The 124,214-nt window shown below is 44.4% G+C and overlaps 2 protein-coding genes and 3 long non-coding RNA genes across 5 annotated transcripts; 4 read left to right on the top strand and 1 right to left on the bottom strand.

Moving 5' to 3' along the window:
- Positions 1–8,898: 8,898 nt before the first annotated feature.
- LOC129208611 (uncharacterized) lies at positions 8,899–21,248 on the top strand. Its single transcript, XR_008577864.1, has 7 exons — positions 8,899–9,057; positions 9,988–10,028; positions 11,409–11,513; positions 12,657–12,741; positions 15,534–15,710; positions 15,792–15,978; positions 20,975–21,248. It is a non-coding gene; the product is annotated as an uncharacterized LOC129208611 (long non-coding RNA).
- A 7,779-nt stretch (positions 21,249–29,027) lies between these two features.
- On the top strand, positions 29,028–32,024 carry LOC129208612 (uncharacterized). The gene is made up of 3 exons (XR_008577865.1): positions 29,028–29,087; positions 31,350–31,539; positions 31,781–32,024. It is a non-coding gene; the product is annotated as an uncharacterized LOC129208612 (long non-coding RNA).
- Positions 32,025–32,859: 835 nt separating this feature from the next.
- Positions 32,860–37,328, top strand: EGR2 (early growth response 2). The gene is made up of 2 exons (XM_054831605.1): positions 32,860–33,342; positions 33,690–37,328. The coding sequence occupies exons 1-2, from the start codon at positions 33,165–33,167 to the stop codon at positions 34,898–34,900; spliced, it is 1,389 nt and encodes a 462-aa protein (XP_054687580.1). The 5' UTR covers positions 32,860–33,164; the 3' UTR covers positions 34,901–37,328.
- ADO (2-aminoethanethiol dioxygenase) lies at positions 37,322–40,597 on the bottom strand. Its single transcript, XM_054831608.1, has one exon. It carries the CDS (start codon positions 40,515–40,517, stop codon positions 39,777–39,779), a length of 741 nt encoding a protein of 246 aa, XP_054687583.1. The 5' UTR covers positions 40,518–40,597; the 3' UTR covers positions 37,322–39,776.
- A 2,561-nt stretch (positions 40,598–43,158) lies between these two features.
- LOC129208610 (uncharacterized) lies at positions 43,159–103,463 on the top strand. The gene is made up of 14 exons (XR_008577863.1): positions 43,159–43,586; positions 43,983–44,137; positions 44,946–45,056; positions 45,771–45,872; positions 47,119–49,235; positions 58,899–59,004; positions 59,479–60,561; positions 66,053–66,250; positions 77,345–77,439; positions 79,332–79,460; positions 79,767–80,303; positions 89,872–90,026; positions 100,061–100,219; positions 102,766–103,463. It is a non-coding gene; the product is annotated as an uncharacterized LOC129208610 (long non-coding RNA).
- The last annotated feature ends 20,751 nt before the right edge of the window (positions 103,464–124,214 follow it).

Genomic DNA, 124,214 nt, shown 5'->3' with positions numbered 1-124,214 from the left:
TCAAAAGTACAAAGGCTTCTTAATTAAGAACAGTAAAAGGAGTACTTTTCTGGGAACAAGAGAACAATGAAACATAAATGTGTGTACAAAAATATGCACCAGAAAAGATTTGCAAACGTGCTCATTGTGGGGAAAAAAAAAGAAGTGTATTTAGCTGATAACATGGAAGACTTTGAACTGCATGAGTACTTTTTCTATATAAATACTTCTTCCTTTAGTAATGAAAAGGGAAACAGTGAGTGGCATCTCCTTTCTGGCCCAGTAAAACTGATGAAAGCTTCTCAGCCAAAACCATATCCAACTGGAAAATAGAATTTTGTTCAAAATAATATTTTCTTTGGGAAAAGGGTGCAGTTTTTGATGGAAAATTTTCTTATCATTAAGTGTAAGAATTTCAGTGCCTTGGATCTTTTATTCAGAACCACTAATTACATGTCTAACTGTTAATTTCACTCCCCCTTCCCCTTTGTGGTGACTTTTCAAGGCACCTATCTTCTCAGACTTCAGAAAAATGACAAGGCAGCAGAAGGGAGAAAATTAAATTATTTCTCATTCTGCAAATCTTAGTAGTTGATAGTAGCAAAAAAGTATTTTTGCTTCCGTAGGCTCAAATATCCAGCTGCTAGGCCAAATTCTTCCCTAAACCAGACACAGAGATTGGCCTGCAATGGCTAGGAAGCTAGAATAAATAAAAATCTAACAAAATTAAGAAAATTACCTGGTTAACTAAGAATCATTCATATGAATATTTATTGCAGCTTGGGGTAACGTCCCTCAGCTGATAAAATGTTTTATAGCAATGATCATAAAACCACATGTCATTTCCTTTGTTTATATTCTTTTTGAGCTTTGAGAGTACGCTCAAGAGATCTTGAATTGTGTCTCCTGAAATGACAAACCTACACAATTCAAGTGTTGTCATACGATAGGTGTATGAAAGAGCGGAAATCTTGCAGATCCCGCTGGCAACACTGATGCCAACAGCGTTGGCTGGAGGTGCAAATGTTCCTGCCGGAGCTGTTGCAGTGGAAATGTGCACCAGATGAACAGCTGCCCTCCTCGCTCAGCAGGCAGATTCGGCGTGCTGAAATAGCCGCTACATAAAGCACGGAGAGAAAAGAGCAGATAAGCACTATTTCAGCTGTAAAGCACAGGAAGATGTGTTTCCCATTGTAGCTATAAAAAGTATTTTAATATTTATGTAGCATTTATTCTCATGTCTATGAGTGCGGGATTTATATAGATTACTTGTTGTACATAAAGATAGGAAAATACCCCAAATATTCCATTATGTTATTTATTCCTCCACGAGCATCCATTACACGGTTTATTTTGCAATTAATCCTTACTATCAAACAAATGTTATTCTCCTCCATCCCCAATGGTAACTTCCTTCTTGTGAAACAGTTTTTCCGTGGCTGAATTAATGAAATGATGCTCACTGATTTTGTTGCTGTTACAAGAATAATTGTATAACAGCAACTGGGAACCATGCTATTTAAGAAAGAGTGTTTACAAAAGGAGAAAATGCAATAGTCTTCAGAAAGATTATTTTCATGGCAGATTGTAAGAGATGTGTGTGTCTGAATGAGGGAAAGTGGGAGATGAAGAAATGAAAGCGATTCGTTATTTCTCCTCTTCCCCAGTTTTAGATGTCTTTTAGCATGGCCCCTCCCCAAAGCTTCCTAAAAAACCTGAACTGTGAAAGATAGAAGTTCTTCACATGGATAAATGAATTATTTAAAGGTAGAAAACAAGGAGCAAGAACAAATGATTGGGTTGCTCAGTGGAGAGATGTCACAGGAGAGTCCTTTGGGTACTAGTGCTGGACCTGGGCTGTCCTACATCTTCACAGGTAATCACTTGTAAAGTGAGTGATGGTGTAGTGAGTGTGTTCACCCAGGGGATGACATTTAGGACAGTTAAAGAAAAATATTGAAAAAATAAGGGCTTTAAAAGATGTGCCAAACAGTTTCATCCTCTAGAGTGTCTAGGAAATAAAACAGACCATAGAAATTCAGTGAAGATTAAAGTAAATTAATGTACACGGGGAAAACACACCCGATACTCCATGCACAGTAGTGGGCTCTGAACTGATTACTGTCATGATGGTGTTATCACAGGTCTTGAAAACATTTGGTCAGTGCTCAGCAGTGGGCAAAAACCAAACCAAATTGGGAAAAGAGAAGGAAACAGAAGATAGGAAAAACAGTTTGGTCATTGCGGTAAACCATGAGTGCAGTTGAAGGGCTAGCACTTCTCTGCATGGAAGAGCGATAATGGGGGAAGAGATTATACAAACCTGTAAAATCCTGACAGTCTTGAAAAAAGTGCATAGGGAATTAGTATTCCTTGTCTCCTGTCTCTTCCTGTACAACTACCAGGAGCCATCAAAAAAAATTATCAGATTGCAAACTGAAAACAAGCAAAAGAAGTTACTTCTCCACACAGTGTGCAGTTAAACTCTGGAAGTGACCACTGCAGGATGCTGCAGATTGTAACAGGCTTACATGGTTCAAAAAGCAATTAGAAAAATCAATGGAAGAAAAATCTGTCTGCTATATGCAAAGATGCCTTGCCTGGCTCAGAAAGCTCCTAAGCTGCAAATTGCTGCAGAGTGAGAAAGTGTGCCATAGGACGTAGCACTATACATCTACCCTGTTTTATCTTCTTTCTGACAATCTGCCACTGGCTGTGGTTGGGACACAGGATGGTTAACCACCAGGCTTGTGGTGGTTGTTACTGTCAGGTGATGGATACAGTCAGGAAGGTGGAAGCAGTAGCTTGCCTTTCCTCAGAGTTGTGGAGGTCTAATTACAATGGGCAGTAAAGGGCTAAATGGTAAGACAGCTGCTTGATGCATTTTCAGAGAAGTAGGTAGTGATTTTTGGGAGAAGAAATGGAGCAAAATAGACTGAGATAGGAAAAGCCAAGCCTCTTGAGAATCATCTTGGCTATTAGTGTTGGCTTTTGCAAGGAGGAGGTGAGTGTCACTGCGTTTTCACAGGGAGTTATCTGTTTGAGGCATGTGAAAACTGCTGCTGCAAAGAGCTGAGGTAGGTCATCACCTGCCATGGTGACCGCAACGAGGCTTAGAGCCAGGAGAGGCTCACCTCCTCCTGTCCTGCACAGACAAACCTCAGCAAAAAGCGGACTTGTCAGGGCTTTTGGCATGGAGATAGGGCAGAGCTCTGAGGACCTACTTCCGCACGTAGAGTTGGAGCGTGCAGTCACACTGGCTATGAAACCTTGCGCGAGTGGAGGTTTGCAAGGTTAGATCCACAAACAGCCTGGTGGGCTTTGGTTGTATTCTTATCTGTTTAGGTAAAGGTGACTTAATTTTATTAAGTTTTATTATTCAAATTTGTATTTGCCTTAGGAGGAATGAGAGTTTTGCTTTACTCTCCAGAGAAGAATGCAAATAGATGGGGAGTATGTTTTTTACATATTGAGTATCTGGTGGCTTAAAGGTTGAGCTCAGTTGCATAACCCAAGGGCTACATGTCTTGGTGTACTAAACAATTACAAAGAAGCCATTGTTTTCTAATATTCTTTTTTTTTTTTTTTTTTTTTTTTTAGGAAAATTCACATTTGAAATCTCTTTTGAGTAACGCTTTGAAGTAGAGTGTAGCTCCCAGAGGTGGGTAATCTTAATGTTAATTTACTATACAACAATGTGCGTTATTAAAGGACATGTGAGTGATTCATCCAGTGAACGAAGAAAAATTATTCCAAATGATTATTGATGAGTTAATCAAGATAGCCACGTCAACTTTCTTTTGTCCATTAGTGTGAACAGTATTTCACAATCATAATAATAAGAGCCAAATGTTAATGGCTGAGGTAATCAGACCCTAATGAAGAACAGTGAAAAGTGCTCTCTTTAAATAGTTTACAGTTTTCATAATCACTGGAGTGGTCAGTTGGTCCCATGATTCTTCATATTTCATAATGTATGTTTACTATCAGCTTTTGGTTTTAATTTCCTTTTTCTTTCTCCAGAAGGTGAGTGAACAGAGAAATTAAGAAGCATAAAGCTGTGTAATAGCATACCAAATAAAACTCATTTTGTAATCTGAATTCTTTCTAAGAGAAAAGGATTTTACACCTGGAATTATAGGTAGCTAAGAGCCTGCTTCTGGCTTTAATTTCTGTTCTTCATATAATTATTTTGTTGAAAATAATCACTATCATTTTTAAGAGCTCAGCACAGGCTTAAGTCTTATCCAGCAGACGAAGACTGTTGACTGCTTTGATGTAGGAGCCTTTTGGGGAAGAATATTTTAAATGCTATCTATCTTTCCCAAGTCGTATGCTTATGATCCAAAAATACGCATTTTGGGAACTGTGGGGTTTTTTTTTTTCTGACCAATCCTGTGAGTAAATTTATTCAAATGGCTTTTCAGGATCAGTGCCTTCTCCTTGCTTGTATACTTGACTTGCCTTTCTCTCCCTATAGTATCTGAGAGCATTCTTTGAAAGTATGTTTTCTCCTTCAATGTAACATTTGAAAATCAATTAAAAAAATACATAATTTTGTGTCATTTTAGGCCAACAGACTTGCCAAGTACTTGCAGTTCTGACTGGTCCACAAAACATCCGTCCAGTTTCCTTCCTCTTTTCCCAAGTGATGAAACTATCTAGCACTGTCTAGTAAAATTGAGACTATTAGAGTAAAAGATCAAAAGCTACAAAATTAGAAGGTGCCACAGGAATGTCCTAGGTCACTGCAGTTGCAGCAGATAGCAATAAAAAGGGGAAAAAAGCAGTTTGGCCTGGGGGGGGAAATGTCTTTCTGACTTCAGTGGTCTTTTCCAGTTCTCTTTCCTGGACAAAAACCTTCCCATCTACAAATTCCTCATTTGATGGATTGCTCTGAAGGCTGGAAGGGGTAACTTGAACAGTTCAGCTACTCACAGTTTGTAAGGGAGGAAGAATACAATGTTATTTTGTCACACCACGTATCTGCACCAACTCTGATGTCATTTTGGACAGAGACATGGCGTTGTCAAGTTGTTCCTCAGGCTGCTAGGGGCCACAAACCAGACTGGGAAAGACCTTTCATCAGTAGGCCCAGGCTCAACTAATCTACATCCTGCAGACTACTCAGGCCTCATCCCCACAGCCAGATTGCCTGTCTTGCACCACTGTTGTCTGGATGCTCGTTGCAAGGGGAGGGTGAGTGTGATAAATCTGCCTGCTGAGATGCTGCCTTGCATGCAGCTCCCCAGAAAAAATCTCTCCTGCTTCTTTGTGTGGCTGGCCATGTTAGTGGGAACTTAGGAACCTCGTGGGCTTGGCTCACTTGGCAAACTCTCAAAACGTTGCAGCGTGTGCGCCAGGGGAATGGCAACTGCAGACCATGATGCATCTTTAACCCCCCTCCCCTTCCCCAAACAGGATAACAGATGCATCAGTGTTCTCCCTAAATGTCTCCAGGAAGGTGTCTGCACAGTGTCGAGTAAAGTGCATGGCACCAGGGGAAGGAAGCTACCAGATGAGATTGACCCTCTTCTTGCAGGAGGCTCTTCAGAGCTGGCGGGGTATAGAAATCTTCTGCTCCTACCATCGGATGCATGTTCTAGCCTTTTGCCCTTGAGGGGAACTATTGAGCAGGAATACAAATTCTCCTACTGTTTAGAGCCTGCCCAGGCTCCAAGGAGGCAACTGGCATTCTACATTGTGGTATTAAATGTTTTATTTGTTTTTCAGACTCAACTTTTTGGGAATGTTCTTGGAAACCTGGGGGATAACTTTATCTGGGGATGCATAAACATGCTGATAACTACAGGAGCTATTTGATGTGATTCTTATCCACCACAATGCCTTGAGATGGTAGAGACAGTTACAGTGTCAAATGAGAAGTGAGAAGGAAGATCTGACACCTTTATTATGGTTATTGCTGTTTGAGAAGCCACTACACAGCTAGTAAGTGTAGACTGTATTTAGCATGTCTTGCTGTTTCCTCCTGAAAGAGGGAACATCTTGGATTGTTAGAATAAATGGTACTGTAGTGTAGGTCAGAAACATGCTAACAAATAGAAAGTAGAGGCAAAATTTGCCTTAAATTTATTCTAAACTCTCTGGGATGTATGCGTGTGTGTATACAGCAGCATGGCATGAGGAAGGCCAGGGGCGTGATATTTTTCTTGTTAGTGGCTTGCAAATAATAACTTTACTTTTCATGTTCTGTTAACTTCTGTTCCTAAGCTGAATTTGCCCTCGTACCTCTGTGTACATTTGCTTATGCTGTCTAGGGATGGAGGAAAAATGCAAACATATTTTTGGGAAGTGTGGCCAGTCTAAGGCGTAAGTGTACGTGTGACATCAGGCACTGTTACATAAAAATCAGAAGGACCAACTTGTCCTGGTCTGATAGCAACTGTTGAATTCAAGCTTGTCTGGCAAGCTGTGGAATAGAGGTAGTCCTGTAAGTTCAGAGTTCTTCTGACTTCTGGGTGCTGAGGGCTTTAGAAAGTGGATTCTATAACTAGTTCTCACTTTATGTCCTGAAATGACCTGGTCAAAACATAGGATGTGGCCTTTTCCAGAGTCTGGTGGGAATGAAAATCAGATCTGGAGCCAAATCTATGGTTTAGCACATCTGTACTGGAAAGAGAATATTATACTTTTAATTTATAATTCTTTGATATACTTGTATACCGTATATTCTACCCAAGAGTAAGCTGTCTTATGCTGTTTTATGCAAGAGTAAACTTTGGATGAACTGCCTTAATGGGAATTTCCAGAGTCTTGATCTTGACCCTGCCATACTACTTATTCCTTCTCACTTATGTAATGCTTATTTTTTTAAACACCATTATGTTATATAAGCTATTAGTAGGAGACTCAAATTATCACTTGGGTAAGCTTTTGTCTCCTTTTTATCAGTTTTTCTTTGCACTATCTGACCTTTAGAAAAATACCATTAAAATACATTTTCTGCTGTACATAAATGATTTTAAATGAATTGTTTACTAGAGATATGACATTTACATGCAGTGTGAGTTACTTATGTATGTGAATGAAGAGATTAAGAGAGCTTTTTTTTATATCAGGTGCACAGTATCACGTTTCTGTTAAGTGTCCACCTGCAATCAGTGGCCTTGTAAGATCTCTGATGGTTAATTTACAGGTTACAATCAAATTTCTTGCCCATTGCTGTGCTGCTGCTGATTTTACTTTTAAACGCTTGTTATCTTCTTGAGACACTTCTCTGTGAACAGAGATGCAACATAATGCTGAATTCTACTGTATCTCTGCGAGTCATTAATTTCAACCTGTTCATGTCCCCATCTGGTTCCCTCTGAGGCTGCTGCTGTTGATTGAACCAAAGCTTTGCGTTCACACAATATGTAATTTGTGTAAATGTATATATTGTTTAGCGCTCTGGCTCTTAGTATTCAATCCATCTGTAGCAAAGACGTATCTTCCCCCCAGGAAGGGAGGTGGGGCAGCAACCGTGTTCTTGAGAGCAGAGGTCTGGGATTGCTGATGGCTGCGAGCAGCAGCCTGATGCCATACTCCTGTGGGAACACCAGTGCCCTAGGCTGTAGGAATAAAAACCAGGACTCAGCATCTGAAAGAAAGTGCGGCCCATGAGATGAGGCAAGCCAGCACAGAGTATTTAATGCTCATTCCCTGCAACCACCTCTTGCAGCTTTATGCCTGACTCCTCCTCTGTTTGGAACAAAGTCCTCTTTTCTTACGTATCTAATCAAGCACGATACATAAGCAGCTGGCTGTAACCCGACATGAGACTGAGGGTGTATGTGAGAAAGATAGAGGTAAAACAAGGTAGGTGAAAGCCCTCCCCAAGGTTTTTGGATCACTCCAGTGTCTTGCAAAGATACCAAAATTCCTGTTTACAAAGTGAGACAGCAATCAGCCTCTTCCCACCTTTAGGGCCTGCATCTGCAAGGTGCTTGTAAAAAACATACAAAATACAATATTGGATTTTTACATTTTTCTCTTTCTTCTATGCTTGGCTTGGCAGATCTGTCTGTGTACCCATTCAAACTGCTTCCATGCATCTTCTGCAGATACCAATATACAGCACGTAGTCCTTGCATTCGTGTTGGCTCCCATTTACAGGCTGCTCTCAGTTCTTTTGCTCCCCTGCCTCAAAGCCCTTCCCAAGTAGGGGTCAGGCAATGGCAGGTATATCTCTGAACTCACAAAATGCTTGGAGGGGTGTCTTTGTTACAGCCAAATCCTCTGCCAATTTACTTCAGCTGTTACAAAACTTTAGCTTGCTTTCTTTGAGAAACATGATCTGTCAAATGATTCAGTGTGGGCATTTTTTCCCCCCAAAGGTTTCTCTTTTTTTTCCTAAAACAAGAAGATAACTTACAATTTAGCCAGTCTGCATTTTTCCTGGATCTGACAATTAGTTTTGCTACAAGGAAGAAAAGCACAAGGAGTACCACTGACCATAAAAGGGCAGCTTTTGTGTTTCATGGACTTATCTTGTGGTTGATGTTCATATGTCTTTGCTGCTTCCATTCAGGCAAATACTGGGATTGAATTTGGCAAATTAACATAACAATGTCAATGTCAAGACCCATAACAATAAAGAGGGAAAGTTCTTATTTACAAGATAGTGTCTTAACAGCCCAGTGATGGAGGAACACTTTCCCTTCTTAAATTGTGTGAGTCATATAATCATGAGGAAAATAAGTCAATGGTGGTTAATTTGTTGGTTTATTTTATCACTGTTGGGGTTTTTTTTTTGGTTTGTGGTTTTCTGTTTGTTTGTTTGTTTTTCCCCAAAAGAATTCCTAAGAAGGCAACAGAAATTTCATTTATCATGCCCCCATCACAGTCTTCTAGCTTAATTTTTCAGAAGCACCTACCTAAGCTGTTTTTCATTCCTTCACTTTTGTTCAATGACTTCAGCTGATGAAGACTGGCACCTGCTTGAAGTTGCAGCTGGCAACTTCAAAATTTTCTGAGAAGAAAGTGTGGCTATGCCGTCTGGAAGATCTCCCATCTGGTGCTCTGCAGCTTTCAGCTGGCTCTGAGGGCCATATCCTGCTCCAGTTGTATCTGTGCAAGGTTTGTTACTGTAATTTCATTGTGCTCACCTGCATGTCAGAGAGTTGGGTCTTAAAGGCCTCATTTAACCACACCATTTAAATGGGTTCTTTCTCCTGATTGTGAGGACTGGCACGTCTGACTCCTGCAATCCTTAATCTGGCAAATACCCTCGTAAAATCAAAGCAGCAGCACCTGTGCTTTAACTAAGTGACCAAAACAGGGCCCTTGGCATCAATACAGGTGGCTTAACAGGACTGCTAACTGATGTTGCTTGTCTTCAGACTGTTACTGGAAATACCACATTTTGTACTGATTGTGCTTAGCTAAAGATGTGTCTGGGTATAACTGTTGTTGGAGTAACATCCAGAAGAATTGTATTCAGGCAAAAGGTCCTCATCTGTGCCCTTGGATCCACCCTGCCAGCACCTTGAGTTTATGGAAGGTGAAAATATTCAATGTGTTGCAGGATCTGATTAGTTGTTTGCACGCCACTTTATATTAAAGCTATTGATGTCCCTTTGCTTTGCAGGAGGATATTTTCCATGTTTTCGTGACTGTTAAAACCAAATGTAAATGCTGGTGGCTTACAGCGCTGAGATTTTGCTGCATGGGGACGTTGGTGGGGAAATTTGTCAATGAATTCTCTGAAAGGCTCAGGATGAGCTGTGTTGGGAAACCTGAGCCATCAGCTGTTTCCTCATTTAGGGAAATTGTTCCAAGTTCGTTGTAGTTCCACGTGCTGAAAATTAATTATAAAATTAAATGCTTAAAAGAGTTATTTTGGGGCTTATAACATCTGAATAAAACCAAATAGGAATGATTCAATTGTTTATATAAAGGACTTCTTCCAGGAATATTTGATTGCTTAACTACAGTCTTCACTAATTTCTACCACTCTGCTTGTGGAGTTTTTCTGCCAGTTAATATTTGGTTTTGTTCGTCTTTTAGCCCTTCCTTTTGGAGCTGTGTGGCTGTTCTGACAGCTTTTGGTAAGACGAGTGTGTGTTTGTATGTGTGCATGTGTGTGTGGGGAGAGGGGGGGGTGTCCTTTTTGGTACCGCTGTGTCAGTATAATGGATGTTTTGTTGTCAGTTAAATTGATACTATAAATATCTCCTGCTTGATAACAAATACTACAGTGTTTTAAAAACTTTTTCTTGCAGTTAAGGCAGTATGTTTCAATAATGAAAAAATTACATTTCTAGTAATAGCATTTTATATTCACTTCACAGTTCTGTGGATTCAAATTCCGTAGTGCTAGGTCTTAATAAGATGACATGGCTTTTCTCTTTGATAGTTGCTGCTCTATTTTATTGTTTTATTGATATTTTAAGCCAAACCGAACACAACAGTTTTGAACAAGAAGGAAATAGCAAAGGAGACTGAAATATTTTTAATTTTTTTTTTTTTAAGCAGATGACTTTTTGGAAGGCTGTATTCTGCAGTCTCCAAAATGTTTAAGTTGCTGTCGTGTGAACTTGTGTGAGAGGAGGAAGACAGAGAAATCAAGTGCCTCATTCTATAGTGTGAAATGAAGTTTGTGGGTGGACTTTTCACAGGGCCACATTATGCTTTGTCTCCATGTGACACGTTGGTTAAATGGACAGGACGAGCCTTTGTAGTTTTGCAATGTCCCATTGTTATTTAGCACATAAGATCAGCGCGGTATTGGTGCAGCTGTTCATAAACTAGTGATTGGGAAACCTTGTGCAGGGCAAGACAGAGAATGTTATATCATAATTTTGAGTTTGAGTCCTGAAGATGCTTTTGGCAATGTGAAACACTCCCTTTCCTTAAAAAACATGATTACGTCTAATCCTCATTGTGTGATGCTGCAGATGAAGACAGTACTGAGCATCTATTAGCAATTCAGATACAGAGGGCTGAGGTTGAAGTTTTGATCTTTTATGCTCTCCGAGGATCTCTGAAGAGTACTTTTGGCCTGGGGGTTTTACACAGCCCTATTTTGTGAGAAATGCTGAGCTCCCATTTCTTTTCTTTCTGCTTTGCTGAGGGTGGGGTTCTGAAAGCCACTGCTGAAAACTTCAGTTGTAGCCTGTCTTTTTGAAGTAGTTGCATTTTAAATACTTTGTGAGCCTAAAGTATTCTAATTTCCTCTGGAATAACAAGCACCTTCCTCTAACGGTAGCCGAGAGGAGACTAACAACACTTTTCACACACACTCCCCAACTCATGCGAAATCTCATACCCCAGGGTACCAGACCTGCTCTGCTCTGCTGACCTGGACATTAGCCATTACCTTTAACTTTAGCAAGGAAGGAAGGGTTTGACCTGAACTGTGGATTCGGGATGTTTGCTAGAAGGCTGGGGTGTATAAACCAATAACTAGATGTCTTCATCTGTTGCAGCTGCCACCTTGGGTCAGGGGCTCCTGGGAGCTTTTGCTGTTCGTAGAGTCCCAGAGAGCTGGTGCCATGCAGGGAGAGCAAACTGAAGGGTCAAGGGGATGTCAGGTACGTGATCATCTGAAGTTTCAGGTGCCCTGGAAAAGCCATACTAAAATGCTAGGGTGTATCTGATGCTTTCCCACATTCCTTGCCCAGGTCTGCAGCAGTGGTTTGGAAATTTAGTTTTCCTGTATACTGGAAGGCTTGTTTTCTGGATACTCCCAGGTTTTATCATGGTCATTGAAATTCAGTGTACAAGGACGGATTTGTCCTTGCTATTTTTTACTCATAGGTGCTTAGTTTCGGAAGCAGCTATCATGGAACAAGGTGAAAATATCAATTAGTGTGTTGATCACAGAGAAGGCAATATGTCACACATATATTTCTCCTGTGGAATGTGTTAAAAAAAAAAAAAAAATATGGGACTCATGAGATGACACCCTGTGTTGCACTGGCTGCTATAGAAAAGATTAAAGCTTGGAACAGTTTGTTTGATTAATTCCAGTGTAGCAGAGTCCATTGCTAGTATGTGACCAGAGGCACTGAGACAAAGGATGATCTTTAGAACGTGTTAACCGTGGGGTAGTGGGGGCAACTTTCACAAAGGTCACAGAAAAGGGTCCGTCCCAACTCAGTGGGTAAGTGATCTCCCTGCAGGAGAGAGCAAATGCTGCTTTTACATTCGTGAGTCTCTTATTTGCTCACGATGTGACAGTACAAAAGATAATCAAAATGAGTTAATATATTCATTCTTTTCTTTTTTCTCTTTCTTGATGAGTCATTGTAATTACTGAAAACTAATCTATTTTCCAGCATTAAAATATTGCACTGGGCTATCAATATTCTAGTGTACTCTTTCATGTTCAAAATGTGAAAGGGGGTTGCTAGAAGATAACTTCCTGTATTTAATTAAGTAGCTTATATGTACATGGCACTTTTCAGAAAAATGAAATTAATAATCTCAGAAAGGATATTGTCAGGGTGCAGAGTATGAAATGATACATTACACTGTCTTACCTTATCTTTATTTTCCATTAATGAAAATCTTAAAAAAAAAAAAAAAAAACAAACCCAAAAAACCAAAATCATGAAATGATTATTCAATATTTTTACCAGTGAATATTCTCACATCTGTGTATTTTGGTTTTTTTCATGCAATCAGAAAATATTGCCTACAAAAACTCTGTTGATCCTTTTATCTCTGCACAGGGTCACCTGGAATGATCTCAGCTTTTCCATATAAGCAGTAAAGAGCTGCTCTTTCCAGTGTCAGACTTGCTTTCTGGTCCAACAGGTATGTGAGTACGTGCTGAGGTTCTATTACCATGAATTACATATTTATAATTTTTAAAGCACCTCTTTTCAGAAGCAAATTAAACTCTTTGGACAGGATTTATAAAGTTATTGAGGTTCCTAAAATGCAGATAAACTCTAGCTGAGACTTTTAAAGTAAAAATCAGGACTCTAAGATACTTCTGAGAATCCAGGTTAGTACATATTTGCATCTTTGGGCCAAATGTGGCCGTGAGTCATTTCTTGAGGACAGGATTTAGGAACCACTGTCAGTTGGAGATGTCCCTTAAGGTAACCACTCTGCTGGTGAGCCTGGGCTTGCCTTGGACTCTCATAACCAAACAGCTTTAGACTCTGTTGTTACGATGTCCTAAACTGTCTGAGATAATATCTAAATATTCCCAAAAGTCTATTTGTTTTTGTGGGTGTCCTTGTTCCTTGCTGAAAAATAAAAGAATGCCGTTAACATATTTTGTAGAAAAATTAGGCCATCTTTGCCTTTTTTCACCCATTTCCTTCTGAGAAGAAAATAAAATAAAATCAACCTTTTGATGACCAAGGTACTGGCTACATTCACAGGTTGTACATGTCACGTTTTCGGTGTTCTTGGCATTGCCAGGACAAGAGGTTTAGGATTATGAACAGCTTTAAGGTTCAGCTCTTCATCAACAAAGCTGTCTGCAAAACTGATGTTGCAGTATCTTTAAGCAAACTGAACTCTTCTAACCTGATGGTTGGGTTAGGAATAAGGACTAAGTTTCTCCCATTTTGCTATAATTTGGAAATATGTAGGGCTGAATATATTATAGTCAGAGATTTGAAGCCACTGCATTTCATTGCAAGTGTACTCATTGTTAAAAGACAACCTAGATCTGGTTGAGAAGCACACTACGTCCACTGAAGTAACAATGTATTTGTTAGAATTAATTGTAATGGTAAATCCCCAACACAAGCAGATGTACAACTTGGTGGCTGAGACTTGTTCAGTGCCGCACGCAGGGGCAGGCAGCACCCGCTGTTCAGCATCTACTGTGTACAAGTGATCAGCCCCAGCTGCTCTGACACACACGTGAGGCGTGTTGGGAGAGCATCCTTGCTGCCTTGCAGCAGCCAGGAACATCTATCATCTGGCAGGTCCACCCTCTCTCTCGATGGAAGGAGCCCTGCCTGAGAGCACATGCTTTGGCAATACAAAGTTTATATAATACGCAAACAGAGAGCACATATTCTATTATGAAGAGTAATTAGATGAGGATATAATTATTGAAACACTGAACTGGGAGTTCTGATTTACTTGCATGAAGATAATTTGTACTCCAATCCAGTGGAGGACTTGGATGTCTGTTTAACTGTAAGTCTGTGAGCCTCATTGTATAAGTATCAAATGGAGCACTTGCAGAAGCATTTATAAGATCATGATCGTACTGGTGAAAGATGAGGAACCATCTTTGTGGATGAATACGCAGGAATAGTGCCGCCTTCTTGTGTTTTTACAAAACAAACAAAAATTGCCTAGAGTAGAATAAAAATCATAATGGCAGAAAGATGCAATGAAAAGCCTGACATTCTTCTAGTGTTCAACAGCCTTCATAACAATGCACCTTGTTCTACAGCAGAGTGTCACCACCCAGAGTATTTAGATCAGCAGTAGGCAGATTCATGATCCTGCAAGAAAATTTACAATCGTGACAAAAATGGAATGAAATCCAATTTTCCTCCTTTTTACGTATTTTATCTTGAATTGTATCTTATGTGACAGGACCGCAATTAATATCTCTTGTAAAACAGAAGGCTCGTTAAATTGGTCTCATTATGGCTGCTGAGGTTGTGTGCTGCTGCTGAAAGGGATTCCCCCATTATCTGTGTTTGACATGTACTCCTAATCAACCAGGCCAATTCTGCTTTATCAAAGGTCTGTCACATGAGCAGAGATAATATTTATTCTGACTTGTACTGTTAGCGTAAAAAATGTAGGTTGCGTTGGCAGACACGTAACCCTCTGTCACAAATGGCCGCACAGAGCATTTATTGAGGTGTTCCCTTTTGGCAAAGGTGGTGCTAAATATAGCCCGCTTCACCTTGCCATGCAGGGGACTTGGGTCATTTTGGTTTCTTAAAATCTCTGCTTTCAAGGGGTGTTTATGAAATTAAATTTAAGTAGACTGTGAGGAAATCTCACAGCAAGAAGTGTTAAGGGGCAAGATTAATATCAATTCTGCAATTTCCTCCACAATTTATTGATGAAAAAAAAAAATCCAGCAGCCCTACATATCCAACTTGCTTTGGAAGCTTGTTAGCAATAAGAGGTCTTAATATGTATCACAATATTACCGTGTTGAAAATTTCCTGAACACTTGGTTTTGTTTCATGTTGATACTCAGTTTATTAGGGATACAGATATTTTCTCCATTTATAGAACTGTTCATAGAAAATTGATGAGTTTTAACAGACGTGATATTACTTTAGTCTGTTTGGTTTAGCAACACTAATACACTAATGAAAGGCTTAAGAACATGACCTGTAAAAGATTTGCACAGATATTTTCGTACTGTTAGTGTTGTGTGTTCTAAAGAAACATTTGTAGCTGTAATGCAGCCTCGTGTGTTTGTATGAGAAACCACCTACCCCAAACCGCAAACCAAATGCTCTCTTAGTTATGTGTAAGACATTTTGCATAACAGGTAGATCCATACAAATATCTCTCTCTCTCTCCATATATATAGATATATATAAAACTTATACAAATGCTACAGACTAATTTTTGATTTTTCATCCTTTTTCTTATATATACAGCGTCTCTTACCGGAGGAGGATGCTTCCTAGTCTCCAGTAATACAAAGCAGTTTCCGGTTTGAGGGAGAAGATGGGAACTGGCAGGAAGATGAATTGATGTTGCTCATGCCAGCTGTTGGAAAGACGCTGCAGCATCCTGACCAGGACCGATTGCTGGGACAATGACAAAGAAATGAGGTGCAAGGGTGTGATCAGCTATGGGTGTCCTTCTTTGGTTGTTTAAACTCTCTTTTTACATCAGCATAATTTCTTTCACAGGTTACCGTGAAACTGAGAGAACACTGAGCTGCATTTTGCAACAGACCCCTTGGTATGGCAGTGCTGAATATTGGCTAATACTTCAGACAAGTTAAATGAAGCCAGGAGAAAACAAGCATCCTTCCTCCCCAGAAGGAGGTGTCGGAATGTGATCACTGCGGAAGTCACTGTCACATCAAGGAGGAAGGTGAGGAGTTGTAAGGGTGCTGAGCCCGAATGAAAGCAGATACTGTCCTGCAAGTGCCTGGAAGAGGTTTTGCAGGATAGCCATCTTGAGCACAGTTTAGTGCCAGATCTCTTGGCCTCTCCCTTCCTTTTGTCTTGGGGCTGATGGCTGAAATGCTGGGTGTCCATGAATCAAACGATTTCCTGGTCACTATTCTGTCCCTGGGAAAGCTTTATCTGCTAATGAGGACCTTATATTTATGATTTGCTCCACTATGCAGAAAAGCTTCAAATGGGACTGTAATTCAGAAGACAACTCTGTCTCTGTCTACAGGAGATCATCTGAGTCAGTGTGTTGATGCCAAGAGATTGGGCCCTTCATTCCCTATTGAGAAGGGGGCTTTCCTTCTTTCTCTCTTTCTTCCCCTTCCAAGGTGAAAAGGTCTGTATTGTTTCTCTGGTCCTACACAGAATGATGGAGGAATAGCTGTATTTTACAAATGAGCAGAGACAGAACACTGCACTAGAAAGGCTTTAGTCTGATTGTTCTTAGGCACAGTGTGTAGAATATTGAAATATCATGTAGAGGTATCATATGCTAAATCAGTCAATCACAACTTGGAAATTATTAATACATTTTTAGCCAAAACATCCAAAACAGGTGAAGCTTCAAGTGAAATAATGTAGATAATAATCGTTCCCTTTTGCAGACTTATCTTGCATGAGCTCCCACTATTGTCTGTACTTCTAACACTGTGTAGCTTGGTGCATAATTAATGAGCTTGGTATAAAGCCATATTTGTTTATTCATACCTGCTTCAGATTTATTAGATGGAATATCCTGAAAGTCAGTGTTGGAAATCAGAAAGCATGGAACTAATCTTTTGATGAATAATTTGTTGAGAAGTTGATGCTTTTGCAGACGTAGATAATCAGTTAAACGTGACAACAGAATGGCCCTGGTGGGGTAGTGTCTGCCCGTGAATCTTAACTAGTCCCATTCACACAAAGTTCCTGCAGGCCTTGTAGAGCTGCTGCCTTGTACGTGCACTGATCTGCTTGTCAGCTGCACGGTGGCAGTCTGGGTAAGCAGGAACTTCCCAGGCATTGCTGTTCTGGGAACAGTCAATGGCTGCATCTTACATTGCAGGGGGGCAATTGCTCCTGGCTTCAGTAGGGTTTGGAGCCAGACCTCTTTTTAGTTACTTACAGTACTTGGAGAAAAGGACACCTACATGAACTGCAGTTTGCATGGATTACCAGTGTGCAGCTCTGCTTGTGCTTTCAAATTTTCATTAATTTTTATTGCACAAGGTATTGTCTTAAGCACTTTGCAAGATGTGGCAGGAAGGATGCAGAAACACAGGGCCACGTTTCCTGCAGTAAGTCCATCTTTCCCTCGTTAGTGGACCAAGGTCTCAAAGGGAAAGTCCAAGAGTTGGTAAGGGCAGGGCATAACTCTGTTAACAGGGCTGAGTGGGCAAATGCTGGGCAGGTCATAAGTCCAGGCATAGTCTGCTGCAAGAGGTTGATGTTCTGTAGAAACTTCTGAACACAATTAGCAAACAACAGAGGCCAAATTCTTTCCTCTGTATCTTCCTAATCTGAACGAAAGAGTGGAAAGAAAAGTCTTGCATCTGCAGAGCTCAGAGAAGTACGTTATCCCAAAACAGTAAGACTGAAAAGATAACTTTTAAGTATTTAGGCCAAAGACGAGCCTTTAAAGCTTTAAAGAGTCGTTCATTTAGAGGTCTGGAAAACTGGAGAAACAGAGGTGAAGATCTCTGCTTGCAGTGAGAGCTGATTTCTTGAGGTCAGTGATACTGGGGTCAGTTTTGGCTGGTTGTGGAGGACTTCTGTTGTTTTAATAATTGCACAGAGATGTCTCAATATTTTGTCAAGAGAATGCAATGAAACCAAAGGGCAGTGATTTATCTGAAAATACTGAGATGAAATATTTGTGTTGTGAATGTTAGACTGTAGGAGTCAGGCTGGTATTTTGCCAGAAAATGTGATTTTGGGGAATTCTGTGGAAATTTCAAGAGATTATAAACAAAAGCTGTCTAGCAAAAGGTATAAAATCCAATTTTTTTGTCTTCTGAAAAAGGCTTGTTTAAAAATACTACAGATATGTGAACAATTGAATGGTGCAGGGGGTAGGGGAGGAACTCCTGTTCTTCCTTTAATCCTCCTTTAATTTCCTTCTGACCAATCTCATTTAAGTATCAGGATGACTGATTTCTAACTGCAGCCAGCAAAAAAAGAGAATGGTTTCTTTTTACTCTGTTTAAATTTTAAGTTTGATGTGGATTTTTAGAAAAAGAATGTCTTTATGGAAATTGACAATGCCGATGGACTTACAGTTTTCAAAGGAAATTCAATCCAGGCTTCATCAGTTCGGTTACTAATATATATACATGCATGAATATATATACACAGCCTCTGCTGCACTTTTATTTTAGAAAGAACTCGAAGTTAGACTTCAACGTAGCACCTTATCTAAATAGTCCCCATAGGTAGATGTGTACTCAGCTGACTAGCTGATAATTCGATAGCCACCCTAGAAACATTGTCCTGACACTTTAATATCACAAAGGCCTTCTGTTTTAATTCCTTATACATACGGAAAAATTGAATGGGTTCCAGTGTGAATAGGACAAGAAAATGGCATGCACATGTATGTGAAGTTAAACATATGTGTAAGTGCTCAAAGTACTGCAGCTTGTACTAATAAAATTACCGATTTGGTAATTTTCAATTACTTTTTCACTCGAAATGGTTGATGAATGACTTTTTATTCTGGTTTGGAGAGGTATTTTATTTTAGAGTTTATACAGTATTTCAGACTGCACAAAACATACAGCTCTTACTTGTAAAGCAAATAGAAATAAAAAATACATGCCTGACTCCTACAGTCTAACATTCACAACACAAATATTTCATCTCAGTATTTTCAGATAAGCCACTGCCCTTTGGTTTCATTGTATTCTCTTGACGAAATATTGAGACGTCTCTGTGCAATTATTAAAAAAACAGCCATTATGCTGGAAAACCGCTCTGTGTCTGCCTGAGTCTTCTCCCAGTTTCTCTTAGTTATTGCAGACAGCTTGAAGTGCCTTCCTTTTTTGTGCTTATATACAATGCCTATCTTGCATCCATATTTTCTATTCTCTAGATAATACTATAATAAAACAGTGTGAAAGTTAAAAGTGATTTTGGCAATGTATCAATGTTATTTCAGGAGTAACCTTGTTCTTAATTTTCTATTGATAGGTAGTATTTTTATAATAAATTTAATTTTTTTTTCTGGCAGTCATTATTCATCAAAAAGGATTTTTGTGTTTCTCCAAATGGGTAGCTCAGTGCCTTTTTATTGGCTTTAAGCCTAAACTTCAGCAAGTGTGTGATCAAGTATACCGGAAAAATCCTTTGTCCATTGCTAAACCTTATGAAATTGTAGATCAAAAGAATTTTCCTATCTTACAAGGACTGTGGTACTATTCATGGGCTAGAAATGACTGTCAAAGTAATAAAACAACTACTGTTGTCAGGGAAAGATTAAAAGCAGCAGCTGGATTGTACACAGTCAACTTTAAAATCTTTCTCTGGGAAGGTAGATGCTTTAGAAAATGATCTGGCTTTTCAGTTGATTTGCCATGATTGGCAGCCCCATAAAATGGCTACTGACACAGGAACTTGCAAAAGAAAGAAGCCTTTTTTTCCCTATAAAGAGAATATTCTGCTTCTTGCCTTCTCCCAAATTGGACTCTGCACTTGGAAGTGAGATGTAAGGCAAGTGTCATGGCGATGATGGGTGCCAGCCTTTTCCTCTGTTTTGTCCAATTTACCTATCCTCTTTTTTTTTTTTTCTGAAATCATTCCTGCTGTCACTTTTCTGCAGCTTGTATTTTAACCTATGTTCTTTTTACTATTTTAGTTTTGTTCCTTGAGTTCATCTGTACATTTTGTGATTCTCCTTAAATTCAGTATATTGCAACATCAGTTTCCATGTAATTTTTCCAAGATCATAATCAGCTGGAACAGTACCAAATACACCTGATCTCCATTCAGGTTCTACATTTATTCCTGGTATCAAGTAGTGAAATTTTTTAATTGTCTCCCAAACTTCTAGTCATCCTGCTCCTCAGATTAGCATGTGTGCAATCTTTGAAACTTTATTTATGCAAGGGTGGCATAATGGTTTCCTTAATTCCTTTCTTTCTGTTTTCATCATATTTGTTATTTCTAGTCATCCAGACTTTCTTGTTCTTCTGAATGAAGGAGACTATCTTTCTATCTGTATCACAAGATTTGGCCATCTGCCTTGCACTTGGTGATTTTTTCCTAGATTGTTGTTGAACTGGGGTTTTCTTTCCCTATAGCTTCTTGATTTATGTTTACTTCTTAACCTCTTCCCTCAAATATTTCTGACCACATAACTTGTTAACTTGGATGAGTAGTTTATCTTTCTTTCATCCTGACAGCACTGCTGGAAATCAACTGAATAGTTTGCAACCCTTTTCTTCTCCCTGGCTTCTGATTCCAGCCCTCCTAGTATATCAGATTGTAATTCTGGGCTTCACATTCCCCTGTGAACATCACTGCACCTCTACTCACCTCTGCTTGGCTAGCTTGACAAATATAAGACCTATTTGTCTGTGCTGTGTTCCCTTAGGGCTATGTGCAATGAAGTAATGAAATGGACAGCTTTGTTCCACTGCATCCTTTCTTCCATGCACTGGTCTTAAAAACATGTATGTGTTTGGCTTTTTTGGGTATAAGAATGCATGTGTGTTGCATAATTTGTCCCAACTCAAATTTATTAGTGGTGGCCAGGCCTGTAACGTGCCCAGTTCGTAGGCGTGTACGTTTTCTTCTTGCCTGTTCAGATGCTGGGCTTGGAACATCCTGCCCCACAGTTATCAGGTAACATCAGCAGTGTTCTTTATATCTGTGCTGAGGGTAGAAAACTTCAGCTGGGAGCCAAAAGTTACTGTCCCTTCTGATCTTTTTTTCAGTGCCCTGCCTGAAAATCACAAGCTCCTACAGTAGGTGACGGCTGAACTGATTCAGAAGGAATAGTGTGCAGAAGAGCTGCTGAAGAAGAGAGGCGCTGGATGCAGCTGCTGGCACAATGGCAGGCAATGTGGTCCACTCTCTCGGCAGTTACCCTGCTTATAAACTCCCTTTACCCAAATCTATAAGCACCACTGTCTGAATGCCTTCAGCTTCTTTTTGGGCTCAAGCTCTAACAGCGGCACCAAACCTCACCCTTGCTGACCATGGACCTCGGAAAAGAAAAGGACAATGTCTGATGTTTTTTTCAGATCTTTCTGAAGGAGAAATACGGATAAAAGCAAAGCTCTTTGTGACTGATTTTTTTCACTATCTACTTGAAAGGCAGTGGGTCAGAATTAAGGCATTTTTGCTGTGGAGGAAATGTGTGGGATGTTGGCTGCAAGCCAGTAGCCACTAACATCCCTGCTGCACTAGGAATACTTGAATGAAGTGGGCGTCAACCTCGGGAGAGCGGGCAGCACTACCTACATCAGAGGAAAACCTCCTCATTGAGATTCGAGGAGTAAAAATATTGAATGGAGATAAACTGGTCTGGTAGATTTTTCATTTTTAGTGAAAATGCAAGAATCGTCATCCAGTCTGGAAGAACATCCTCTAAGGTCCTGTGCCTGTCAGGTCCCATTCATTCTGTGGGAAAAGAGATCCATACAGTCCCTGACTTCTCTGACAATTTTAAAGTTTCATCTTCTAGTTCTGCTTTCTCAACACAAAGAATGGTGAAATAACATCCGGAAACTTTCAGCCAGTAGTCCTTGCTATAGCCAGTCTTCTAGTATTTTTTCCAAAACCAGAATAAAGAGCTGAAGTGTGTCAAATGCTTCTGTAGAATATAATTTATTCAGACACTCATCCTACTTGTGTCCAGCTGAATATCCACTCGGAAAAAAAGTGATTTCTGGAGTTCCTTTTTTACCACTAAATTATGAATCTTGAAGGATCAAACAGAATGCTCCCAGTGTTGTCTTTCTCATTGTTATCTGCCCTGGTTACAGAGTTAAGCCATGTCGCTGAGTCAGTCACCAGTTCTATCCAGTCTAAATATGACCACATTTTTCTTGAATCAAGTCCATCATCAAAACATCATGCCCATGAAATAGTTTTTCTTTCCAGCTGTAAGCAACAGATTTTTTTTGTCCAAAACTACAGATCTGTTCTCAGTACGCATAAGGGAAAGGAGAGCCTCATCTTATTTGTGATATCATTGAATTAGTAGAAAGTAATACATTCATTCTTTCAAACAAGGAAAATGGCAATGATGGAAAAAGAGAAGGAATTGTTTTGCCTAAGTGTTCACACTGAACAAAAATGGCCATATAAAGACAGAATGGCTAGAATAGAGCAGCACAAATACTTTAAAAAGCTTTTCTCCTTGCATAGAAAATAGAGAGATCCTAGACAGGTGACAAAACTACTTCCATGTAAATCTAGATGTTTACATGGTAGTGATGATTTAGATTTTGGATACAGTCATGTGTGTTGGCTCAACCATGTCTGGTCTAATAACACCAAGGTTACAGAAAGCTTGGGGCTAGAGGATCCTAAATGACAGCTAACTTACATGGATGAAAAAAGTGAATCTGAGCAGGATTAGGGAAAACTAGACCTATGAACTGGAGCAGGTCTACCAAAGCAGACAAGGTAATTATTTGTTTTGCTTTTATTATGGATAATAGCTTTGTGTTGACAATTTGCCTTTCAAATTCTGATTTTGGAAATGACCTGATGTTTGTGGACAATTGGTTTGCAGTGTCCTACCTCCTGGGCAGAAAGCCTGGGGTGGCGGGGAGAAACAGCTTTAGTGCCTCAGGGCTGTGTAGTACCTCTGGCTGGTAAACTGAAAAACAGAGCAGGTCTAGGTGGGTTGATGGGTAATGTCTGGTATGAATCAAGCCTGTAAGATCAGGGAAACAAATGTACTTGCTAGTGCAAAACTAATTGTTGGACTTACTAATGAGTTGGAAAAGTGAATTAGGGCTGCAGCTTGAAAAAAAGGATGAGGCTGAGGAAATGTGTAGCCAGGAGAGCCCATTAATGGATGGGGTAGAAGTTGAATTGCCAAGGTAGGTGTGGACATCTGTGAGAAGAGACAGAACAGAGCTGGGAGTCGAAGTCTGAGATCAGGAGAGGGGCCTGGAAGAACATTTAATGGCAGCAACGTAGGAAGGAGAGAAGGAATGATGCAGAGAAGGTTTGGATGCAATATTGGAAGATGCTTAGACACTTCAGCAAAAAAAATGGTCCAAGGGGTAAAATACTCAGGAAAGTGGAAGAAAAGAATACAACTATAATGTCTTCTACTGTGAATTACCTTTGTTTTTCTGAGATCCCTGGGTAGCAAGCAGCAAATCAGCAAATCCTCAAAATGAATTTTGAAAGTAACCACACTTTCTGCTCTGAGAGAAAACTTTAAAATGTCTAACGTTTTTATAAGGAAAAGGAAAATGTGCCGGAGGGCTGAGAGTTCTTAAGACCAAGTTATAAACCTTTGAAAATAGGATTTTATAATGGAAATGCAGAGATCATTAACTATTGTAAGCACCTCTAAGAATGACACCTCTATAGTAAATTACATTCAAATTAATATAAAACTGTAAAGATTCCCTGACAGCTTTGATTATGTAAGTTGATTTTAGTAGTTAAATGTTGACTTTCTATAATGCATTCTCCAAATATTACACTGAATGCTGCATCATATATAACAATTACCATGTCACAGTGCTATTTTGTGTAAATTAAATTATTGACAGCAATATAATTTTGTATTCACTTTATTATTTTGATTCATTTTTCTGTCAAAATATACAATGACTCTTCACTAGATTTAGAAACCAGAAAAACTCTTTAGATGGTAAAGTATTATTCTCCATACATTATTTTTCCTTAGCCTGTAATGAGGTTGGGGGGGAGAGAAGGAAGCAACATTTCATTCCTTCTCTGACATTGTGTGTGTTTTTAGACACGTTGTCAAATTTAAATCGTGTTATGAGTGTGCTTCTCAGCCTGCAAAGTCCATGGCAGCCCTGGTCAGCCTCTCCAGGTGTGCTGCAGACCTGGTGTTTTTAGTGTGCTCCAGCACAAGTGCTGTCCTGGATCACAGGATGAGGTTTATGACATGTTGATAATTCAGCCTAGCTTTAAGGAAGGTGTGTTGTATATTACAGGGTGAATACTTCCTGTTCTTTGATATTTCTTATGGATAAAAGTGAAAAACATCATCTGTTTGGTGCTGCTCTTTCTTCACACCTTTTCTTCCCATGTTCTTTGTGGGTTATCGCAACAGTGAGCATCCCTCCTTGGAAAGTACTTATGGGTTGTGCATGTAACTGCAAATTGATACTTGTAACGCAGCACTTAAAGTTTTCTCATTAACTCTCCTCCAGATGCATACCTTGTCAGCTCCTCATGACCTGCTCGAGTGTGGATATTGGGACATCAGCTGCATCTTCCTACTGGATCTCGGCTCTTCTCCAGGCAGGTACCCTGACCTCTGCTGCGGAGCCAGAAAGACACAGGCAAGCCCCAGAGTGACTCTGAAACATGGTTTTGGGCGCCATCCTGCAAGGTGGAAGAAATGGGCTCAGCTGCATTTAGGCAGAAAAAGGGCTGAATCCAGTGTGCCGCACACTGTTGGCAAGGACTCTAATGCTGAGTATAAAAATTCCCTCTGTTCTGAGTGGTGGTAGAAAGACTCAGAAAATGCTGATCATCTCAGCTGGTCCAGACCGAGGAGGTTGGGAAAAGCCTACTTTGCAAATCTCAGTGGGGTTTAGTTATGGCTTAGTTGCAGCCAAGCCTTAGTCACATCTACGTTTGCTCAATAATAAAAAGCAAAGGCACATCAGCACTCCTTAGAGTCTGGGAAACAGTTTCTGGTCCCCGGGCCAGTAAATGCAGACTCTTTTGTGGCGATACAGCTGTGGGCTAGCTCCCTCTTCAGCAAACTGGCCCAGGTCTGTGCCCCACGTAGTGCCCTGGGAGCCTTAAACATAAAGGTTATTTTCCAGATGCTCTTTGCAGTTGTGTTATTCAGCTGTACTGAGCATATGGAGTTGAGAAGGCTGAGAGGAAAGCTGCAAGTTGCCAGCATGGTGAGGATGGAACAGAGGAGGGCTAAATCCTCTCTGAGTTCGCCATGGATTTAACAGTGTTCTCCAAATACATCAAAGGTCATTTGCTGTTGACATGAGGTTGGGAACACATAAATAAAATATATTCGCTTTCTGTGGAAGCACAAAATTGTGAAAACTCATCTGATACTGATGAAAAATGCTCAGCTATTGCACTTGCGTTTAATTCAGTATGAAATGTTATTATATCATTATGTCTGCACCATACACCAAATTCCCTTGTACTCAGTTTTAAGGGACAGAAGCCCAAAGAGACACTTGGCAGTCTCTGTTGGGGATTAGTGGTAGCACTGAAAGTAGATGTCACTTCTTAGCCTGGATCATTCCTTTTTCCCTTTGCTCAGCCTCCGTTTGATACGGCACATTCAAGATCTGCAGTGTGGTGGCAGTAGTAGTAGTGTGGACATGGAAAAGAATGTGTTTTCTTGAAGACTGATCTGGTTTTCTATTAGATGGCCTGATAGAAAAACATTAGAGCTCGGTCAGCCTTGCGCTCCTAAGATATTGTTGTTAATGTGTATTCTGTTGGCAAACTGAATGTATTAACAATTATTGCAGACACAACTGTGGAAGCCCCATGTCAGCATGACCATTTGTGTTAGCTACTTTATAAAATCCCAGGAAGTCATCGATGGATGGAAGAATAATTTCCTTCTAGCTTCTCATCTAACATTTAGCAGCCATCCCTCCTTTGAATGTTTAACTTGTAAGGAAACATCTCGTGCCCGCATCGTTCTGTGTGTAATGTCATGTGTCTTTCCCTGTATGAAGCAGTTTCACACACAAACATGTGTACAGCAGTATGGTTTTAATAGAACCGGCTTCACTTGGGAGCAGGCACATAGACTTGGGTCTTCTTCTGGCAAAGGCACAAAATGCTAAGCAGTGATGCTGAATTTCTCATTTGGCCTCATTTCTTGTTTGGTTTGCCAATGTGGGAGTTAATCATATAAACACAGAAATATGGGAGCTAGGGAGAAATACATTCTGTGCTGTCCTGTTCATGTAGCTCTGTTTCTCACTGGCTTTGTTAATGTATTACTTACATTATGGCAGAGGTGATGAGGAACAGGTGGTGACGAGAAGGAGTTAATGTGAGAGGACATGAAGAAATCATGTTGCTGGATAGGAAATTGTTCCTCCCAGCATATTTCTGTGCTAGCCCATACAAGTGGGACTCTATAACAGTATCCTGTGACTACACCAGAAGATACAATGGCTTTGAGTTCAAGTGTTCAACAAGTATATATCCTGTTTCAGCTAATTCTGGCACCTGAGCTTTTAGGTGGCAGTCATTCCCCTTGATGTGTGAGTGCCCAGACACTGTGGTGATGAGCTAAGCCTTGTTAGGACCTCGCGTTACTAACCTGGAGAGAGGAATTTTGCACAAAAAGAGAACTTAAAGCTAAACCAGAGCAAACAGGAACTAATAGCTGGTTAAGTTATCCTGAGAGTTGGGAAAGATGAACCTGCTGGGCAGGTATTCCCTAACAATGTCATTTTGACTTTACTAGCCTCCCTTCTCCTCAATGTATCCTCTATTTGTTCAAAGAAAATCATCTGCTCCTCTCAGTTATTTCAAAGCAAAGTCACAAGAATAGCTTGTTCCCACTCTATTCCAAATATAGCTGTTGGCAGCAATTGCTGAGATAAGGGGGAAGGAAAAGGAACTACCAAGGAAGAGGAAAGGCAGGAGGGGGAAGAGAGGAGAGAGAGCTGAAAAGGTTGGACAATACAGAGTAGAGAGAGAGAGGTGAATGAGAGGGGAGGTGAAAGAACAAGGACAGTGCATCGCAGCAGAGAAAACAAATCAAAGATAGAAACAAACTCCTGCAAAACAGGTGGAAGCAGCCCAAATACAGAGTGAAAAGGACCATGCCCACCCTCAGGAGAAGTTTGAGTTTCAGCCTTGAAAAGTAAACAAACCTTAAATAAAATCATGTCCAATTTTGACTTTCACTCAGATTGTAAGGGTTATAGCATCAGAAAACTTATGCTAATTTACACTGCTTGAAGATCTGGCCCTAGAAATTTTAAAGTAAAACATGTTACTTATTTTAATCTCTTGTGGGATTTAAAAAAAAAAAAAAAATCTCTGCTCCAATAAACTTTGCTGGCAGTTCCTGACAGAAAGCCATCAATTGGGTACTTTCGCTGAAAAGGAGCCTGAACACCATTCTCCTCAGGGGTTCACAGTCAGGATGGTCTTCTGGTGAGACTGGAGCATGTAGACATGGCCTCGGGAGCAGAAAATAAATGACAATAAAGACTAAGGAAAAGGCAGAACCATGCTCAGACTGATTTACCCAGAGCAAAGAGCTGAGGGTTTTTGAGGCTCAAGGCAGACTGGTTTAAGACCAAAGCACAGAAAAATGAGACATAAATGGAAACAGGTTCTGAGAAGTGGCACATAGACAGGGCAAACGCAAACGAGTCCTTGGCAATCTAGAAATCCTGTGACTGGCTCCAGCTTCCCTGGAGGGGTGGGAAGTTTCTGAGAAACACCCCACAGAGCTCTTCTGCTTCTCTTCTCAGAAGACTGCTTGGAAAATGGTGCCAGAGTTTTGCTTTCCCTCGTGGTCTGCTGAAAAGCAATGTCATACATGACCTTACTCCTCAGCTGAGGATAAAAAGCTGTACCCAGATCTGAAGGCACTGTTTCCTATAAATAGTGAAAAAAGTCTTCTGACAAGCTTTCTAACTTCTCAAACACTGGGGAATGGGACCAACAGGAGAACTGAAAATGTGACATTTTCTATACTTGTTTTATTTCAGTCCTTCAAGGAAGGAGGCCACTTGCATCATTAAGGGATGTGCCCCATTAATCTCTCTCTGGACTAAAGGCCCGGTGCAGCCATGGGACAGGGCAGTATTTACACAAAGCACAGGAGGCACGTTAGAGCAGGAAATACAAGGGTAAGTGAAACTAGTTTTGGAAGAAAGGACTGGAAAGTAGAGCTTAGCAGTCAGACTATCGCTATTCAGAAACAAAGTCGTCATTATTTTGAGAGTCTCGTCTCATGGACGATATGTGTATATGAGAAATTTCCCCTGTTATGAGAAGCAATTTTTTAATTTTTATTTTTCTTCCTGCACCGAGCATCGTGCAGAGCTGATATATTAGCCTTTCAGTAGGGATGCCCCATCTGTGGCTTGCTGCCAGCAGCTCTCTGGGGTAGGTGGTCTCTGTCCTGACACCTTTGGGGAGGCTACAGGGGTCACAGCCTGTGCGACAGCCATCAGGCAGCCCTGCTGCCCTGGCCGGCATCTCTGACTGAACAGGACTATACTTCGGTCTCTCTATAGGTAGCGCGCCTGTGATGTAAAGCTTTAGGGGTGCTGTTACGTGGTGAAACACCCGCAGCACTCAGCCCAGCGCACCGCTTTTTGCTCAGCTGCCGTGTCCTCGCCGGCTCCCGGCAGCGCCTTCCCCCAGGAGAGGGCAGTGGAGCCCGCACACGCTCCCTGCTCTCCTCCCACCGCCCGCGGGGAACATCCATTCCCTCGGGTGGTACGTGAGGAACCAAAGGGCTGAGCAGAGGTAGGAATACGGATTTAATACATGTGCTAGAAACCGTGTACGGGAATATCCAGGAAGCGTTCTGCACATTTAATAACGAGAATAGGTTTTGGGTAAACGAGGTTGTTGTTGCTTTTATTTGACTGGAAGTTTTCTGTGTCACACATACTTGTTTACAGCCGTGCAAACTTAAACTAGTAACTTGCTGATTCCACACGGGTTTGTTTAATTCCTATAGCCCGAATTAGAAAATGTTATTGACATTTAAATAACCCTTCAGGATGCTGCTAAGGCTCTCCTGAGCCAAATCCTCACAATAAAGTCATTTACTTATTTCAAATTTACAGGCATTCATCCTAAGACAACATGCAGCCTTGGCTGAAAACTGCAGAGTGTGGTTTCAAGGTACGGTAATTAAGGGCAGACTGGGATGCCTTCTCCTCTACTCTCTAACCATCCCCTTCCCCTAGCATGCCAGCAGCCAGGCAGCTGTTTTCTGTAGGTTCATGTTTACAGCAGGTTTCCCTGGCTGGGTACCAGGTTTCAGTGGCTGGCCAGTACAGTCACAGCGCCTGTATCAGGCCCGTGAGGGGCAGGCAGGGTAGATTTAAGGGAATTGGCTTTTGCCTGCAGCCTGGGAATCTAGCAGACACCCCTGGCAAAACAAAAGGTGTTAGTAAACCAGCACTTCTTCCTGTGAGAACATGACAAATCTCTCTACCTCCAGTGGAAAGGGGCAAATATAGGAAACTCTGAAATCCAGCTTTGGAGAGAACTTCTCTTTTCTGTGAAAGGTTAAAACATCCCACCAACCCCAACCTGAATCTAGTCCAGACTTAGGACAAACGTCCCTTGCTGTTGTCAGAGGACAAGGTCACTCACTTCCTGTCCAGGAACAAGTCCCTACTCCCAGCTGAGTCCCCACTCCTGAGGGCACCTGCTGAGCTGGGGCTACCTTAACATTCCCGAAAGCAGCGGGGTGCACAGTGGAAGTGGCAGGGTGCGTTTCCCAAGCAGGTCTACTGGCATCATTGCTGTTAGCACATGAGGTCAGTCGAGTTTTGCTACAAAAGCATAGTAACCCCTTGGAGAGTTTACTCAAATGCGTGATGTTAAGCTGGTTAAATTGCGTTGCCATCTCCTCAGATGATGAGCTGCCTTTTCTTCCTCAGCCACTCTCAAGCTCAGCTATGGAGGCAAGGACAATTTTATTTCTACAGCTCCTGTCTTAGGTACTTGTGGTAGAGAATGACTGCAGGAAAATATACCCAGTGCAATGTCAGCTAGCACCTTGTTAAAAGAGGAAATACAATAAATCCAAAGTGGGCTGGTTTCAAATAAATTGGGAATAAAAGAGAAGTTCTGCCCTTCAGCTCTGAACCTCCTCAGTCAGTGCTACACCCAGTCAGATGTGTCATGCGCATGTGAGGTGCAACTCCTCTCTTGGTGTGAGTGGGGCTTTGGCAATTTACACCAGCAATCTGTCCGTCATATGAAACCAGGTGGTTTATAGGAACCACAGGAATCAGAAGGACTTTTTGCGTGTGAGGCTCATTGACGTCAGTGTGAGTTGGACGGTCTAACCCTCAGAGTATGGTATAATCAGCCAAACGGGGATCAAAGGCACAAAGCACATGCGAAGCACTACAGCAAGAATATCTGAAAAGGGACCAGAAACATTTGAGTTTCATCTGTCAACATCTTCCTGAAGACCAAGCACTAACTGCATTTCCATCTTGCCCTGCACCAGATCCTGCTGCCATTCAGACAAAGCTCCCATTGAGAGAAGTCGAGTGACTTGATTGTCCCTGTAAAGGCTGGAAATCAGACACAATTTACCCTGTTCTTGAGAAAGCGTTTAAAATTAACCAACAAAGTCACCTCATAGTAGTATTCCCTAGGCAAAGTTAGCCAGGAGATACATTACATTTTATTAGTGTCAGTCTTTCATTGAACCCTTCTTCGTAGTGGAAGGACGTTAAATTTGCCAAGTTAGTTCAAAGGCAGAATTGAGACCTGGGGAGGTTAAAGTGGGATGTGAAACCTTGGTGGTTCTTTCTACTGTGCGCATTATGATTTAGTGTCAGCAGTGCGCACGTGGTATTTTCAAATAATACAGGAAGATGTTGTAGAGTATCCCTAAAACCTGTATCTGATACATCTGTGATGTTTTGCAGTGAGGACACTACTCAGAGTTACCTGTTTCACAAATTCATGTAAAGTAACTTGCCCCACTGCACAACAGATTCCAATATTTTGTTCTTTCATAGTAGCGATTAGACCAATTATAGCTCGGCTGTAATGGAAAGGTACAATACAATTGCTCCTACTTCTCAGTCAAATTTCCCAGAACCTGTCTCTCTCTCTCTCTCTGTCTCTCTGTCACAATTTAACTTTTAAATTGAGATGGGTGTTTTAAATGAAAATATCTAGAATCCTTCTGAAATTGAACACGAGCTTTCTTTCAACTGAGTCGCATATGCCAAACTGTATTGGCTGTATATTAAGTGCTAGAAAGGACTGGTAACAAAATCTACGTTAAAAAATCAACTATTATATATTTACTAATTACTGTGCACACTTCCCCGATCACCCTAAAGGAAAATATGTAGGTTTATGCCTACTATTCCTTAGCAACTATGACAAATACCCCTAAAACTTTTTCAGGCACGCTCCTGTCTAGCCCGGGCGCTGCGGTGACCATACAAGTAGTGAACTTGGAGCATCACCAAAGGCAGTGAAACAAAAACAGAGGAACTGAGAGACGCCTGCCTCAGCTGGGGTGCGAGGTGCTGTGTGGATAAAGAGGGGCCTGGGAGACAGACACCTGTGACAGCAGTTGGGACCCAAGGCAGAGGTAAGTGCTCGCACCATGGGGACACCTGAGCATGCCTTGCTTCTGTGGCAGGTGCTGTAATGTACTAAAACCTGGAAATATTGATAGCTGCAGTTAAAAATGTAAGTGAAGACTTTTTAGCCTTCCTGTGTATTCTTGGGCTTGTTGCTTTGGAACAGGAGCGCGCTTTTGTAGCATCTCTTGCATGTTGCAGTGTCTTGCTGCTGCTCTGGTTGTCAATGGTGGTTTTTTTTTTCCGCAGACCACTGAAAAGGGGCCTTGCACGCTACGGACCATATGTGAGGGTTGCTTTCCTAAACGCAGGAATAAACAGCCGTAAGATGAAATATTCCTAAGTAATGAGATTAGTGACATGAACGTAGCATGGGATACAGCTTTCAAAAATAATTACATCTGACACCGTCATCAGCAAGATGTAGGGGCTGCAAGCTCTGAGCTTGGGAACAGCATATGAAAGATTGGCTTCTCCTGGGAAGGGAGGCACAAGGGAGGTTATTTTTAGTACTTTGGAAAAAAAAAATCAGCTAGAATTTAAGCACTCTTTGGTTTGATACCCTCATTAGGGAGGAGCTCATAGGGAAAGAAAAGCAAAAACGGGAGTGGGAATGGTAGTGAGGCTGGGGCGGCGGGAAGCTGCGGAAGTGGGACACGGCGGTGGAAGCAAGAGGCTGGCCGGAGCGGGGTGCGAGCGGCGGGGACGGGACGGGACGGTCCCCCTTCCCCTCCCCGGCTGCGCCCGCCGGCACAATAACAACCCACCGACGGCGGAGCAGGCGGTTCCGTTTTCCCGACGGTGTATATAGATCAGACACTTTCCAAAAAAAAGCAGCGACGCGCTCGCTCTGCTCGGCACCTCTTTCCACTCGTAACTAAGAAAAAAATATTTTTTTTATTATTATTATTTTTAAAGAAAGGCGAAGCCGGATTCCGTAAATGCGGCTGTTTTCTGACCCGCCGCCGCTTTGCGGTTATGGGCTGCTAAGAAAGTGAGCAGGGTCCGGCGGGGCGGCCCTGGGACCTCCTCTGCTTTTCCGAGCTTTTTTAAATTTTCCGGAACGAGCCCTAAAAGGGCAGGCGGGGCGGGGCCGGATCCTCGCCTTTTTAGGACAAGGGCCCCGCCACCGGAATACCCCCCTGGGCGGCGGCGGGGCGCTGCCGGCGCGGCGGGGGCTGAGCGGGGCCGGGGCGGGTCGGGCCGCCCCCGCGGGGCGCGGGGTGGGGGGCGGGGAGGGGGGGACCGGGGCGGGTGCGGAGCGGCGGGTCCCGCACGCGGGCGCCCACGTGACCGCCAGGCCCCGTTCCTCAGTCCTTATATGGGCAGTGACGTCCCCGGTATTCAGGGGGCCCCCATAAATACTTACCGCCAGACTTGTCCTCCAGCGCGAGCTGCGGCGGGAGCGCGGCTCTCCCGGGGCACCGCGGGCACCGCACCGCCGCGACGGGGCGGCCGCCCGCCCGCCCGCACATGCCGCGCCGGCTCCCCGCGGTCCCCCCGCGCCGGTAGTGGGAGGCAGGGGGAAGCGCCCCCTCCTCTCTCGCCTCTCTTCTCCTCTCCTCTCCCCTCCCCGCCCCGAGCGCACACCACCGGCCGGGAGCGCCGCTCCCCCGGCCGCCCCGCCGCCCCCATGATGACCGCCAAGGCGGTGGACAAGATCCCGGTGACCCTCGGCGGGTTTGTGCACCAGCTCCCCGAGGGCATTTACCCCGCGGATGACATCTCCGCCGCGCTGCCAACTTCGGTCGCGATCTTCCCCAATGCCGACCTGGCAGGGCCGTTTGACCAGATGAGCGGTGTGGCAGGAGGTAAGCGGAGCCCGCACGGCCGCGCAGGTGCGGGCCGGGCCGCCCGCGGACGGCGGCGGGGCGGCGGGCGGGCGGGCCGGGGTGGGGGCGGACTGGGACGGGGGACGCGACCCCCCCCGGGGCTCGCCCGCCGCCCGGCCGGGGTCCCCGGCGCCCCTCGCGGCACCCCTGCCTCCGCGCCCGGCTCGGGGGAAAAGTTGGGGCCGGCGCGGAGCCCCCGCAGCCGGAGCGCAACATGTGCGCGCCGCAGCCCCGCGCCGGGCCGGGGCGGGCGGCGGCCGGGACCGGTGCCGGGCCGCCCGGCGGGTGGCGGCGCGGAGGGCTGACCGGCTCCTTGCCCCCCCCAGACGGCATGATCAACGTGGACATGGGCGACAAGCGGGCCCTGGACCTGCCCTACGGCGGCGGCTTCGCGCCCAACGCCCCGGCCTCCCGCAACCAGACCTTCACCTACATGGGCAAATTCTCCATCGACCCGCAGTACCCCGGCGCCGGCTGCTACCCCGAGGGCATCATCAACATCGTGAGCGCGGGAATCCTGCAGGGGGTCAGCACGCCCTCCTCCGCCGCCTCCTCCGCCTCCTCCGCCGCCTCCTCCGCCTCCTCCTCGGCCACCGCCGCCTCCGCCGCCTCCCCCAACCCGCTGGCCGGGGCCCTCGGCTGCACCATGGCGCAGGGCCAGCCGGCCGACCTGGAGCACCTCTACTCGCCGCCGCCGCCGCCCTACTCGGGCTGCGGCGACCTGTACCCGCAGGACCCCTCCTCGGCCTTCCTGCCCGCCGCAGGCGGCGGGGCGCTGCCTTTCCCCCCGCCGCCCTCCTACCCCTCCCCGAAGGCGGCGGCGGCCGACGGCGGGCTCTTCACCATGATTCCCGAGTACGGCGGCTTCTTCCCGCCGCCCCAGTGCCAGCGGGAGCTGCACGCCGGCCCCGACCGCAAACCCTTCCCTTGCCCCCTCGACTCGCTCCGCGTCCCGCCGCCCCTCACGCCGCTCTCCACCATCCGCAACTTCACTATGGGGGCGCCCCCGGCGGGCGCCGCCTCCGGCAGCGCTCCCGGCGGCGGCGGCGGGGGCGAGGGCGCGGGCGCCCGGCTGCCCGCCGGCGCCTACAGCCCGCACCACCTGCCGCTGCGGCCCATCCTGCGGCCCCGCAAGTACCCCAACCGGCCCAGCAAGACGCCGGTCCACGAGCGGCCCTACCCCTGCCCCGCCGAGGGCTGCGACCGCCGCTTCTCCCGCTCCGACGAGCTCACCCGGCACATCCGCATCCACACGGGCCACAAGCCCTTCCAGTGCCGCATCTGCATGCGGAACTTCAGCCGCAGCGACCACCTCACCACCCACATCCGCACGCACACCGGCGAGAAGCCCTTCGCCTGCGATTTCTGCGGCAGGAAGTTCGCCCGCTCCGACGAGAGGAAGCGGCACACCAAGATCCACCTGCGCCAGAAGGAGAGGAAAGGAGCCGCCGCCGCCGCCGGCGGATGCCCGCAGCCCGGCGGCGGGACCGGCGCGGCCGCCCTGGCCCCCTGCGCGGCGCGGACGCGGACGCCCTGACGGCGCGGGGCGCGTAGGACCCAGCGCTGAGCCGCTGAGCCGCCGCCGAGCGCGGCGGGGCGCGGAGCCCGGCGGGGCGCGATGAGCACCTGGCGGCGCCGCGGGGCTCCCCCGGGCCGGAGCGGGCCGGGCCGGGCCGGCGGGTGTACATAGGGGCTGCGGCGGGAGGATGGATGCATGCAGAGCCGTCGTGGTGAGGTGTTCTTGGTGCCTTGTGTGGTGTAGAGCCCGGTCCCCTGTCTGCATGTGGGGGGTGCCTTACCGATCCGCTCCGACGACAGCGGCGACACCGAGACCGGAAAGTTTTCCCTCCCTGGTTTTAGTACGGCTGTACATTTCTGCCTATTAATATTGGGATTTTTTTTTTTTTTAGAGACTATATTTTTGTACGCACTGGTTTGGGGTTTTGGTTTTGTTTTTCTTTTTGGTGACTTACAAGTGTTACGTTTGTAGTAGGACTGGGGCCGGGATGTAAATACTCTGGCTGGAGCCGACGTTCGTTGTCCACCGGGACCCGGTGCGCAGCAGATAACACGAATAATGCACAACCACTAACGGGAGCTGGAAGGAGAGAGGGTTTCTTTCTGGCCGCTCTGTAAATAAACTTTTCGACGATAGGGTCGGTGCTTACAACGTTTATAAAAGACGACAAATAAATCTCTTAATTATGCTAAATTGACACCTTTATTTCCGTAGGTTCCCCGGCCCGGCCCGGGACAGGGAGTGCCTCCCGCCCGTCCCCGGGCAGCCGCCGGGCGCACCGCACCGCCTCGGCGCGGAAAACCAGCGTCCCCGGCCCCGGTGTACAAACACTCGCTCTGGGGCGCGGGGATTTCCCTCGGAGACGAGAGACGGGCTAATATTAACCGGGGAGCGGGGTGGGTTTTTTTGACTCACTTTCTGTTTTGTTCCGCGGTTACGATCCGCCCCAGGCAACCTCCCCGAGTGGGCTCCGGAAAAGTGAGCGCCGCCGCCCCGACGGACGCTGCTCGGGGAAAGCGGCTCCCGGCGGCGCGGGGCTGCGCGGGCGGCGGCGCCGCGCCCGCTCTCGGGGGGCTCCGCGGGGGCCCGGGGGCGGCGGCGCTCACCCCCGCGGCACAGCCGGGCTTTTTCTGCTGAACCCATCTGGCCGCAACATCGTGGGTTTGTTTGTTTGGTTTTTTTTAACCTATTTTGATTATTGTTTTTAAGATGTTATCCCGGCCTGGCCCCGCCAGGGCCCACCTTCGGGTGCTGCCGTCGGTGCAGGGCAGTACCGCCCCCGCGGGTTCACCCCGCTGCTGCAGAGATCCCCGGTACGCCCCGCACGGCACCGGTGAGCCGTGCAGGATGGGCCTCACCGCTAACGCCGCAACCCAGCACCGCAGGGAGCAGGGCAAAGCCCTTGCCCAGCCGCTCCCAGCCTCTGCTTGCCCCAGTCCCGCTGCGCAAAGCCCAGGTGGCACCTGCCTTTTCTGTCTGAAAGGCCCTACTCCCTGTCTCCCGGCATTGGCTTTTGGGGCAGCTGCTCTTTGCTTGGGAAAGGCGGTCAGTGGTAGCTGAAGCGACGTGCCTGGTTTTGAATCGGACGTGAAGCAGGCTTCCAAACCAGGCACGTACCAGTCTGTGCAGGATGGAGAAACCAGAGAACGCCGCCAGCTCGAGAGCCACTATGCTCACCACCCCGCCGTCCACTTTAGCAGCGCAAGTAAGCCTTCGCCTTCCCTGCTGCATGTCCCTGTCAGTTGCAGCTTTGCCACCTGATCCCGTGTGCTGCTGGCCCCCACAAGAGACCGTGGCCTGCTGCAGGAGGGATGTCATGCAGGAGCGCAACCCCACGGGAGCCATGGCCTCCTCAGTCAGCATCAGTGGGCTGCGCTGCAGGGAGGTGTACAGGGATCCAGTGCTCTCAGCCTGTTGGGCTTCTGGACGTACTGCCACGGCCTCGGATAACCACGGCTCGGTCGCAGCCAGAGCGTCATGAGCAAAACTGGGATTGCGGATACCCAGGTGCACAATCTGAGGCCCCGCTTGCGCTCTCCAAGCTACTGTCTGCAGCCACGCTACAAGATTCAAACCCCAGTCAGAAGCAAAATGAGATAACCACCACAGAAATTGTCAATGAGCTGAACTAAGGAAACTGCTGATGACTAGCGCACAGCTACAAGACAGCCTTACATTGTATAAAAGTATCAGCGATCTTAAACCTGTGCCTTTGCCTGACAGTAACAGCCAGCTTCAAAAGTGGTAAAGTTGCACGTGTCTGGATTTGTCTGCGGGATGCCAGTGGAAGATTTGGGCTGAGAACCCAGTGCTAAGCGTCGCTTTTCAAAGAAAGGCCAGTTGCACCATTTGGACTGTTAGGCAAGAGAAAGCGCACTCTGTACCATAGTTGGTTCAAGACTGTCATACTTGTGAAGGAAAGTAATGACTGGCCAGTGGTGAGATATCCTGTATTTATTCTATAATTCAGCAATAACAGTAATTTTGCTCTTGTGAAAACACAATAACCAGACTGCAGAGAGAAAGAATGGCATTACAGACTTAAACCTCCTGCTTACAGATATCCAGAACATATGAAGTAAGTTTCAATTACTGAGTAAGCAAGAAGTTACAGAAAGAGGCTTTTCTTTAATGCATCTCAGGTTGTCTTTGCTATTTTTCCCATCTTTAATACTTTGATGCTAACACCTTTATTAAAAAAAAAAAAAAAGCAAAAGGTTTTGCCATGGTTGTTAACAGCACTCCGCAGTGTAAAGGGCCATGCTGTCCTCTACGGAAAGATGCATTAAAGTCCTATCCCATTAAACATCTCAACTAGGTTTTACACATGGAGAAAAAAAATTAAAAACCAAGCAGAAAGACCAAAGGGGAGGACAGGGCAGATGAGATAAAAAATGCCCTCTGTTGCAGTTTGTTTTTCCAGTACAGCTGTTTGCATGCGCCAAGCTATCTTCTTTGTGGACTTCTGAAAAAGGATGATGGTCTTCATTAGCATGGGAGAGAGTTAGAAACAGGCTGTAACACAGGGAGGCATTGCGTTATGGTTAATGACTACATTCGACAGAGAATTGTTGCACATTAACTAACGCTAAGCTGCAGGGGAATTCCAGGAAAAACAGGTAAGCCAGCTGCAGAAATATCAGGCACTTTAAAGTGCTGTAAGAATAAATGGAAATTGCTTGAAATAATTTCCACCAATTTTTCCTTGCAAAAGAATTAATCTGTGCATGCATAAGGCTGACTGTATTTTACATTCATTTTTTCGCAGGCACAAAAAAAAAAAAAGCCGTATCAGAATCATTTAAAAATTCACACATACAAGCCACTGTACAGGAAAAACAAGTCTGCTTTTATAAATACACAAAGAAAAATTAAAGCCAGTTGTGGAACGATTTCTGAGGGAGGTTGGTACATCACTCAGGAGGTTGGCAAGTTGTGTTTTCTTACTCAGGTTCCCACTTCATGACCAAGAGGGCCAAGGCTGCCCCGGCCTGGGTCTGTGGTACGAAGTGTGCGTTAGGATGAACAGGCACGAGACCAGTCCCTGCAGTACAGGCGGAGTATTTCACCTATAGAAAAGGTTTCTCCCTTGTTAGAAAGATCGCATCCCCTGCCGTGGATAAACTGCATCTCCAGACTGCATCCATCATAGCAAGACGAAATTCACGGTGTCTCTTCTACACTACATGTACTTAAAAGCCTTATGAAAAAGTAGTCTTTATAAATAGTATAAAGAGGGAAACTGCAAGGCTTCAAAAGCCCTAAGTGTTCACTTGTCCATATAAAAACACAGACCACACTTTGAAGAGAAGACATCAGGTCAAATCTTATGTGTACCTAGGATATGCGTGCCGCCGTATATATAAGGTTTGCAAATACGTCACGTTTCTAGAATAGCTTCCACGACACAACAGTGGATAGTTGGTTTTTCTGTTAAGATGCCCACAGTTTCTGCTACCCTCTGCTACTGCTGCACAAGAGGTTCCAAGCAACGTTAATTAGCAGCTGACGAGTCTCCTCCTAGCTGAAGGAAACATGCATAGACGTACTTTGCAATTCTCAGTTGCAATAGCGAGATCTCATATACAATGCTTTAAAGAACTGTGAAAAAGTAATTCTGAACCTGACAGCGTCCGTTCGGAGCAGGAATTCCCTTAACTCCAGTCCTGGGGATCAGTGGCGTTTACTGGAGCAGCGCATCCTGGCTCAGGAGTTGTTCTGGGGTGTTTTGCTAGCAGGGTACTGCTCTTGTTGAGACTCGCTCTGGAGATGGAGCCCCCAAAGGCTGCGGCCAGACCTGCCCCAGCTGGGTGGGCACACTCCGCTGGCCCAGGCGGTGGGAACCCCTCCGGTGGATGTCAGGGCACCCCGTGACCGTTCTTATTGCATTTACTCTCCCAGCTGGAGCCCGATCCCCCCTCACTGACGTGCGGCCCTAACTATTTACAGAGGATGCTGGACTATTTTTTCCCCCAACCCTTCAGTTGAGCAGAATTGTAACTGTGCTACTCCTCCACATCAGCTCACAGGAAATAAACACTTTCTGGCGCTTTATTTCCCCCGACTCATGGAGCCAGGCAGGCCTGCGGACAGAGGAAGTCTTTTGACTCGTAGCGCTCCCGACAAGCCTCAGCCAGCACCCGCGGTCCTGCCGGCCGGCCACGGCACACCGGCAGAACGCAGCCGTGGTTCTGACGGTGCTGCCGGCCGGGACCGGGGCTGGCGGGACCGGGGCTGGCAGGGCCCCGGCAGGCCGGTCCGTGAGGCGGCCCCGGCGGCGCGGGGCCGGGGAGAAGGCCGGGCGGGGGGCGGCGAGCGGCGGGCTCCCCTCACGCCGGCGCGCGGGGCGAGCGCTAACGGTCCTAACGGCCGCCGCCGAGCCTGGGCCGCCGCCTCAGAGGCAGACGCGGGGCCCGGGGTAGGGCTCGCCCCCGCACCAGAAGTCGGCGGCCTGCGGGGTCTCCATCAGCCACACCTCCCGCGGCAGCCCGGGCGGCTCGGCGCCCGCCGGCGACCCCTCCAGCAGGCGATAGTAGTGGCAGTCCCGGCCGTGCTGGGGGTCGTAGGGCGGCGCCAGGATGTCGAGGAAGGCGGCGGGCCCGTCCACGGCGTCGATCTGGTGAAGGTTGTCGGTGTGCGGCGAGAGCAGGCAGGGCGGGGAGGCCGGCGTGTAATGCTGGCGGGAGCGGAACAGGGCGCGGTGGCAGGGCCCGCCGGCGGCAGCGGCGGGCGGCGGGGAGGCGGCGGCGGCGGGGGGCAGCGTGTCCATGCAGGCGATGCGCAGCGTGCCGTAGAGCACCTTCAGCATGCCGTTCATGCCCGGGTGGTCGTGCAGCGGGATGCAGGCGCCGCTCCGCAGCAGGAACACGCCCATGCTGAAGCTCTCCGTCTCGCAGATGTGCATGTAGCTGACGGGCGGCACCACGCCGGTCCACGGGAACCCCCCGCCCGCCGCCGCCGCTGCTGCCGACGGCCCCCGCGGTGCCAAATGCAAGTCCTCGGCGCGCACCTCGTCCAGCAGCTGCTGCAGCCGGTGCAGGTTCTCCCCGAAGGCCGGCCCCGCCGGGCTGCGGAAAGTAATCCGCGCCTGCCGCGCCACCCGCTGGATCAGGGAGGCCATGTTGTCCCGGGGCATGGCGGCACCCGACCCGGCCCCGCCGCGCCCGGCCGCGGCAGGCGGTCCCGTCGCCGCTTCCGCCTCCGCCTCCTCCCCCTGCCCCCGCCGCGCAGGCGCGCCCGCGCCGCCGTGCACCACGGGGCTCGTAGTCCCGCCCGGCGCCGCGGCGGCTTCGCGCCGTCCCGCAACCCCCGCCGCTCCCCGGGGCCCTGCGGAGTCGCGGAGCCGGGGGGCGGCAGGGTGGCCCGGCGGCGCGGAGCCGGGGGCGGGGAGGGAGGAAGACTACGGCTCCCAGCAGGGCCGGCGGAGGTGAGTGCCCGGCGGGGGCTGTGCCTGGCGGGGTGGCGTGCGAGGGGCGGTGGGGCCGGCCGGCTCCCGGAGGTGTGCGGCGGGACCGCCTGCGGCCGCCATCTTAGCGTCGCGGGGGGTGAGGCGAGGCCGGGCGTGCGAGGGAGGGCCTCTGCCCCGGCAAGGGCCCTCCGCAGCCCCGGTGCCCCGTAGCGGAGCGCTGAGGGACGGCGGCGGGGGCCCGGGCACCGGCACGGTCCCCCTTCCCGCCGGGCTGGCGGTCTGTTCCGCCCGGGGGTCAGCGCAGTGCCCTGCCTGCTGGGGACGGGGAAGCCACAGTAGTAACAAAGTTCCCGTGCCGCCTGTTGTCTCCCGTATAGCTGTGGGAGGTGAGGAGAAGGTGCAGGAGGAACTTTTACTTGGCTTGTAGTTTAGCCGTGTAAAACTCAGCCCGGTAGCGCAAGTACAGTGTCATGGACATATAGTGGGCTACGTAAACAGCTTATTTTTGATCACTAATTGCTTGTTACAGCTGAGCAATTTTGTCAAATTTATCAGATTTCAACTTACTTTCAGACGCTGCCTCTCCCATTGGGGTATAGGATTGAGGTCTTGCTGTACGGCATGTGCTGTCCTTGATGTGTATCCTTATCATCACTTTTGAGCGTGATTGTATCTGAATTCATTATCTTTAACCACAGATGAACATTGAGCGAGCACATGGAGTTCCAGATGCTGATCCTCGGAGAATCCACATGTGACAGAAAGGATGGATAATCTTTTGGCTTAGTTCCAGCCTGGTGGAGCCCATGTGTGATTGTTTCAGGCTGATGTACAAAGGGTACAGCACTTATTCTGCCAGGTCATTACATGGAACACTTTAATTCATTTGTATATCTGTGGCAACGATCCTGTTACCTTCTTTCTAATACGTGTGACTGCACATAGCAGATCATGCCTAGAAAATATTGTGGTTTTGAAGTCACGAATTAACCTATTAGTGCTGTGATTTGTTAAACAAAGTTAGGCTCTGATTGCAGAAATATACAGGGTCATACCACCTTGAGTTCAATTATTTAAGCGGGTGTTCAGCAGCTAAGTACCATGGTAGGTCTAGGCCCAGCTGGTTAGGATTCTGAAAAACAGATGAATGATAATAATCAAATAGGACTCCAGTGGCTGCAGCCCACCAAGTTAACAAATTTCATTTAAAACCAAGGTAAATCAATGTGTTGATTAAAAAAATCAATGTCTTGATTAAAGGCAAACTCAAGTCTTAAGATATGCGTTAAGTAAGATATATGTGGCCTCATGGTATTCTTACATATTATACATGAATTGGAAATATTGTACGTTAATCAGAAATAGAGATGTTGCGGTGTGGTGGGTTGACCCTGGCTGGGGGCCAGGTGCCCACCAGAGCCACTCTCTCACTCCCCTCATTCACTAGACAGGGGAGAAAAAGTATAACAAAAAGCTTATGGGTTGAGATAAGGACAGGGAGAGATCACTCACTAGTTATCATCACGAGCAGAACAGACTGAACTGAGAGAGGAAATTCATCTAATTTATTACTAGGCAAAAACAGAGTAGAGGAATGAGAAAATAAAATCAACTCTTAAAACACCTCCCCCCACCCCTCCCATCTTCCCAGGCTCAACTTCAGTCCCGGCTTCAACCTCCGCCCCCTCCCCCCTCAGCCGCACAGGGGGACGGTGGATGGGGGTTACGGTCAGTTCATCTCACGTTGTTTCTGCCACTTCTTCATCCTCAGGGGGAGGACTCCTCTCATCGTTCCCCTGCTCCAGCATGGAGTCCCTCTCATGGGAGACAGTCCTTCATGAACCTCTCCAATGTGAGTCTCTCCCATGGGCTACAGTTCTTCACAAACTGCTCCAGCATGGTCTCTTCCATGGGGTGCAGACCTTCAGGAGCAAACTGCTCCAGCGTGGGTCCCCCACAGGGTCACAAGTCTTGCCAGCAAACCTGCCCTGGCGTGGGCTCCTCTCTCCACGGGTCCACAGGTCCTGCCAGGAGCTTGCTCCAGCGTGGGCTTCCCATGGGCCACAGCCTCCTTCAGGTGCCTCCACCTGCTCCAGCATGGGGTCCTCCACGGGCTGCAGGTGGAATCTCTACACCCCCTCATCCTTCCTCCATGGGCTGTAGGGGGACAGCCTGCTTCACCATGGTCTGCAGGGGGATCTCTGCTCCGGCTCCTGGAGCACCTCCTCCCCCTCCTTCTGCACTGACCTTGGTGTCTGCAGAGTTTCTTACATCTTCTCACTCCTCTCTCCAGCTGCAAAAAGCTCTCTCTCTAAGTGTTTTTTTCCTTCTTAAATATGTTATTGCAGAGGCGCGATTGGCTTGGCCTTGGCCAGCGGTGTGTCCGTCTTGGAGCCGGCTGGCATTGGCTTTATCAGACACAGGGGAAGCTTCTAGCAGCTTCTCACAGAAGCCACCCCTGTGCCCCCCCCGCTACCAAAACCTTGCCACACAAACCCAACACATGGGGGCATGTGATGGCCCAGCAGAGGATGAAATACCAATACTGTAAACAAAGATCGGTGACTTGACTCTCTCTTCCCAAACCTATTTCCCTCCTTTTATAAATAACTTTGGTGCACAGAATGCAAATTTAGGTCATGGCATTATTGCTTCCTCTTTGTAGAGGAGGTTGTTCATTTGAGTTGCTGCTTTCGAGTTCCACCTGAAGCTACAAAGCATTGCGATCGTCAGCTGTTTCATGTTCACGCACTGACGTTTAAAGTGCCAGTGCTGGGAGCACGGGGTGAAGGTCAGGTGAGTGTTTCTGTACCTGGCAGGATGCTTAGGATGAGGGGCAGACTTCTCGAGTTGAGAGGTGGAGTGAGCCGTATTGGAGTGAATGGCTGAGGACACTGACGGTGGTCTTGCCACTGCTGTGTTGATTGGCGACTGGCATTTTGTCAGCAGCCAAGGGATTTGGAAAGCTCCATGTTCAGTGTGCTCTGCTATTCACTCCTCTTCTGCAGGGAGAGTCAATTTAATTATGGAGGTATGGGCTGGAATTTTTGGCAGTTATTGTTATCAGTGATAAGGATAAATTATCTCTATTGGCTTAAGGTAACTGTGTCCTGCCTCAGCAATTACATTTTATGCTTACAAGTGGCTGCTAGAATGCTTACTTTTGAATACACTGGTTCTTTTTCTGTGCAGCACAAAAAGAAGCCATTTTATGGAAACAGAAATGCTTGGTATTGGTAGGACATTGTGCCTGTGGAGTAACATGCAATTGTAAGAAAGGTCGTCATGGAAAACCAGGATTCTAAGTTCTGATCTCAGCTTGATCTTGACTTGCTGGGTGATATTAGGTGAGTTACTTGACCCTTTACTGTTTATCGTTCAGTAAACCATGAATCGCACGTTCTGTGTACAAAAATATTTCTTAAGACTTTAAGAACATCTTTATGGGAACATTCCTGGTGCCATGTTATGTCGGTAATAAGGTTTATATTTTGCATAATTGATCACCTTATGATCCTCAATATTTTTAACTACTGTATTGATTTCCATTTCTAACAGATACAGACAGAAATATGTCCTCGGCACTTAATGTTCCAGTTAAATGCTATATCACACCCACATTTTTCAGTGCAGTAATATTAGAAAACCCCATCAAACCCAAAACAAAAAAAAACCCAAACCCAAAAATCCAAAACCTGAAAAGCAAGCTGTCCAGCCAACTGACAATTAAAGTGTCATGTTTTTTTTCTGAAAGGCCATATTATTAGCTGGCCTCTACCATCTTGAGTGCACGTGAAATAAAAAAAAAAAAAAATCACGGTGTAGTTGCTTGGCTGGGCTTTGAGACTGCTTTGTGTTGGTGATGCAATGACCAAAGTTCAGCCCAGTGGTTTTATGATACAACCAGTGTAGTGAGGTCAGGTTCAGGTTACAGTGCTGTGTTTGTTTCCCCCCCACACAGACAGAAAGAGAATGTGTTGAGAAGTGTTACAGCTATTTTCTCCTGCCCAACTCCCCGTATTTCTAGGCTCCTTTCTACCTGAACTCTCCTGTGGGATCGACAGTTTTTCAGCTTCTCACTTTTTTGTTGCTGTTACGTATTACAATTCCCCCAAGTTTGTGAAATATCCCTTGCTCATTTTCGCTTTCTTCTAGGGGTTGCTTCCCAGATCCTCTTAATTTGATTTGAGAAGTTAGGATTACCTGTAGCCATCAGGTAAAACAGCAGTCTTGACTGGACAAAAATGACAGCCACCTGCTTAGAAGGTCAGTTGCTAGCTATAATTAAATGTTGTGTTACGATGCTAGAATATTTTACAAGGTGTAGAACTTGGACAGGCAGTACAGAAACAGCTGCAGATGTTTACATAGGACAAAAAATAAGAATCTCTGTCAAAGAACATCTTTTTTGCACTGTTCTTGTCACTGGTTCTGCAAGGGTGTATATATATATATAATAGGTACCACCAATCAAGGAGATAGATATGAATGCTAGCCAAACATGATTCAGATTAGAACAAGACTAAAAAGAGAGAAGACAAACAACATGTCTGTAATATTTGCTGGCTCTCCAGTAATGGCTTACGTAAAAGAAAGTTGGTTATCAATTATTCATCAGAGAATTTATATATCAGTAGAAACACAGAGGAGTGCTAGATATAACTGTACTGAAATTAAAAGGGGAATTAGGTTCATGTATATACCAAACTTCAAGCAGATCTATGTAACATTAAGACTCCCACCCACCTTTTACCACTTCTTCACTGACACACATCCTGTATTCCATTAACCACGTAATTCACCCCTTGCTGCACTCTTCATTTGTTGTAGCCTCTCAGTTAAATGCACTGTTTCTATATAAAGCATGTCATTAATGAATTTTATTGACAGTTTGCTACTGAACAGCCTAGAGCGGGAGTTGGAGTGACTCAGAGTAGGAAAGGCTGTGCAGCATGCAACTCTCTGTGCTTGAATTTGCAGGGATAACAAGCCTCATTCTGATCTTCTGAGTTTAGCTCCACTGATTTCATGCTTTCCACTGGTGCAAATCAGATCCATGCTGATGTCTCTGATGCCGCCCAGGTTAGACTGTGCTGTGACTTAGTCATGGCCTTATTCCTTCTGAACTCTCTGACTGTCTAGGACTGATCCTGGGTGCGAGGAAGATGATGTTTACCGGCGTGGTTAGAAACTGCACTCCCTTCTTGGCATCCGGTTTGCAGGAAGGCATCTCTGGCCAGAGCTGCTTATGTGGTGTCACTCTTAGCCGCTGCAGCTGCAGAGCTGTGCAATACTTTCACCAGTTGTATGCAGTGGTGACAAAAATAGAGAGAGAGAGAAGGAGAAATCCCCTAATGGTTGTGGAAATAGTTATTACTTGACTTTTCTAAGTTTTTCATGTATCTTTAATGGTTTCTAAAGATAATCTGATGATATAATCTGGGAAAATATTATCTTTATATCTAAAACTTCAACAATATTCTTGAATATATTTTTAAGTGTCCAGAATCCTGAGTGCTCAGACACGGGCAGGAAGGAAGACAAAGATTTTTTTGATAATTACTAAGATGAAAGAAGCTCACAGCTCATTTGCAAGTGTAATTCTAAGTCCACAAAAATCTGTATTATCACTCTTTTTACTGGCATAACTTTCAAAATAAAATATCAACAGGAATCCATATGGGTACTATGTTATGAAGAATGTAATTAGAAATAAATGGGAATCATTGATTAAACTGGTTAACCTTACAATGTATGGAACGCTGTAATTCAGACCATCGCTTCTAGTCTTTTAACTGACAGCAGAAAAAACACGGTTAAAGATGTGGTATGTCTACTTGTGATTTTTTCCCCTGCATATCTTTATCCCTGGTTGTATAAAATAATTTGATATTTTATATTTTATATACATGCATTCAAAAGCAGCAAAATACATAGAAGTAATTTATCATTTTATTGATATAAGTTACTGTTAACTTAAAAGCTGACACTACCTGTTGGGAAAATTGAAATCTGTTTCCTGGGATAGTTGCTACAGAATGAAAGTCATACTTGGCTGTAGTCCTGATGCTTTATTAGCATGAGGGGTTTGTCTCCTCCCTGGAAGGTCCTGGGTAGCGGTAAAGTGGAGCACCCAGAGTCCTTCCTGCTGTTGCAGTTTTTTGCGCTCAGAGTGTGTCCCTCTCCACCATTTTTGAAACCTCTTCCTTGTAGGTCCTTTGAATTCTGTCACTGGCTGCCAGACCCATAAGGCCCCTCCGGCCTCTACTACATCAGTGCCAAACTCCACTTGTTTTTTTTTTTTTTTCTCTTTCTGTTACTTTTTCAGAGAATCCCGAGGGTCCCGTTTGGTCGCTCGGTGGGAGAAAGCTTGCAAGGTCACCTCTGTTTGGAAGCAGCTTCCTTGGCCTCCAGCCCTCCCCTCAACAGCTGGCTTTCAAATGGCAAGAGAAGGTTTTGTTGATACGACCCAGGGGAAAGGCCCGCTTAGCGTACGAAGGCTCTGCAGAGTCCTTGTGGTCGGGCAGTGATGAGAAAAGCTGTTCCTTTGCAGGGAAGGCTTTATGTTTGTCTCTGTGCATGTCTGTTCTCCCATTATCACTGACTTCAGTGCCGTGTTTACTTTTGCCTGCTTTGAGATAGGTGCGCTGTATAGGCACTTTTGTACTAGGGTAGGGTGTGATCCTGCTCTGTTGGAGTCTGAGAGTTGGAAGTAGATAGTTTACCAATTGGGGTCCCTGAGGGGGCGAGGTGTGGGTCTACCACTGCTTGTGCTATGCTAAGTAGTGATCACACACCAACTTTTAGGCAACCTTACTAGCAAGGTCTAAAGTAATCCTATTTCTGAGGCTTAAAGAGTTACTGCTATAGAGCTGAGTCACTGTAACCTGCTTGGTGCTCACTTACAGCTTTCCCTCACTGCCAAAAATGCTTTAGCACAGACTATCTTTAAGCTAAGCCTTTCTTATTCACAGTCATGAGCGAGGGCTGGGTATGATCATCACACAGGTGATAAGCAGTAACACATGAAGCCATAGTGACTTGATTGCCTTGATAACCAAGGAACTCTTTTCTATTTTAAATAAATAATAGATACTTTTTTTTTCATGGAAAGACTTAGTGTTCAGCAGAAAAAGAATGGTAAAATTTAGTGGGTAATGTATTTAGTGGGTCAGGGAAATTTCTTTCGGTGTTTTCAGGTGTTTGTAGTGTTTAGGTTAATCAGTAAATCCAGTAAAAATCCTTCTTTGTCCCATAGGTAATGTTCCATATTAAACTTGAGACCTTTGGGAGGAGGAAAGAAGTGCAAAGTGTTTGAACAAGGGAGGTGGACTGCAGGAAGCAGAAGAAAAAGGCCAGGACCCATGGGGCTGTTACAGCCGCCCACACAGCAGTGTTGATCTCTCTTTGAGTTGTGATTATAAGCCAGGATCTGACTACTTCCAGGACAAAAGTATTAAAATACAAGAGCATCAATTAGAAAATCTTAGCAATTAGTTGGTAGAGGGAAATGGCGAGGAAAAGGAGAAGGAAGGATGAGATGCCAGTGTGGATGAAATGTCAGTGAAAGAGGCCAGGGGATGTTCCAGAGAAGCAACATGCAGAGGTGAGTTGGTGTTTGAACGTGCAGGGAATGAGACAAGGAGGGAACAGAGCAGTTTGGTTCCATGATGTACAGTTATGGGATGAACAACTGTTAAAGGGAACTTACAAAGGCATTTGGAAAATCAGTGCTACGTGTAGGCTAGGTTTTGAAGTGTGGATTGAAACGATGATATAAAAATTTTATTTTCTTTAAAAATGAAGAAATTAATTTTAATGGTATTTTTGAGGACAAAGTGAAAAGTCACAAGTTTGGAAATGACAAATGCTTGCCAGAGCTATAAGCATGACCTTTGCTGGTTGTGATCTAGTACTCAGAGTATTTACATGACCACACATTCTTTTTCAGTTAGAATAATATACTTGTGAGTAACATACCACTTCTGCACCGTGCTACAGTGTGCGTGGATATATCTTCAGATGATTGAGGAAAAAAAAGCTGAATGTTACCAAGGTATAAAGGGAAATTAATTCAGATATTTAGTATCTAGATGTTACTTTTCTATTTCACAGCATGGTAGCATAAGTGCGGCAGATTTTTCTTGGAAAATTAGGATGCATTCCAGCAGAAACTGATGCAGAGACTCAGCTTTTTTCTAAAAAATAGCTTGCACTTTTCCCCATAGCTAAGTATTTAGAGCTTGCAGGATCAGGGCCTAACAAGCCATACATCCTTCTTACTTTTTTTTTTTCTTCCAGGAAAGCAAAACTCTCCATGTCTCCATGTTAAAATGATTGGAAATTAAACTTAGGGGGATCTAGCATGTGATTACTTTTTTTAGACAGGATTTTCTTCGTAGCTGAATTGGACTGAATCTTTTTTTTTTTCTCCTAAACCAGATGGTAAGTGATTCAGTACTTTTAGCAGTAGAAAAATGATTTGTTTTCTTTCCTTGGTAGTTGGTGTGAATGTACTTTTCTTTATCTATTTACATATTATGTAAACACGCTTCACCAGCATTTATGTACATAGTTTACAGTTCTAATTCTGCAGAGAGCCCTGTATAGGCAAGGCCTTGCACATAAAGGAGTTGACATCGCTTACAGAGAGCTGTTCACATGGAACTCGTGGCAGGGTTGTAACTGTATTTGTATTTTTATGTATGCACTTAAATTTATGACACTGTATGAGGATGCCAACAGAACCGTAAGTCCACAAAACAGATGAGTAACTTTGCGCACTTTACTTTTCACCTAACGAAGTCTCTGGGGATGCCCTTGGTCTCTTCTGCTGCCTTCCTGTGATAGCCTGTAGTCCTTGTGACTTTTGAGTTAAAGCTAAAAGCTTTATCCTTATTATCAAGTGTTGGGGCGAGTTCTTCCTGGTGTGCACTGATGCTACCAGGGCTACTGGAAGGGATGCCAGTAATGGCGGAGAGTATTAAAAAAAGCTTCTTTCACATGTGTACCTGATTTCTCAAGGTTATCTGCATCTATGTTTGTTTGTGTATATACAATGTTAAAACTGAATGCTAAATGCAGCGCTCTTCCTTGTTTTGTGCTAAATAAAACATACATGTAAACCATATATGTGCCGTGTCAGCATATGGGAATTTGAGGCAGAACAGAAGGATCTGAAGCTGATAGTAGACTACATTATAGGGAAATAGTATGTTGCAGTGTCCAGCCACTGGTTCCTTATACAAGAAGGTAGAAGCAAGATTGCCCAAGCGGCCTTAGAGTTACCCTTTCCAAGCTGTTAAAGAGCAGTTGTGTAAATTCGATGTGCTTTTACCTTAGCCTTGTCTGAGAAATAAAACGTTGAATGCATAGTCGTAATGCTGCTTTACTAAGATGGTAATACTCCAAAAGCAGCGGCCAGTTTCTCTGTTTACAAATCTGGCTGTACACAGTTGGAGTGGGATTATCCAATTCTTCTTGATTCTCACCTCATCTGCGCATGCTTCGGTTGATTCACTGGGGGTTTGCGCACAGAGGAGTTGGCTGCTTGCTTTGTTTTCCAGGTTTACCAGAGAGTTGAAATCCAGTTCTTAGCATGTCCCACTTTAAAAATGTGACAATCTTCTGCTTCTGTGAGTTCTAGTAAGGAAAAAAAGACACATGAATTAGCATCAGAAATACTGTGCTGTGACATGTCAAGTTTTTCCCCTCAATTGAATTATTCACTGGAAGCGTGGCAGAAGTGGGCCCTTGAAACTAGCACTGCTTTTTTGACATGGATCAGTAGTCAAGCTGGGGTGATTCACTGTGCCTTGTATTTGTGTAATAAATTACTTTTCCCTTTATGCAAGTGGAATTGTTTGTGGGAGTTTGCCTCTCGGGCTATGTGGCTGTTGATGTGGTCACGCAACGTGGCAGAAAACTGTGTCTGCAGGGGACATAATCCTGCGGGATGCTGCTGCGTGGGGTGGCCTGTAAATCCTGTCAGGTCAGGCTGCCTGCTGGGAGGAACGAGAGCTTGTTTGGCCAGCACTGTGTGTTACGTACTGAGGGCTGTACCTCTGGACATACCTCATCATGCTCGCAAACAGTCAATTTTTTTATAATTGGGAATTGCTTTATTACATTACCAGAAAAATAAAACCACAAAGCAATGGTTGCTAACTTTTAAATGCAGTATCTATAGAAGAGCAGAACAATAACTCCTTACCCAGCTGTTGTGGGCATGCAGGGGCAGCAGAATTAAGATTTCTGTTCTCTCAGCCTGTTGCTGTGCACACTCTTGCACTTGTAGTTGCCTTCTGACCAGCAGTAGAGTGCTTGCTTCCCAGTGCCACAGTTCCTGGTGCCTCCTGGCACCTAGCCGCCTCTCCTGCACTGGCCAGGCATTGCACTGGGAAGGGTACCCATGCCTGGGAGTGTGGCAGTGGCTGTGACGTTTAGAGCAAATGAAGAGAGTCCAGGAGAAGTTAAACCAGATGATGGATCAGTCAGGGAGAATAAGCAAAATCTGCTGTCAGTGTGGAGGGCTCTGAAAAAAACAGGGATGGAGGCCAGTTATCTGTTACCTCCTGTTAGTCTCAGGGAGTAAATACTGTGGAGAAAACGTGGCTCAAAGCTTTGAGGACTAAGTAATTGCGGGAAGCTCTAGGTTACTTAGGACATAAGCATGCATTTATAAGCATTGGAAGTACTGAAGAGAGTTTCTTCTGGTTTCAGTTAATAATAGAGCACGTTGTGTACAGTTTGTTTGCTTGCTTGGTTCATTTTATTGTGTGTAAATACACTGTAGGAACAATTTTGTCTTTTGTTGAGTGTTACTCAGCTTGCGTGCTTCTTGTAAATCCAGAGAATTAAGGGGAATAAGTAACCTGCTCTGGTCTATCTGTGAAACGAGATCCATTTAAAATAAAGGCCCGTGGGGCATAGGAGGGATTGCAGGGGAGTTAGAAGGACGGTGAGCAGAGGAGGCAGTGTGTGCAGCAGAATGGCAGCCTGCAGGGCACGTGTGCCGCAGGCACAGCAACTCACTGGTGATGTGAGTTGCCTTGGTGAAAACGGAGTTCTGCTCTCCCATGGGTGGAACAAAACTCAAGCTCCACTGATCTTAGTGGAAATGACGTGGTTTTGCACCAAGGCAAATGAGAACAGAATCTGGCCAACTGTTAATAGCTTTTGTATTTGGGGCCGAAATAAAGTGGCTGTGTATGCAAATAATTGTGCAAGCGTGACTCCTAAGTGACTTATAAAAGACGAATTCAGTATTTAATTGTTGGAAACACAAACTGTTTGGCACAAATTTCCTGGTTTGGCTGAGCTGTACTTGACCTGTGACAGAGAGAGCAAAGGTGATTTTAAGTCCTGGGATCCAAGGGGTCAGCCTGTAACGTAACTCAAGGCAGAGCCAGTGCATTGGCTGCTTTGTAATTACAGATGCTTATTTTGTGTGCAAACCCAGTTGATTCATTATCTTTTATTTCCATTATCTCATCTCAATCTTTATGTGTGAATCTGAGCTATTTTACTTCAAGGGGGTGGCACATAACTAGAATTAAAAAAAAAAAAAGGGTTGATAACAAGAAGTTGGTTGTCTTGATATAAAGATGTTCTGATGTAACCAAAATTATAAAATTGGCTAAATCTATGTGCAGAATCTGAAAACTTTGTGGGAAGCCTAACAAGTTGAAAATAACCTTTCTTCTGCTCTCTGCCCTGCATTTCTTCCAAGATTTTGACCCATGGCTTGGAACAGGGATAGTTTAGCTCTTAGAATGTAAAAGAGACAATTAGAAGCAATCACATTTCTGTAGCTTAACACACTGTCACTCCTCATCTGCGCTTCAGGACCTCTGCTCTCACATCCTGTGGTGAAATGATACCTGTTGGCTTAAGCCATCTTCATGTTGGTAAATTTTTAAACTGTGGTAATCACCTATCCTTATGCCTAGAAATATGTCCATCCCATTCAAACTCCTGAGAACAGAGAATGTTTTTCGTGAGGCTGACATTTAAAAATGCATTCACGTTTCAAAGAGCCTCCAGAATTTGACAAAGTAAATTTTACTTATGCAAACTCTTTTTTTTCCCCCCTCTCCTATCATTTAAAAGTGACAGTACAAGTATGGATGGTGTGGAGAGACATCAGATTTTGCTGGGACATAAGTGTGAGCCTGGAGCTGATGGGGTATGTTTGAAAATAGTTCCTGGCAAAAGTTGTGTTGGCTGAGAATCAGGAGCTTGCATCCAGTTGACATCACTGGAAGATGCACACACAAAGTGAAAGTACTATGTGGCCTTTAAGCTTCTGTTCTTGTGGTACATGAGGTTTTATATGACACAGAAGAATTGAACCATTCACTTTTCTAGGTAGTTGAAATAAAATGGGTGTCTGTGATCTATTCCAGTCTGCTCTGTCTGGAGTATGCCTCCGTGACTTTAACGAAGGGGCGCATATGCACAGCGAGAAGGCTCTTTGGATGGAAACACTGTAATGCAGGACTTGTTAACTGATGATACTTGATAATTTTTAAAGAGATGAGTACAACAGTTGCTGCTGATCTAGATCATAGAAATAACTTGAGGGAATATGTTCACCAAAGTGAAATGTTCTGTAAAATGCTTGCTAATAGGTTACTTATGCTTGTTTACTCCAAAAGCAGAATCTTTTCCCCTAAGCCAAACGGAAAATTAGATTTTCTTCTTGTTTAAGTATATGAGGAGTAACTGTGAAAATTGGTTGAGTTACATTGATGTTAAGTAAGTGTCACCAGTGGAAAATCAGGCCCAGGGCTTTTTTTGTGTATTTGGCCAAAGGAAGGGGCATTTCCATTTTCTACTGCTGATTGAATTCCCCTACGATCTTGTCTAATATTCAGAAACACTGAAACCATATCAAGAATATGGTATCTCTTGTGCCCTACCACACAGAAAAATCATGCAATCAAGTTCCCCATTTGTGTGCGTGTCTTTGACTGTCCTTTCAGATGCAGGCTCTCTGGGACAGGAGCTGCCTGTTGCTGCGCCCGAGCCTGTGGGCACTGCTGGAATAGAGAGAGCAGCTTTCCATCCGCTCTGCTGTTTGGGCGTGACTGAGGGCCGAGTTGGAAGGCTGGTGGCTGGCTGGCTTGCTTTTCTAGGTGAGCCTGATGAAGCAGGTGGATTGCATGAGGAGTCTCATGTTGCTGTGGCTGGTGCCAAGTGTGGCTGGATGCAGCAGAAATCCCAGAGCTGCTCAGCTCTAAGTCCTGGCTATGCGTCTACAGCACCGGTCTCCAGGGAACTGAGGTTATGAAATTGGAGGATACAAGTTGCATTAAAAGGCTAGTCCCTGGGGGTTTAGGAGCGATAGCAGAATACTTACAACTTGCTTTCACTTTGCATGACACAGGATTTGTTCTCCTTTGCAGATGACTTCTCCAGTGCTGCTTGGACGTGCCTGCTGCTCTGTGATTGCTCTTAAAGCCTTGATTTGACAGTAGCCTCTGGTGTGCTGTGGGCCAGCAGATCCACATAGCAGCAGGCACACCAGTCTTCCTGCAGAGATTTAAAGGAGTTTTGGAGAAATTGAGTGATTCAAAACTTTGCCACTCTCTTCTCTGGCAGTTCCCTGGATTTGAGGTGTCCCTCGTCTCTGGCACAGCTGGGCAGCAGGCTGGGGAGGAAAGCAGCACTGGCTATATTGTCATTCAGGTGCGTAGGGCTGCTGATGTTAGGTGCTGTAAGTGTAAGTGTTTTGAGAGGAGGTTTGTAGGTGAGGAAGAAGCATTGCTGTGAGGTGAACTGGAGGGGTGGTACTTTGACATCTTGGCACACAGGGCAGGCTGAGGAGAAGGAATAAGACAGACAGAAAGAAAATCCTCTTAATCTGGGCAACGTCAGCTTGTCATCATCAGTTCAGTAGTGAGGTACCTGCAAGCCTACTGCTGCCTGCTTTGCAAGGGGCAGATCATTAATGACAAGGCATGGCAGAGTGCAGCATGCTTAGGGCTTTGAGGTGCTGACGAGCTGATACCATCCAGAATAACTCCAGAGAGCATGGTCGTGTCCAACATGAGGTACAGTTTTAAGAACTGAAAAAAGCTGTTATCCAGCATGTCACCCTTGAAGACAACATGTGGCATACATGGTGTAACCTAAAACTCCCTCGCTTTCTGCCTCCCCAGCAGCTGCATACATGCATTCAGCTTCTCCTTAGTGTGAGCCACAAGGTGAAAATCAACATAGTGCAGGGATCAGAAGAGCTTTGGGCTTCGTTAGGCCAGCTGGATGTGCAGCTGTCCTGTGCCTTTTGACCTGAGAAGCACTGGAGCGCCTGGGTATCCATGTTGGAGTGGAGCGGGCTTACCGTTAAGGTGTATAGATCTCTGGCAAGACTGAGAGTGCAGGCAATTTTGTAGGTCAGAGAGAGTGTGGGACTGAGGTAAGAGAATGCAAGAGCACACTCTTTATGTAGCTGCTAAGCAGGGAGCAAGAAAGGATTTTACTGTTTGTGGCTGGAGGGATGGAGCGAGGAGTGATGGATCAGGTAGAGAAGAACCTGGTTGGGCTGTAGGGTAATTGTACAACGTACCCAGAGCTTGCAATTTATCCCAGACCAGATTGGAAATGTTCTGGTATCCTTCAGTAGTGCTTACAAGCATCTGATAGTCACTGTGCTGGGCACCTGGCTCGCTGCCAAAGCACTGACAGTTTGCCCCCTCTTGTTTGTCATACATACCTGCAGATTTAATACTTTTCTTTTGGAGAATACAGCACTTTCCTGTCCTGTGAAACAATGCTTCTCTTCTGCCATTCTCATGGAGATGTGATGTGATGATATCACTTCCTAGTGAGGGGCTGGTGAATCACTTTGTTGGTGTTCATGAATCACTTCTTTGCTACCAATTTCTGCACTGGTCTTAATATAATTTCCAAAAGCAAAAATCATCATTTCAGAGACCTTTTACTTTTTGTTAAAGAGACAATACTGGAATTATCTTGTTGCATAATGTACTGATCCCAAGCTCAGTGTGCTGCAGAGGAGCTCTCCCAAATCTATTTGTGTAGCTGAAGGCATTGCCACCTATCCAATCGATCTCCTTCCCGGCAGTGGAGAGCTTGCTTGCAGCTGGGTGGGGAGAGGGAGCATACGTGTTTGTCTCACAGGCTCTGGTGCGTAGTCTGATAACTTAGCTTAAAGTTTAAAGCTCTGCTGTGGGTCTGATAACCTCTTGCATGGGAGCAGAAGTGCTCTGAGGTGTCATGGCTAGGGGTGCAAAGGCTCTGCTGCTAGTTGAGAGCCTCTGATATTTTATTGCCTACCTAGGAAGTGTAACTGGTTGTTCATCTCCTTCAGCTTTGCACCTCAAGTGGTATAAAGAAGGCAGGAAGCAGGAGTAAATAGGTCCTTGGAATTTCCTTGTCCAAGGGAGGAACAGACAGCAGGTTGTGTGGTTGTATTGAGGCAATGTCAAAGGTCTTCGACAGGCATCTTTATGCATTGGCACAGGGCTTTTTCCTGGGGAAAAAGGAGTTGTGCACAGTGTGATACAATCTTGTGAGGTTAAAGGCACTTGTGGTTTATTCTTGGCAAAGCCTGAGCCTGCTTTAAGTCATCTTTATGACAGTACTAATCTTCTGGCAACCGAAGGGTCAGGGAATTGCACAGGAATCGCAGAGGTGCCTTTGCCCATTACCTTGTTTGATGGGCCAGGCGTCCCTCCATCACAAAGATCCAACCCTGACCAAGCGCAGCACGGGCTCCGGCAAGCCCACTGCTGTCCTCGGAGGAGATTTCCCTATTGTTTTGTTTTAACTGTTAGGCCTTTCCCTTTCTCTGTGATACGTTGTATGTTCCCAGCTGGTATTTGTAACATGTTCAGTAGAATTTTAAAATGAAACTTCTTTGGAGGAGGTCAGGGTGCCGTGTGGGACGTGGCCTGTGCGTGGGCAGCATCTGACAGATTCCTGTCACTGTTACCCAACAGGCTTGTCAGAAATGACAGCACCTGCCTGTGGACTGCACTAACACAGCAGTACTAGCCAAAATGGGAAGTGTTGATGGTATTGTTTGCTCTGTGTGTTCATATTCATAGTCCCCTCCCACTATTAGGGGCACACTGCAAATGTCTGGAGGGATAGTTACATGTGTTAGGATAATGATACCAGATTCCATTCAGTTCTGAGGAGCTGATGTGTAATTATTGTGAGAGAAAAGCAGCACAGAAGATTGCTTAAGAGTTTTTCAGTTATCAGTGACTTTTCTGCACACAGGCAGGTAAGGAGGTAACCTATCTGAAAGATTTCTCATTCCAGAATTTGTGCCAGGGATCAGATCTTCCTGACCCCGTTGCTGGGAAGCTCTGTTCTCACATTTACACTGTGCCTACATGCTGGAGATTTTCCTGTTTCATTTCTCTTTTTGTGATGGATGGAATGACTTTAAACCTGTTTGGAAGGTTATTTGACTTTTTCTGCCCATGTTGCAGCTGTTAGTGTTTCATGTATGTTATTAGCACGCCGTAGCAGAATGCTGGTTTGTGCCCAACAGGGATTCTCAAAATAGTGATTGCTTCACCCTCTCTTAAGCTTGTCTGCAATCCAAACTGCTTAATTTTCCATGTGGTCTGCTGTCGGCCTCCTATTGTAAATTATCTGTCCTTGTAACCCACAGCCTGATTTTTCTTACTCTGGTCAATGGAACTACTCACCATTGAGTTTAGCAAATCAGGTTGGTGTTAAGAGAATACCTGTGAGAATTTCCAAGTTGCGTGATTTGTACTTATTTTGTAAGTTTTGTAAGGCTGTTTGGTTCCCTGCTGCCCTAGTCTCAAAGGTATGACCTTGGAAATAGGTTGATTTGAATGTAACTTTTTTTTCATTTACAGTCTCTGGAGGATTGTAATTGCAGCGTTGCCTTGTGACTGTGCTGAATTAAGAATCAGCACAGCTGAAATTCCCAGACCAAAGGATATGATGGCTACTAGTAACCTTTTTTATGCTTTTTTTTCTAAACAATATCTTTTTGCCTTGTATATGGTCAATGTTTTTGGAAGAAAAAGTTATTTCTTAGGTACCTATTGAAATTTAAGAAAATCATGGGTTCTCTTCCATCTTATGTGCACACCTTCTCCTTTTGTATGCTTTAGTGTTATAAACTGATCATCTCTTTCCATTGGTATAAGAAAACATTTACATAACACACCATTTTATAGAGAAAGAAAAGAGAAAACCAACAACTTTGTACTCGGCCTGTAGGAGCTCTAAGTATGGCAAAATTAGCAAATATGAAAGGTAGGCCAGCAGATAAGAAGGGAGCGAAGTTGCAGATGCTAAATAAAGACAGGATGAGATTGTTCAAAGAGGCAGGAGGAGGGACAGAGGATGCTTGGCAAGACAGACCCAACAATATGAGTCAGTTTTGCTCCCACTGAATCTGAGTGTTATCCCAGAGTCATGGAAGTTCAACATCCAGAGCCCTCTCAGGGAGAGAGAGATCTTAGCCCTGAGGGCAGCATGGGATAAGGCTCAAAGCATGGAGAAGAAGAGGAGGCATGCAAGAACCACAGACTAAAGGAACAAGAAAAATAGAGAGTGAGTTGGGAGGAAGAAAAGCAGAGGGCTTGGGAGCAGCATGGGATAGGCCTGTGTAAATGTGAACTGGGACCTTGGGTAAAGTCAAAGGGAGTTTTCCCAAAAATAACAGTGGTCTCAAGGCCAGCCCAAGAGCTTGAATTTGACCTGAAAGTAGAGAGAATTATAGCAATTCTGCTATGCCTTAGTTCTGTATTTGGAATGTCAAGCTTTGTTTTGCCTCTGGAGTCCTCAATCTTGCACAGTCCCATTATGCAGTGGTGGGCAACGCAGGGTTTAGTGAGAGAGAGTTCCTATCCTTGGGCAGCTGCACCCATCATGTGCCTTTTTAGTAAAGGCTGTCCCCAGAGTGAAGGTTAGCTGGTGGAACTAACAACAGTGGCTTTTTGGAAAGCAACACTGAATTTGCCATAGCTACAACCTGATAGCATTTTCCTCAGCCAAGCATTGGAACTGTGTGTGGAGAGCTCTGTTTGATAAAATCTGGGGCAGCTGAAGGGCAGACAGGCTATTCTGGTGCTTCTGTGTCTGCAGGAGAAGGTGGAGGCGTACCTGTGCAACATGGGGAAATACCGGTGCATGCTGAAACTTTCCCTAAAGTGCTCTGATTAGAAGATGCAAATGTGATGCTTTAAAAAAGGTAATTTGCTGGCAGAAGAAAAACTAGTAATGAGCTGAACAATTAGCTTATCTTTCACCTTTCTAGATACTTTAACAGCTAAAGATTTAAAATTAATCTAGAAGAAGTTGGAGTATTAATTTGAGGCTGTTAAAGTCTTCCTGATCAATTTATGGTGTTCTTTTGGAGGGATAGTGTCTGTCTTCAAGTTAGCATAACACTCGCTTTATTATTGTTACTGGTCAAATTAATTGCTGTCTTTGTCAGAGATCACAAACCCTCCACAAATCTGATTGTATTTACTTATGTGTTTTCATTTCTTGAAAGATGAAGATGTATAAAAAAAGTAAGGGAACTTTGTTGGCGTGAGGAATCAAAACTGGATTTTCAGCACATCTTAATAGTGTACACAAATCTGTAGAACTTATCTGAAAGTTTATATTAATTTTAAGGTTCGCTCTTATTCCACATGCGTCTTTTCCTCTCTCTTCCCAGTTATTGTTTCAAAAATGTCAGAGGAATTGCAACTGAGCATTTCTCCTGTTGCCACCTGTGCTTTGGGATAGGAAAGAATAACATTAGCACACAGAGACCTTGACTTCCTCTTGGATGCATCTGGACGATTTTATTAGGCAGTCCACTGTGCCTGTGATCAGTCTGAGAGCAGCTGATGATGAGCATCGCCAAGATGTGGTACTGGGCTGTTGATCAATTTTGTGTCTCTCAGAAGACTTGAAAAATTAGATTCATGAAACATCACTCTCATAAGCCACAGCCTCACTATGAGGACATTAGGGCAGCCACAACTGTACAAAGTGTCTTCACCGGCAATCTTTCACCCTCTGACAAGTCTTTTCTTCTTGAAGGTAACTGTGGGTGGTCTTCCTTTGTCTAATTTCTGTAAATTCGGTACATCACTTTCTAGTTATGCAGCTGATACTCGTGTTTATATGAATGGCTATTTAAAAAAGGAAAGATCAGATGTTTGTTGTTTCATTTCAACATAAATCAAACTTTGTAGTCGCATAGCGATTCTAGTCTAGCCCCAGGAATAGCTTTAGTATTGCTAAGTGTCTGGAGAGTATTGACTACAGAGACATGATTTTAAGCAGGCTATAATAGTTTCTACAGCTGTTAACAGTTCTCAGAAGAAAGGCAGTATTATTCATCGGTGTTTAAAATGTGCATGACTTGCATTGCACAGAAGTCAGATTGGGAGAATGTCAGAATTTTTTTTTCTGAAATTCTGCCAGGAAAGTCTTCAATAACTGGAGAAATTCTTTTCACTGGTGAAATCAACATGCAGCACATTGTGTTATTATAATTGCTTATAGCTCACCATGAAAGTTGTCTTTGTATGCGTGGATGTACGGCTTGTACTGTTTTGTTTTTATTTATTCTGCATTCTTTATTATAATGTTCTTTCCTTTTTTCCAGACCAGAAAGATTGTTATTGAGCCTTCCACAAAGCTGAAATAATGCTGTGTGTTAAAAAAATGTTAACAATTTGAAGAAGTTATAAAAATTTATAAGTTGACTGAATACTTTGGAAATTTCTGCATATTTTAATATAAATAGGTAATGCAAATGTTTGTTCTTTGCATTTAGAGGTGGGTCTCTGTTTTCTAAAGGTCTTGTATATAAATTTGATTCTTACAATTACATTAGAACAAACCCAGTATTTTTTTAGATTGTATAATAGGAAAAATGTATTCACGAAAGACGGAGAACATGCATGGGTATCTTGGAATGTCATATAGTCATGAAATTTGACATAAATAGTATCAGTTGTTTGAATGACTTCATTAAGTGCATTTAGGGGACTGCCTGTTGCAGTCAGCTGAGGTCTTTCCATTCATTTCTGTGGGTCCTGGGCTAGCCCACAAAGAAGAACACCGTGCTGCAGCTAACTGAGAAATAAGAGGTGATTTCTTTATAGATAGCGTGAAGTTCTAGATTGCACTGGTAGAACTTGCATAGAAATTCAGTCACAGAAAATCAAAGAAATCACAGAAGGCGAAGGAGTTATTTCAGATGAATTTGGTGTTAGCGAGGACCTCGAGCCTTATTCGTAACTAAAATCATAAAACAGAACAAGAATGTCCAAAAGAAAGAAAATAAGAGCAGAAATAGGTGAAAGGGAGGAGGTGAGTGACAGAATACTGGCAAGTGAGCAAGGACCTAAATGATGACAGTCAGTTTTAACAAAGACTAGTCCAAAATGGCAACAGTTCAAATGTCATGATCCACTGGAGATGCTGGTCACATAAATATCTGAAAAGCCAGGCATCAGGCTGCTCTTTTGGGAGGGTGGAGGGGAGCAGTGTGAGTTTTGGGTGGTTGTACAGTGTGGAAAGGGTTTGTTAAGTCTGGTATTCTAAGGCAATTTCTCCACAAGCAAGTATAGTATCAACTAGGAGTGGACCTGGAGAGCTGTAGCTTGAGTGAGGTCCCCCGGACTGCACACTGCGTGCAGCTGCTGTGCTTGGCCTGTGCTGCCGGGGTACCTCTGCCAGCTTCGTTTGGTCTGAAAGGAATCCAGTCTGCACGCTCGGGGACTGCTCCGTGATGCAAAGCAAAGCACGGTAAGTGGAGCATTTGAGGGGCTGGCTTCAAAAGCACCCTGCTGCTCCAAATGTGCATGCTAATGTAGAGGCGCCCTGCGAAACTTTATGGTGGGAGTGGTGACATGGGACAGAGCGGAGGGAGTACGGCACCTGAAGAGGTCACCAAGCTGTAGTGCAGGGTAAGCACTGCAGGAAGGAGAAAGGGAGAATGATTGATGCAAGGCTGTGTAGGCATGTTTAAAAGAATAAAAAGGATGCAGTCCCCTTAACATATGTCTTAGAAGGAGGATTGTGGGATGGTTTTGTCCAATGAAACAATTATTACTCAGTGAGTAAGTTCACTCCAGAAGGGACAAAAATGCCTTTTAGATGTGTGCAAGGTGACAGCTAAGTTAGCTAAAGCTTTGCAGTGTCTGCCTTCTCCTCAGGATAGAGAACTCCTTGGGAAAGTTGGTGCCTATCTTAAGGTTACTGTAATTTAGTATTTCAGGATGGACTCTCTCCTGACATACCACCTGTGAAATTTTGATGGGGCTAGAAGCACTTTGTAACACCAACTCCTTTAAGAAGCGTGCAAAACTAATGCACAAAAGTCTCAGGTTTTCAATGTGCAGTTTTTATAGATCATTTTCTCAAGACATCCTGGAACATGCTTTACTGTGTTGAAAGGCTTTCTTGGTTATTGTGACCAGTGCTATGGAATAACACTGCTGCTAGCTGGCGGTTTGCTCTGTAGAAAGCTGCTTATAATTTCCAAACACTGCTTTCCAAATGGAATCACTATGGTAAATGAACCCTTTTAAACTTAAACTCACAAAACTGAATTCAGTTTAGGAAATAGTGTTGATTCTTCAATCTTTTGTGAGTCACTTCCACTGTAACATTCTCTGGAATCATTCATTTTTGAGTGTTAAAAATGACTGGTTGGTAATGGGGAGTTACAGATTCAGAGGTATCTCCACGTTCCCTGTCAGTATGCCACTTCATACTATATTTATTCTCACAAGGCCTGTTATATAAAAGTACCATTTTACAGAGTGGAGGCACGTAGAGAGTAAACGATGTAGATAAGTCTGTGTAAGGAGACATGTTGCAGAACTGAGCTTGGGTTTCCTCAGCTTACAATGAGAAATTAGCCGCTGGACTAGCTCTCTTCTTTGTCCGCAGCACAGTTATATTCCTTTCTAGCTCTTGGTTGTCCCATCCAAAAATGCTGCTGCAGATAACAGCGATCAGGTGAGTCTGAATGTTATCAGAAAGCTGATAGGTTTCTTAGCTTTAGTGGCAGGATTATGTCAAATAACGTGATGGTTAGCTGAGACAAATGTGTTCGGTACCTAAGCATAGCGTGTTTATGTATGCCAGTACTTTAAAAACGAGGAAAGCAAAAAATGTATGGACAATAGATTCTTGTCAAGAACTGGTATCCTTGCTACAAGCAATGGGCATACACAAGTTTGGCTTTTGAACTTTACTAGAATGATTTGCTAATAAGATTTTGGCTTATGAAAGACGATGAAATGCACGAGCTGAATACAAACGTCTTTACTGGATCTTGTCAGCAGTTGCGAAGATCAATTTTAACAATGTTAGGATTTTCCGGGCCCCTTTCAAAATGACTGTGTTGCCTCGCTAAATACACTGATTGTTGTATGTCTTTGTCCAAGAACAGTTGGCCTTAATTGCTTCTGAGCAGTATTTCCTTGGAAGCTCTCAGATAACAAAAGGCAATCCAGAGATGTCTGACGGAATCTCTACTTAGAAACTGGCCATGTTCAATCTGTAAAGTATGTAGATTTTTTTTTTTTTTTTCCTGGGGAAAGGCAGAAGAGGGCAATAGGTGCAGGATGTGGAGGGAAGAAGCAGTGCCACGACCCTACAGCATTTCTGCATGTTGAGTCACGGAGTGACATTTAAACAATTCTCACTGCGCCCAATATGAAAAACTATAATGCAGGTCAAATTGCTGGCTCTGCTCAGAGAGAGCTGAGGAAGAAAAAGGTCAAGGCACTTAGCCATAGGTAGCCTTTCCTGTGTTTCAGATGTTGGGGGACCTTACCAAATAGCCAAATGGGTCTTTAATGCTTTTTTTTTTTTTCTTTTTTCTTTCTTTGAGGGAATGAATGGCTCCGGACTTTCCATCTTTAGAGCTGGTGGTTTCCACACCACAGTGATTCAGTCAGCATGAACTCTTGACCAAATCCCAGTTTGTTTCCTGGTTTTGTTTTTCTAAAATATTTTACATTTAGCAGGGCATAAAGGCCTCCCTACTATGTGACAGTGTAAGAAGGAGAGCCGTGCTCTTTTTACCAGTTAGCTCTCAAAGGACAGTTCTCTGCTTCTGAAAACATTGCATCTGAAGCAATTGTAAAGGAATCACTGAATTTTGACTAAAACTAAGACCAAATTTTTACATGCTCCTAGCTTTTTGATGCTGCGTGTTTATGTGGAATTTCCTTTGAGGTTTAATAAGGTCTGATTTTTATTTGAGAAATATGCCCTGCCTGAAATGTTGTAAGGTTTAATCAGTGTGTTATTGCATAAGAAACTCATATACATTTGTTTAGTTGCTAGATAAATAGATTAGTATTGACAGTGATTTCGGGGGATAGTAGGTTGTTAAAGTAATGTGAAGGGCCTTGTTCCTTTGCCTTGCTGGATGTTTTTTGATGACTGAATTCTCTGGGGTGGCTTTTTTAGGGAATATGCTGATGATTATCCGTGCTATCATGTAAGTGGTAGGCTCAGTCAGGACTTAGAGTAGCTTGGCTCTGGAGTTTTAAACACAGTTTATTTCAGAGTCGCCTTCGTGCAGTGACCCATGTGATCTGCTTTTGTTTTTACACTGCTCTCCTATATCTCCATGATTTTCTCCCTGTACTGCAGTAACTTGTTGTCTATCTCAGATTCTGCATGGGTTGCCTGAGGCTGTGGGCTGAGACAAGCTAGCTGCATGTGGCCGTCTTTCTTTTCAAATATCAGTGCTTTTTAAATGGTACTGGGCATCCAAAATGCAGGACATAGGTGTATGGGTATGCTAATAACATTACAGTTGATTAACAAATATGCAGGTCCCAAGTGTTTGGAAACTGCGAAGTGTCTGAACTAAGGTTGTCTTTGCAGTGGAAGTTCATTCTTGTTTTGCATATGTGCAATGAGATAAGGTTTCATAACATGAAACTAGCACAGCCTACTTTCTAGCACAGCCTTTGAGTAGAGTGACCAGGAGGGAGGTGGTGCAGCCATTGCTACGTGCATTGCAACTTGAAGAGTGGCTCTATCCACCGCCACATGGTACTGATACTGTGTCATCTTGGCCTTGCATGAGATTGAGTCTGGTCATAGTGCACGTATTGCATGTGAAGCCCATAGGGGAGCAGGTCAGTGTCCTTGCTGCTGTGGCTTTGGAATCATTGACGATAGATCGCATCGCTGAAATCAGTGATATAAGATCAACATAACATCCATAATCATCTCTGAAACCTCAGATTTTCACATTTCAGAATGTAAAACACAACTATCTTTTTGCACTCCATTTTCTAATGTCACTAGCCCAGTTTGAATGTCTTGTCCTGGACTGGGTAGCAAGTGCTCTACCGTATGTGGAGGATACTACATGGTATCCCATATTCAAATATATGGTTTTCTTCCTGAGCAGGGCAAGCTGAAAAGGAAAGAGAAATTATTTCAGCTAACCAAATAATTCATACAGAAGAATTTTTCTAGAGTATCCAACCTTCTCTTTTACTTGCATCATGCTGATGATGCAATTGCTGTTCTCTGGTATTTATGTACCTTTCAAAATTTCTATTACTTTTTTAAATTCATGGATTGATGTGAAACAGTGTTTTATGAGCTACCATTAATCATGGTGTTGGCTTGGTGGGGTTTTGCTCTTATTGTATTGTTGATGCTTTCTGTTTGGATGTCTGTTTGCACAGACGCTTCCAAAATAAACGCTTCTGAACTAATATAAGCTTCAGTTTCCCTGAAGACTGTTCTGTGAAGCTCAGACACTGGCTTTCTTTAAGTGCAATTGCTGGTACAACTCAATTGCACAAATGTTTGCAGACGGTACAAAGAAGAGGGGCACAAAGAAAGCTTGAGGTAATGGAATGGAAGAAACAATCTGCAGCATAGACCTTAGCTCTTAAAGGGTGCTGAGCTCTTTCTGTGCTCAGAGATGCTTATCATGCAGAATCTTCATACACATCAAAGATGAAACTTACACTTAGTCAAGTGCTGGAAGGGTCACTGCTCTGTGACCTGCGTCTCTCAGATAGCTTTTTCAGTCTTGTGCCTGTTGACAAGTGGTTCTTGTTCTTCAGACCGCTGTTACCTGCTCCAGCAGATAAGGACGGTATAGAATACTGTAGTGTATGTGATGACTGTTCACTGTGGCTGGTTCCTTCTGCTGATATCAAAAGATGTTTTATGCTTTATTGTTAAAGCAGTGCAAGGTCCCAGATTAGCCAAGGTGTAAATGCTTTGCTCTATTACAGCCTCACTGCGGCTCCCAGGGAAACAGCACAGGCCTTGTGTGGTTCAAGCTGCTCACCTGAGCCTGCTAAAGACCAAACTGCCCAGCCTGAGGATCCTGATGAAGCTGTGACCATACTAGCTGCTGCTTCTGTCTCTTTGCTGAAGGCCTCTGGCCTCCCATTGGGCTGCATGTAAAAGCATCTTTCAGCCAAGAAAGTGTGAGTAATGTTGCTCAGCTTCATGGCATTTGTCTGCATAGAGCTAACCTTATGTTTCTGAAGGAGGTTTCAAAGAGCATCCATTAACTCAAGGGGAATGGGTGAGGCATGAATCAGCAGGACACGGTTAAATTGGTTCAGAGGCAAGGAACTGGTAGGAGGAGACACCTTGGCACCAGGACAGTTTTACTGCTCCCGCTGAGGGTCAGGGGAAAGTAGGTAAGGAGAACATGGACCTCCAGATGGGGAAGGGAAGAGCCAGGGGCCCAGATACGGAAATCTGGCATGAAGCTGAGGCGGGGCCAGGGGTTTCAGAGGTGTGTCTGGAAGTGAAGGGATGCTGCAAGATGATGGGAGGGGACTTTTGGAGTAAATGGAGGAAAGAATGGCACCATGCACTTGCAGGACTGCAATATATGCTATCCAATACCCACTTTCCCCTGCAAGCAATAGAGAGATCCCTGTGTGGGTCTGCAGTTTTGAAAACATCTATTTATTTTGTCTGCCTCCATGATTAGGAGGCCAATTTAGGTTTTAACTACTTGGGGAAATCCCTGCAAAATAGGCTAGGGTATGAATTTACAGCCTACTTAAAGACCCAGCAGTAAATGCAGTGTAAATTCACACTTCAGCTTACTTCACAAAAACTCCCCCGCAGAAACAAACCCTCAGAGTCACCTCTGTACCTCAGTCTGGTGCTGAAAGTGAGTGGAAGCTTCTCAAAATGTGGGCCTCCAATTCCATTTTTATAGCTGGGTTTTTCTGTCTCCTGGGGCTTTTTGCAGCTGCTATAAATCACTGTCGCTTTGCTGAGGTTGGAGAAGCTGGACCACTTTACACTGCTCAGGATCTGACCCTTCGCCTCAAGTAACCTTTTATTATCAATTGGCCAGAGGGTATTTTCCTTTTTACTGGCTTCGTTATTAAGCTTGTTCATTCACTCCCACCACTGCCGATGTCTTTTTTTCTTTTCTTTTTTTTTTTTTTTTTGTCCCTGTGAATTTTGTGTTATGTCTTTCCTCCCATGTAATTTCCTAATAGTGAACTAGTGACAGAGTGGGCTGCTGGTATTTCATCTTGTGGCTGGAGAGGTCAGGCTGTTTCTGACACAGACAAACACTCCATTACAGTAAACTCACAGAAAGTTTCCTTTTCAACCTGAAAGGAGAAGGAAACGGACTCTCCACCAATGGGTTTTCAAGAATTATTTCTGTGAGCTGAACTTAAACTAAAGGCCAGTTTGGTAATGTTCTGTGTAGAGGAAGGAAAAAAAAAAAAGACAACATACTATTTCTTCTTTCTCTTTTTGCTGAGATTTGGCTCGAGTCTTGGCTCCTTATCAGATTATAGTCCTGCTGTGAAAACACCAACCCTTTGCACTGTGCGTTATTGAAGGAATGGCCATTGCTGATGTCTAGCTAAAAGAGCATAAGGATTTAAACCTTCAAAGTTCTCTGTCTGCTTCTGATACTTAGGAAAACTTGCTCCTTGGCAGGAAGAACTCAGTTATAAGGGAGATACATAGTGCATTAACCTAGGGCAGAGATACAGTGCCTCTCCTCTGAAGGACAGCATCACAGCAAATATTCCCAGCTTTGCCTCTCCAAAGCTCTGAGCAAAACCTGTACATAGTAAGGGTGAGACAAAAGAAGCCGATGGGAAACTTCTATTCCCTCCTCTTCTGCTCATCACTTTCTAATGTTTGCAAAAGCATGCGTGGTTGCCAGATTTGATTACAGAAGTAGCCCTTGGTGCGGACACCCTTTTGGCAGATTGCTGCCCTATGATATTGGTGCCCTCTGAGGAAATTCAGTCCCACATGTGGCAGTAGTGCAACTGGAAATCTCTGTGTATTGGCCCTGCTTTGTTCATTGGGTGAATTCAGTACGTGTGGTTTTAGTTTATTTTTCATTTGTTTGTGTGTCCAGTGAAAACCCTCTTCACCAGTGACCTGAAGTCCTGATTTCTCTAGAAGTGCCACGCTGAACTAGTGCCGTGCTGTTTTTGTGTTGAGATTTGTGAATGTTTTCATATTTTTTGGAGTTCAGCAAGTATTGCAAATATATTTACAAAACCAGAATTTGACCCTCTGTAATAATCTAATACCCACAATAACCTATGGATTTTTGCCAACTATCACTCACTGTTTGTTTAAATGACATATTCTACTCACTAGAATGACATCATTTCTGTAGAAAGCAATAATTTACGTAACTAACACATGTAAGCACCACTATCCTGGTGCTAATACGTCACATGTTTAATGAATTTGGCTGTCAGGTGACAGACGCTGTTTCTTTGAGGGATCCGTTAAGCATCCAACTCATTCTTTATATGCCAATTGTTCAGGTAATTCAAAAGGCTCGGTCTAATTAGATACTGAAAGTTGGTAGCAGTAGTACTGTTTTCTGAGTGACATATGGATAGTTGCCTGCGTGCTTGGTGACATCTGCATAAAAGATGTGATTTATTGTCTGGTTAAAAAAGAACTAAAAACGTAACTGACCATCACTACAAGATAAGGAAACATTTCTTGCTGTACTCTAGGGCAAGAGTAAAACCACTGCCCCTGTCTACTTGATGTCAGTTTAATTTAAATTTATTAGACTGCTCTGGGGTATACACAGGAGTCTAATCCTGTAATCCGTGGTGAGATTGTATGTACTCAGTATTGCAGTGTTCCCTGTGCATGGAATAATTTGACATATAATGTGCTCTCTACTTCTCAGGGGAGAGACAAATGTGAGAGAGTATTGTCTTACTGTTTGCTACTTGGACTTAGCTGAGTTCCCCTTTATTAGAAAGATAGGAATAAAATTAATCTAAATGTTGAAGGAATAGGAGCTGCAAGATAATAAATATTTATGTCCCAAACTTGACATAGTATCATAAATCAATAATTTTTGAAGATATTTAATTCTTCTTTCTGCCTAATTACTTGGTTTGTGGCACCAGTTTGCTTAAATTTGCTTCTGTGGTAACTTGAGTAATGTTATGCTTCTCCCTTCTACAGAAAATGTAGTATTGATTTGCTAATTTCCTCTTTAAATGCAGTCAAAAATCCCCTGTTTGCTAAATTAAGAAACCAATAACATGGAATGAAAACACGCACTACATTACACTGCATGAGCAATGTGATTTGTTGACTTTGCATGTGCTGTCAAGTATTAAAATATATGTTAAATATATTTTATCTTTTCCCTACCATTGTGGTATTACACCTATGTGAAAAATTAGGTTAAAGGGTAGTTAAAAGTTTGGTTAATTGAAGTGTGGGAGCATATTGTCAATTGAAAAAAAGTGATTTGCAAGATGACTTTGCAGTTGAAGCAGTTCTGTTACTTGAATGAACATTGCAAGGTCAAATGTGGACCAAGTGAAAAGAAAGTCATTTGATGTGTGTGCACACATTTGTGCTAGGTGTAAGTCATGATATTCTTCTCCCATCTCTTATTATTTATGAAATACTTGCAGAGAAGAGACTGTGTCCTCCTGCTGCTCTTGGTTTGTGGTGTATCTATCCATAGCACATACAGAACTTGGTCTAGACAGCCTAGGTAATTATGAGCCATGGAAGTCGGATCCTATAAGGAGTTGTACAGGAGAAACTGCTGTACGTAGTGCTCTCAAAGTGTTCACTTTATATTGCATAATAAGCGTATTTCAGTTGGTGGCGTATACTTGAATGTGACTGATCTTTTAAAAGCTGGTCGATGAGGGATGCTCTCCTAAGCTTGGGAAGCCTCGTAGAGCTGTCAGTGCCCGGCTGCCTGACGCTGTGTGCTGACTCAAGCAGAAACCCTTTTTCTTTCCAGCTGTAGCGGACATAGGTGTTCGCTGTTCTGCCTCAACCACAGAGTAGGCACAAGCCCAGCCAGATCGGTATCTCACTGCCATTGCAGTCTCTATGCCACATCTATGTTTAAAGACATCTCAATTGCTCTGGTCAAAATTCCCATTGAAAAAGTAGAGTTAGAATTTTTCAGAGGGAGAACAATCCATAAATCAATGATCAACAAAGTGTTAAATGAAGAATGATGTATATCTCTCACAGTCTTCACACCTACAAGAAGACTTTTCAGAGCCTGACTGTGCTGTATTTTATCTAGCTACCTGCTTTATGTGTTTAGAATGAAAATTCACAAAGTCCCATTCCCCCCCCAGGAGAGGCCCTGTCAGACCACAGAGCTGGGTGTTTCAGAGCCAGTCGAACTCGATCCAGTCCCTGGGCCTGTTCCACTGGGGCTGGAAATGCCCTCTCATGGGCATCGCAGCAACCCCCACTGCAAAACGGGCAGTTGCTCCAACATCCCTGGAGCATGAGGTCACTGTGTGCAAATCTTGTACCTCTGTATGCTGTTGTGGATCCCTTGGGTCATTTCTGCATCCTGGCAATGCCGCCATTGTGGAGAGAAGCCCGGCAGCCCACCCTGCCTGGTGGGCCCCTGCAAGAGCTATGAAACCAGCAGGAGCGAGTTTAGTTGCTTTCACTCTGGCAGAGCCATCTTCTTCCCTGCCACTTCCCCAGCTACGCAGCTTGGGCCCAAGCAGACTCTCTACAGAAGGGTTAAAAGTACTGCAGAAGCCAAGCCAAGGATATAAATCGATACCATGTTGAAAGGGCAGGGTTTACCAGTGTTTTTCTGGACAGAAAGTTTCATGCAGGATACCAAGATTATGCAGAAGGAATCTCGTGACCTGGTTTTCAAGCCCTCGGGCCAATGGCTCCTTTTCTTCTTCTCTGTTTGAAAACATACACAGCATCTGATTTGGCAGCAGCCTTCATAGCGGGCATGTGTGGTGTGACACACATCTACACGCAGGTAGGCTGTGGCACACTTGAGTTTCACATGGGACAGCTGCTGTCTTCTACGAGAATTACCTTTTGTGTTATTATCATTGATATTAGTGTTGTTGGATTACTGCTTTCATGATAGTTTTGTATGGTTATTGTGTCAAGAAGCCACAGTCTGAGTTTTTTATTTGTCTTGACTATTGGACACATTCAAAAGCAAAAGACTATCCAGGTAGGGTATATCTTATCTTACCTGAGCTGCCTGAAGGCTAGGGATCTAGTCTAAGCAAAGTGTATGGGCGTTCTCCGTTTCTCCCTCATCACTGAAGATAGCCAGAGTGGTTCATCAGATATGTCAGAGAGTGAATCATCTAGCAATACTGGCTGTCTCTGCTGGTGATGCAGAGAGCCGGGATGATTAGCCTAGACTAGGCATTAACTTTAGGCTAAAGGGGCATGCTTTTCTTGCTCAGAGCTGAAGAAGTGTGAATTTAATTTCCAATTAGCAGTATTTAGATGCAAATGAACATAAAGAGAGCCTGTAGTGCTGCATGTCTGCAAAGGCAGCTGTTGCCCACAGACAGATCGATGTGCTGCAGATGCTCGAACATACTGTACATGCCCAGAGCTCCTCTTTGCCGCATCTTCAGTGAGCATCCCTTGCATGATGAGACATAGACAGAGCTGCTCTTTCACTGACCCTGCAAGGGCAGCTGTGGCTTCTGGCAGGATGTACATAGACAGCTAGGGTGGAAATATCTTAAAGTCAAGTAGAAGGTGGACTGAGTTGATCTGTCAAAAACCTCACTCCTGGCTTCCTCATGCCAGCAGTGTAATTCGGTCAGTTAGAGGTTGGATTTTCCTTTACTGAAGCGCTTTTCCTATTGGGCAGATAAAAGTGTACTGGTATGAAGATGGCACTAAAAGTTTGTTCCCCTTCCTGTGGGACAGACACATTAGCACTTAGATCAGGCAAAGCAGGGGCCACCTCAGAGTTGGAGACCTTTTATGTTGCTAGCATGGTGCAAACAGGCATTTGTTATAAATGAGCACTGGAACATAATTAAAAATCTGTCTTTACTGTTTATGGAAGATCTGACTTTCTCTGGGAAAAAGAGGGCTGCTGTGTTTTATTCCACTGTGGTCAAGTGTGAAAGACAAATCAGGAAGTTTTACATACCAACTTTTAAAGACAATGAAACTGGATCCAGTACAGCTGTCTGTAGAAAGGTAAGGTCGGGCAACAACTGCAGTACACGGTTACTATTCCAGTTGTCCGTCTTCATCATTTTTTTATACATATATATATATATATGTGGTCTTAGATTGTCTGATTTATCTAGCTCAGGCATACTTTAGTTCATTCTCTCTAGTGTTGGCATTCAAATCTAAGACCACTTCTGGAGATAATCTGAATTATTTCATAATTATGAGAAATTCTAGGGAGGTATCTCAGTGTTTACAAAGAATTATCTTGCTTTATCACGGTCCAGGTTTATCAACACAGCCAAATCTCCTTTTAGTGTATTATAGTTTAATTAGCTCCATATCTTGAGTTGTAATCTGTTTCTCTGGGGTTGAAGCACCGCTGCTCCCCCCACCCCCCAAAAAAACCCAAATCCAAACCAAACAAACAAAAAAACCCCAAAAAACCAAAATGGGAAATGCAAAGAAGTAATTGTGATTTTTGCCACTTGGATTTGGTGCTACCTGTTAACATGACTTCTAAAGCCAGTTTCAAATTTGTTTGTTGAACTGGAGTTTCATGCTGTGGATAACATTTCCCTTCTTGTGAAATGCTGTCAGAGGTAGTTCCCCTGAGAAAACCTCCCTGCCAGTCTGAGATCTGGGGCATAATTGTCTCCTGCTCAAAATCGCCATGCTTCAAGAAAGCAGTGGCAATGTTTACTCTAGCTGAGGATCTACCCCATAAAGTCCTTCAAGGGCAATGAACTAAAATGACACCCCAGAGGAGCAATTGCCATGAAAATCTCAGCAGAGTTTCCCCAGATGTGTTGGAGGCGTCTGGGCTTCCCAAGCCACAGATTTTTTTTTGGCTTCTCTAGAATATTACTTCACTGTTAACTTGGTCTGTTTACCCCTCTGTCAGAAAGGTTGATGTTTCTAATTTTTCATCCTCTTTTTCACTACCTCTGTCTTCCAATAACAAAGTGTTGGAGGGACTTCAAGAGCTGATACATCCAGAGCTGGCCAGCCTGTGCCTTGGAGATCTATGTAGCTGTTGAGCAGTTCAAGGGTGCCTGTCACGTTGGGACAACATCATATGTAAAGGTCACCAGGGCTGCTAGGTGGTCTGGTCTCCTGGCCGTGGGCGGAAGTGAGCTAGGTTGCTACACCAGCATCTCTGAGATGCCCAAACCATCTTGCTGTGGAGACACAGGGTGTGGTCAGCCTCTCCTGCCTGTCAGTTCCTCCTGGACTTCCCCCACCTCTCAGCTCACCGCGATAAGTGGTACATATCTCATTGATCTCAGCAGTGTAAAGACTGTCATGTGTGGTTCGTTAGACTGGCTACTCCAGGGCAGTCTGTCCCTCTGTTCCAGTCTTATTCCTGGATCTGTTTTTAAAATCATCCACTTTAAACCCTCTGCACTTAACCTCTCCTGATGCTTCACTATCAAATTTTTTGGAGATTTTCCTTTTGTGTGCACTTTTCCACACATCAGTTACCACTTCTCATGCTTTTCTTGTTACCCTTACTGGTGCAGAGTCATGGCACCATATATGACAACTCTCTCCTCTGTCACTGTCATTGTTAACCAGCAGTCACATCTCAGTCATCTTGCCCTTATAAGCTGCAGAGGCTAATGGCATCAGGCTCTACATAATCTTACTGTGTAGCCCGTATTCCTTTCTTGGTCATGTGTCGATCAGGCACAGACAGGAGAACGAAGCAGTTAAATGAGATCAAAGTTTCTCTTTTGAAACCTTCACAGAGAGTAACCACTGCTCTCCTAGAACAGGAGTAGAAAATAGCAGCTTGTGTCACTTTGTGTGATGATGATTGCAATAAGAATGGGAAATAGTACTCTTCCCTCGTGTCTTTTGCAGATTCAGGAGTAGATGAATGACAATTTTGGTTCCTTCTCGTCAGTGAGGAGTGGGTGACTAATGTCATTGTGACTGGTGCCATCTAACTGGCTCAAAAGAATTTTCTGGTTGTTCTCATGATGAGCATCACTTCCCATCATGTGCAAGCTGTTGAAGAGCAGAGACCTCCTTTTGAGCTGTCATGGCACGGAGAAGATGTAGAAGTACTGGGTTCCTGAAGCAATTCAATGTATATGAAGTATGTGTGAATCAGTATTCTAATCTTCCTGTGCAGCAAGTCATGATGACTGATCTATTTCTACAGTTTCTAATTATATTATGTTAAAAAATACTTGGTGTTGAAGTGACTTGTATGCAAAGTTTCTGTGAAGTTGTGATTTAAGCAGGACTCACCAGGAAGGTATAACTGAAATATTTTGCTTTGAGTCAGTTTGATCCATTTCAAAACAGTTCGTTGAGCTGGATTGTTGTGTGTTACTTAATATTAAGTCTGAGCCATCTGTCTGAACTGCTGTGGTATTTTTGGGACAGGTAGCATTGTATTCTGATTATTTCTTACAGCCACCCCCACCTCTGCATTACCTTACTTAAGGGTGTGTTGCAGTCCCCCTTCTTTACCTACTGGATCATGGGGAAAAGCTTGGTCAGAGAGCCTTCTCTTTGATGTCAAACTGAGTCAAATATTTTGCATTGGTTCAACTCATTGGAATGAAACGTTTCAATTCAGGAATACCAAACCACTTCATTTTTTTTTTCATCAAAAGTGTGAAAATTAAATATTTGGCACTTGCCAATGCCAGATTTTAAAGGGAAAGGTATGAATTTCTCAGGTGTTGTTGACAGGAGATCCTCCCTTCCACCTAACAGCGGATGTTCTTACACAGGCTTGTTGGGGACAGGTGGCACTTAGGTGATGAAGAAATAAGAGTCCATCGCATTAAACCATACACCAGCCTAGTGAGAGGAGGGCTTTATGCTCAGTTTGAAAGATGCCAGTGCAAAACTTACCTAGGTAAGTAAAAATTAAGAAACATACAGAAGAAAAACATTGGTAATTTTAAAGGAGCGAATATTACAGTAGCACCTTTGGAAGGTTAAGAGAGCAATGTCAATACAAACAGGAAAAAATGGAAAGGACCTGAGGTTATACTGTAGAATCAAATCAGATAGTTAGTAGGCACCTTAGATATTTGCTGGGATAAGTCACAGGACTGGAGTACTAGCACAGCTCATTCTGGAAGGACAGGCGTGGAGAGATGGAGAAGCATTATCCATGCTTGTTCTGAAGTTGTGGAATAAATGAGGGACAGACTTGTCTGGGTGAAGTTAGACAAAAAGAATGGAGCCTCTTTGACAGGTGGGTGTAGTTTAAGCCACCTCCATGGAAGGAGTAGAAAGATGTTTTTGAGCCATTCTTGGAACTGCTTAGTAGCCAAGCCCCAGTGGCAATGGACAGTTTATTGGGATATTGCTTGGAAAGGCAATATGGCAGAAAAACTCACTGTATCACCATCTTGGGATACATTGAGGCAACTCTGTTTCACAGGGAAAAAGTTATTAGGGAGTTATTTTAGTTGAGTCTTACTAAGGAGGGCTTGCCTGTGCATCTAAAGAAGGGAATGTTAATGAAACTGAAAATGCGAATCCACCTAAGAAGGAGGTTTGGATTCCTGGGCAGATAGTGGAATGAACTATCAGACAGTCTGTACAGACCTAGATTGTAAAATGATTAAAAAAAAAAATTGCCAAGAGTAATTAATGTTAAACTAATGTAATTTCCCAGTTTATAGGGCAGCTACCTAAGGAAAAAAAGTGAGCGATAGATATTGTTCAGATATTCTTTTGATCTTGATATATCTCTTGGTCTTGGCTTTCAACATCATCCTTCATTACATTCTGTGACTAGGTTACCAGTCAAAATCTGGGTAATAAGACTGGGTAATCTGACCCAGTCAAAGTTGCTTGGTTGGACAAATATCCTAGTGAAGTGATAAGGTGAAGAGACAAGGCTCAAGCATTAGGAAAAATGTTTTAATTGCATGAGTAGTAAAATCACAGCACAGATTACTTAGGGAGAAAGTACAATCTTCTTGACTGAATTTTTGCAAGAACAAGGACGACAAATATTTTTCAGAGGTGGTCTAAATTATTTATTCTGCCATAGAGCAAGGGCAGAGATTAAATAATCCCTCCACATCCCCTCTAGGCATGGATTTTTAAGCTTCTATTAAGTGGACACTTTGGGGACTCCTAGGATCCCTGCTTCTCAGGTAGAGTCCAGACAAGGATAAACATTGTACTTGGAAATCTTCCTCAGGGCCAGTGTACATACAAGTACAGCTTTTGGGTTGTACTGAAAAGAATTATTCTTCATCTGCTCTGCAGAACTTTAGACAAAGATGCCCAACTTCCCAGGTTGAAATATTGCACATCACACCGGCATAAGCATTTCTGGAGGCTACAGCAGATTATCTGAAAATGTTTTTGCATGAACTGAATTTTAATAAAGAGTTATGCTCCAATGATGAGGAACAAAGGAAGGGCATGTGATGGAAGTGTGCAGTGTAAACAGCTCAGATTGCTTCTAGCAATTGCATGATTTTAATTGGGTAACAGATCAGGAACTATATTTGTAAAGATTATTCAGCAGTTTCAAAAACCAAGAATATTTAAGAAAAACATGCCCTTCTGGAGGCATCTGGCAAACAGATAAAGAGCCAAAGTTCATTAATAGATGAGTCATTGCTTCTATGTCCTTCCTTGAGATACTCACACAAAACTCTTGCTGGCTTCAGCTGGTGGTGTGCTTGGCCTGAAGGAGAGTGTGGTCTCCGGGCCTGGCTCTGGCCTGACTTTGATCCCACGCTGATTTGTTGGCGATTTTAGGCAAGCAGAGAGGAAAGACTGCTGTAACCAAGAAGGTGCTTTAGCATTCCTCTTACTCCCTCTTGCCTTCTTGTCCTGTCCCTCTCATTGCTGCTTCTGCTCTCCTTATGGCCAGGGACTTGCTGTCCCTTTTCCTGGGTGGTGACCACATGGCCAGTCTCTCTGCAAAGCCCTGGTTTGTGAGTGATAGCCATAAAACTTCTTGCCTTTCATTGGCCACCACTGCATTCATCCAGAGTATCTTACCCTTGCTACAGGGATGGCTGTTGCTTGTGAAGCAGGGAGTGACTTGCAAATTACGAAATTGCAATAATTTTATCTACTTTTATATTGAATTGCAGAAGTACTGATTTAATTGAGTGCATGGATTTGCAACCAGCAGTTCAGCAGCTGCTTCATGAGCCATCCTTGCAGGAGGGGAATCTTGGAGAGATGGGTGAGTTGAATGCTGAGAAGTGGGAATCGGTCTAGTCATCCCAAGAGAAATCATCCCCATTTGTGAGTCAAAGCCTGCAGTCTCTTGCCTGAGATGAAGGGAATCTCCCAAAGGCAGCTAATCTTGCACGATCTCATCACTTGAGATCAAACATCACGATATCAGGTCAATAGATATTTCTAAAAGTACATGCAAACCTCATTCAAATTCACATTTAGCTCTAGCCAAAACACAACCCGAATCACGATCCAAATAACCTCCTCCTCAGCCCACCTTCATTGCCGTTCTGTTTCAGTGGCAGATGCAGCACAGAAAAAAATGCCTGAATGCTTAATTCAGAAATTTACTGTTTAAGGCATTACTTGTATGAACACCAGCGTAACACATAGAATACCAATGCCCTAAATTTAGTAATTTTGTCTGAGTCATTTTCACTATGTGGGAGGGCTGTGAAGACACTCCACAGAGTGGAGAAACTTGCTGGTGGTGTCTGTCCAATGAGATTATTTTTTAAAAAAGTCAGAACACAACAGAACTACAGATATGTTTGTGAGTAAAATGCAATTTTGTTGCAGACTTCTGTACAGGAAAGGGGTGGTGTTGCTCTCCACCCACTTCAAAAGCGGGTCAAGTTTGATATGCATCTCTGATACTGAAACAGGTACTGAACTTTTCATGACAGCAACACGCAGAGACAGGTAGACACTCTGGCTGCATGATTTGGAGGGACGTGATGTGGTGTAATCCCCAGATTTGTCTGTGCAATTGCATCTTATTTTCAGATCTTCTAGCAATAGCAGCTGAGTTGTTACAATCCTACACATTACCAACCAGCAGCCAAAAGCTATTCCTGGGCTTATTCACTGAGGGATGAAATGTCCCGCTGAAGACCAGGTGACTTTTGCCACAGAAGTCATTCAGTAAGGCTGGGAATACACACACAGTTTTTGAAATAGATGTGGGCACAAGTAATTAAGTGTGGATGTGACGGGGGCATTTAGACTTGTTGTTCTGAGCTGGTAGCACTTACCTTCCTGCCAGGCTGGATTTTATTCTTACTCCATTAGGCTTTCTGCTTGAATGTAGCCAATTTCAAGTTGATATGAATGAACTTAGCAATTCCATTTTGAAGACTTTTCCTGGCACCCTGTGGAATAAAAGTGCCCCTCTCCTCAAATGAAAACTTAACTTCACTGCCTGAGTTGAGTCAGAATTTACCATGTTTTTACTCTGAATAAAGTTAGTTCTAGCTCAACTCCTGCACTCTGGATTTGGAGTCGACTCTTCATCAGGCAGAGATGAAGCATGTTTTCATGTACTGTATACTGTCTGGTATCAACCATGGTGGATACATAAACATGCTAGGACTTGATCCTATGGCCCTAATTCTCATGAGTAGTGCCACTGAGTTCAGGGCTCTGCTCACACAAACTGGAGGATCATTTGCAATGTGTTTAATGCCAATGAGATGAACTCTGTTCCTAGAGAAGCTCCAGTAAAGTCAAAAGCTTGTTAATAGAAAAAGTAGTTAGCTGTTATCATAAACGGAGCAAAATGCCAAACAAAATTCTGCTCTGCTATTTGTTCCCGTGCAGGCATTTAGCTGCCAGGAAAGACCAGTCTTATAAACATGAAATTATATCCATGGTAACATGCAAGCCGTGTTTAACTTTGCAGCATGTTAAAAGGTACATTAAAAAAAACATTTTTGTATTTTACTGCTGAGAATAGCAATTATGACTTTTAAGTCAGCTATTTTAACTCAGCTTGGGAGTTGTTGACTGGTGAGGGTAAGGGCCAGAGGCACAGCTCCTTCCTCAGAACACTTGTTACTGCTAGACGTTCCCAGAAGGTATTATTGCTTAAATACAGCTTGTGTTTTCTTTACTCAGATTCCTTTAACTAGAAAGATATGACAGGTTGTAATATCGGACTGCAGTGAAGTCCCACCTGCGCTATTCTACCCTTCACGAGTGAGCAGTGCTGGGGCTGTGCAGCTGTCATGCACGTGCTCCTTTTGGGTAAGTACTGGATTCAAGGAGCCTGCCCTGTGATATGGCAGCCTGGGATTACAAGCACTCTGCTCAGGTGCTGTTTGGTGACTCCTGCATTATGCTAGAAAGCAGACGTTGCTTACAGAGGGGGAGAGCAGCTGAAGTAGGGAATAGACTGAATTAGTGTCTGGGCTGGAAAACGTATTGGGAAAAGTAACTGAAAGATCCCAACTTGGAGCAAAAGCTGACGCTGAGAACTGCAGATGGTTTTCTTGTATGTACGATAATGTCAAACCCAAAAAAGGGAGTTTTCACACACTGTTGTCTGTTTAGCGCAGAGTGAAAATTATGTACTGGAAAATGGAGCCCCGTGTCTGGAGAAAACAGCTATGACTGTGCCTATATAATACCGGAGGTCTGCGGAAGTTGGGCTTGACTGCTTTTGCAGAGGTCTCTGAAGCCTTGAGCTCCGTGTGCTGTGGAGTGGAGAGAGGGAGAAAGAGCAATGGGATGTGTCCTCAGTAGTTTTTATCTATTAGCACCTGCATGATAATGCCACTCTGAGTGAATTGTACCAGGAATGACTTGTGAAACCCAGAAATTTCATCTCTACGGACAGCAGAAAAGCCCATGCTGTGTGGGCAGCGCCAGAGGTCACAATGGCTACAGCCGGATCCCAAAAGCGTGGTGGAAGAGAGGAACAGGATGTTCTGGTAGCTACTGACATGTGTATGTCTTCAAGCAAAGGAGCTGGTGGATGCTGGGTGTCTGGCTCTGAAAAGGCAGTAGCATCTTTGAAGAACATAGATATTTTTGCTCTCTTCCCTTAACTGTTCTTCAGGGTTCTGGGATTTTTTTAACTACACAGAGGTGAGACAAAGATGATACAAGGTGTACTTCATGTAGAAATTTAAGAATGTATGTACTAGTACATATCTCTCTCAACAGAAAAGTGGAGATAGTCCACTCACTTGGGTAAATCCCTTTTTTCTAACAGTCAACATTGTTGTACAGGAGAGACTCAGACCTGTCTCTCTAGCTGGACAAGGAGGGTTTGGCTGGGCTGTGCCTTTTCCACTTTTGTAAAGCGGACATAGACTGTGTCTTCCAGCAGGGCGTGCGATTTGACACTGCAAGACCCAACAGTGCCTCAGTTCCTGGAGGTATCGTGTTCAGGCTGGGGAGGATGAAGAGTGCCTGAGATGCCTCGCCACTAAGTTGTTTGCTCACTGGTGTGAGGGGAAAGAGAAGAAGCACCAGGCAGTATCAGGATAGCATCCTAGGGGCCTGAATCCATGGCATCTTTTTACATGCCGCTTCAGTGAGAGTCGTCTGTTTCATCACCTTTGAAATACTTATCTTCAGATGCCTAAAATGAGACCCTAGGAACCTGAAGTACCTGATTTTGAGAAGAAAATGGCCTTTGCTTATGAGAAGTTTCCTTAAAGGGCTTTAGTGGTCATTTTGTAATGAACTTTGGATTCTGCCTTGGGTGGTGGTGTCCCTTGTGGGATATGCATCACTCCAATCCATAGAAGGGTCAATGCAAGGCATATTTGCTGTATAAGCCTTGTGGGTACTTTGGCTTTTGCTCTGGATCTTAGATCTAGTCATGCAACTCTTCTCCTTTTGCAAGATGATAGTATCTTTAGACCTGTCTGCTGGGTTCTTCCTGCTTTCATGCTGAAGATGTGTGTGGGAGAAGGTGGCCAGGCGTGTCAGTAGTGTAATGACCTTTTACTGATGGAGAGGCTCACTGGTGCTGTGTACTGGCGACATGCTCCACCAGTGGATGCATCTGTTTTGGCAAAGCTGTGCCTCCTACTGATTAATTTTGCGGGAGCAGAAGGAAAGAAACAATACCTGCAGAAGTCTAGTTTGGGGGGTGGTGGGGTGTGTGTAACAGCTGTGCTGGTGGACACCCAAAGCGGGGGTCCAGTGTTAGCCATGGGTTTTACCTCTTCACATTCCAGCATACATAGCCATGCCTGCAGAAGTCAGTGGTGTGCATCTAGCTGGGATGCTGTCTGCTGCTTTCATTTCTGCTATGGGAAATCTCATTACAAAGGTCCTTGAGCACTGGCTAGGAGAACTGTGGCACACACGTGGACACACTGGGATTTGGAGACCCCATTAAGTCAAGGACTTTCCCATAACCTTAGCAGACCTCAGGGAAGACCTACAGTGCCTAGATCATGACCTCAGACCAAATGCCTCTGTCAGGTGTCAGTGAGGGGAATTGGATAGGATTTTCCTCGTTCCACCATTAAGTGCCCACTGGTGGGTTGTTCTGTTGATGAGACAACAGGACCCACTTAAAGGCTATTTTTCCATGAGGTTAACTTCTCTTACTGGTGACAGCTATGGTGGGTGGCTATTGAACCAAGAGTGTCAAAGCCAACATCTAAAATGACCTTTAGGCTGTTTACTCAAAGCAGTAACAGACTCGCCCCCGACTTCCTGATAGGGGCCATCACTTATCAAGAAATAAGAAGAGCAAGTGGCTAGATATGGAAATCATTGTGGGAGTGAGCCTAATTGAAAACATACAGCATTGTACAGAAGTAATATTAATACACTGGTAACCTTTACCTCTTCTGTGGAATATATAAGTAGAAACTAAGCCAGGAAAATTACCAGGAATTTGGAAAAAAGAAATATATTCAAAGTCCATTCCAAAGCAAACAGAAAACCTTTTCTTGGGCAGACAGATGTGTATAATTTAACTCAAGTATCTCCCTAAGGCTGTGCCACATGCCCCATGATCCTTTTGCCTAGCTATGCAGTAAAGTGTCAGAAATTAGTGATTTTCATCTACAGTGAAACTTTTTAGAAAAGGAGTCTGAAGTAAGCTAGGGGATTAAGTAGACACTACAAATTCAGTAAGCTCTTAACTTAGTAGCGAGATATGCAGAAAGCTAAGTACCAAGTAGAAGCTAATGAGACTGGTTTGCACTCTAGTTTAGAAAGCTAAATTAGGTTCTTACTTAAAAAAAAGTTTCTCCATAATCATAAGACAAACAAATATATGATTTCATACATGCTTTAAATGTGCTTTAAAAAGTGTGTGGAATTCTAATGGATTTACCTCAATAAGCTATATTGTAGCATTTCACCATCTCATACTAAGCTCGTTTTTAGCTAATGTTTACCTGTTTTTGTTCAAGAGGTTGTTTTTATTAATTTTCTGTTCATTTGAGTCAGAATAGGAGCACCATCTAATCCCACTTTTGTATTTGCTAGAAAATGTCTAGACTGGCTAGTGTGAAGGTTTTCATCCTGGAAGGTTTTAGTAAGATCCTTCTCCACTTGGTATATACGTCACATATACGTCACATAAGTAAGTAGTGAAACTGAAAGTTTCAGGTGCGATACATCACCTAGTAATAAACGGTTTCAACTTTTTTTAAAGTTAAAGAAACACCATCTTTTGGCAGTGTTTCCTCTCAAATCTCAGAGACTTGCTGATCTGGCATGTAGGTCTGTACTGTGGTTGCAAAGTATCAAAACAGAACTAAGGATTTTTTTAACTACTCTTCCCACCCAGCACTCACAGCTCCTTCCCCCTTCCCTGTCTGTCAGGTAGCTTCCAAAGGCATTGAGGAGACAGGAAGGGAGGGGACGCAGAACTGACCGTTGGACACGTAGTGCCAACAACTAAGCCTCATTTCTTTAGGAATGTAGCCTGAAAATGCATTGATAATTAGAATGGATTTGGAATATTTTATTTCTTGTGGAAAACTGCAGGTTTTTTTGAGAGGGGGAAAAAATGCAAGGTAGAAGTGACTGGTTTCCACATCAGATTCAGGAACTTGCAAGTCTTCAGGGCAAATGACCGATTCTCTTCCTTAAACTCAGGGCTTTTTTTATGGGAATGATGGTTTTCTGCTGTCTTGTGCTGTTGTGATACGTCATGGGAACATCTGGCAAAGACGCCTGTTGGACCTGGAGTCCAGTTGTGGGAAATGGTCCATGAAGGATAATGACATCTAAGCTATAACTCCTGTAAGTCGCTGGGATGTTCAACTTCTTGTCAAATTTTGGAAATTTCTTCACAATTTTCTATGCAAAGCAGGCACTGGGAGTGAAAAAGGTCATTTTGATAAAAATCCAACTTTTCACTAAAATCAGTTCTCTTCAGCACCCTGTCCCAAAATCTGTTATGTTCACAGTGTTCCAGAACAGCCTCGCCATCTGTCAGAAGCATTTTTAGGTAACAAATTATTCAACCTAACTGTGCCCTATCTTTGCCACACCACTTGTGCATGTCTTTGAAGGTCCTAGGGATAGATAAGCCTGAAGCTCCCATGTGCCTGCGGGAATCCCCAGATGCTGAAGGGGGAACCCCTAGAGCCAGGAAACAGAAATATCCCAAGGACATGGGTGTTTCTGAGGCACCAGCCATCTTCTGAGTAGAGATGTCTTTACCTACTACTGCAGAAAGCAAGTGTGTTCCAGCACGGAGGTAGCGCTGTTTCAGAGAGGAGCGTATGTCTTGCTCTCCCTTTAAAATGGATCCTCTTTTGCATATTGTGTGTTCTGGTAGGAGGTGGGAGGTCACACTCAGACTCTTCCTGACAAGTTCCAAATTCATATTATCCACCCCCAGTTACTGCCTAAAACGTATGAAGAGTCCTCAGATAAAGGATTCATCTCTTCAAGCCATGTGTCCTAATCACGGGGCTGAAGATTCAGCCCTTTTAGGATCAAAGCCTGAATTTTTGTTGCATGATTTCAGTAGGAATAAGAGGGGAGTCCCCTATCCAAAGCCCTGTGGTTAAGGCACCTTCTGAGGAGGTGAGAGACATGGGTTTGAACTGATGAATACGTATCTTCTGCTTCCTTTCAAGTGCATGCTAATTACTAGACTGTGATATGACAAGCAGACGGCACCACTATCAAATCAGTTACTCAGCCTGGGTTTTAAAAGAAAGTGGCCACAGCCAAGTTGGAGATCCCAGCCAGCACTGGGTCGGCGTGTTCGTAGCTGTACTGTCGCTAGTGTGGGAGGTAGCCAGGCTTTCTGGATCCGGGTTTCAGTCTGGGTGCGAGTTCAGACAAGTCTCCGGGGCTGGGGGATATCCTGGGCAGGTGGGGGGGTGAGGTGCTTAGAGGGCACGGGCACTGCAGGCTCTGGTGGGGAAGCAGAGGGAAAGCCTTCTCTAGCTGTAGTTCAGGACTTAATTTTCTTCAAATGCTGAGATATAAATGCAATGTGTCACAAAGAGCTGTTGAATATTTTGTCATGAGACCACTAATGAATTTGATAGCCACCACATTCACCAGTTGGTGGAACAGATTTACCCATCATTTCTGAATGGGACTTCACTTGTGGTTAAAGGGCTGGGTTTTTTTTTAAATTTACTTAAGTACCTTGCTGGACTGGGACTTTTAACAGTGTTATTTTGTCTCCTCAAGTCTCCTTCAAGTTAAGGTTTTCTTGTATTCTGAAATGATGTGGCAGAAGGCAAAAAATAATCTTGTGACTCATTAGGAAATAAACAGAGGCATAATTGCCATCTGTGTTTCAGTCCGTTTGATCTTTTCTCTCTCCAGTCATGGAAAAAAGTTCATAAAAAAAAGTTGAGGTCTGGTTTTGTGATATTTTTGAGAGAAGCTGGCATAAAAAAATTACAGAAAAGAAAGGAAGAAAAGAAAACCCAATAGTGGCTCTATATATTATCTTAGACAAAATGGATTAAATTTCTGACACCCTACTCATCAAATTCTGACCTTGATTTGACCCCATTGGCTTTTTACTGTTTGATGTTCTCAAACGATCTGGTGCCACTTTTCCTTAGTAGTGCAGTTAATTTTGAGTGTTAGATAGAGATCAATAGTCATAGCTTGAAATTGGCACCTTTGGAGGAAAAATATGTTGTGTGGCAGTAACATAGATTTGATAGTACTTCAGTTAAGAAAATGGTGTACTCTTTCATTATTGTTTCCAATGACAGTATCCAGAGTGTTATTTCATTCTCCTACCAAGCTTCTGACAGTCTCTTGTAATATCTTATCTATCAAAGAGTTTTCATTCCTCTCCTTTCATGCTTGGCTTCTGGAGTGGAACTTTATTTAAAAGGTCCCTGAAATTAGAAAGAATGACCATGGCACTTGTGCTATCAAGCTGGTCAGTAAGAAATAAACACCCTTACTTCTAGACTTGCATCTAGCCTCCTGCTTGCCCACATTGAAATCTCATTTAATATGCTGGCTGTACAAGGGATGCTTAGCTGTCAGGAGGAGGTAAGTTGCCTGTTGGATAAGGTCTAATCTTCTCACAGGTAGCTGGGTTTTGCATATTGGCATTAAGAGGAAGGATGGGAATGCCATCCCTGCCTTTGTCCATAGGAAAGTGCCCTGTGCTTGCTTTCAGCCCATTGCTGCAGTGAGAAGTTGGCTTCCATTTGCAGGGGATGGTTGTTCCTACACTACTCCTTGGAGTAGCTGCCTCTGGAGTACTGGACTGGGGCTGAGGCAGTCTCCAGGGCACAGGATTTGCCAGGACTGTGCTCCTTTCTGTGGGATCCCACCCCAGAGCACCTGGTACTGTGGAGGTGTGATGAAGCTCTTCTTCAGGCTTACAGCAATGCAGGTGCTGAATTTTCAGCGTGCCACTAAAATCTGGCTGCAGTGCAAGCGTGCCCTTCTTCCTGTGTAACTTTGGATAGCCTGACTAGTTTCATCCAAATTTGACAGGTGGTTGGAAATACCTTTTTGATCAAATTCAATGAAATTACCTATCTGGAGGTAGGGAAGAAAATGCAGGTAAGCCCAGGAGAGGAGAGGCTGTGGAGAGAGGCACTTGGCAGAGAGACGTCATGACAGTCTCAGGAACAGGGAGACACCAGCCATGGCTTGTGCCTTCTTCATGCCAAGGAATCCAGCCTTTGAACACAGATGAATAAGGAACCTGGCTGCAGTGGTCTGATTAATTTTCACATATTTTCTAGGAAAAGCATGAGCGCCTTTGTTCAACCAACTACTTGAAGAACATTCCCCTGACCCCTCTCCCCTCCCCCCAAAAAAAAGAAATTTTCTTAAAAGATGAAGTAATTTGTTTGTCAGGTGCTCTGAAGAGCTTTTTAAATGCCAAGCGCTAACAATTTCAGATCAGCAAAGTCTTTAGTTTCTCTTTTAACTTGGAACCAATGACAAAAATTACCTGGATGTGTTTTTGATTAGTGGTGATGATAAAGCAGTGAAGGGTGGAGCCGTGCGGAGAGTTGTTCTCCTGTGCATTAGTTAACCATTTGAATTACTGCGGTGTAATCTGGACAATTGTTCCTTTTACACCACCAGCCTCGTGGCTGCTGCCTGGGAATGGAAATAATCTTCCTCTCTGCTGGGAAACAGTCCGTTCAGATGTGCTGATGGGATATTCAGACTCCTAATTCAGAGGAAATCGTACCACCAGAAAACCTCATCAAAGTGACCACTATCTGTCATGGCATGTGTAGCTACTCTTTCTGAGTGAATCACTTCAGATTTAAATGGCAGATGAGGGGACACTTGTCTGCTACACAACGTGGTGCTCTGCAGGAACTGATGCTGATGGTGACAGTGGCGGGCAGGAGAGGCTCAGGCTGTAAGCTCACTGACTTGATTGAAGCTGTTGGCAGCCACCAGTAATTGTTCCACTGTTACCTTTCACATTTCAGTGTGTTACTGCCATTATTCCTCTTGTTTGAGTTTGTGATTATGAGAAACAAATGCGCTTAGTAAAAGAAGACCACAAACATAGTACTTTGATACAATGTATTAATACATGCTTCACAAGTAATCCAAGAGCATTTCAAGAGTTGTCCCTTTAGGATTGTTCGGCTCATTACAACAGCTGGAAATGAAGGGAGAGTGTTACCAAGCGAGTTCTTTCTACAGGCACAGCTCTTTCTTATCCCATTCCACAGAAAGGAATACCAGTTTCTGTTTTTCACCCTCCATGGCCTCTTCAGGCTGTTTACTTGTGAACCAAGTGGCCAAGCCACAAATCATTTTTACACATTGGAAACCAAGATGCCCCATTAATACCGTATCAATTCTTATTGACTCAGTTCTCTAAGTCATGATACCTAATCTCATTGAGGAAGAGAGTGCACAATAGGCAAAGTAGTGGCTTGGATGGTATGCAGGATCTTTGGGTGGTGTAAATAACTGCCAATCCGAGAAATTCAACAGAGCATTGTCCATTTACAGTCACTGAAGATCTGGTCCGTGTTACTAGCAGTGAAGTCTTTTTGGAGCAAAAGAACAGGGAGACACTTCCAAAAGGCAAGGTTGTCTTATTTTTGTAAGAAACCTGTGGCATGTCATTATCAGCTCTTCCTAGCAGCAATCAGAAGTTACGGAGTCTGAATGCAAATGCAGACTGCAGGGAAAATAAGAGGGTGACCAGGCCCATTTCCAAAGGATTCCTGCATCTTTGAGTAGGCACCTCTGCAGAGATTCACCTCCGAATGACAGCTGTTGTGGCAGACGCACCATGATGCTTTTCATGAAGAAGTGAGGAGTTCTGTAACAGGGACAGACCTCTGAAAGTGCTAATATTTTCCTTTCTTCTTTCGTTATTATTCAATCTCTGGAGAGCACATACAGATAAAATGAGGAAGAAATATTTCTCCATGACTTTCTGGCTGTTTAGCAGAGGACCAGTGACAGAGTGATAGGATAAAGACTGCTGAGAAGGGATGTTCTAGGTACCCATGACTCATGCTCTGTACGTGACAGCACCGCTGAGGCCTGCAGATATGAAAGGGAGTTAGACCTTGTACAAAGAAGCTTCATGCTTTCATTCTTTGACTCAGGCCTGGAAATGCTTTGTGTACTGCTTTCCTGACATTTATCGTCTCCTGAAGGCAATTGCATTTAGCATGCTTTTCAGTAGGCCTGTGTTCTCCTAGGCATAAGCCCCAGCCTGCTGTCAGGAAGGCTTGGACCTATCAAAGCGATGTTCTCCCAACGTTTAATCTGCAGTTGTCCGGAGAGGTTTTCCCTGATGGGAACGCTGGGGGTGTGCTGAGATACCAACTTCTCAGATGCGTGTCTGGGGTTTGTACATCATCTTATAGAGGGCAGTCCATAGGTGTACGTGTACTCCAAGGGGAGGACTGAAAACTTAAGTTCCTTTCAAGGGTGTGTCTTTGTGGTGGACTCCTCCTGTAATCAATGAGCTCATGATCAATCATTAATTCCTTTCCTAGAGACAAAGCCTCACTGGTGCTGAGTACCAGCAATTCCCATTAGCTTCAATGGCAGCTGCAGGGGCTGAGTGTCCTGGTCACATCTGTGAGACTCTGGCCCCAGGGCTCACCTCCTGCAAGGGGCGGCCATAGTGTAATTCCTTACTCTGCAGCTGGACGTTCCTACCTGCCAGATCCAACTGCATTTGGATATATGCTGTTCTCCTTGCCTGGGATTTGTTACCAGTGGAATTAAGTTACCACGCTGCTTTAAGTCCAGTTCAACAGCAGGAAGAAAGATTTAGTAAAAACAAACCTTTAATAAAACTTTGTTTATCTTAACTACAATTTTTACCATCCCCTGAAAGTTGTTTAGGTAGGCCAGCTTCTTCACAAACCCTCTGTGACTCATCTGGGCCCTGAGCAGCTGCCTTCTTTCCCAAGTTCAGTTTTAAACCTAAACCAAGGCTCAGGCTTTGCCTCCCAACAACCATAAAGTGTGTTTTGAAAATCAGTGCCACTGTAGCTGCTTCTGCTCCTCTTGTTTATGCTTTTCCTGACTGATAGGTTTCAGTGCCAATGTACATTACTCGTGAGTTATTCTAGAGCAGCTCCAAAGCTGTGCCAGGGAGTTTTCCCAGTTTATGGCACCAGCTGTACAGAGAGGTGTTTAACAACCTGCTTGACGGTACATTTAGGTGATGCTATTGATTACTGAAGCAATACATTCACTTACAGGTAAGACATGCTTAAAAATGTCTTGCTCAGTCAGGACTGGAGCCTTTAATCTGCTCTGCATACTGCAGTTCGCCACGAAGGCTGGATTTGGTCACTGGGTACAGTGGGAGCAAGAGCCAGCTCCAGACCACTGAAGAGTTGAATGAAAGAGAGTAATCACTAGAAGACTATGCAGATGAGATTTGATTGCCTTGCTGAATCTGGGAATTCTTCAGGAACGGGATCTGCGAGAAATCCCTGGCATGCTGCTAGTTACATAAAAATGCTATTAATAGTGAATTATTTTTAGAAAGGAAGCTGACATATTGTAAAAGTGTCAAATGATAATGATATGGTAGTTTTGGTATATGTAATGTGCATTTGCAGCCTGGATTTTTAGGCGCTTCTAGGTTTGCTAGAAATTTCAGATATACCCTTACTGCAACTTTTACTGTTGGCAAAATACCCACCAATACTTAAGTAAATGAATTTGAACACGAACTGCAAATTCGAAAGAAATTTCTTATTTGCTTTATTACTAGGACTACACATGTGCTGAAAGAGTTTGGTCCGGTTCATTAGAGCCAGATGTAAAAATGCTGCTTCCAGCTAGCTCCATCCCCTGCAAACTGCCTTCTGTGAGCACCTTTTCTCCCTGCTGCCCTCTCCGGCGAGCCCTCTGATCTCTGCCCAGCAGGTGAGTGACTGCTCATCCTCTCACCTTTACAGACCTTTACCTCAAAGTGCCCACCCCCTCAGTAGCTGAGGTCAAAGCCTCCAAGTCTATCCAAGTCTATAGTATTATTTGCCTGGTGTATACCCATATTGGTGTGGCACAGTTGCATTCTTTGCATGACTGTACAGAAAGGAGTGTCTGAGTGTTTGTGGATCTGGAAAGGACCGCTTTTGTGTGCGCACAACTGGTATGTGGGGCATGAGTAAGAACAGTTATGCAGTTTTATAGAGCAAGAACAGTATGCTGGGAAGCTCCACGGTGCCTGTCTTGTCTGAACTGTTTTGTTCTAGGACTGCGTTTGTCTAAATTGTGGCGATAGCCATTTTGAACAATGTCTTGCTATAATGTCCTGGAGCTGATTGTAGCAATGCAATAAAAAAAAGAGATTGTGTGAAGCAGAGGAAAATACTGGACTTTAGTGCCTGTAGGGATAATGCAATGTCTGTTCTGCAGTCTGTTTAGCAATGCATACAGAAACAAATGATCTACAGGGTTGCTTAGTGTTTTTCCAAACTTTTATTAGGATGTTAAAAGTAAAATCTTGGCTGCCTTGAAGACAGTGGGAAACTCTGCCTTTGCCTCTCTTGGGTCAGGATTTCTCCCTTCCGTCTGTACCTGCTGTGATTGGCAAATCACCAGAAACCCCACCGCGGCTACGATAGGAGAACAGAGAGGAGCAAGCATCTGAGCTGTACTTTCTAAACAAAACAAAGTTCCCCCAGGTGCTGCTCAGGGGCGGATGTTGTACCTGGCCACCCTCAGTCCATCTCCATGCTGAGGGTCTCTTGAACAGAGAGGTGGGAAGAGCCAACAGGAGACAAAGCTGCTTGAAAACAGGGCTCAGAGATGGTAAGGGACTCATGGCAGGCCAGGGGCAGAGCTGGGAAGAGACCCTGTTGGCCTGACCACCTCTGATTGCGTAGCAGTCCGTTTGTGTAACGAATTTGGGTAGTATTACAAGTCAGTAAAGTTACATTGAGTTAAATGCATCCCAGAAGAAAGCAACTTCTGCTCCAAAATCCTGACAAACCAACCAACCAGACCCCCCCCCCCAATTGCCCAGAAATCTTGCTTATGATATGTATTAGTGCCTGGAAATTCTCCAAACTTAAGTGACAAATGTTTGGAGCTGGAGTGTGTGAAACGGTGCCATACCTCATTTCTGAGCAATGCAAACATGGACCAATTTGACCGCACGCTACTTCAGCTCAATCATGGGCTGGGAATTTCTGCACTGAGTTTTAGCCTGAGGAACAGTTACAACAGCCCAACTTAGAAATCTCTCAAAGATCTTAAAAAGATGCTACTGATCGCCAAATGATGGCCTCTTAGATATTATTACTGAAACTTTCTGGAAGTAGTGCAAACCAGGAGGGAGCAATTAATCCTTGGAGTAACCCCATTTACTCTAGCAGTTTGGCCCCGAGGGACTAGGAGCACTTGATGTCTGACAGCAGCCCCACATGTCAGTATTTCTCCCCTTGTTCATTTGCCTGCTTGCTGTGGTAGATTTCATGCCGTTATAAGCTGTTTATGTACAGCCTGATCAAAGTACTTAACGACAGGGTTAATTTCTACGTATAATGAGGAAGTCAAGACAGGAGACAGGTACTGTGTAATCGAATTTTTCATTTTGGAATTTGTTTCTCTTCATGTAGGGCTTAGCTTTGATTTTATTACCGTTAATGTCTGCATTTACTGTTCTTTCTAGAAGCTCATCTCTCAGATGAGCTAAACCTACTGTGGAAATAGCGGAGGCACCGAATTGTTCCAACAGCTTCCATAAAAGTATGATGGTAAAGTAAAGAGAGTCCATAAATTCTCTGCAACAAGACCTCAAAATGCATTTTGGTTTGGGGGACAGTTCTTAACAAAATTATACTGCTTAAATAGTCTACTGAGACATCTAATACTCTGTTTATGACTCAGTAGGTATGTGCACAGGCATGGATGCTTAGGTATGTGTGTACATAGCCAGATAAAGAGACAGAGATCAGGTTAAAATCCAGAAATCTTACAGTTTATGAAGTGTGTGTCTTCAGCAAGACTTTGCAGACATAAATGAATCCCCACAGCATCTTTTTGAAACAACTGATGGTGAAAAGGAGGTTGAGTCCTCGTATCTCAAAAGATGGAAATGAGACGCGGAGCGTTAGATCTGCATTTGCCCTGCTTATTTTAGTTTTCATTTTTACATGCACTGAGCATTGTGAATATTTCTGGACATTCTAAAATCTAGGGCTACAGAAGAGATGGAGGCCTTAGAAAATATGGCTCTCGCTGAGGTAGAGCAATCAGGAATCAAGCTGGAAATGAAGCTGGGCATATCCAGCTCATGCTGCATCCACTGTTTCTCTTTTTCTAGCCCTCTGTAAATTTTAGGAAAATGGGGATTTAAAAGTTCATGTGATGCTAAATTCTGTGAACCACTGTTAGCCAAGTTTCCTTATAGCTGAGGTAGAAATCTGTCTTTGTGAGGAGAGTGTGCTCCTCTATTAGCACCACTGTGCAAGCTGTAGTTTGCAAATGAGGTGGGAGGCTTTGCTCATGCTAATTTGGGCTCAGTCATGCACCTTCTTTTCCTCTTTTACATGCAAATAGCAGCTGTGTCAGTCTCTGGGATGCCTGCTTGTTCCTTTAACGAAGCGATTCCAGTTCATACCTTCAACCAGTGCATTTGTGCGTGGGCAGAGGTATAGCGCAGTGGTACAGTTGCTGACAAGGAAAGAGCTATGATGGAGGTTGGAACAAGTTAGTGAAATAGAGAAGTTTTGAAAGAAGGTGCTGAGCTCTTCTGGTGTCTTTTCATTTATTAAAAAAAAGAGAGGGGGAGGAGAACAGCAGAGGACTACACAAAATGATAATCCATGATCCTGCCTCCTTAAAAAGGGATCTCTTGATTGCCAGACGGATCCATTTCTTTCTTCTGAACCCAAGGGTTCAGGTAGCAGCCGGGGGGCTGGAGCTGGGAAGTTGGTGGGCTGAGTGCAGGTGCTCTGATTCCTCGCCGAGGTGGCCCGGTGGTGAGGGAGCGGAGGTGGTGAACTGTCCTGCTGGGAGCCACAGCGGGACCACGTTCGCCTGGCTTCTGCAGGCCCTGTGCTCCAGACGGTCCTTGGCCTCACCGAGCCACTGGCTGCTCTGCTGCTCTGCTCTCCCAGCGTTTTCCATGGTAGGGCCATGTCTGCCCTGCTGCAAAAACAAGGAGGTTCATGGTACGTTCTTGGGGCCAGCAGGCAAATTGAGTAGAACTAGTTGAAAATAAAGCATATTAACATGATGTTATTTTCTCCTCTGTCTTCAGCCTTCACCTCTGCTTTATGGTTGTGGCCACTACATTACTGTGGCCTCTTTCTCTTCTGAAAGGCCATCCCTGTTCTTGTGTCAGAAGTCAATGCGAAATGAAATCAGATAAAATCATTTCCATGGCATCACTTTGGATGCCACTGAACTTACTGAAGAAAGTAGGCATGTGGGTCACGCAATGTAAGTGGTGCACAACAAGGACCTGTTTAAAAGGGTGTTTGATTTAGGGTGCAAGGATTTCCAGGAATCTGGAGTGCAAAGTTTTCTTGAAGGTCAGCTCAAAGAAATATGATGTCCCTGTGGAGTTCTCAGTTGAGCCCATAGGTGGCTCGCCACAAGGGTTTTCAGAAGGTGACAGCCCACCTTTCAGAAAGCCCTGGCTAGTGTTTGTCTGTTCTCCCCCAAAAAGACTGGCTTGATGTCAGTGCCACAGTGGGACTCAGTGGAGAGCCAGGACTCTGGCTTCTTTGTGTGTCCATGGACGCCCTTGGAGGCTGTAACATAACAACTGTGAAACACCTGTGCTTCAGCTCCCCTCTGACCTGCTTTATAATCTTCATAGTACATCCCCTCTGTTTGTGTGCAAGTGACAGAGCACAGAGTAGGGGGAAGAAGCGCGTGTACCTGCTTTAATCATACTGATGGGGTGAAAGTGATGCCATCTTTATATCGGGAAGGCCCGTAAACACCTCTCTAGCCTCTCCACTGATCCGTGGGGAAACAAGGCTGTGACCTGTAGGATTTCCATTGACTTCAGATTTGGCAACACTAAGTTAAGTGGGTAATATGTTGCGACACAATAGGATGAAATCCTGGCCCTAGTAATGGCAGTGGATTTTGGTACTGATTTGGAAGGTATTTTAGGATTTCAGCTGTAGAAATTAGAGGCAAACCCCACAATGAAATAATCTAGTTATTTCCTGTCAAACAGAGACTCCTCAGCAATGTGAGTATTACAGAAAATGCTTTTCAAATGGAAATTTATCCTGTTGCAAAGGAACATCTTGAGCTATTGACCCTGCAAAGTAATACATGCATATAATAAAGTTATTGCCTGTCTATTTAAAACTTCCTTGTAACAATGTGGGTGGATCTGGTTATGCTGTTCTCCGCCATAACGACAATTTATCCAAAGCAATTTGTTGCCTGGCTTAAATTTTGCAAAAATATCTGGTCTTTAAAACCTTTGAGAAAGGGAGATATTTGCACCTGACACGTCTACAAGTAACTTAGATCAGGTTATTGATCGGTCCTGTATATGTTGTTTTCCAGTGGGAGGATGAGATGGAGAGGCCAATCCATTACTGCAGCTATCTACCACTGGAAAGCAATAGCGCTAATGATACAGGTTTTCAATAGCTGATTTATATTATCCTGCAGTCAATAAAACCTCAGGATTTTGTCACTGTACTGTGTAAAGCAATGCTCCCAAATGCTGGCAGGCCCCAAATCTGACTCTGTAACACAGCTGCTGTGATACAAGCAGATGAAAACTTAACAAAACCCCACGAGTTCTTCAGAGTATGGTTTGTAGAGCTCTTTGCTCGCTAGTCCTGTGAGCCACAAGCTGGTATGAGGCTCGCTCCAGTGAGCGATTCCAGTAAAGACTAGCTATGGCTCCACCAGCTTCTCCCCAGCACCGTGCCACCCAAGGGGGAAGGATGAAGGAGTTACAGTCCCTTCCCTGAGCAAATATTGCACTTAAAATCTCAGTGACTGCTAATTTGGTGGTGATTAACGAGAAATCTGTGTCAGTGGCTATAAATGAGAGGCAGTAACTGGATTCTGTCTTCCTCCTTCTAGTGATGTGGGTACTTTTGGCACCACAGAGGAACTGCCCCTGAAACCACCACGATGCAAAGCTCCCGAGGGAGAGAGCACAGCAGTGAGGAGCTGCGTTTGCTGGAGAAGGCATTTGACAAGCCATAGGAGAGCCAGCCCGAGCAGTCAGCGCACACAGTCCCGTCCTCTCTTTCGGCTCTCTTTGAACATGAGAGTGGTCACATCAGAGCAGACCATCGTAGCAGGTCAGCTCAGCTAGGCTGGGACTTGCCTCGGCATGTGCTGGCAGTTCCCTGCAACATGTGCATGAGGGAAAGGCTGTGCGCAGACCCGCCGCGCGCTTGGAGACGAAAGCCTAGATGTAGCGTGGAGGTTTGCATGTTCAGATGGGCTGACCTGCAGGGACAATGAATGCTTTTTTGGACTTGTACACACCCTGTTTTCACGCAAATATTTCATGCAGATTTGTAACATGCGATAGCTGCCAAGCATCCTTTACACAGTCACAGTCTAGTGACTGAAGGATCCACTAATTAAGAAGCCCCTAATTAGGCTTTTAAATGATAAACTGTAATAGCTCTAGTGCAGCTGTTGTAAACTATAGAGTAAATTATACCCAGTTGAAAGAGGCTTTAATTACGTATTTATATAACAGACTTTAAGGACTTCGAAAGATAAAAGAATTTTTAGTATCTGCAATTAAAAAAACAAGAGAGTAACAATAGAGCTCTTAAACCAATGAAAGCAAGAAAATCCAGAGTTAATCTGAAAAGCTGCGCTGGTACTTTCTTTTATGCTCATGGCGTTCTAATTTTTTTGGGGTTTTTTTTTTGTTCTTTTTTGTTTTCATAATGGATGAGATAAAGAAGTTTATGTCCCCCGCTCTCAATTTCCTAGCTTTTATAGGTCCATGTACAGCATTAATGTTACTTTGGCAAACCTTCTGTGGTTTCATTTTTGCAGAAATCCTAGCAAGACGACCCTTATCAGCAAGCTTTTCCCCTTGCATATCCTGATTTACAGAATGGTTAGTTGTACACATGCCTTTGTGAAGTCAACAGCTCAAAAATTGGTTGTACTGGGCCCTTGGAGACCATGTTCAGCCCAAATCTCGCCTGTGTATTGTTGGTGCAGTTTTGGCAGCCATTTGCCATGCTGTGCTCACCAAGTGGAGAAGAGGTTTGGATGTATCTGGGACTATTTAGCTATTTGGAGATTGTACTCTGGGCTTCTTTTTTACGGGGCTCAGTCCTGCTCCACTGAAATTGAGGAGAGTTTAGCCCTTGACCACATGTGGGGCCGGAGGAGACTCCAGTCTGCCTACCCTTTAGACATCAGCACTGCCCTTCTGCCCGCAGCTCTGCCTCACAGTGCCTCTCTTGGTACCTCACCAGTTCTGTCTCCAAACTGGCATCTGCCCTCAGCCTCCTGCATTTACCCAGCCCTGTTTGCTACCCTCCCTTGCCACTTCCGACCAAACTAACACTGATGCACTGCAGTGAGCAAATGCCTCTTTATAGAGAAAAGGAAGAATGTCTCTGATGTGCCATCCATTGCCTGATGGCTTCCCTCATCTCTTGCCAATTCTTTTAATTTCTTAGATTACCGCTCCTCAGGACAAGGGCTGTGCCTTTTGTGCCTGCGTGCTGCCACCACATAGAGGTTACACTGTGATGTGTGGAGAGCTCAGGACCTTTAGCTGCTCTTAGGGACTGGCCTTCACAGCTGCAGGACTTTGCAGCCCATGACAGGCAAACAAGGTAGTGCTTTTTGCTTATTCCAGCCACATCCAAGTATTTTTATTTGGAAATGTCACAGCAAGGGAAATAAGGAATACAGTTCTCATAGTTAATTTTTATGGCTGATTAATTAGCCCAAAGAGTATTAAATTGTGCTAATGTAGTTTGCCTCTTCGATGCTGTCTTTTGACTTCAATGGAACTAAATACATGCTTAAAGTTAACTACATGCCTAAGTGCTGTGGTGAATCGGGGCCTAGGGCATTAATTAGAACTTGGCTCAGATTTACTTTCAAGGCTTTCTCCCTCTCTTTTTTTTTTTTTTTTTTAACTCTTCAGCGCTCAGCAGTTTAATTGGTATGCAGATGTTCTCCTTTATTGCTGGCAGAGGCCTCTGTCACTGTTCTGAAGGTACTCAGACATCAAGGCTGGTACAGTGGGCAGGAAGAAACCCCCCCTGAAGGCTTTCAAGCTTTGTGGGATATAATGATGTATGAGACAGGGATTCCTTTGGAACCTGAAGGGAACATGACAGACAGAATAATATGGGAGGAAAACATTGTCTTCACAATTGAGACTGATGGTCTCATCTTGTCTCCTTGTTATTGTTACCAACCAAGACTGAAATGAGCTTTCTTATGAAGAACTTCATTTCATGGCAGGTTCTATATGTTGGACACACTGCGCTCAGTGGTAGCTTTCCATCCAAGGTACAGATATTGACAGGCTCTGAGGAAGCCTTTGGGGTGGTGTTTTAGCTTAAAACCTAAAATTCCTTCCAGCATTGAGATGCATTTTGTCAGGAATGACAGTTGCAATTTGATAATCTTTTACCACTTTGCCTGCCTATCTCAAACAGCTAGCTGGAGGGGAGAAACCTGGAGTTGTTGGGCACAGGAGTGTCAGCTTTATGAATCAGCTTTTCTCGCACTTTATTAATTTCACTTTCCAGTGGTTAGCGCATGTTTGCAAGAGACAATTGATTTGTACGCATCTGTGTAGGATGCAGCAAGGCTGGGACTAAAGAAGGAGTGCAAGTTGACAGTAATGCAATAGCTCTAATTGACAGATATCAAAGGCACTATTTAAAGCAACTTTTTTTCCTGCCATTTATGTTAAAAATGTCCCTCAATTTGTCCTCCAATTGCCATGTTCAAAAAGAGGTGTTTTCATGTATATTCATTTCAAATGGATTAGCTGAAATATCAAGTGCTCATTTTCTATACTTGTATTTTCAAGTTAGATGATTCAAAATGCTGTTGTGCAAGGTACAGGAAGATGTCTGTTTCTTAATTCATCCAGAGTAAAAGCTGTCTTTCGGGGACGCTTTGCACATATGAGATTTGTGTTAGTATTTTTTGGCACCCACAGTTTCATCAGAAATGCATTTCAGCTAATGGGAGACAGAAGGACTAATACACATGCTGCATGTTGTGGGTGCAAAAATGCAAATAGAAATTACACCCACCAGGGGAAGGGCTGGGAAAACGTACCTTCCTGGATGCGAGCAGGGCAGGTTAGGAAACATCATCTTCCTTTTACAATTGGCTGTTACTCTTTACATTTCTGGAGAACTGGGACCTTGCTGTTAATCTTACAAAAATAGATGCTGTGGTGAAGCCTCAGGCATGAATAAAATTGGATGTTAATCTTAAAGCAGATTTTTTACAGCTATGCACTCAGAGCCAGTGAATCCAAATGATTTTGGAAACTCTGTGTTTGTTACTTATTTAGATCAAAATGCCACGGGGAAGAGGTCAGTGGCACAGGTACATGTTGTAACACTTGGGGCTCCTTAAAGTTGAGCAGATAAGCACAGCAAACATTAAACATCGCTGGCTTGACACAAATAATAGGCAAAGCTGAAAAAAGCCTGCTGACAAGAGGAGTGGGTGTTGGTGGGTGACTTGCTGCAGTTTTAGAGCTGTTAAGTGTAGGTTTTTTAGCATTTTCATTATTTAAAAGTGGAGTGGTAGTTTCTTCACTCCCTCTGAAAAGTTACTAATTTACTCTGAAATACAGGGTAACCCACAATGATTTAACAGATTTGTAATGTGCTTTACAGTGATTTCAAGTAACAGACACCCTCCCTCTCTCCAAGCTTCCCACTGTCTCAGCTCTGCCCTCACTCCTCTCTCTGTGTACATCTGCACCAAAATGCAAAGCAGGGGCTGCCCCAGCGTGGCTTTCATCAGTCCAGCTCTGGTGCCAACAGGTTGGGCAGCTTTGACCACCAGTGCTCGTGCAGGTTCGCTTTGTTCCCGGTGTTTAGACGCAGAGGCTGTTAGCTATGTTTGGGTGTTGGGGATGGCACCCTAGACTGTGGGGTGGTTCAAAGGCTGCTGCTCTGCCGGCACTGCTGCAAGCAGGCAGGCCTGCCTTAGAGAAGCCCTGCCTTTTGCCTGGTGTGTGGAAATGCCTAGCGGAGCGTGGCCCAGGGCCATGATTAAGGTCCCCAGGATGCTCGTGGAATAGAGGCAACGTTAAGTAATCTGCAGTCCTCTGTGTCTGATTCAGAGAAGACAGCTGAGTTGTGTTGCCAAGGGGCTGTCCGACAAGACAGGCAGCCCGTGGGGATGGGAGGCGGTCAGGGGATTTTCTCCGGTTGTCAAGCCGAACGGATCTCAGCGCTCTCTCAGTCCAGCCAATTCGTGCCTACATATCGCTGTGCCGAATAACCCTGCCTATGGCAGGATGCTTAAGCCGGAGGCCCTTTGCATGGATGATATTTAAACTTGATGGAGCCTCACTGAGAAGGAGCTGGCCTTGCCTTTACTCAGAGAGGTCTCTGGTGGTTTGTGGTAAGGAATTGGGACCTGGGGCTGAAGCCACAACCTCCAGGATCAAACCACAGAATTTACACAACTGCCAAGGCCTGCCCATTTGCCTTCCCAGCTGAAGGTCTGTGTCACCACACATCTGCTGCTTTTCTGTCTGCTCTTGTCATTGCTGTTTGAGGGAAGAATCTGTTTTGTTCAATACAGCAATGTTGTCTAGCTTAGTTTAATTTTATTAGCTGCTGCTGATTTGTTACTATTCAGTGCATCCATGGGTTTGTTTAGTATTAATAACCAGGGGTAGAAAGACTTGAATGGAAAGCTAGAGGGAAATGCTGAGGTTCTGGAGGACTCCAGGGTTTCTCTTGATTTTCTTTGTTTCGCTGTTCTAGGAAGCCTGGAGAACACTTACCCATTCATAACAGAAACTATTGAAGATGCACAGACCTGAAAGGTCACTATAAGTTTCTATTGCTCTTCTGGTGTGACTGGTATAGATCGTGCCTTCTAGCAAACTTTAAGGAAGCAAGCTTTTGTTACAAGGAGAGATGGTAAGTTTGTGCACCCAACTTCTATTTGGAAAAATATTTTGTTGTGAAACCTTTCTTCTTCTGGAGGCTTGAGCCAACTGCTTTTGATCTGGGAGCTTACAGTGTGGGTAAGCGCCGCCAGATTAGGCTGGATAGATGTCACCCTCGGGGATTCGCACGTGTAACTCTGCTTGACTTGAACTGGAGAAGGGCCAGAGTGTGTTCGTTTTCACTTTCTGTCACCGAGAAAAAGAAACGCTTTTCTACAGAAGCTATAACTTCTTCCTTTCTTCCCAAGTAGATGATGACTAAAGAAGGCCTGAACTGAGTATAGATATGCTTATATTTACTTGAAATGAATGTAGCTCATAACTCTTATTTTAGCACCAATCTGGAACACTACTGTGAACAGATTTACAATGTCTGCCTGTTCCTTACCTTGGCATTCTGGCATTTATGCTTGTTCTTGCACTGATACTTGGGAGCTTAATGAAGCCAAATGTCTGAGAGGTGAGTAGGTAAAAGGTAGATACTTTCATATACAAACCTGTTCCTTTTGTGTGCTCCATAATCATCTTTTAGTTCTTAAATATGGTTTTGTTCTTCTGATACGAAGGGTCTCGGCACTGATTTTTGTTCTGGTATGTGTGTCATCAGCAGAGTTATTAGCTGTGTTACAATTGCATGGTCCTTTGTTGCTGGATCGAAAAGATTACTAACTTCAATTGTGTGTTTTTAGACTAGACACTCACAGAAAACCTTTACTGTGTTTATAGAAGAGCAGATTTAATCTGGAAGTCATTGAGAGAAACCAATAAAGAACTTCCTTGATGTGATTTTTGGAGTTACTCTGTGGAACTGAATTGCATGTTTTCAGGTATTGGACAAAAGGGCACTTGAAAGCATAGAGAAGGTTAAGTGTAGATAATAATGAAAATGTTAACGGTATTTATAGGTTGGTCGATAATGTCAGTATATTAAAGTGATATGAAATATCTCTTTGATTTCATGGACAGTGCCTTACTGTATATAGTTACTGTAATAACATGATCCTTGGTATATACATTGATGATAAGTTTAACTTTTTATAAAGTTTGTTAGTAATCCAATTGCCTTGAAATGCCTTATGAAAAGAATGTTTATTACAGAACACATACAGTTGCTATCTGCCTAGTGTTATCTCTGCTATAGCGACCTAAGCTAAGAAAACACATTTGGAAAAAACGTGCCAAGCAGAGATGGCTGGGTTTTTTTTTTTTGTTACACTTGCTGGAAACATTCATCATCAGTTGGAGATGTGGTCTTTCAACTATATTTATTTCACTCAGATTATATGTAAATTGCAAGATTCTTCAAGCATAAAGTCATATGCCAGGAGTATAATATTAGTGTTTCTTTTAATAAGAATAACTTTGGAATAAGTACCTTGTCTAGTGAATTGCCTTCCTTGACATTCATTGCTGAGTACCATATTTGTAGAACTGAGTAACTGGAAGGAAGGAAAATACCGGAAAGTGTTTCTGTAATTGGAGCTGGGTTTGGCAGAGAGTTCTGCTTTTCTGAAAGAAAAAAAAACAGAAAAGGAAAAAAAAAATGCTGGTTTTGACTCTTTTTGACTTGCCATCCCCTTCTTTTGCTGTTGTGTACTAGAATAAAAGAATAAAGGTGAGCACTAGATGAGCTGTGAATTCCCTTTGGACCAGACTTTGGGAATGTCTGCTCCAACACACATTTTGGTGTCATTTTTCTTGAGGGACTTTATTCAAACAATGTCAGAACATGGTCTTCCAATAAGATTTCGCATAATTTGATAAATGTTTGGATAAGTTTCATACCGTCTTATCAAAGTAGGCACAATAGTTCTTTCTTGAGGAACTGAGCTTAAATAAAATGCTGATTTATGTTGGTGGGATAATAATTAAAACTACAGATCCAAATCAGTGGTTTGTTATTCTGTTGCAGGAGTAGGCTGAATCAAAACCTCTGTCAACAATTAGAGCTGAAATGCTGAATTAACACACTGAATAGTAGTGTGTCAGGAGTATAGTCTTCTACTCAGGACAGCATTGAGATGCACCTTGCTCGTAGAAGCTCTGGAAATGTTGTGAGACTTGGTCAACCACAGTGCATCCTCGGTCTGTGAGGATGTTGCTACTCTCTGAGTGCTGCACACTCTGAGCGTGTGCTCGGCTGATGGACATCTGCCCAGTACTGGGGGAGCTTGGTAGTATGGGAGACAGTCACAGCTGCTCTGTTAGGATGGTTATCACAGTCTGGTGGGGCAGCATATAGCCTCTGCTCTCTTTTGCATCTGTGAAACTAGTATAATATTAATTAGATTGTCATCAGGCTTCATTAGCGAAGCCCCATAAAACAAAAAAGGAATGGCTCTATAGTGACGCTAAAATTTGGTATGCCGTTTATATTAAGTGGGTGAGCAGAGATCAGTAGCCATGAAGACACTGCTTTTCCAGAAATGTGAAATATTGTGGTAAAATATCTGGTAAAACCTGAACAGAAATTTGATTACTGCCTGCTAAAATGGTGACCTCTTCTCTTCTAAATAGGTTGGATTCTCTTCTTGATGAGACCCCTGCACCTTCACCTAGATTCCTCCCCGGGCAGCTGCGGTGAACGGATCTGACCACCGAGGGAATCTGGCCCACTGAATTCCTTTCTTTTCTGTGCAATTGAATGAAAAGTGTGTGTCTTTTGAAGAACAGTGACTGAAAGAAATATTGATGACTGCCAGGGCATCTACAGAAAGGGATAAGAAAATTACTCTACTACAACAAGGAAGACAAAGGAGCTTTGTTAACTCTCTCTTGTAGGTTGTATATATTAATAGTAACAACTAAAGTTTTGTATTTTTTCAGAGAAACACACAAGGCTTTGAATTGTATTGTTTTAATTGCAGCTAACTGAATGAATTAAGTGGAAAATCGCACACAGTACTTTGATTGTCTAACTCTCTGTATGTGAGGCTTTGGGAACAGTTTGTTATTATAAAAGAACAGCACTAACAAGAAATCAGCCAACATATAATTGCTAGGCTGAGGGGCAGTTTGGGGAAAGCTGATATTTATTTATAAATTATTAAATAAAAGCACATAATATGTGGATCATTTCTCACTGCCTCCACACTTCATACATTACTCATCTTCCTAAATTTCATGTTCTCCAGGACATTGCTGCTTATAACCAGTGCAGGCATCAAAACCACCCACGTCCAGGAAAGGAGATGCCTGTGCATTTGTTACGATGGCAGTTTTGGTTATGGGACTGATCTAAGAACATGAGCCTTCAGTTCAAGGAAAGGACTCTTGACCAGACTTTTAAAGGTTGTTTTGAGTGCCTAAAGTACAGACGAGCACCTGGGACTCTGTTCAGGTAGCCTAAACTCTGGCCAGTGTTTCCTACTGACCTTTTGGAGACGTAGAATAAAAGCCAGTACCCTAAATAGAAGGACTTAAAAGCAATTTAGGCATTAAATTTAGCAGGGTTCTCAAAAAGCATTGGTTATCTAATTCCCATCAGTTTTGGTAAGAATGAGGTAACTTCTGATTGCACCTTATGCTTCTTTCTGCACACTTAGCACCTCACTACCCTGGGAAACACAGCCACTTTGCAGGAGACAGATGGGGGGTAGATGGTGGTTGGACTTGCCAAGAAGGTGGAATGGTACTTCATCCTCAATGCTTTTGGCTACCAAATACCTGTTCTAGCTCTCCTGGGGGATGGAGCTGCAGTTCTACAGCATAGATTTGTGGGCTTTTTTCACCGTTTCCTCTCATTTCCAGGCAAGAGCCAATAAACTGAAATTATTGGGGATTAGCCCTCCGAGGCTTTCTAGCTGTGTGGGCAGAGCGTTCTCCCCTCCACCTTTCCCTTGGCAGCTGCAGCGATGATTTCTGGGAAGGCACGCAGCCCGGGTTCCTCGCCTTGCTGCCTTTCTGGAGGGGCAGCAGCAGGCGCTGGTGCATGTGGCGCGCAGAGTCAGGTACGTACACAGGGCAACCAATAACAGTCTCTATGTCAGAGGACCCGGTTGCCAACCAGGTACACTGACACGTAGGCAATTCCTCACGTGCCCACGTAACGAGAGGGTGGGTAACATCCTGGCCTCACAAGCAAGATATCTCTCCTACAGACCGAGAGGCCCCTGCGTTCTGCAGCAGAGGGTCTGGGGACGGAGAGGTGTGCCATCCCTGCATAGCTGCCACTGCCCGACACATCTTTGGACTCACTGTGCTGCTATATACAGATGATGTTCGTGCCATACAAACAAATCACACTATTAAGCCACTTTATTTATGCAAATTTAAAATGGCAGAGGCTTAATTTTATGACTTCATCTGCAGGCATGTTAAAACTTATGTGTCCACACTGAGGTGATGTGAAGATTATGTCACTAATACTGACTACCAGCCTGGCTAATGTGAGACTATGTTGCGCAGAAGGTGCTGGAGAGGTAGAACTGGGCAGGGTTTAGCTTTGCGCAGCTCTTGCCAAGAGTTGCTTGGTATGCCTGTCGCTGTTTTTTGAAGTCCAAAAATATTTTCCCCCAAATAACCTATTTTTCTACAAGAAAACACAGCTGCATTTATGCGAGGTTTCGGCTTTTACAGTAAATCTGGTTTGTATAGTTTCTCTATGTTGCCTGCATAACTACTAACAGTCATAATGAAAAGCACAGTTTTGTTACGTGAGCTTTCAACAGTGGTTTTCAGTAATTTAGAAAATATTGGAGCTACTTCCAACAAAGTAAAAAATCAAAGCAGCTTTGAAAATGTTGATGCACTCAGGGAAATAAATCTTCATTTTTAACCCTGCTCTATTTCTCTCTCTCTGACACTAGAACCCATCTAAAGCACTATTGATTTCAGCCAGCTCAACAGGAGATAGTGTAGGGCTTCCCCCTCGCTCTGCCCTGCCTTGGGGGGGTCAGTCTCAGCCGTGTTCCTACGCAGCCTTTGGCAGGGTTTTATGGGACAGCCCCTAGTCGATGCTACCTGCACTGCAGAAGCTGTCCTGCTGCAAGAAGTAACTCACCTTGCCTGCACCACTTTTTTCCAGCAGAACGTGGGAAAGTTGGTGGATTAAATTACATTAATACTTGTTGTATTGGAGGCACTCAAAATACACGGCCTTTCAGACCCCTGTGAGTTCACAGTGTTTAAAGAGAAGAGCACGGCATTGCCAAGAAATGTGTCCTGTTGAGGCCCACGAATAACTTTATCAAAAGAAGGAATCTTATTTTTGTCTGCTGCGGATAGAGGGTGCATCTCAAAGCAGCCTCAAGTTAAAGATAGATATAGCGTCTGGTTCAGATCACGATATGAAGAAAGATTCAGGTTAATTAGTATTTATTCTGAGTTTATAGTTACCCCTTTTGGCTTGAGCTAACAGGCAGGAGTTGGAGCTCCATAAAGTTGCTGCTCCTGTGACGAGAGATGAATGAGAGATGGTGTCTCTGGTGAAAACGTATGTAGGGGCGGAAATGTCGCTAAGGCAGACTGGCCATTGGGAGCCCCCGGGGCTCCATCAGCCTGCAGGGAGGGTGCTCTGAGGGGGCTCAGTGCCAGCAGGGCGGATCGGGTGTGGGCATGGACCGAGGGGTCCCAGGGGGACATGGAGAAGGGGAAGTGTCCCAGGTCCCTTCTTGACCCGGTGCCCTTGCCCCCCCGTTGGCCGCCTGTCACCCTTTCTGGGTCTTTTTGGCTGCAGGGAGCAGTTGTGCAAGGGCCGGCCAGCAGCTGGCCGGCTGTGCGCCTGCGGGGAAGGCGGCTTTGCAGAGCCCCTCCAAGGCTTTCAGTTCCCCTTTCTTGCCACTGTTTTCTGCAACGCCACACGGGCTCTGCCAGCAACACCACCACAGCTTGAGTGCCACCATTTATCTTAAATGGAGCTGTTTTTTTCCTGAGGTTTCCCCACTGCTCCCACGCTCGCCCGCCGGAGACCCTGCTTGGGACCAGACCTTCACGGTTTGGCAGGTCCCATTTTTTTGTACGTTTTTCCCCCCTGTCAAAGTTCAGTTGGAGTTGAGATGTTCCTAACAGGATCTCCTGTGTATTTGGGCAGTACCCCTTTTCCAGCAACTGCATGGACTGTTTTATTCTTTCAGGCACTTGCAGAGAAGTTAATTTCTATTTTGGGGGGGAATTTTGCAGCTTTGCGGATGCCCGGTTCCACTGGCCCAAAAAAGGGCAGCCCCGCAGTGGGTGGGCTCTGGGCTTCCTGCCCTGCAGCTATAGGGCACTGCCTCTCCCACTCTGTGACGTGAATGGCTGGTCCCTCCCAGCAGGTGGGGCTGTTGGTATAAAAGGGCTGTGGGCGTGGCACTGCTGTCCCAAGGCACTGAGGAGATGGCGGTTGGGGTGCAGCTGCCCGTCTCTGGGCTGCCATCACGGCTCGGAGCATGGTGTGGATGCAGCCAGGCAGCCTTTGCCTTGTGGGCATGACTCCACAGGCACAGCTGGAGGCCAAGCAGTGTATGTAGACTTGTGACTGTCCCCTACCCTCCCTTCTGGAAATGCTTGCTATAAAGTCTCAACAAAATCTGAGTTCAGTTCTCTTAATGTGGTAATTCTGCTTCTGGAGAGACTATTGAGCAGTGAGCTCCAGCCTCGGAGCATGGTGCTGGGCCTTGCAAAGCTCTGGTACTGCTGGCTCCTCAGCAGTCTGCAGCAGTCAAGCAGGCGCCTCTGTGGACAAGACTCATTGCTTTTAGCACTATCCTAAAGTTTAAACCAAACCACGTATAGTAAATGCAGAGAGCACCCATTTACAGGGATTCCTGTACCATCATAAAGAAACTAATAAAAAAAGACAAGCAGGAGTAAGCTTTGTTGCTCACTTAATTATGTGAGTTTTATTATGTCCTGCTGTGCTGGTGATAAAGGCCTATTACCAAGGCTAAATCCAAATTAGATCAGGTGTTTTCCATGTCATTGCATTCTTGAGCATCAGCTGTTTTAGCAGTGCAACAAAACATTTGGGACAAGCAGCTTGGTTCCTTAAGAATTTGCCTATGTAGATGTGTTGATTGATTTGGCCACCACTTGCTGTCATCATGGCACCCTTATACTACTATTACATATACAAAGGTGTGGACAGATGGGCTTGGAGATTATTAAGCTCGTTTAAAACTAGCTTTGTTTCTCCTTTTCCTGCTCCCTTCCCCTGGTCTTTAATTAAATGACTGAAATGTGTGTTCAATAAATGATTACAAATTGCCTCTGTCTTTTGTTTGCCCCCAGAAAGAAGAGAACAGCACACCTACTGGTTACCTCTGTGTTGGAAATGTGAGGACAACTATGAATCTGCAGTGAACTCTAAGCTGTGTGGCAGCTACAGGTAAGCTCAGAAATTAAGCTGTTACTATAGAAAACATAAAGTACGGAAGCAGCCTGCTCATGCTCCTTGTATTATTGACTACTTGAAAGTAAATTCAATTTTATGCTGTGCTGAGGTACAGTCTTTGGAACAAGCTAAGCATTGTGCAGGTTCACTGGACAGAACTGATGTTGTGTTTTGGAGATGTGATGAGGCTGGTTGGGGTTAGGTGGATCTGCCACCCTGGAAAACATTGCAGCTGGATTATGTTTGTGAGGTGCTAGAGTTGATAGAAGTTTTTAGTGTGTCTTCCCTCTCCTTTTCTCTTGGGCCAAGTCTAGGACTTCAAGCTTAGGGGCTTGGATTATTAATTCCTGCTCTTTGCTGTTCCAAAGTGATGGTGGTCCTCCTCCAGCCTTTGCACCGAGTCTGAAAGATCTGAGCGAGCACAAATCTGTTCCAGGGCTGAATGTGAATATAGTTGTCAGTGTTAACATTCAAATTATTATAGTTGGTTTTCAGAGTGAGCCTTTCTTTTAATATGAAATGTATACTTACACGCTTCTCTGAGCTGTTGTCTCAGGGTTTCTATAGATTCAGGAAGACTATAGTGAATGTTGGCAAGCTCATACTAAAGAGGATGTGGTTGAGTTCACGTTTTGAAATAACTTTTCCATCGCAAGGATTAGTATCTAGTGCCTTCCTTTTAACTGATGGCTTTGATTCTTTAGTATAAATTTGTGGCAGTGTCTCTGGAATATATTTGTAAATATATTTGCTGTAACGTATTTGCCAAAGTCATGTATTGAATAATTCCTCTGTCTCCAGCATGTCCGAAATGACCACATACAGTATGTATTTAAAAATGAATATGCCATGGTCATTGCATGTTTCTATCAGCTTTTTAACACCTTACCAGGAAATACTTTTTCCTGGTTTATTACATCTTCTAGTTAAAGTAATGTCATTAACATAAGGAAAACAAGCATATGTACTGAAGGGGACAAGCTAAACCTATTCATTTGTGTTAGAATATTAGGAAGTATTTTCATACTAGAGGCCATTAAAAAAAAAAAAAAACCAAAAAAAACAATAGCATGGGAAGCCTGTGGTTTTCAAGTATTTGGTGCGTGTGGAAGGGAAAGGTTATAAAAGAGGCTTGCGAGGAAAAAGGAGGTTGACTTTTTTGCATGGTTTATTGACTGGTTGACAAGTCAGACCATGTATATTTCTCTGACCTCCCATGGCTGGCCAGGATCAAGCAAAGGATGTCTTGGAAAGCAAGGGAGAAGTCTTGGATTCCCAAACATGGCGAGTTTCCACTTGGTGATTATCATATACTCAGCTCTGTCAAGTGCTAAGGCTTTGGTTTAGTTTCCCATACAGAGAAATGGAACACGACTGAAGCAGAGATTTACACTGTGGGATTGCTGGCATGGTTCAGAAAGTCCATGAGCTTTCAGCAATGCTCCATACAAACACAGCACAAGTGCCAAGTTCTTGAGGTAACGCTTCACAATGCTATGTTAATTTCTGAAGTTGTATAATTACTAGGGGAGTAAAAAGTACTTGGAAAGAACATCTTTTTCTGAAAGGTTTTGTGCTGCTGGTTTTGGTTGAATTTACATTACTGTACAGGCATGTTTTTGTCATGCACTCTGCATAAGGAGAGCACTCCCAAATAATAAAAAAATAGCAGGATACAAGGGGATATCATACTGTCCTGGTGCTCATATTGCCAGCTGCCCACCAGACAATCTCTCCAAAGTGGATGGCTTTGTCCAAGCATGAGAAATTTATGTGTGGACCTGGCAAAAAGGTTGTGTTTGAAATGACATCATCTTGGAAGAGCTCTCAGGCATTATGAGTCTGAGTAACCACGGCTGTCCTTTCCCTCTTCCTTTAGTTTGAGCTTTCTGCCATCTTGGTGGGAGGTCTCCTTTTATGTGTATTTCTTAATACTTAGGAACTGGATGTAACTTGTATCTGTTTATGGGTTCTGCAGCATTCGTAAGATGACCCTTTCCCAACAGCAGTGAATGCTTTTTCATTCTGCATGAATGATGCACACAGTGTTGGGCTGTATATATTATTTTTCAGCAGAAATAAATTTTATTTCATGAAAGTGGCCAATTGTAGAGAAGATTTGCAGACAAATGCAACTTGGGCAGATGCGCAACAGAACAGTAGAATAAGTGTGTACGTTGAAATGTTTTACTTTCTTTCTATAAGCCTCCTTTTAACTTTGCAAAAATTCAGGCTGTCAGCATTGATACCGTTTCCTTGTTGGCCCTTCAGATTCCAAGTGTGTTTGGTAAACTGCCGAGCTGAGCGCATTTAGGAGGGTGGACACGCCGCTGGTGTTGCAATCTGAGATAGAAAGAAAATAGCTTTTGGACCAGTACGCTCAGTGTTTCTAGGAGGCCCTTGTAGTATAAGGGGCAGGCAGATGCTGTAGTGGACCTGTAGCCTAATACTCTATGGATCTTCAGATAGATGAGGCTACCATAGTGTGTGGGTTATTGCTACAAGCAGCAGTCCCCTTCAGGGCTCTGGGGTCTGGTCTGTTTGGAAGGAGGTAGAAGAGAGGAGATGGAGGACCTGGCATGCACATCCAGGGTTTCCTGTCTTCAGAGAACTGGCAGAGCAGCCCATTGCACTCTGACATTGCCAGTACATCATCCTAGAGAAGAAGGTGGGTGTTTCATTTGAAACACACTGCTTTCTCTTTTCAAAGAACTCTCTCTAAGCCTCCCAGACTGTATGATTCTGTCCTCAGCGAGGAACTGCTGAAATACCCAACCATGCAATCTTCCTCTCCATATTCTTGGGAGAATGGTGGACAAAGAATTCCAATAAAGCTGCTCATGTGCTTAGGTAATCAGGCTCTATCTGTTCAGACATCTCTGTGAGATCAAAGAGCCAAATGCACGTTCCTACACTCCTGGGGCTCCTGTGTTTCTCCTTATGGACCTTTCAGCTTGTTAAACTCAACCCTGGAAGAGCCCTCCTTTCCACTTGGAGGTTGTGGTGTGCAGAATGAAAAACTTACTTTAAGTGTTAGAATAGTTGTTCCATAGGCTTTCATAGAGCTGTCAATCCCTCTTCCCCAAGTCACTTCTCCCAATTCTTCTTTCTCTCCCAATGCAGAACCATTTGCTTCAGTAGATCCTTGACTCCATTGTCTGTTGTGTGGCCCCTGTTACAATACCATCCAAACAGTTCAGTGCCTTCCATGAACTTGCTTTCTGCTACACACAACAGTTAGACAAGTGATACTTACAGGGAAAATGTTAAAGCAACTGAAGAGCAACAGAGGCTATAGAGCACACTGGAGGAGCGTTGCCACTGCTGTCCTGGGTCCCTGGATGGGATGTCCTAAAAGCTGCAGCTGCTTTCCCATCTTACCTTAACTCTCTGAACAAGGGTGGAGAGGAAGCAAGAAGAGAAAGATGTTTCCACAGTGATTGCAACACGCTGTGATATGCAGATTCCCTCTTCCTGCCCTGTGACAAGCATGGTGTAGGCCACAAAGTGCTGCAATCCTTATTGGGGCTTTTTGGACCAATTTTTAAGAGAATTCTGTCTTTGCTGTCATGTCTTCCTCCCTCGCTGACGGAGGGACTGACTAATTAGCAACAGTTCGGTGGCAGATACTATTGTGAAAATGGTTTGATGGTGATCTAACTGGGAATAAAATCCTCTTAAAGGTCCGGGCAGACATTTTCTAACTTTTCTGTGATATGGGCTCTTTTGGCTGGTGTGTAAAACCAGCCCACATTGTCCTGAAAGGATAAACCTTGTTGCTTGCAAATGGTTGCTACTTTTCTAAGATGATAACCTGTGGGCCTTATACTTGTATCCTCTACTACTCTCTGTAGTGAGTAGTAATGGCATTGACTGTTTGATATACCTAGTAACGTTTTCTACTTGGAGAATAAAATGGCAGGGTTGTTGGTGGTTACCTGTTTCACTCCTTTGAACACAGTTAGCGTGAAACCAACATTGGTTGTTTCCTTCTCAGTCTGAAATCACATTAACATTAGTCATGTAAAAGGCCATACTGTTTTGAAATAAATATTTATCAACATATCCTATTGTGGTTTATTTTTAGCCTGCTGATGTGTTTGACTAGTATCTCATATGACAGTGACATTTGTAAACAGAGCAGTGAGGGTGTGTCACTGCCCTTTAGGTTGGTATTTTCCTGGTAATTGTTATCAGATCATGATATTCACATGTCAGACCCTAAACTTGATTTCTAACAGTGCAGACAGGAGAGTTATAACTTGATTTCCTGTGATTACCAGCTTTTCCATTTGTTTTTAGTTTGGTTTCCAGAGGAATGATTCAGGTGTGAAAATGTAGAGGACTAGTGCCGTTTGAGGTGCCCACGCGTGTGGTGCCTGAACTCCAGCTATTGCTGCAGAGGAGCAGTGGCCTCCCACGTGTCCTGGGCCCCAGCCTCAGCCCCATGCAGGCATTGCAGATGCCCAGAGATAGCTAAATGATGTTGGACAAATTGTCCAACCTAGCCTCATCCTAGGTTTCTGCCATCTGTTTCCCATGGGTGTCATTAGGGAGATACCTTCAGCATGCAGCCATCTGCTGACACCTGGCGAGGAGCTCCTTGTGCCTCCCACTGAGCAGGCAATGGGCTCAATCCTCTTCGCTACTCCCTAGCTACTGCATCACTCACTGCAGGCATGGTGATTTGGGCAGCCTCCAGAGACATGTACATATTTTTTCCCCCGATACTATTTGGGAAGATTTCCTCACGTGTATGATAAAATACAGTGGTCTTGCTAGCAGAATATAGTGAAAAGCCTCAAAACTTTGAGTTAAAACTGCCACGCTTTAAGGTGTAATGAATTTGGGTTTTTATACATAATTGAAATTTATGTATGAAAGTCAACCATATCCATTGGATTGAGGCTCATAGAGCTATTGTGCAGAAGATCAGTGAGTAGTTCAGAGGTGTGTGGGCTGTGGGAGGTCTCTGCAAGACCCGAGAAAGCCGCTTGGTCTCTTATGTCTCTCCTTGTTTCTGATGATGAACTGTGGCGAGAGAAAGTGTCTCACATTTATTGTGGTACTTTCCCAGTACTGAACTGGTTTTCTCCATAGTAATTTCTGCAACTCTCAGAAGAGTGGAATGAGCTTTGAGATTGTGGGGATGTGTCCTTCTCTATCTGAGATGATGCTTGGGAGTTAGCTGGCAGATGTCACACCCCAGACAAGAGGCTGAGGACAGCAGTGGGGACAACATTTGTGCAGTCATTGCACAGCATTGGACACAATGTGGAACTTTGTCAGGCCTGTCTGAAGGAGACGGGTCTGACAACGCAGCATGGGCAGCTCTCAGGTGCTTCTTGCCAGTTGTGCCCTCTGGGGAGAGGGGCGAGGGCTGCCTTGGTGGGGCATGTCCTATGTACGGAATCGCTGCCTCCCGCTTGTGCCACTGCTCACGTGTGCTGTTGCTGGCAAGTCCTTCCAGGCTGCGGAGGGGTATAAAACTGAGGGCCTGCTCCCACACGTGGCCAAGCTGCCCAGAAAATAAGTTTAATTGACCGTGGATGGTATTATCAAAATAAATGAAGGGATCTGTCCCCGCTCATCACTATTTCCATCCCATCACAGATTGCTGCACACCTTTTTATATTGTGTGAACACTCAGAGGGGTCACTGAGACTGCGCTATGTCAGAGTGAGTGCTTTCCGTGCCTTTCCTAGGCTGGCAGATTTTGGCAAAAGCCTGCCCAACCACTGCTGCAGGAAGGTGTAAGTCCCTAAATCCCTTTGGCTGCTTCAAAAAATCATAAGCTGCAGAAGTAGAAAACTGGAGCTACCAGTTACGCAGTTAAGAATCAATGAAAAAAAACCCCAAAGAAATGTAGGAAATAGAGAGTCAATCAGCTTGTTGCCTAGGAGAGGAGGATTTATGGGATGCCAGAGTTCCTGCTGCCTTAAGGAAATGCTGTAATGACAGGCCAGCAAGGCAAGAGAGAGCCGGAGGGCCTCGTCACTGTGTCACATTGACAGTGTGGTTCAGACCTCAGCTGAGGTGAGTGGGTGGTGTCTATCACCTTTGCTTGTCAAACTCCTGGACATCAAATAACAAGGTAATTGTTAAAACCCTTCAAAATATTTTAAAGGGCATGCATTTGCCCATGTTCATTGTAATTTTTTTAAAGCAGCGGTGCTCAGCAGTGTCTGTTGTCTTGGGAGGGATTTCCTCCCAGCCCATGTGAGATCAGGGAGCTGTGCAGATGCACCTGCGCCGGCGGGGAGGTTGGTGCTTGACAGACAGCCCAATTTATCTTGGTTCATAGGGCATCCTGACTGACCCTCCTGTGGTTCCAGCTGAGCTGAGAGTGGAGTATGGCAGGAGAAGCTCCGCTCCCCACCTTTGGTTTCATCCTGAGGAATGGAGACTTTAAAATTGATAAAGTCAGTGCCTTCTGTCAGCCCTGCAAAACTAAAGATAAATGCTAATTGCCAAAGCCTTTCTCAATATGAATGGGCATACATCAGTTTCTGAAAAATGCACTTGCTGTTTTAGTTAAAAATAAACAAATCAATTCTTGGGCTTTTGAGCATTTAAGCTTCCTTAAGTAAGCAATAGATTTTTCAGAAGAAAAAAATTTTACTAGGAGGCAATCCAGTGAGTCCCATTAAGAACAGGCAGGAGCACTAGGAGACTCAGATTCAAATCTCAGTTTTGCCAGAGTTTCCCAATGTATTCTTAGAAAAAATCAGCTAAATCATTTATAAGACAAGAATTACCTTTCAGCGTGTTCACAGTGTACTTTTCTGATAAACCCAGAGCTATGACAGGTTTGTTACAGCAGCAATAAAATTCATCTTGCTGATGGGGTAATGTGATAACTAATTAGATAAAATGTTTTTGTATTGTTTTTGACCCAGTGAAAAGGTAAGTGCTATCAGTTCACTGGTTGCCTGAAATCACTGAGGGGAATAGCATGTCTTGAAAGAAGCTATTGCCGAAATGACCCTGTGATTCATTTGCATTGATTGAGTGAAAGGATGGTGCTGTCCTCCTATTCTTAATATCTTTGATATCTGTCCTAAGTGAACTGAGAGAGCTGATGGAGGTACTGACTGATAAGCGCTCCTGCTGTACAGTGAGATTTTGGTTACTACGGGGGGACCTCCTCCCTGCCAGGACAAACTGGATGCCGGAAGAAAAGAGTAGGGAAGGTTCTAAACAGAGGGACTTCTTTTAAATCAAAAAACCCCACCAAAGTGGGTTTTTTTGGGGTGGTTTTTTTTTTTTTTTCAGTTTGTGACAGTGAGGCAGCCTTAGCATTTGTTTCATGGAAACCTCTGCAGTTGATCAAGACAGGCGATGAGTAAGATCATGCTCTGCTCATGAAAGCACCTTCTTCCAGAGACCACTGCTTGCTCCTGATCTGCTGCTAATTAGTCTCCGCCCTGTGATACTGAGTCATTATATTCTTTGCCCTTTTCCATGGCTGCTTTTGGTGTGGAAACTGAGACAAATATTGCTCCCCTGCTGGAAATCATCACCATGTCATCAAATTCATCAGTACCTGTAAGCCCGGATGAGAAGGGAACAGTTTTTTGGTTTGTTTTTTTTTTTTCTTTTTTTTCCTTTTTTGGCCAGTGATCTCTGACAGGAATGTTTTGAAGTTCAGCCATGCTGTATGTTATGGTGATGCACTGCATATAGCATCTGGCTAGTTTCTGTAATGTCACAAACTATTTTATTTGTTAAAACAGCAAAGCCATTAAGCAGCCTTTAAAGCTACTGTCAGGAAAAGGTGGAGGGATTCCACACTTGAGGCTTTCACTGTAGAAGATGATCAAGTTCAAGACTATCTAAGGAACCTGAAGGTGCACAAGTCCATAGGACCTGATGAGATGCATCTGTAGGCCCTGTGGGAACTGGTGGATGAAGTTGCTAAGCCACTGTCCATCATGGCAGTCTGGTGAAGTTCCCACTGACTGGAAAAAGGGAAACATAACTTCCTTCTTTAAAAAGCAAAAAAAGCAAGAACTGGGGAACTACAGGCCAGTCAGTCTCGCCTCTGCGCCCAGCAAGATCACAGAGCAGATCCTCCTGAAAACTATGCTAAGGCACATGGAAAATAAGGAGGTGATTGGTGACAGCCAACATGGCTTCATTAAGGGCAAATCGCATCTGACAAATTTGGTGGCCTTCTGTGAAGGGGTTACAGCGTCGGTGGATAAGGGAAGAGCAACTGATGTCATCTACCTGGACTTGTGCAAAGCATTTGACACTGTCCCACATGACATCCTTGTCTCTAAATTGGAGAGACATGGATTTGACAGATGGACTACTCGGTGGATAAGGAATTGGCTGGTTGGTCGCACTCAGAGTTGTGGTGAATGGCTCGATGTCCATGTGGAGACCAGTGACGAGTGGCATCACTTAGGTCGATACTGGGACTGGTGCTGTTTAACATCTTTGTCAGTGACACGGACAGTGGGATCGAGTGCACCCTCCGCAAGTTTGCTCATGACACCAAGCTGTGTTGTGCAGTCTACATGCTGGAGGGAAGGATTGCCATCCAGATGGACCTTGACAGGCTGGAGAGGTGGGCCTGTGTGAACCTCATGAAGTTCAGCAAGGCCAAGTACAAGGTCCTGCACGTGAGTCGGGGCAATCCCAAGCACAACTACAGGCTGGGCAGAGAATGGATTGAGAGCAGCCCTGGGGAGAAGGACTTGGGGGTGTTGGTGGATGAGAAGCTCAACATGAGCCGGCAGTGTGCGCTTACAGCCCAGAAAGCCAACCGTGTCCTGGGCTGCATCAAAAGAAGCGTGGCCAGCAGGTGATTCTCCCCCTCTACTCTGCTCTCATGAGACCCCACCTGGAGTACTGCGTCCAGCTCCAGCTCTGGGGTCCTCAACATAAGAAGGACACGGACCTGTTTCAACAAGTCCAGAGGAGGGCCACAAAGATGATCAGAGGGCTGGAGCACCTCTCTGGTGAAGACAGGCTGGGAGAGTTGGGGTTGTTCAGTCTGGAGAAGAGAAGGCCTCCAGGGAGACCATATAGCAGCCTTCTAGTACCTGAAGGGGCCTACAAGAAAGCTGGAGATGGACCATTTATCAGGGCATGGAGTGACAGGACAAGGGGTAATGGCCTTAAGCTGAAGGAGGGTAGATTTAGATTAGATATTACGAAGAAATTCTTCACTGTGAGGGTGGTGAGGCACTGGCACAGGTTGCCCAGAGATGCTGTGGAGGCCCCATCCCTGGAAGTGTTCAAGGCCGGGTTGGATGAGGCTTTGGGTGACCCGGCCTAGTGGAGGGTGTCCCTGCCCATGGTAGGGGGTTTGGAACTAGATGGGCTTTAAGGTCTCTTCCAACCCAAACCAGTCTGTGATTCAGTGCTGCTGTCAACAGCAGGTGCCTGTGTTTGTGCTTGCCCATAGCTTACCACGAGGTGTATTGCCTCCAGCCATGACTTCCCAGCTTATTACAGGATTGTGCACGATGTTGCCCCACAACTTTCCTGCATTCCCTTGTTCCATGCATCACTGGATTAAAAGCCTCCTGCCTGGTGTGTCAAGTTCTGTTTTGCTTTGTTTTCTTGGTGGAGGAAGAAGGGAACAAGTTGCCAGGGTCACCGGTGTCTTTCCCTGGTATGACTGACTTCCTTGATTTGGCAGGCAATTCTTGAGAACGTGTCCTTCTGCTGAACTGTATTTGACCAAGGCTGGTTCAGGCTTGGTCCTGTGACTCAGATGAGCTGGATAGAGACCCTTGGGACTTATGGAAGCAATTAGCTTAGTTGGAAATTTGCTTAGTGGGTTGCATAGTGGGTTACTGTAGGAGATGCACACAACGATCTCATTATGCCTTAACCCCTGAAGTGGGACAAGAGCCTCCTAGCTGTGTCCATTGCAATGGGTGGCTGTAAAGCCGCAGTATGTATGCCTAGGCAACAGGAGCAAAACTGAAGTGAGTCATTAAAAACTTTAATTAACAAATAGTAGCACACAGCTAACAGTTCCCCAAGAATCCGTGTCCCATGTTGTGCTGCTCCTTCTCCTGTTATCCCCGAATCCCCAGTGTGTGCTGTTTCACTTTCTTCAGCGCTTTGGGGCTAGGTGGCATCTTACCTTTCCAAAAGGGCTTGTCAATTGAAAAATGTAATTTCCCTGGATGGCCAGCATGTGCCTCTGGGTTGGCAGCTGGGAATCCTGTGGTGCTCTACTTGGTCAGCTCTTGGTGGGGAATAAAAAACCCCAAAACATAGCTGAGCCTTTCTGTCTGGGCAGCACAGGGAGTGTAAGGGTGCTCTCTAATGGGCAGGGGGGAGGCTGCTGAGCCCTCCCCACAGCAGCAAATTCCTGCTTTTTATCTTTGCTGTGTTCCTGTTGGAATTAGGGTGGCTGTGCCATCCTGGTGGAAATAATTCCACCCATTGCACATGTACTGCACTAAGACTGATAGTAACTGTGTCTGAAAAGGCCGCGTGGATGGTGAGACCTGTCAGTGACTAATTTGATGAAAGGATGAGAAGATTGTAATAAAATGATTTTGGAGTAGCCCAAGCATCCAGTAGCACCCTGAAGACTGGAAGCTTTTTCTACTCTTTCTCCACATCCTTCTCTTAATAAGTGTCTGGTGCAATAAAAACAAAGATGCAGGAAGAGAGGAAGATAAGAACTGACTGCACTCACGTGAAATGTTAAAATAAAGGCAGGGTTTTTTTTAACATCCTTGATGAAATAGTTCTATGGTAACACCAAGAGTTATGAAAGGGACAAATCCTCACCACTGAATACTTGTTCCTTTTGCAGTGAGCCTTGGTAAAACTCAAATAGTCTCTGACCTTACAGTACTAGTTTACTGTATCAGTAGTTTCCTGCCATGACTCAGTGGCTGGAACAGTAATATCTGACAGTCATTTTTTTCCTCTCTCTTTCCAGATCTCTTTTGAAACTTGTCAGAGTGGGCGAGGAGAGATGAGTGACAGATATAGTCCTGGTTCTTGCCCTTCCTCTTGCCCCCCCCCCCCCCCGTTTTCTTTTTGTTTTTATAAAACAAATCAACCTGTTCCTGCTTTTTCTGTTCCTTTCAGTCCTCTTATCCATCAGGCTTCCCTTTCACACATGTCCTTGACTAAATCTTACTTTCCTTTTCGTTCTTACTGGTGGTGTCTAGGCCTGCTGATAATGCCTGGGAAATACTGAGCTCATTCCCTTTCTGGCTCTTTCCCCTTACTGGTACTTTTCTGCTCTCCAGATCAAAGCTCTTTACATCCTCCCTTCCTCTGCAGTTATCTTTCTGAGCCTGCACTGCTATGATGAAGTCTGCTACCAGCAGAGATTGATAGAGTTTTGTATAGTCTGGGCTGGATATAGTCTATGGGTAAGGTTGGAGTAAAAGTTGGTTGTACGACTGGGGGCAACCTGGCCTTGAAGGTGCTGCTTCATCTTTGGGTCTTCCACAGCTGGGGTAATGAGTGATAATGGAGTAATACAATGGCAAGCCCCACTTGTGTGGAAATGGTCTTAATTCTGCCTTGTGGCCTTGCTGTCACAAGGTTCTCCTCCCTCAAGGCTAAGGAGCAGCAACTGATGTTTATTCTTGTCAATTGTCAGCAAGCCCTGAGACCTTCCCAGGAGCCTAGAGAGAAACGAGAAACCCTTCTGCTTCTGCAGCTTGATGGCTGACGCAGCATCAAGCACTAGGAACAGGGAGGGTGTTTCATTACATCCAGAGGGGCAGCCCTCCACCCTCCCTACAGAAGGTGTAAAAACCTACTTGTAGTCCTTACTATCCCTTCTGACCCTACTTAGCCTTTCAGTCTGGACAACAGAGCAAAATGCCCTTCTTGTCAAAGTTAAGAAGAAGGCTCCAGAGTCTCCATGTACCAATATCAATTTAACTCTCCTGGACTTTCCAATACTGTGTAGTAATCCTGACTCTGCAGCTTCTCTTCTGGAGACCCCTGGTCCTACACCTCTGGACAGCACCCTGGAAACTTGCTTTAGACCACAGTTAAGATGTCCTTTGAATTTGCAAGTGATGGCCATGAGCCAATCTTTTAGACTGGCAAAACTATTCCATAATTTGAGTTCTGTAGTTTCTTTTCTGCTGAACTTAACCCTTGTGTAGGCTGTGGATTAGGAGCCCATCTTTACTGGAAAATTGATCTTGCTTCTGAGGTCTTGGAGTAATACTCATGGCTCTTCTGCATGTATTCAGGAGGTGTAAAGCTGAGACTGACAACAGATAGGTGTCCATTTCAGGCCAAAATTAAGCGGAAAGTATAGTAGTCTGCTGAAGGCCATCTTCAGCTTTGTATGATCCTTTCAACTTCTGTCTAACCACAGCAGGCCCACAGGTTGGGAAAGTATCTGTGCTTGGTAGAAGTCACTGGTACATGGAGTTGGCTGTTATTTCTCCAAGGTTACCTCTTCAGGGCATGTGAAACAGGAGCAATTTCAGGTGTGCAGCTTGCTTGTAACTCACCACAGGGAACCTGACTCTTACCCTGGAAGATAAGGAGTACAGCTGAGGCCAAAAGGAAGCACAGGATGTTTGAATCTACTGATAACTTCTAAGCTGATCATGCTCTTGCAGCCTCTGTTTCTGGGATCCTTCATGCTAATGTAGGCAATGAAGTAGAAATGCATATCAGGCCAAAAATTTGAGGGAAAAGTGTACTGACACCAGTCCTCCACTTTTTCAGTGGGACATATAAAATTTGGTAACAGTCCTGGTTCTCCACAGCAAAACTCTAGCACTATGCCTAATCTGGAATTGGCCTAGGAATATGTCTTGGGCTGGAGAGTCAGAAGATAAGTAAGACTGCAGGCACCCAGGGTCACCTCAGGGGATATTCAACATCATTTAATGATTTTGGTCCTGTAGCTTCTGTTTTGGGGACAGAAGCCTTAATTAACCTTGATTTTTGAAACAGAGTTATAAACCTGACCCTGCCCTGGATACCACATCAGCAATATATTTCAGGCCAAAATTACTTGGAAGCCATCACAATGTTTTGTTTAGGCTGTAGTCTAAAGATGTTTGTTGGAAAAATGTAGAAAGAACTATTACAGGCTACTGGAATTGGCCCTTGGTTCAGCCATGCACTATTTGCTAGTAGGAGATATAGTCTTGCCTCTGTGACCTACATTCAGGAGAACCCCTAATTGCAAAATAGACAACAGAGCAGAATAAACAATGCTTTTCATATGAAATATTAAGAAGTAATATTAGTTTATGGGGACCAGATGTCTCTTTGCAGGATTTATAAAATCAGGTTTTTTAGTGATACTCAAGGAAACTCTAGAGTAATTGTTTGGCTGAGAGAGGAGGAATGCTTTTCAGGACTATGTGAAATAGAAACTGGTTGAATTTGCTTCATTTGAAACTGAAGAGACCAACCCAATAGAAAAGACGAATCTCTCATAAACTCTGCAACGTGGCTTGGAAATCTCTGCTTTTGTGGAGCCTTCTTTGTGTCCATATGGATGTCAACAGGAGCGCCATTTGGGACCCAGTGGCCCTGAGCTGTGGTGGCAGGAGGTGGGATGCGCTGCCAGTGGAGCTGCCTGCTCTGGGCCCTCCTGGCTGAAGGGAGAGGCTTTGGGCAGGCAGGGCTGGCCGACGGCTTTCCTGTCGTAGGAGAGCACATTAGGCAAAAGAATCATTTTTTGAAGTTGTTTTCAGTGTCTCCAAACTAGATGTAAACACAGGGTGAACTACTGTGCTTTGAAAATGGCTTTTTCTGGTTGTCTTTTCCTATACATCTTGGATGTTTACTTAATTTTTTTTACAGTATGTGCAATTTCCTATGAGAATTTAGCCCTTCAAAGCCCTGAAAGATGTTTGTGTATATAATTATTTTTTTAAAAAAGCAAAGCCACTTCTCCAACTTCCACTTTCCCATCCCTAGCTATTTCCACAAGAATCTCGCTCTCCACCTAACACCCAGGAGCTGTGAACACACCTGACCTCGGCCATCTCTCAGACCGGGAAGCAGCCGAGATGCTGCCCGGCCTGCGGCCGCTCTTTAGCCCTCCGCAGCTGCCGCCGGCGTTTTCCCCCCCCCCGCGGGTGCGCAGACCCCTGCGGTCGGAGCAGGGGTGGCGGGCCCGAGGGCAGAGCCGCCCGGCTGCCGACCCGGGGAGCCCCGCTCCGCCGCTGGCTGAGCCGCCAGCGCCCTCTCTCGGCTCCGCGCCGCCGGGCCCGACGCCCCGGGGCGGGATGCGGGGCCGGGCCGGGCCGCAGCCGGCGGGGAGGAGGCGGTGGCGGCAGCAGCTCCCGGCTTAACCCCGGCCGCTTCGGTAAAGCGGCGGCGGTGCGGTCCTGCGGAGTACTGCTGAGCCTGCCCGGCTTGCGGCCCGAGCCCGCTCCCCCTTACCTGCGTGCGAAGTACCTGCTCGTTTCGGCTGGAGAAGGATCGGGACCTTCGCAGTAATTGACAGAGGATAACGTTTGTCTCCTGCTCGTACATGCAGTTGCTCTGCCTGAGAAGGCTCCTTACTTTTGGATCCCTAAACGTTGAGGGATCTGGTATACAATAGAAACCTTTCTGAATTTTTAGGGCTTAAGTTGCTCTGGACAACAAAGAGAGGCCACTGCTGGGAAAGTAGGTAGTGGGATTTCCCTTGCAAACCCTTTGCTTGATGGCTCCTTTTCCCCAGTTACTTCCTCAAAACCAAGTCCTGTCAGCAGAGGTCTTTCCTTCTAATAAGGAAACAATTTATCAACACCCTGAAGCCTCTCAAATTCATGTGAAGATAGACCAGTCAAGGGAGAGTCCTAGAGAGCTCTCAGGAGACTGAAAGGGTACTGAAAGTGAGCAGGTTGGGTCTGGCTGAATAATAACAATAACCAGTGATCTAAATTCGCTACTGCAAACTGCTCTTCCATCTAGCCTGAAATTTTGGGTTTGCTAATTTTTTAAGTAGCGTGCGGTTGGGAGTATTGTTCGTGCTAATTTCAGAAAATCTTTTCCTTGTGTTACTGTCTCCAAATTTAATTTTAATGTCAAATACCAGAATTCGCATGTGAAATCTTTTATGTACCTGAAGATTATGAGAAAGTGAAACCGAGTCTTATCATCTCAAAGCAGTATTTTGTGATAACAAAAGTAACAGGCCTTTGCTTTCTCAAACACTGTGTTGAGCATGTTAGGCCCAAGTGCTGGGGAATTTCAAAGCAGAAGTCAGACATCCCCTTCGGATCTTATCGTAAAGGTGCCCGTGTGTTTCTGTAGTTCTGCACTGCAGTTACCGTCTGTCCAACATCTTTCCGTGCCTTCTGGTCATCTGGAATCACAGCTGCCAGGTGCAGCCCCAAAAACTGTTCTGAGGATGATTCTCATGATGTGTTGGGCACTTGCAATTCACACCGTACTTGCTGTACTACAAAAATCTTGATCCCATGAGCAGACTGTTAGTACAGCAGCACACAAAGATAACTTGCAGGCACAAAAGAAGGCTTTTAAGTGGGTACTACATCAGCCATGATATGAAGTCCTCCTCTTATATCAGAGAAAAGTACTGTGGTAATATGCCCTGCTGTGGGATCTCTGTCTGAGCTGAGTGTGGCACCGCTGGGTCAGCAAGGGCGAGTACGAGCGGGGGTGAAAGAAAAGAGATCCTGAACAGCAAGTGATACAGCTAGGAGCCATGACCTGGGTACAGCTTTGTCTTGATTGCTGGTATTGTGATATTTTTCAGTATTTGTGGAAGCTTTCAGTCATCACACCACTTCTAAAGACAAGGTGTGATTTTGCTCGGCACAATGCAGGGCTGGGGGACGTTACCTGAGGCACAGTGGCAAGCTCCTGCCTTGCTTCAGCAAGCACCTGGGGCTTGCTGTGGTTTGCAAACACACTTTCAGATTAAAATTTGAAGTATTGTAATAATTGGTAATGTTTTTGTACTTTATACTGTGCTTTTTATTATAGCTAAGATGGAGGTGAACAATAAACTCAAATCTTCCCCTTTGCTCATTTCTTATCTGTAATACTGCATATATGTTTCCACTACAGTTATTCTTGTTACTATAGACCCTGCATTCATCCCGCAATCCCTATGCTAGTAAGGGACTGTAAAGTTGGTTTAAGTCGTCACCCAAGAATTTCTGTATCGTGGCCCAAGTGCACAGGTATCTGGACCGCACTTATTCCCCCAATAAGGGCTGTCCGGTGTCGCAGTGGGTCTTTGCTGTTGTAGAGCTCCTCTGAGCAGTACTGAAGCCGGAGGAAGCCCAGCAGAAATCTGGTGGTCACAGGGTCTGAAATCTCAGACTGATATTCTTTCTCTTACCTGGTTGCACAGAGGCGTGAGGGCGAGTGAGAAAGAAAGACACTGTGTTTTCAGGACCAGATGGGATCCATAAACCATGCAGAAGCTTTGCCCCAGTATCCCAATGAGCTTTTGGTTTTAAATCACTTAAAAACCAAATAAAACCTTTCTTCTGGCTGAGAGCTGAAGTGCTTAAGCAAAGGCTGTCTTGCATGGAGAAGGGAGATGCTTATCTTCTCAGTGTTTCCATGCTCCAAAAAGATACATGAAGTGCTGTGGACCATCTTTTTACTGTGATGAACTAATTTCCCAAATGATTCCCTGGCTTTTGGGCAAGTTTTTGGGTTTTGCTTTTGCTGCAGATCCTTCAGTCTGTTGTCCTGTTCACTAGCA

Source organism: Grus americana, chromosome 7 (assembly GCF_028858705.1).
Source record: "Grus americana isolate bGruAme1 chromosome 7, bGruAme1.mat, whole genome shotgun sequence".
Lineage (NCBI taxonomy): Eukaryota > Metazoa > Chordata > Aves > Gruiformes > Gruidae > Grus > Grus americana.
This window is presented reverse-complemented; position numbering and strand designations above follow the sequence as displayed.

What these genes read in the sequence shown, in the direction of transcription:
- EGR2 (XM_054831605.1), top strand. Translation starts at nt 33,165, where the DNA reads ATGATGACCGCCAAGGCGGTGGACAAGATCCCGGTGACCCTCGGCGGG. An exon ending in GATGAGCGGTGTGGCAGGAG is followed by an intron (nt 33,343 to 33,689) that starts GTAAGCGGAGCC and finishes TGCCCCCCCCAG; the next exon opens with ACGGCATGATCAACGTGGAC.
- ADO (XM_054831608.1), bottom strand. Translation starts at nt 40,517, where the DNA reads ATGCCCCGGGACAACATGGCCTCCCTGATCCAGCGGGTGGCGCGGCAG.